General features: G+C 39.4%; 3 protein-coding genes across 7 annotated transcripts; 2 read left to right on the forward strand and 1 right to left on the reverse strand.

The window, feature by feature from the left end:
* The first annotated feature begins 24,837 nt into the window (after positions 1 to 24,837).
* Positions 24,838 to 46,716, forward strand: c15orf39 (chromosome 15 open reading frame 39). 3 transcript variants are annotated; one of them, XM_004915997.4, is made up of 4 exons: positions 24,838 to 26,145; positions 32,362 to 36,325; positions 40,456 to 40,489; positions 46,010 to 46,716. In XM_004915997.4, exons 2-4 carry the CDS (start codon positions 32,413 to 32,415, stop codon positions 46,011 to 46,013), a joined length of 3,951 nt encoding a protein of 1,316 aa, XP_004916054.2. In that variant the 5' UTR covers positions 24,838 to 26,145; positions 32,362 to 32,412; the 3' UTR covers positions 46,014 to 46,716. The 3 variants fall into 3 exon arrangements, with proteins under 3 accessions (XP_004916054.2, XP_031755005.1, XP_012822368.2); XM_031899145.1 differs by lacking the exon at positions 40,456 to 40,489 and having other exon boundaries at positions 46,010 to 46,572; positions 46,621 to 46,716; XM_012966914.3 differs by lacking the exon at positions 40,456 to 40,489.
* Positions 46,717 to 57,936: 11,220 nt separating this feature from the next.
* On the forward strand, positions 57,937 to 83,387 carry LOC100496019 (serine-rich adhesin for platelets). 3 transcript variants are annotated; one of them, XM_002938878.5, is made up of 14 exons: positions 57,957 to 58,041; positions 62,089 to 62,209; positions 62,636 to 65,827; positions 67,220 to 67,284; positions 69,432 to 69,589; positions 72,072 to 72,199; positions 74,381 to 74,439; positions 75,782 to 75,918; positions 76,017 to 76,141; positions 76,387 to 76,442; positions 77,666 to 77,820; positions 78,055 to 78,164; positions 78,822 to 78,944; positions 82,301 to 83,381. In XM_002938878.5, the coding sequence occupies exons 2-14, from the start codon at positions 62,114 to 62,116 to the stop codon at positions 82,304 to 82,306; spliced, it is 4,410 nt and encodes a 1,469-aa protein (XP_002938924.3). In that variant the 5' UTR covers positions 57,957 to 58,041; positions 62,089 to 62,113; the 3' UTR covers positions 82,307 to 83,381. The 3 variants fall into 3 exon arrangements, with proteins under 3 accessions (XP_012822367.2, XP_002938924.3, XP_004916052.2); XM_012966913.3 differs by lacking the exon at positions 62,089 to 62,209 and having other exon boundaries at positions 57,937 to 58,041; XM_004915995.4 differs by lacking the exon at positions 78,822 to 78,944 and having other exon boundaries at positions 82,301 to 83,387.
* Positions 83,388 to 85,161: 1,774 nt separating this feature from the next.
* Positions 85,162 to 121,511, reverse strand: LOC100497279 (uncharacterized threonine-rich GPI-anchored glycoprotein PJ4664.02). Its single transcript, XM_002938886.5, has 21 exons — positions 121,354 to 121,511; positions 117,596 to 117,658; positions 116,435 to 116,485; positions 106,936 to 107,696; positions 106,035 to 106,096; positions 104,878 to 105,041; positions 104,293 to 104,402; positions 103,328 to 103,398; positions 101,771 to 101,916; positions 99,144 to 99,268; positions 98,290 to 98,345; positions 97,793 to 97,941; positions 97,352 to 97,437; positions 97,136 to 97,200; positions 95,592 to 95,749; positions 94,992 to 95,116; positions 90,853 to 90,908; positions 90,343 to 90,479; positions 89,123 to 89,256; positions 88,666 to 88,782; positions 85,162 to 87,885 (listed from the first exon to the last, which is right to left on the reverse strand). The coding sequence occupies exons 2-21, from the start codon at positions 117,636 to 117,638 to the stop codon at positions 87,859 to 87,861; spliced, it is 2,643 nt and encodes an 880-aa protein (XP_002938932.3). The 5' UTR covers positions 117,639 to 117,658; positions 121,354 to 121,511; the 3' UTR covers positions 85,162 to 87,858.
* Positions 121,512 to 136,584: the final 15,073 nt, after the last annotated feature.

Consider the following 136,584-nt stretch of genomic DNA (forward strand, 5'->3'; position numbering starts at 1 on the left):
AGGCTTAGCCTCCCCTAGCCTTATTGAAAATCCGCCTATGGATATCAGTCATCTCGTCGATCCGCCATACATGCACCGAATATTGTTCGGGTGGGTCAAAAGTTTTTGATCGGACGCAATTGAAGGCGCCAAAGCAAAATCTGCATTTAGGGCTGAAACGTAGATGGAGGGCTGAATGTCAATGGAGGGAGGGAATGGTCTTTCCTGAGACCAATGGTCAGACTGTACTGTAACTTTCATCAGCAAGGGATTTTATCTAGGTAGTTATGGATAAAGTAATCAAAATAATTAACTTTTTCCAGGATAGATGTGTTATTGGAGGGGGGTAGAATGGATTTTTTAAATTTTTAGTGTTACTTGTACTCTTGTTGTGTCATAAAAGGATAATTTACAATGTGGTGTACTTAAAAAGTTACTGTCAGGCACAATTAATCAGCTTCAACTTAGTATCCATGACATTTATGATTTTTAAGTTTGGTAAGCAAATTGCAGGTAAAAGTTAGTTGGTGTCAAAAATGCTACTAAAAATTAACTTAAAATGAACCACCCCTTTAGATGTGTGTACATTAGTTTCATAGAGAGAGAGGCAGTGGGTACTGACATCCCAGGCACATTATATACAGTGAGACGCAGTCTGTATTTACAAAACCAGCACATTATATACAGTGAGATAAAGTCTGTATTTACAAAACCAGCACATTATATGCAGTGAGAAGCAGTGGGTACAGATGGCAGATATTCAGGCCCTGGCACTATAACACTGGCAATGATACACTAGCTCCACTGTAACTAGAAAAGAACAAAACAATGAAAAAAAGTAGAAAAAAAAATAGTAAGTGCAAAAAACAACAACAAACAAGTATAAAAGCACAATGAGCTTTTTCAGGGGGAAAGAGTTAACGTACCATTCATCTGTTAGGGTAGGCATATTATAGATGTCAGGTCAGGCAAAAAACAATTTAATTTCAGCTAGTGGGTCAGCCTTTAGAACTGTATAGCACCTGCATATAGTACCTGCATAGTACCTGTGTATTGCACCTGCGTATAGCACCTGGGTATAGCACCTGCGTATAGTACCTACGTATAGCACCTGGGTATAGCACCCGGGTGTGGCACCTGCGTATAGTACCTGCATAGTACCTGCGTATAGCACCTGGGTATAGCACCTGGGTATAGCACCTGCATAGTACCTGCGTATTGCACCTGTGTATAGCACCTGCATAGTACCTGCGTATAGCACCTGCATAGTACCTGTGCATTGCACCTGTGTATAGCACCTGGGTATAGCACCTGCATAGCACCTGGGTATAGTACCTGCGTATAGCACTTGGGTATAGCACCTGCGTATATTACCTGTGGGAGTAGGATGAAATCTGCAGCAAATGTTCAGAGTTGGTTCTCAGGTAAAGTTACAGCCTGCAGATTCTCATTTTCAGTCTTCATTTCTGCACTGCCCTTAGTTTGTAATATCTCCCGATCCCTGTCTGCATCTGTGCCTTGATTGGTCAGTTTTGCTGTCTGTCAAGAAAGCTGTGCTCTGATTGGAGAATCCACAAGAAGAAAGATCCAATCAGAGCACAGCAGAATCGGCTTGCAGGAACACAAGATTGCCAGGACAGTGCAGAAACGGAGTGAGGGGTTCTTTTTTGTTTGTTTGTTTCTTTTAAGGTGCCAAACAGGTTTGGGGAGGCTTAGCCTCCCCTAGCCTTATTGAAAATCCGCCTATGGATATCAGTCATCTCGTCGATCCGCCATACATGCACCGAATATTGTTCGGGTGGGTCAAAAGTTTTTGATCGGACGCAATTGAAGGCGCCAAAGCAAAATCTGCATTTAGGGCTGAAACGTAGATGGAGGGCTGAATGTCAATGGAGGGAGGGAATGGTCTTTCCTGAGACCAATGGTCAGACTGTACTGTAACTTTCATCAGCAAGGGATTTTATCTAGGTAGTTATGGATAAAGCAATCAAAATAATTAACTTTTTCCAGGATAGATGTGTTATTGGAGGGGGGTAGAATGGATTTTTTAAATTTTTAGTGTTACTTGTACTCTTGTTGTGTCATAAAAGGATAATTTACAATGTGGTGTACTTAAAAAGTTACTGTCAGGCACAATTAATCAGCTTCAACTTAGTATCCATGACATTTATGATTTTTAAGTTTGGTAAGCAAATTGCAGGTAAAAGTTAGTTGGTGTCAAAAATGCAAACAATATACCTGACTTCTAAATGAATCAAATGAAAGTGTAGAACTGGCCAGACCGGGATGACTTTGACCTAGTTGGCCAAAGTAAATATATTGCAATATATGGACAAACAATCCCTGTTTTGCTTAAAGCTTTATCAGAAATGTCTATGTAAATACAGCCATAAGTCCTCTATCAAAAGAAACACAGGATTTTTTTGTAAACATGTTGTTTAGGTGTCTGACTCCCTCTCAGAGAAATCCTTAATTCCCATGGCCAGAGTCTGCACAGTTCTCTCCTTTCTCCCCTCTCCTGCTCCTCCCTCCCATAAGTATGCTAAGAAATACCACCCCCTCCCTTAGGGATGTGTGATCTGAGCTATAACAGCTAGAGCTGTAGCAGGAAGCTATTTAAAATGGCAGCTGCTGTCTTAAGCAAACGGAAAAAGCTTCTAGGGCTCTTTACTGAGGTATGGCAGGCAATGCTTTCTGCAGAATAAATACAGTGTTCTAGGTGGCACTAATATGGTGAATCTATTGGCATTAAAATGCCAAAATGACTTTCCTTCTCCTTTAAAGGGAAGGCCATTTTTAGTAGCTTCATGCACAGAATGTTTTAATACCCTATATATATTAATGTACTATTGTGCATAAAAATAAATGGTGTTTTAATACATGGGGACATTTATGTGTCACTATCTCTTAAATAAGGACTATATGTAAATAATAAATAACAATACAGCAATGAAGGGGTTGATATACTTAAAAGCATGCCCAAAGCATTTTGTTTATTTCTCTACCCTCCAGTAATAAAGCACTTGCATTTTCACTTCAGTTTCCTAGGAAACCTGGATGATTGTTAGGTTATGTTGGCAGTATAAAGTGTACCACAAAGAGAATGGTTTATGGATGTATGTGTGTACTTAGGTAGGATTGGGGGCACACTGGGTTAGCACCTCCATCCTGCGGCTATAAGAGGGAGGGGAGTGCTGGCTGGGATGGGACAAAATTCATTTAAGGAACGGTATTTGTTTTCTGTATATTTTCTGCATCACATAAGGTTTCATTAAATACATGCAGTCAGCAAGCTGCAGGGCTTGAATTTGCAACATACATGTAGATGTTTAGCATTTAAATAGCCCAGACCCATAATATTAACCCATATATATATATATATATACAGTATATATATATATATATATATATATATATATATATAGCAAGTCTGATCATGAGATATGAGAAGAGAATGTTTGTGTGATAAGTTTAGATATTTTGAGAATTCCAATAGGGTAATGAAGACCTGTATTCAATCACAGTTCTATACAAAAGAGATCTAAAAATGTTACAAAACCAAAGGGCTGTTGAATATATTTCATGCCTAGAGAAAAAAAATTAGAAAACTATCTATCAGAGAAAAGTGTAACCAAAGTGCATTTAAACTTCTTTAACCTTTGCACCTCACTGCAACTCTTCTCACCATATACTCTTGGCCGCAACCAAACTTCTATTTCCTACCACCTTAAATTTGGAATGCCATCTCTGTATTACTCCGGAAAGAATCTTCCAAAAGTCTTTTTAAAAAAAAAAACTCAAAAATTATCAGTCACATTGAGTCACATGCATAACACTTGGCTCAGTTCTGCCACTTATATTGCAATGCCAACCACTGTAACCATCAGCACTTATCCTCCTATTCGTGCCAACCACTGTAACCTTCAGCACTTATCCTCCTATTCGTGCCAACCACTGTAACCTTCAGCACTTATCCTCCTATTCGTGCCAACCACTGTAACCATCAGCACTTATCCTCCTATTCGTGGCAACCACCGTAACCTTCAGCACTTATCCTCCTATTCGTGCCAACCACCGTAACCTTCAGCACTTATCCTCCTATTCGTGCCAACCACCGTAACCTTCAGCACTTATCCTCCTATTCGTGCCAACCACCGTAACCTTCAGCACTTATCCTCCTATTCGTGCCAACCACTGTAACCATCAGCACTTATCCTCCTATGTGTGCCAACCACTGTAACCATCAGCACTTATCCTCCTATTCGTGCCAACCACTGTAACCATCAGCACTTATTCTCCTATTCATGCCAACCACTGTAACCTTCAGCACTTATCCTCCTATTCGTTCCAACCACTGTAACCTTCAGCACTTATCCTCCTATTCGTGCCAACCACTGTAACCATCAGCACTTATCCTCCTATGTGTGCCAACCACTGTAACCATCAGCACTTATCCTGCTATTCGTGCCAACCACTGTAACCATCAGCACTTATCCTCCAATTTGTGTCAACCACTGTAACCTTCAGCACTTATCCTCCTATTCGTTCCAACCACTGTAACCTTCAGCACTTATCCTCCTATTCGTGCCAACCACTGTAACCATCAGCACTTATCCTCCTATGTGTGCCAACCACTGTAACCATCCGCACTTATCCTCCTATGTGTGCCAACCACTGTAACCATCAGCACTTATCCTCCTATTCGTGCCAACCACTGTAACCATCAGCACTTATCCTCCTATTCGTGCCAACCACTGTAACCATCAGCACTTATTCTCCTATTCATGCCAACCACTGTAACCTTCAGCACTTATCCTCCTATGTGTGCCAACCACTGTAACCTTCAGCACTTATCCTGCTATTCGTGCCAACCACTGTAACCATCAGCACTTATCCTCCTATGTGTGCCAACCACTGTAACCTTCAGCACTTATCCTCCTATTCGTGCCAACCACTGTAACCATAAGCACTTATCCTCCTATGTGTGCCAACCACTGTAACCATCAGCACTTATCCTCCTATGTGTGCCAACCACTGTAACCTTCAGCACTTATCCTCCTATTCGTGCCAACCACTGTAACCATCAGCACTTATCCTCCTATTCGTGCCAACCACTGTAACCATCAGCACTTATTCTCCTATTCATGCCAACCACTGTAACCTTCAGCACTTATCCTCCTATGTGTGCCAACCACTGTAACCTTCAGCACTTATCCTGCTATTCGTGCCAACCACTGTAACCATCAGCACTTATCCTCCTATGTGTGCCAACCACTGTAACCATCAGCACTTATTCTCCTATTCATGCCAACCACTGTAACCTTCAGCACTTATCCTCCTATGTGTGCCAACCACTGTAACCTTCAGCACTTATCCTGCTATTCGTGCCAACCACTGTAACCATCAGCACTTATCCTCCAATTTGTGCCAACCACTGTAACCATCAGCACTTATCTTCCAATTTGTGTCAACCACTGTAACCATCCGCACTTATCCTCCTATGTGTGCCAACCACTGTAACCTTCAGCACTTATCCTCCTATTCGTGCCAACCACTGTAACCATCAGCACTTATCCTCCTATGAGTGCCAACCACTGTAACCATCAGCACTTATCCTCCTATTCGTGCCAACCACTGTAACCATCAGCACTTATTCTCCTATTCATGCCAACCACTGTAACCTTCAGCACTTATCCTCCTATGTGTGCCAACCACTGTAACCTTCAGCACTTATCCTGCTATTCGTGCCAACCACTGTAACCATCAGCACTTATCCTCCTATGTGTGCCAACCACTGTAACCGTCAGCACTTATCCTCCTATTCGTGCCAACCACTGTAACCATCAGCACTTATCCTCCTATGTGTGCCAACCACTGTAACCATCAGCACTTATCCTCCTATGAGTGCCAACCACTGTAACCATCAGCACTTATCCTCCTATTCGTGCCAACCACTGTAACCATCAGCACTTATCCTCCTATTCATGCCAACCACTGTAACCTTCAGCACTTATTCTCCTATTCATGCCAACCACTGTAACCTTCAGCACTTATCCTCCTATGTGTGCCAACCACTGTAACCTTCAGCACTTATCCTGCTATTCGTGCCAACCACTGTAACCATCAGCACTTATCCTCCTATGTGTGCCAACCACTGTAACCATCAGCACTTATCCTCCTATTCGTGCCAACCACTGTAACCATCAGCACTTATTCTCCTATTCATGCCAACCACTGTAACCTTCAGCACTTATCCTCCTATGTGTGCCAACCACTGTAACCTTCAGCACTTATCCTGCTATTCGTGCCAACCACTGTAACCATCAGCACTTATCCTCCTATGTGTGCCAACCACTGTAACCATCAGCACTTATTCTCCTATTCATGCCAACCACTGTAACCTTCAGCACTTATCCTCCTATGTGTGCCAACCACTGTAACCTTCAGCACTTATCCTGCTATTCGTGCCAACCACTGTAACCATCAGCACTTATCCTCCAATTTGTGCCAACCACTGTAACCATCAGCACTTATCCTCCTATTCGTGCCAACCACTGTAACCATCAGCACTTATCTTCCAATTTGTGTCAACCACTGTAACCATTAGCACTTATCCTCCTATTCGTGCCAACCACTGTAACCATCAGCACTTATCCTCCTATTCGTGCCAACCACTGTAACCATCAGCACTTATCCTCCTCTTCATTATAACCACTGTAACCATCAGCACTTATCCTGCTATTCGTGCCAACCACTGTAACCATCAGCACTTATCCTCCAATTTGTGTCAACCACTGTAACCATCAGCACTTATCCTCCTATGTGTGCCAACCACTGTAACCTTCAGCACTTATCCTCCTATTCGTGCCAACCACTGTAACCATCAGCACTTATTCTCCTATTCATGCCAACCACTGTAACCTTCAGCACTTATCCTCCTATGTGTGCCAACCACTGTAACCTTCAGCACTTATCCTGCTATTCGTGCCAACCACTGTAACCATCAGCACTTATCCTCCTATGTGTGCCAACCACTGAAACCATCAGCACTTATTCTCCTATTCATGCCAACCACTGTAACCTTCAGCACTTATCCTCCTATGTGTGCCAACCACTGTAACCTTCAGCACTTATCCTGCTATTCGTGCCAACCACTGTAACCATCAGCACTTATCCTCCAATTTGTGCCAACCACTGTAACCATCAGCACTTATCCTCCTATTCGTGCCAACCACTGTAACCATCAGCACTTATTCTATTTGTGTCTGTAAGTTACCCACCTGCTTAGATTTACACCCCACAGGGCATGGCTCAGCTTCCTCTTACACTTATCAGTTAATTTTTACTGTAACTGTACTTTGTATTTATTTGTATTTATTATTGTATTGACCCCTGTTTGTTGTTTTTTTTAAATCTCTTGTTCTGCTGTACAGTACTGCATACATAATTAGTGGTTTATAACTGAACACTTCTTTTATAAATACTTGTAGTACAATGTTGAGCCAGGGACTGGCCATTGTCATAGAGCACAGCCCATAGTTTAGGAGCCATTATGTTCGAAAAGAGAAAAACAAAAGAAGAAAAAACAATGAAACAATCATATGAAACAAAATGGAGTCATTAAGCCTAGGCTGAAGAAGTTTTAATGTACGTTGATTCAGCTTTGGAAACAAAAAAATGTATGTTGTTCTCAAAGCCACTTTCAAATAGGAATTTGTGATTTTTTTATTGATGTACTAATGTAATAGTAACTACTTTATGATGTCTATGTGTACTTTTGATATTGGAACAGGCGCCTAACACGTTAAAGGGAATACATATATAGACGAGATTCTATTGTTTTATGTACGTGACATGCATTAGCAGCATGATATAGTAAAGAAGGCAAATAAGGTTATGTCTACATAGAAAGAATTTATGTGTTTTGAGGATAGACGTATGGAGATGTATTTAATGGACTATGGATACAATTGATGTCATTCTGATGTCTGAAGGTCAGAATCTGTCTGTTTTATCTAGATGTACTGTGAAAAATGGTATAAACCTTTTTTGAGCAATCTAAGTCATCTTTCATTTACCTCACTGCTCAGCTGCTGTTCCACGTCTAAGCTGCCTGAAAGCTATCTTGTGATTGAGATAATCAACTACCTTGTTGCTTAAAGATTTAGTCTTCAGGACTTTTCCTTCAGGGCAGATGTAAAAAAAAAAAAAAAAAAAGAAAATTAAAAAGCACAAAAAAAGACAAGGCATCCATTACAGTGATCCGGTGCCATCAGAACCTGAGAAAATGACTGTGTCTTTCAGCGCAAAGTGAAACTGAATTAAGTGTAGATATAAATATTATTAACACATATTTATAAAACCCTAAAATATTTCCCAGCACTGTACAATTAGCACTGTGGCCTTGTGCATGCACAGTGACCAACAATAGGTTACCTGAAAGCAGTTCTAATGTGTAGCTCTGACTCTTTCTGAAAGCTCAGACTTGGGCACAATGCACTTAGATGGCTGCCTACACACCAATATACGGCTAAAAAAATACATTTGTTGGTTCAAGAATAAATAATAAAGTGGTGAATTATTTGTTTGTAAACAGTGTAATTTAGAAATAAAAAGTACACCATAAAATCATGACAGTATCCCTTTATCCACAGGGATAGTGGTAGCAGCCCTATACCATAAGACCTACTAAAATAAGCCATGTCTATTCAGGAAGTTAGTAGCGATTTTATATGGTGCATTGCACACTGTTTTTTGACAGTAAAAAAGAAATAGGGGCAAACCATTAACCTACTAGTGGGTCAAGAATTATAGAGGGCCCTGTGCGGGTTCTCACTAATGTACAGTTTTATATGTTTTTGAAGCAGGTCACCTTTATTGAAATTTAAGGACCTTAATAATGTTTTGTTGTGGGGAACAAGAAATTTTAGATCAACTTTTAGTTAAACTTTGTCAAATGCAGGTAACGTACCTATTTGAAACAGCAAGAAAATACAGGATTCTAGTTGTTCTCTTCAGCAATGCTGTCCTTGCCTTGTGCTTTCAGTATAAAACCCATGGTAAGAAGGGCAGTAAACCTGCCTGCTATATGCCTAATACCCCATACCAAATAGTACAGCAAGCAAAGTAAATTGTCCTGGAATTCGTCTGCAATTTGTTTTAGAAAAATGAATATAGCATGGTGTGCTCCTGTTTATAAATCTTCTCCAAGTCACTGTACTATACTTTGACTCATATACATACATTTCTTACTTTACTTTCTGTATGGTTATGTTCTGGTGATGATTCTCCAGGACACTGTGGAATGTGTAGGAAGAGTAAACAGGACATAATAAGCCTTGATGACATATATATAACCAAGACATTTATCACAGACAAGCACATATAATAATTTTACATATGGCGACATAATGTATTTTTATAAATGCTGTAACGCCATGGCTGCACTTAAAATGCATAGTGTGTGTAGTTAAGGGGTAAAAGCATTACATGGGGTAGCTGTTTTTGCTAAGTGACTGCTTTTCTTTATGCAATCTTTCTTCCTTGTCAGATCTGCTCTGTGATTTTCTACCTGTTGTGAATATCCATTTGGTACCAGTTCTTACTTTTAAACATATAATTTCTCTTTTTTTAAAGCTCTTTTGTGCACTATGACTAGCCGGCTGTTGGGCACTTCATTTTAAACACATCATTTCACTTTCCTATTTCTTTTTTTGCATTGTGATGTACTGCTTGCTGTAAGTAGGGGTGCATTTAGTTTTGGATGAGTTTTGTATCAGGGTTTATTAATATATGAACAAGCTATAATCAGATATTAATCGACAGAGAAATCATTTTGACCCTTATCCAAATCAGGGGGGTGCCAATTTGCTTAAGAATGACTGCTGTCAGGTAGGTATTACTGCTTTACAGACTGAGAGGTTCATTTATGTCAGATACATAGAAGTCCTGTAGTGTTAAGAGGTCAAAATTGCATCACATAGTGGTATTTACTCTTGCACATTGCACTAATTGTGCTTTTGTTGTAACATCCAACAGTGTGCAGTGGAAGGGAGCCCTGTATTTAACATGTGCCTTGAGCAGGCTATAGTTGCAGGGATCCAGATGCACCTTGCTCTCACAGATACATATCATGCCAGTGATTCACTTCTCCTTTTTCTTTTAACGTAAGGTTATACTATGAAAGGGTTTCACAAAGGGGCCCAGGTCTTCCTGTTAAAAAAAATTTCAGGGCCACCCCCAATTGTGGGGTGACCTACAGTGCTTGCAAAATCCTTGTGCATTGTGGGTCATCTGCAATACCCTGCCTTCTCTGGAGGTCCCCCTGCAGCTGTGGAGTCCATACATGCTTTATAGCAACTCCTGGCTGCGCCTGTTCAGTCTTTTCTGATGAACTGCATACAATTACATGCATAAATTCAAATAAACTTTGGAATTACCGGCAGCTTAGATTTGACTTCAGGTTTCCCTTAATGCCATGTTCCATAGGTACAACTGACTTGCACCAGGTAAAAAATACACTGCCAGTTACTGACACCACATGCCAGAGGTGACGGCAGGCCCGGATTTGTGGAGAGGCCACAAACGCCTAGGGCGGCAAAAATGTAGGGGCCCCGCTGCAACTAAATTTTGAAATCTTGCCCCCATACGGAGCAATGGGGACTTCTCCCCACTGCTCCGTATGGAAGTTTAAATGTTTGTGCCTGCGCACTAGCGGGGGTTGGGGGTGTGTCGCACGATCGCGCATGCGCGCTCCGGGAGGAGGGGGGGGAGGCGATCAAGGTAAATGGTACTGTATTTTTAATTGCTTATATTAAGAAATTTCCTATGACAGTATGAAATACTGTATATATTAAACTTTTTATTTTTGTAATTGTTTTTAACTTATAGTTACAACAGGTTGCAAATCACAACACAGTTCTTCTATACACATAATTGTACTGAAATGTGCCTTGGACTGAGCCCTAAATACAAGGATATTAATGAACTGTAAGTAGTCTATCAAACCTTTGTTTCAAATGTCCTTGCCCCCAGAGAGTCTTGCTGAGGGAGAGGATGACCTTGCAAAGGAAACATAGTATCAGTGGAAGGGAAAAATGTGGTTATTTGCTTTGTTTGGCAGAGACAGTTTCTTATAACATTACTGCCATAAACATAAGCCATGCACTTAGTGCAAGATTCAGCTATTAAGTTTTCTTTTCTCTGACAATGCAGATGAACCAGGAGCAAGAAGTAATATTTGTCAAACATGAAAAAAAATAATAGGAGCACTGTGGTCAGTGTGGATTTTGGAGATGAAAACACTGTTGTCACTGTAGCACAAAGTAGAATGTATTTGTACAGAGTTCCCCTGCAGCACAGAGCTACCACAGGACAATACTCACTTTCAGGCACAACCAAGGTAGTCAGTTTTGGATTCTTCCTTGAGTTGTTTGGGAGCTTTCTGATTGATGGCGCCTAATAACAAGCAATTCTGCATTTTGAATGATATATGTTCTAAAAAAAATGAATAACAAAAGGACCCACTCAGAGGCTGGGGGATGAAGTTGTCCTCTATGCTCTGCTCAAAAACTGTCCCTGTGTTAGAATTTCAGCAAGCCTTGTAGACTTTAGGAATCTATTTTTGGTGTGTTGCCTTAGTAACTGCCTCTGTTTCCAAAGTGACCAGTGCCCACAAAGCTTCTGTTACCTTCTAAGGACAAAGAAAAATGGACTTGATTTTTGGCGGTTGAAAGGTAGACATGTAATTTTAGGAAAAAGTACAATATAATCAAAAAGGCAAAGAGTAATTTAAGGGCATATAAACAAATAAATAATATGATGGGCATGGGATTTATAATTCTATAATTAAATGCATGTGTATGTTAAATGAATACCGCCAAGATGACATTGATCTACTAAAAGAAATTATTATTATGCTTTATTTAAATAGTTATAACTTATTCTGCAACGCTATACAGGGATTATACGATTTTCCATCATCACTCGCTGCCCCAGTGGTGCTTGCAATCTCAATTTGCATATGTACTATTGTCCATTTTATTAAGAGCCAATGAACTTGCCTGTATGTATACTGATGGAGTTCCTCAGCAAATCCAGTGGAGCTTACTAAATGTTATTATTGCCTAAAGGCCCCCCAAACAAATTTCAAGCAATTTCCATACACTGATTTAATAGAAGATGTAGTTTAACAACTGATGGAGGGCCACAAGTTGAAAACCCTTATAAGTGGGGCAGGATATAGGAACCCAAGGGCATGTGCCTAAAGCATTAGCTTCAGGTGGCTATATAAAAAAGGCAAAACAAAAAATAAATTCCCTAAAGCCCACTGCCGTACTCTTTTCCTGGACCTAAATACAGCCCTGCTATTAGGCTGGAAAAGGCTGGAAAAGGCTGGAAAAGGCTGAAAAAGTTTCTGCTGGTTGCATCATTTATCATTGTTATTCAATACACTTTAATACTGTACACTTCTGACCAATAACATTAAAAAGATTTAAAAAAAAAAAAAAATGTTCTGCAGAGCATGTTTTGGCTGGCGGGGTAATCCCATGTCACAGAGGCGCCTACAGTAAAACATACTGTTTGCAAAGAATTTATTTCACCCTTTTTAATGATAATTTTACCACTATTGGTGTTTTTTTTTCATTAGACATGTTGCATACTGGTGTTTAAGATTGCTGCCTTCCTTTTAAATAATCACAACATTTAATTCCCTGTGCCTGTGACTACCATACATCAGACCCCTGTGGAGTATCCCGGTGGGTAGGGGGTGGAAAAAACTCCACATTTCACTTCTACACTGGCATCATCCGTTCTGCCTGTTCCTGTCCTGTAGCATCTTCCATTGCAGTCTGACATGAGTGAGCACAATGTGAAGGGCATGAGGGTGCATCAGTAATAAAATGCAGAGTGGCCCCCCAAAATCTTTTGTTGGGAGGCCTGGATGAATTAATTTAAGCCATTGCTACTCCTGCTGACGTTGCCTACTAATTAATTTAAATGAGAAATGTGCTAGTTATGTCTAGTAAGCAGGGATAATTCAGGAAGGCTGAAGTACATTCTTTTGAGCTTAAATGTCCATGTGCCTTCGTTTTTAAAGGATAACTAAAGCTTAACAAAGAAGTAGGTTAGAAATGCTGTATGTTATATTTTTGGCTTCTGTACCAGCCCAAGGCAACCACAGCCCTTTAGAAGGGAAGATCTGTGCCCCAAAGATGCCCCAGTAGCTCCCCATCTTCTTTTCTGCACATGCTCTGTGCTGCTATCACAATACATACCTTCCAACATTTTGAAAATGCAAAGAGGGACAAAAAAAAAATGCCTTGCTTAGCCAAAATTCTACTTATGTAATTATGTTGGAGAAACTTTGTATCTTTTTTGGTGTTTGGTGTTCAGTGCAGGAGATCAAAAGGAAATGAGGGACTTTTCAATTAGAATCCGGGGACTGCGGGCTGAGCTGTTAAAATCAGGACTGTCCCGCAAGAATCAGGACAGTTGTGAGGTATGACAATATAATGTATATATATAATATGAAAGTAATGATACAAGGCTTATCGCATAGTTTCTAACTTTTAAAACTATCCCTATTGATAACCCAACCTAAAACAGCAGAATAGCGCAGCTGCGTACCTGGCCAATACCTTCTTTGCAACTAAACACACTTCAGGCTTCTCTGCCGATATGAACCCTGCTTGCGAATGCGCAATTGGAGGTAGTAGAAAATCCGCTTAAACTGCGCATGTGCAAGCAGGGTCCATGTCGGCGATGAGACCCGAAGAATGTTCACTTGCAGGGAAGATGTCGGCCAGGAACGCTGCTGCGCTACTCTGCTCTTTTAGGTTGGGGTTAGTGATAGGGACAGTTTTAAAAGTTAGAAACTATGCGATAAGGGAGAGGTGAAGGGGGTCAAGGCAGTGATAGTTAAGGGGGCTTTTATAGCCCGGGGGTATAGTTCTCCTTTAATGAGTAATTCAGACTCTCATAACATGGCAGCTCAGAACCAGTGCAATTTGCATCAAAATTTAATAACGGGCCCTGAAGAATGAAGGAAAAATCTTTCTCGGCCTGCTTTTATCTTGACAAATTCCCAGTTCACAAATCTGGAGATAGCCCTGTTTTGGAGTAAATGTGGTGGTCAAACTGGTGTAAAACATGTTCTCCATATTCACAATAGAAATCTGCCCAAATTCCGAATCAACTGCCACTTTTCAGTTTTTGGCAAAAGAAAGACAGTTTACAGACTTTTTCTGAATTTTAACAACTGTTGTTCCTGACATTTTCAAAATAGAGTAAAGCTCAGTGTAACTCTGTCAGATCAATTCTACACACTTCTGTTTTGCTTTGTTTCACCCAGTCTTCATTTACATCACTTGTAGGGGCACTTGTGGTGGTTCATTACCGTATTAATAGGGGATTAGCAGCCTATTGTCAGGGGACAAGTTTCTCTCTAACCTTAAAACAATAGGTGTAAAAAGCATTAACCAAAAAAGTTTAATTTATACAGGTTATATAAAGTTTCAAAAACATTTCTGGGGGTCTTGTTTTATGTGCTAATACAGTTTTGCTAATGAAGGTTAGCAAACCAAGAGACCTATTTATCTTATTAGTTACAATTGTATATAAGTGCAGGTGTTTACTGTTGAGTATTCTGGGCTATCTGCCCAAAGCCTACTTATCTAATTAAGTTTTAGAAACATTGTATCTTTTTTGGCTTTCAGTACAGGAAATCAAAGGGAAATGAGGAAGATTTCAATAAGAATCCAGGAGTCCAAGGGCCCCCAAATACACTGTGTGCGTGTTTGAAATCCATGCTGGCATTTAGAGACCTCAAATGAAGGAAAGCTTTGTAGTTTGGTAGTTTGAAATATAAATCAATATTTACCTCTTTTGGATTCCTTTTGGATGTACTACCTACTGTTAAAGCATTTTTGGGCTTGAAATCTGAAATACAGGATGCTGTTTTTTGTGCTGGTGCTTTGAAATTTTGATGAACTGAGATTTTGACACCTACAAGTCAGAAATCTCCATAAAACTATATATATATATATATATATATATATATGTTATTGGCACATTCATGAAACATGCAGATTTCTAAATCAGTTGTATTTCCATAAATAAAATATAAAATATATTATGCAAAATATTTTGCTTTATTTTTTTGGTATTTAGACCCTTAACTCTAGTTACACAAGTTTAATTACACAAAAATTTTGAAAAAATTAGAAAGCCCAGCTTGTCCTCAAAAATTATGTATAGTTTATCCTAGGTAAACTAAAATTTCCCTTTAGGAAATACAAAATTCTGCTGGCAAAATCCTTATTCCCAGACTCATGTATATGTGGGACTGAGTTTGATGGCAGACTGACAGATTTAATAAGAGCAAAAATGTCTGTAAAATGTCATCTAAAAGACAATCTGAAAACTGTCTGTTTAAAAGACAAATTCACAAAAGTGGAGATAGAGGTTTGTGAATATCACCACTTTTATTCCCCTTGTGTCTTTAAGCAATTAAGTAGTTTTTTATACCAATAAAGAGGTAGCTTTCATTCAGCATAAAAGTGTAGATGCACATAACAGTGAGGTTGATAGAAGAAGTACTTCTAGTACAGAAAAAGTCTCAGGTTATATACCTTTTTCACAGGACATACTACATCATTGACAAAGAGGTTACGGCCTCTAAGTATCAGGAAGTATATAAATTACATCAATAGCTTATTAAATATGTCAATAGTGCAATATAAATTTCATAACTAATCAAGGTACATATCATATTCCTAAAACACATCAATTCTACTCATGTGGACATAGCTATACTTGCCCTTCTATTATATCATGATATCAATACATGTCACATACCTTATATGATGAAGCAAGCCTCATGACAGATACATGTGCTCTTTTATCATGTTAGGTGCCTATCCGTCCCTACCAGACCTTCTCATAGTACCCATAAATTAGTTACCATTACATTAGATCAATAAACAATCGAGAATATCTAATGAAATAAAGATTTGAGAATAACATTAACCTTATGTCTTTTCCAAAGTTGAGCCAAAGTGCATTCAAACATCTTCAACCTAGTTTTAGTGACACTATTTTGTCTATGTTGTATTCTTCAACATATAATGCTTCTATTAAAGGCAAACCTGTTTTTTTCCTTGATAATTTGCGATGACCCCTAAGATTCGCTTCTCAACAGCTGCTCAGAGCACACTGAGCATGTGAGTGTCACTAACCCTTCTTAAATCTAGGATGGCGAGCTCCTGTGCACATCATTGTAGGCCAATCATTACTGTTATAGAGATACTAAACCTTTAGGCTGGTTCAGTCAGTTCAGTATATAAAATATGGCATTTCTAGCCAAATTTATTTTTAGGCTTTAGTTCTCCTTTAAAGTCTTTGAAGTCTGGCTTCCTTGTCAGAGTAAAAATAGATTTAAAATTTGAAGGAGCTAACTGATTTTGCCCCACTAGTAGCTACACTGTCCTTGAAATGCATGGCCTGAGGTATTAGAATTAAAGGAAAGGGGCAGATTAAGTTTCCAAATAGGATTCTGCCTGCATTGCTACTTCAATCAGTAAATACTGTGAAAGGGGCTGATCAATTTGTGCAGAGATGAAAAGAAACTGCATTAATTTATATCCTTTATTAACTAACTTATAAGATTTTTTAAAACTTTATTTTTACTCAACATTCACAGCAGGTAAAATTGTTCTATGTTTTTTAATGTTCTGTTTTCATTTGCTTACATTCAGAAAATAAAAATCTTAAGTTTCTTGTACATTGCGTTTTTTATTTTTAATATATTCTGTGAAAGTTTTGTTTAACTTTAAACACACACACACATAGGGGCCCATTTACTTACTCACGAACGGGCCGAAAGCGTCCGATTGCGTTTTTTCGTAATGATCGGTATTTTGCGATTTTTTCGGAAAATTATCGCGACTTTTTCGTTACCAATACGATTTTTGCGGAAAAACGCGAGTTTTTCGTAGCCATTCCGAAAGTTGCGATTTTTTCGTAGCGTTAAAACTTGCGCAAAAAGTTGCGATTTTTTCGTAGTGTTAAAACTTGCGCAAAACGTCACGCCTTTTAAGTTTTAACGCTACGAAAAAAGCGCAACTTTCGGAATGGCTACGAAAAACTCGCGTTTTTTCGCGCAAATCGTATTGGTAACGAAAAAGTTGCGATAATTTCCGAAAATTCGTAAAGGCGCCGAAAAAATCGCAAAAAATACGAAAAAGTCGCAAAATGTTCGTTTTCCAATCGGAATTTTTCCAATTCGGTCGGAATTCGTGTCTTAGTAAATCAGCCCCCTACAGTATATATATATATATATCTTAATTTATGTAGGGGAAACCACCCAAAAAGTGCAGGATAGGTTTTCGCAACATAGTTCAACTATTAATACAGGTAATAGAACTCTTCCGGTGTCTAGGCATTGTCTAGAGATGGGACATACATCAGAGGGCTTAACGAACAATTTCAGTGTGATCCAACAAATCTGCCAAATTATTGTAAGGTTAGTGGGTACTAAACAATTGCACATCTAGTGATATTTTCATCAGAAAATTGATAGGGCAGGTTTGAATTTTTAAAAAAAAAAAATCTATATGTGTATGGCAGGCTTTTGTCTTTGTTTGGGATCTTAACATAGTAGATCTGCTGCATTGTGAGGGGCAGTAGACTGGTTCTCAATTTCCTCCCTTCCAAGACATTGTCCAGAGGCATGAGATTTGCTAAAGGAATACATTTGTTAATGCAAAGCCGTCATGGTCATTGTTCTGTTCATCAAGATGGCACAAATACATTTATTTGCATACAAATATAATGGATTGTTGTTATTTCGGCAGTTCTGCACTGATCAGTGTCAAAAGCTGACAAATATGCAGGTTATTGGCTCTATTTACCATACGACCAACGACTGATGGAAACAGTAGTGTCTTTTAAAATGTTAAATGTTACTAGATTTGCAAGTGTAAATCTGCATAGTGAATAATATTAGGCTAATGCATATGGGACATTGTTGCCTCTGGGATATTATAGCTGGTGAAAAAGTAAAGTCCTTTTGTATTTTATGCAACTTTTTATTTTTATGTGGTTTTGGAATTATTCAGCTTTTTATTCAGCAGTTCTTCAGTTTGGAATTTTAACAGCTATCTGGCTGCTACAGTTCAAATTATCCTAGCAACCAGGCAGTGGTCTGAATGAGAAACTGGAATATGAATAGGAGAGGGGATGAATAGAAACATAAGTAATAAAAAATAGTAATAAGAATAAAATTATTAGGGGGTACCAGGCAGGAGCCTTTCCTGCCTACCCCTAGTCCGCGCTCGCTTGTCATTGCCCTGCTGCTTGTCATTACTCAGTGGGGGCAATGACCGTCCGCACCCCCCCCCCCCCGCACCTGACATAACTGCAACTGCGCATGCATGCTGAATCACGCACGAGGGGGGGTTCTGGGGCGAGGTGGCCTGCACAGCCTGGGAAAGGAGGCAGTACAAAGTGGAACAGATGGACAGGACTAGTAGGGGTTTGGAGCAATTTTCAATAAATTAGCCCAAAACACAATTTTTCTTAGCATATTTCTTGTATATTTAGATGCACGGGCACTTTGTCTTTTATACAAAATGCCACTTTACACTGGCAGCCCCATCATGACTAAAATCACTACCGTTTATCCAAATGCTGATGATTATCTTCTTTAACAACATGCCAGCCTGTGGTACTTTCCTTATGCGAACCAAGTCCCAATTTTTGTCCACTCCACATTATCCCATGTGATGCCATGATCAGGCATGCAGAGAAATAGGATTTTTGGAAGCACACCCTGCAGAGGTTTTTACTGCTGAGACTCCCTGATGTATGGCCACATAAGTAATTCCAATTAAATGGAAAAAAAGGGTGGCCCACCAAACATAGGGTTGCCACCTTTTTCTGCCAATAATACCGGCCTTTGGGTTGTTGTGACATCATTTTGGGGTGGGGCTATGATGTAAGGGGTGGGTAAATGTGTGGGATGGGGGGTAAAAGGTGGATGGAGCCAGGAAATGTGTGGGGTTATAGGTGGAGCAGAGGTTACAAAGGGTTGATCAGCAGTAGAGAGGGACAGGGAAGGGAGGGATTTATAGGGCATTACAAATTTACTACATGGCCAGTAAATTTGTAATACTGGTGCAGACCCTAACTGGTGATTTACTGGCTATGCCTGTCAAATACCAGCCAGGTGGATACCCTAACCACACAGCACAATTAACTGCTGTGTTAGCTTTTATTGTGCCAAATCCTTTGGTATGACACAATAAAAGAAGTTTATTTTGTTGTGTGCTGGACCACCCTTTTTCAGTTACCTAATTAGGCATCCCCAGTACAAAACTTGCTAACTGTAATGTACCTGTACATGCTTAATTTGGTCCAAGAGATCCCTGGGTGTGGGAAAAAATGGCAGCAAAGCATTTAGGAGGAAAGGATCCCTGGCCAGAGTGTATTTTTAAAATTAGAGATGCACTGGCACATAGTTTCTAATTGGCAACCAGTGTGCAGACCTGGAGTGGGATTTAATAGAGCAAAAGTTTTTTTGGCTGCAGAGCTCACTGACCGCCAATCTGAAAAGAACACAAATAATTCAAAAACTATAAAAATAAAGACCAGTTGAAAAGTTAAGAGATAAGAAATCCTATAACATACTAAAAGTTACAATAACATATTTAACATACAAACCCTTTCATTGATACTGCTAATGAGATATAAAAACCTGAATTTGCTATAGACAACAGATTTGCCATAGTAGAAAGTTGATGATTCTGCACAGGTGATAACCACTCACTTTGCTTGTACAGGGCAGTCTATGGTATTTCCCACAGATGTCAATGGGAAGTGACAAATGGTTGCAGCTGTCAAAGCATTACTAATGACACTTGGCTTGCTGGCATACAGTTTTTGCAACATTTACTATTGTAGAAAACGTCTCTATTTTACTAAGAACTAAACTCCACAGGAGATTATTGTCATGCAACAGCACGCAACATCATGCAACATCACGTAACAGCAAAAGATTTTGAAGGATCCTACAAAATCTGATTTCCATAGGATGTAATTTAATGTTGGACCAGGTGGTGTGTTTTATTCATGCATCTACATTCTACAGTCAATGTATTTCAATGTCTGTCAGGTACCATTAGATTTTCCAGCAGGCATGTTGAGTCAGATGGCAAATCTTTTGTGTAATTTACACATCAGAGTATGAAAGCCGCCCCAAATGTCAATAGCTATATGTATTAAAGGGACAATACACCCCCATTTTGACTTGAGGTGATTCAGTTGGGCTTATGTAAAAAAGCAAAAACACTATCTGAACTTCTAAAAAAAAAATATATGTGTGTGTATTTTTGTAACATACCTGATTCCACAGACTGAAAGAAAAACCATGATAGTGTGTCTGTGATGACTGGGACCAATTCCCGACCCCACTTTAGCAAGACAAAATACTTTAAGTACTTCAATTTACATTGGAACAAGGTGAGCAAGTGGTTGTATTACACTGTGAGCCTAAAAAGGTGGGGTTGGTGACATGGTTTACTTTCAGTCAATAGAATCCTATATGTCTGTGTAAAATATATATATATTTTTTAATTCTAGAAATTCAGATAGTGTTTTATAACTCTTTTCTACAGAAGCCCAACTGAATAAGCTTATGTAAATAAGGGAGGTATAATTTTTAAGATAAGTTTGATCAGTCAGGGAAATTCAGTTACAGGAGACAACTTGAAAAAAAGTTTACTAGAGCTCCATGCATTCTAAACTCATCAAGAGTCAGAACCCTGAATAAAAAAATCATAGGGTTTATATAGACCTTTATATGGGAACTTTATGGAAATAAGTACAGGAGTAAAAGGGAGTTAGCTGTGGCAGAGCATAGAGATATCTCTTCATAGCACAGCACAACAAATAACGGCTCTTACAGCCAAACAGGTGGCTCTGCCCTCAAGGCCAGGGTAGTACAGGTATAGGATCCTTTATCTGGAAACCCGTTATCCAGAAAGCTCCAAATTACGGAATGCCCGTCTCCCATAGACTCCATTTTAATCAAATAATTCTGAATTTTAAAACTGATTTCCTTTTTCTCTGTAATAATAAAACAGTACCTTGTACTTGATCCCAACTAAGATATAAATAATCCTTATTGGATGCAAAATATCCAAATGCAGTATTATCAAGTTCAAAACTTATTTGCCATCATTTTAAAAACACATCTGAGTTAAGGTTGCCTGGATGGTAAGGAGCAATAGTTTCAGCCTTAACATAACAGAACCTTTAATTATCCTTTTCCTTATTTGTATTTTCTTCTCTTTTGTCTTCTCTCCTTTTATGCTATCTCTTCTCAATTTATGTAATTCTTTATACAAACAGCATATTTGTAGCTGCAGGGATATGTGACACAAATCTGGATGCTGAAAAAAAAAGAAAAAATAAAGACTAATAGAAACACTGCTTAGAGTAGGACATTCTATAATTATTAAGAGTAACCTTAAAGGTGAACTACCCTTTTCTCAAGTTCGAACAAAGAAATTGATTGGTGTCATTTTCTCGAATTTGATTATTCCATGCATTCTCCAGTCATTTCATGAGTCAGGTGACTTGAAAAACTTGCATATTCAAAAAAAAAATCACAAATTCAATTACTGTTGGTTTCAATAATATGTCATTAGATCTGAAAAGGAGAGAGAAAACGTATGATGGCTTTGTTTGTTTTATCATAAATCTAGAAAGTCAGGATTTTGGGTGGGTGAAACTCTGTTAGCAGTCATTAGCATTACTAACACAAATCTCAGACCTCCGTCTTTAATTGTCTCAGAGTTATTAATATACAGGAGAGTAACATGCAGTGGTAACAAGGAGGCGCTGGGGCCCCTTCTGCAAAAAAAATCTTCAGAGGGGCCTGGCTTGCACAGCTCCACCCTGACCCCCCCCCCTGCCTGCTTGTGTAGTTGTGTGTGAATATTTAACAAAGAAGAGTGCCTGGAGAGGGGGGGGGGTTTATGCTATAGAGCAGTGCTGTCCAACTTCTCTGGTAGAGAGAGACGGAATTTTTCTGGCTGATGTGGTGGACGGTCTGTTTTGACCACTCCCTTTTTAAACCACACCCACTCTAAACCACACCTAAATTAACACAACCATTTGTTGACCACATGCCCACATTAATGGTAGTAGCACACCAAAAACACAAATGGTTGGTGCTCACTGCAGGGATAACCTATCACTAATATCTAAAAAAAGATTGTTAAGTCAAATTAAGACATACCTTTAAATTTATATACCTCCTCTCCTGTGGATAGCACAGCAATTATATACCTTAAGGACCTACTAACAACTATTTCCAATGTTATCAAACTCCCAGAACAAACCCCTGCCCGGTTCACCATCCACAGGCAGCCTAGGACAGGCAGAGTATGGCACAAATAGGTAGCATAGGGTAGGCAGAGTGGGTTGGAGTGGGAGGTAAAAGGAGACAGGGTGGCATTGCTAACTAGCAAGTAACATGCACTTTGGCTGCAAGGAAGAGGGAGCCAGAGAAGGGCAGAGGGCAGCAGCAGCAATAAATTCAGCCAGGTCGGTTTAATATCTCAGTGGTAGTGTTCACACTGCATTCATTCAGTTTTAACTGGAGCAGTTGTCATGTCACAGTCTTGCCTTGGGAAAACTCGGCTTTGCGGGACATTTAAGCAACACTCCAGGACAGCGGGTTGTGCTATAGGACATTTGGAGGGTATGGATCTGATGTGAACTATGGAGATGCTTACAGGTGTGGACAATACAGGGGCTTACAGCATGAATCTGAGGTGTGAACAATGCAGGGGGGCCAGTTGATTTCAGTACTGATACCATTTAAATCCTAAACAAAGGTAGGCAGTCACCGCAGCCAGACAGATGGGGGGGGGGGGGGGGCACAGGCTGCCAGTTGGACAGTACTGCTATGCTATGAGTTTCACCTAAAATAAATGTATATAAACAAATGAATTTCCATTTAAATCATATGTATAAGCATGTAAATGTTATGTTTTGACTTCCACAAGAAAAGTATGCAGATGAGCATGTTTTTCTATTTGTGTGCTAATTAGTTCTAGAGAACATGTCTTCCCTTTATTGAGATATAATTTCTGTAAAGTCCTGAATAATAAAACACTGGCATACTTGTTTATTCTGGGGATCAGGAGCCACAGTCAATACAATGCAGTGTGTTCTCTCTGTTATGTGAACACTTATTCTAATGGAATGTTATATATACTCCTCCTTCTGACCATGGGGAGTTGTGGGTAGTAGGTTCTTGATAGCAGTTCATTTCTTGCTGCTCTATAACCAAATCCTAGCAGCAATTACACACAATATTTCAATTATTGTTTCCAGGTTTCCTGGCTCTTTGGTTTTTTTTGCCGAGGTTTCAAAGTACCATTCCACCAGCTAATGGATTTAGGCTAGATTTATACACTTCCACAGGTTTGTATCCACAGATTTTTTTCTTGCTTCAGTGAGCACTGCTGTCACCCGTCTTTTCATGTCCCTATCTTCATAAAACCATTGGTTTTGAAGCACAAATGTTCTGCATTTCAAAACGTTTGAGCCGCTGTATAGTTCCCCTGTACTATGAAATGCCTCAGGGTTGTACTGGCCAACCAGGACACCAAAAGAAAACCCAGTGGGCCCCACGGCCCAAGATAAGTTGGTGGGGGGGGGGGGGGTGAGATGTGGCATTGGTTGGTTTGCAACAATATGCTGCTGAGTAGCTTTCTGATACTAGGGAATGATCCATTTAGTCATATAGGAGTTGTGTGATTTTGGGGTAAAGAGATGGCAGGTTGAAGCTCGATAATGTTTTGTTGGATTTGGTTATACCATAAGGAATATTGAATGAGACTGGCCCTATAGACTGAAACCCTAAAGAAACATCAGTGCCAAAAGCTATGGGATAAAAAACATAACAGAAATCTTCAATAGTGTAGTATTTATTAACAATAAAATTACACCTTAGTGTGTCAGTACCTTACATTTCACACTTTAGCTAGCACTCAACAGAAAGAAAAACAAAAAAACACACCAAATAAAAAATAATAAAAATGATATGGCTAATCAGGAGAAAAGACAAAAAGAATAAAGAAAACAGATGCTGACTATAACTCCCACAGTTATAGAGCTTAAGTGTGACTTTGTAGTTTGTACTCATAAACCCTCTATTGGGTATAGGCTCATCACAAGTATATAGAAGATCAAAGTTGTGCTGGTCAGGATTATCCCAAGAATTCCTCCGATCAGTTGCAGATCATACTTTTTTTGGTTATGGAAAGCAAGAAGAGCGCCACATTGTGTAAAAAACCTTATTTTAATATAGCATAAAACCAAATATTGGACTTACATTGTTTAAAACTGATAGTCAGCACTCAGAAAATAAGCACATAAGTCCTGAACTCTTGTGGAAGGGAAAATTGCCAACATTCTTGTTCCCCCACATGTTCTCAGTTTGGGCTTATTCAGGAAATGTGTCACGCCTGATGCGTTTCACCTTATTTCTTCAGAGGCGTAAACTACCCTACTTCCTTTTAAACCTAATTGCCAGCAATGTCTACTGGCCTAAGTCCATTATGGGTGTGTGTAATTTATATTTAATGTGCACGTGTGCTTTTTCTCTCAAACTTTACTTTACTCGCATTGCCATGACTATGCTTAGGCTTGACGTTTTTTGACGGATATCAGCTGTGTGAGCCTGCACCCGGGTAGATTTAATGCTTTATGGTGCAGGCACAACAAGATTTGTTTAAATGTATGGGCTGCTGGGAGGTGGATGAAATCACTCCAACTGGCAGCTCAGCAGTAAAGTGTGACTGACGTTTATCAGAGCACAGGTCACATGCTTGTGGCACCTTGGGAAATGAAGAATATGGCTAGCCCCATGTGAAATTTCAAAATGAAATATAAAAAAATCTGTTTGTGTTTCTGAAAAACGGATTCCAACGCAGGATTCTGTGGGAGAAGCTCTATTAACTAATGTGTTTTGAAGAAAAACACGTTTTTACCTGACAGTATTGCTTTAAGCATTATCTGGGAGTCCTACAACTTTAGCAGGGATAGGTCTGGACATATATACATTCATTGTATTTCTTGGCCCTGAAGATTGTCAGGCAATTGCAGTAGTCAGGTTCCCTTTCCATGAGGGCACGGCCCTTGGAGACCTGTGGCGCTCGGTGGCCAGATGGCCGGTATGCGGTAACACGATACTGCCCGCCCGAGGGCCGCTGCATCTGGGGGCCAGATGGGTTTTTTTGCACAAAGACGTACTAGTTGTTAAACCCATCCACACTAAGAAGGCGGTCCCTGAGATGTGCCGTTACATTCGGTAATACTGTTACATAACAGCAAAGCCAAACTTTCATCTCTCTCAGTAAGTTCATGTACGTGTAGGCGCCCTTGGCTCCGGTTAATTGAGTTCGCCCTGTACATAAATGTACTAGCCACTTCAATTACTCTTTATCATCTAAGTAACTGCGTGTCAGATCCCAAGGCATGCCGAAATAAGTTAGTTACAAGCCAGTCCCAGGCCGCCAGCTTATCTTCCGCAGCACATTGGCCCGCCCTCCCCCTCTCTTGGTAACCCCACAAAATAGTCTTTTGGGTTAAAACCCTCCTCCCTCTTCATGCCGCACAGCTCCTGCCATAGGTTATAAGGCGGCATTTCCCTTGGTAAACTCTCTCCCCCCTGCAGCATCTCCCATTCTTCTAGTTAGACTCCACTAACTCCTCCCAGTCTTTCCCTTATTCCTCTCCCCCACATACCAACCCCTCCCACACACATACACACACTCACACACATGCCGTGCGCTTCCTCCTCACTATTCTCAGTGGGTACTCGCAGACACCTCAAGCCTGTGTGATATGTCACTTGCAGGCCAGTAAGGTGCCCAGAGCTGACCCTGGCAGCATGAGGAGCGCTAGCGCATTGTGGGAAACACGGAGTACACTTTGCAAAGCTCAGCGACCTATCTACCCCAGCAACTTTGGCTTCAGCCCCACAGAGTGTGTTCAGGGTGCCTGGCATCTCAACAGCGAGGCCCTCTCTAGTACCTGAGCGCAGACTTCTCAGCAGGGGAGACCGGCTCCCAGGCAGCATTAATCCATGTAAGTAGTGGCAGGCTAAGAGGAGGCATTTGTGTGTTTGTGTACATGGTACAGCCGGGCCCCCCGCCCACTGGAGCGCAGCTTTATTTGCATTCGCTAGGACTTTGTGTCAAGCACAACTGTTTCATTTAGTGTTCTCCAACCTGTGGCTCTGATGTTTGTGTTGCAGCTCCCAGCCTTTCCCTATAGCTTTGCATCTCAGGAGAGAGAACCCAGAGAGGATGAAAGTCATGTGTGTGTATTTGTGTGTGTGTACTTAACTGGCCCTTAGTCTGTCACTGTGTATGACAGTATGCTAGTATATTGTATGTATGTGTGTGTATAAGTACAATGTATACATGGACGGGTGAGTATTGATTCATGATGTTTCTGGCAGTGCTACATTTCCTTATCTTTAGGGGTGGGGGATGGGGAGTAGCATGGGTGCAAAGGGAGTAGAGCAAGGAGCACACAGGGAGCACAGCATTCACACACACTATAACACTCTAAAGCCCCAACCCAAAGCAGAGCTGGTCGCATTGCTATTACATGTTATGGTTCTGGTTGCTGCCCAGTTGGTTGTCAGGCTATACATACAGATTACATGAAAATGAATTTGATTTGTCCGTCCCACTATTCCTGCCCTATTTCTTGTATCACGTTTGTTTGGAGCTAAAGTCCAGATTTGTGAGTCCTAAAAAACAATCAACATTTTTACGTAATGAGATCTTACTTTCTGGAAATGATGTAGCATTTTCTCATTATCAAGCACTGGTGTTTGTATTGCTGAAAAGATAATTGGTCACAGCTAGTTCTGACCACTGTAGTAACTAAATACTAGGTGTACTATTTTCTTCTAGTCCAACTATTGGACTTTGTCATTGCTACTGTTGCTGCACACAGCATAGCATGTTTTAGACACTGAAGTGGGGGCAGAATGTAATCTTTAACCTCTCCAACAGTTGCCTGGATGTTTCCTGGAGGTAGAATTGATCGTATAGATGACACACATGTATGCCGAATAATGCACTCTATGAAAATGGCCACCAGAGGCAACTGTTTTGTATCTGTGGTTGAGATATAATTGTTGATAGGACCAGGAACATTGTTGCAGCTGACAGTCACACGGGCAAAAATATGCTGCTAAGTATGGCTCCCTGTGCATATTAACCCATGCCAATTTCTTTATATGAACTATCTCAGCATTTATTAATGGCATAATACAGTAAATATACTGGTATAGACCCTAACTATTCACATTTTGGTTTAACCCCTCCATTCAGAGTTTAATGGAAATATAGACAAATATGCCAGATTTTCTTTGCAAATAAAGCTATGTAAAATATGTATTTAGTTATGTTTAGAGGGAGCTGCCATACTGACCTTACTGCTGAATTATAATATTATCCACAGTGTCCTTTTAAAGTGTTGACCTTGGCCAGATTGGTATTAAAATTGAAGAATGGCTGCTTGACTGTACTGAGCAGTAACTTTTAAACAAGACCTTTTATAGACATTGGTATACCTTGCTGTACTTGATAAGAATCTGGCCCTATTCCAGATACCTTCCCCATGGTACCACCTCAGAGTAGCAAACCTATATAAAACAACCAGTGGCTGGCGAGCAACATGTTGCTTACCAGCCCTTAGGATGTTGCTCTCTATTTTTGAATTCCTGGCTAAAAGGCAAGCATCTGTTGCATTAAACCACGAGTACTGCCAAACAGATCCTCCTGTAGGCTGCCATTACAAAAAGGGACTACTAGATTACAGCAACCCTAGGAGCATGCTTGTCTTGCTCTCCATCTTTTTTATGTTTAAAGGTGGCTCACTGATAAAAAAAAAAGTTGAGGGACCCCCTTCTAGAGACTGTTACACATGATGTTGGAAGTCCCTTTTGGACCACTGTTAGATGGCACATGTGTAGCCAAAAATGCTTCCATGTGGCTTCATTATTCTCTATCATACAGAAGAGCTTAATAGAAACAATAATATGCACAGTAGTGATAAGCAAATCTGTCCCATTTTGCTTCAACGAAAAATTTGTGAAATGGCATAATGCATTGTTGGGCAACTTTTTTGGAGTCTATGGGTGTTTTTTCACTGCAAAACCTGGCAAAAAATGTTCTTCATCACTAATCGAGGTATAATGAATAAGAGAAATAGCAATACATGAAAATTCGGAAGCCAAACACTGACAAAGATTCTTATATTATAATTTCTAAGAAGGGGGCCTCCTTTGGAAGAGAAGAAAAGTTTGTAAAATATGTTTATTAGTCACTGAAGCAATGTGTAAGCCATCCAAAATTCTATGAAATTCAAGAGTTTACCTCGTGCAACAAACTGGTTCGGGTTAAAAAAAAGTGAGACACATGAGGGTGGTGGGCCAGATTTCAACCTGAAATAAAGCTTCCACCTTGGCCCATCCCTCTGGTGATGTCATCCGAATAGTTTAGTCTATATCATAAAAACTCCAGATCTGATCTGTACAGTTTAGAACCTTGGTGGTTATACACTGTAAGATCCACTTGCTCAGTATATAAAATATAACAAGCTCTATGGTTATGTAGAACATATCCGGATCAAACATTAAGATCTTTTCCTTTAAAGGACACATATTAATAGCAAAAGTGTAAAGAAACTAGTGTTTATTGATGTGTGGGTGAGGAAAAACATTACCTGCACTTGACTCTAAACCGTACCCTCTTCTTTCTACTCCTGGCCCAGTCTGATGTGCACCCAACCTGAACATGTAGTGGATTTTCCAAATTTTAACCCTAAACAACCTGACCTAAGGGTAAATCCACTGCTCCTGTGGGTTGAGCGCAACCTGCACATCACTACTAGTGTTGTATTTAATATGAGCTGTCTATAATGGCCCATATTTAATTAAAGAAGAAGGTCTATGTGTCGGGAACAGAGGACCCAGCAGAGAAGCCAGGAGGCGGTCACCAAACAAAATTCTAATGCAGCTACAAGAAAATTTCTGAGGACCACTCGAAAACTCTAGATTGTGTAAAATGTTTCATTCTGGGAAATGAAAAATCACAAATATTTAGCTGTAAGTCTTCATATACACCATGGATCCCCAACCTTTTTTGTCTGTAAGCCACATTCCAGTTTAAAAAGAGTTGGGGAGCAACACAAGCATGAAAAATGTACTTGGAGGTGCCAAGAATGGGCTATGATTGGCTATTTGGTAGTCCCTGTGTGGACTGGCAGCCTACAGGAGTGTCTGTTTAGCAATACACCTGTTTTTCTGCAACAAAAATTTGACTTTAAGCCGGGAATTCAAAAATAAACACCTGCTTTGAGGCAACTGGGAACAGCATCCAAGGAGTTGGTGAGCAACCTGTTGCTCGCGAGCTACTGGTTGGGGATCACTGATCTACACTATGTGCTTCTGTATCCAACAGCAATGATAGAACATTAGTTTACCTAGACCTGTATAAGGAAATTATATATGTTGTCATAAAGGTCCTGCACAACAGGTACCGGTATGGGATTCCTTATCCGGCCACCATTTTTCAGAAAGCTCCAAATTACGGAAAGCCTCTCTCCCATAGACTCCATTTTAATCAAATAATTCTGAATTTTAAAACTGATTTCCCTTTTCTCAGTAGTTATAAAACAGTACCTTGTAATTGATCCCAACTAAAATATAATTACCCCTTATTGGGTGCAAAACAATCCTATTGGGTTTAATGGTTTATTGATTTTTTTAGTAGACTTAAGGTATGGAGATCCAAATTACGGAAATACCCCTTATCCGGAATACCCTTGGTCCCGAGCATTCTGGATAATGGGTCCTATACCTGTATAACTAAAAATTATCCACGCTTGAAAGGAAATGGGGAAATTTGCTATGCCAATCTTGTAGACGGCTGATATTAAATTAAAAAGATTTCTGTTTTGCTGTTGATACTTTATATCAGTGCTGTCCAACTTCTATGGTGCCGAGGGCCGAGATTTCTCTAGCATACATGGTGGAGGGCCGCTAATGGAAGCCAGTTTTGACCACTCCCCTTTTTGAAACCACACCCACTTCAAACCACACCTATTTTATCACAATGGTGGTAGCACAGCAAAATCCCAAATGCTTGGTCCTTACTGTGGGGATATCAACCATCATTCATATGTGAAAGAATTATGTCATATTAAGATATACCCTTAAATTCCATATGCCTCCTCCTCCCCTGTGGATAGCAGAGCAACCCCCAGTACATAATTACACACCTTTGGGACCATTTAATGGCTATTTCCAACTGCTAACAGACTCCCACAACAAACCCCTGCCAGGTTCACCTCCCACAAGCAGCATAGGGCAAGCATAGTATGGCACACACAGGCAGCACTTTGCCTTCCCTACCCTGCCTGTTTGTGCCATACTCTGCCTGCCCTACCCTGCCTGTTTGTGCCATACTCTGCCTGCCCTACCCTGAATGTGTGTGCCATACTCTGCCTGCCCTACCCTTCCTGTGTGTGCCATACTCTGCCTGCCCTACCCTGCCTGTGTGTGCCATACTCTGCCTGCCCTACCCTGACTCTGTGTGCCATACTCTGCCTGCCCTACCCTTCCTGTGTGTGCCATACTCTGCCTGCCCTATGCTGCCTGTGTGTGCCATACTCTGCCTGCCCTACCCTGACTGTGTGTGCCATACTCTGCCTGCCCTACCCTTCCTGTGTGCCATACCCTCCCTGACCTATGCTGCCTGTGTGTGCCATACTCTACCTGCCCTATGCTGGCTGTATGTGCCATACTCTGCCTACAGTACCTATGTCTGAGGTGTGAAGAAGTGAACAATGGGAGTGATTACAGTCTGAGCCTGAGGTGTGTACACTGCAGGGGGTGAACAATGCAGAAACTAAAAGGTATGAAAAACACAGGGGATTACATTTTTAAACAATACAGAGGGATTACAGCCTGAATCTGGGTGAGAACCATGCAGGGGGCCAGTTAATCTCAGTACTGATACCATTTAATGCTTACTCAAAGGTAAGCCATCAAAGCAGCCAGACAGGTAGGGGACCACACAGAGGGGGGTCGCGGGCCGCCAGTTGGACAGCACTGCTTTATATGTATCTTTTAATAGAAATAGCCAAAACTGCTTTATATGGAGTAATTCAATAAGTTTGAGAAGAGGCATATAGGAGTAGAAAAATATTAGAAAAGCTGCTGTAAAGTAATGTGAGCTATATAAGGAATAATAATTATAAGCTCTTGGACTTTTTGTACATGATCTTGTGCTAACAAAATGATCAGTAGGTATCACATGGAAGCACTTGATTATCATCAATTACATCTGATGCTTTTTAAAGAAATGAAGTAAACACTGGTGTCAAGCTATAAAAACACAAAGCCTAGTTAGACATCTATGAAGAGAGAAAGGACACGCTGTCAGGTAACTGGTCACTGTGCCATGGTATAGGGTGGATAAACATATGCCAGGAGAACAGGTATGGTGACAGAGGCAAAATATTGCAAGATCTGGTTTTGGCCACATGGTAACAAAGGGGTTCAGCCATCACTTCTTGTTTCTTTATGGCTAAATTATCTGTCTAAATTTGTAATGCATTTTTATTTTGTGAAGTTCGGAAACATGTATATATGTATGGAATACATTTGGAAGGAAATTTGTCTTCTGGACAATACATTCAGGTGATAGTTGAGTGTGCTGCTCTAGGGGTACTGAGACCATTTATTAGGTTTAAACCTCCAACAGTAATGCATATGTTGTGACTCTGGGGCCCAGAGTTGCAATTTTAATACCTGAGGAAGAAGTACCATTGGTATTGGTATTTCCCTGACCTCATTTTGTTATATACTTGCTGCCTGATGAATTTCTGGCTTGCACAAACATTCCGGTTTGCTTTTTGTGTAATGTGCTGGGTAAGACTTAAGGTTTTTTTTTTTATTTGGTTGTCTTGCCAAACTGTCATAGGATCTGGCAGTTGCCCCTGGAGGGGGTCACCCAAAACCAGACTTGTGTGATATTTACTGATGTTATCTTCCATTTGAACTTTATGGGCACCAGCACATCATTTGTCCCCTTTTTCTCAAATCTTTTTTCTTTGCTTTTTTCATAAAGATTAATAAGAATATTGTTTCTGTAATTGGTTGCATTTTTTAAAATTTGATTTACATATTTGAATTGGCTCCATTGTTTGTCCCACTGCTGACTTTTTTCAGTCAATGTTTGTTGTCAGATCTAAAGTGAATCTGTAATTTTCTTTCAGGGGAAGCGATTTTACTTTTAAGAGGACAATTTCTACTTGCTGACATTCATAATGTCAAGAAAACATCTACAAAGCTTTTTGGATATTACCACGCAAAACAAGGCAGAGATGGGACCTCAGAGTAATCCGTCATCATGCCCACAAAAATCATCTACTGAAGAATTTTTTACTTACAAATCCTACATGAACTACTCTATGCCTGCTCCCAGCGCTCATAATTCGGCAAGCCCATGGAGATCTGCCACAGCTTATTTGCAATATGCAGGCAGTGCACTTAATCAGCACCTAAGGGCTGATAGAGTACCTGGGATATGTCATAGAAATGAAGTTGAAAGGACAATATTAAGGACTGGCTCACAATTGCTTGAATCTACAGAAAATCATTTCCAGGTCCAACAGCATAATCCTGGTCTAAGCTACCCATTAACTCACCAAGGTTGTCCTTCCTTTGCAATGCCAAGACCTGTGTATAGGAGTCCTACCAGTTACTTGGAAGGAGCATATGATACACTAGCTCTACCGTTTGGCATCCAGCCTGGCTTTCAGCAGATACCTTCACCAGCTGTGGAACGGAACCCTCGTTTTGCATACCCATCCTCTCCTGTTCACCTATCTAGTACGAAGAATAACCATTATTCTGGTCCTTTAGAGATGGGAAGTAACTCGCACTGTTTTCCTCAGGGATTGCAAGACCAGAGCCAACCATATAAACAAAGGCATTATGCAAGTTCAGCTTTGCAGATGCCATGTTCTCAAGGAGAGATTCTTAAAGACTGCTATCCCTCCTTTAATCATAATGTTCAGATGAACTATAATCAAGCTGATGTCTCTGGAGAATTGCAGAGAAACCCCGAGATCACACCTTCACACCAGCATCAAACTTATAAATCCAGTGCCTTCTACTCTAATACCGGGGAAGTTTACTCAATGAGTCATCACCTGATAAGGGACATTTATGGTCACAGACCTAATCCATTTGGCAGCAGTATTGACACAGCAAGACTGCCTCACAGTGTTAAAGGAATGGCTATGTTCAATGACAGGGGACTTAGAATGAATGTGGAACATAATAAAATTGAGGAGAGTTTAAATAAGAATTTCAAAGGTGGAGAGCAACAAATGCAAGTAGAGAGTGAATGTTGCAAGAATCTGGACACAGTGGGCAAGGATCTTCAGTATGATATGGGCAAACTGGACAGAGATCGTAGGTATGGCACATCTCAAGAGGATAACATACCAACCGTAGGCCCCAGCTATCCCGATAGAGGGATAGAGCAGGTTGCATCCCTAAAGGAATCTTTAATGCAGAAGGCAATCCAAAGTTCACACCGTTCTATTCACCCTCAAATTCAAAATTTACATCCAATGTCTGCCCAGTCCACTGATGTTCAGGAGTCTGGCGAAGAGAACTCCAAGGTACTTAGCAGCAGATATAAAACTACTGGTGGACTGTCTGATAAAAAATTGGATCTGAATCTAGCAAAAGAGTGTGCACAAAAATCTAACTTAAACGATGAAATACAAAGTCAAGCATTCCAGGCCACCTCACTTACGGTCACAAGCGAAAGTCAGACAGCAGAAGTTCCAAATCCTCAACATCCAGAGCCTACTTCAGTTAGTCCCAGCCCCAAGCTTCTCATAGGTTCTGAAGTAGATGAGAATGATGGTCGCAGTTCTCCTCCAATGCCAGTGATTAATGATGTATTCAGTTTAGCACCATACCGGGAATATCTTGAGGGTACTGCTCCTCACCCCTTCCCTACACAACAAGAAAATAGAGGCAGTAAACTTACCATGCCCCACTCTTCCCCTCAGTTAAACAGACCACGCGACTTTGAGAAAAGTACTTCACCCATACTAGAAAGTGTTCACAATCCTCCAAATGCAGATTTTTGCTCACCTAAAAACAAATGTGACATTACAAATCAGGTCACAGATTGCAAAAAGGTTTTTGACCCGACTGCCGAAGAGATGGTACTAGATTTAAGTTTTAAAAAATCTCTTGACTCAGAAAGCTCACCTCAGGGCCCAAATACAGCCTACAATTCTGTAGACCGCAGCCCACTTAAGAGAGCAGATAGTATTGTTTCAAAAATTTCAGCAGGGAGCACGATGGCTAGCATGGATTGGTCCATGCAAGCAACTGCAAGCAGCACCTCCCCTAAATCCAATGACAGTTGTTTCTTGCAGGAAACCGGAGCGACCAACTCCTCACAGGTTACAGCAGAGAGCACTTCTCTATTGCCCCACACAAGCTGCTCCTCACAGGCTTCAGCTGGGAGCAATCGTTTGTCCAGTACACGTGGTTTCTCACAGGCAACAAAGGGGAGCCCACATCCAAAGTTTGGCATAAATTGCTCCTCACCGGTTGCAGCAGAGAGCACCCCATTTATGAGCAGCGCCTCAGAGGTCTCATTGGGGTCTAACCCCATCATGTCCAGCATGGTCTGCAACTCACAGATAACAGGAAGCTCCCCCCTCATAACCAGCATGAGTAGCTCCTCGAAGGTGGCAAGTGAGAGCACTGGTCAGTTGACCACCGTAAATTGCTTTTCACAGAATTCAGCTGGAAGCACTCATTTGTTGTCGAGCATGGGCAAATCTTTTCCAGCAAGAGAAAGTCTTATGTCCAGTACAAGTAGGTCTACACAGGTTGCTGCAGGAAGCACCCCTTTTTTAAGCAGCACTTCACAAGAATTGTTGGGGTCTAACCCCATCATGTCCAGCTTGAGTTGCAACTCACAAGTAACAGGAAGCACCTCCTTAATAACCAGTATGAACAGCTCCTCACAGGCAAAAACTGGATGCGCTACTGAGGTGGCCAACCTAAGCTCCTCTACATACACAACTGTTCAGTCCACACCAATAATGAACAGCAAATGCTTTTCTTCAGAGGCCACATCCATGAGTTCACCAGAGTCAAATAGTCCCTGTTTCCCAAAGGCCAATCAAACCCTAAACATTTGTTCAACCCTTAACATTCTCTTGCCTGTTTCCCCATGTTATGACTTTACAAAAACTCCAGTCCCCAAATTCATACTGCCCAAAAATAATACTCTCACTTCTCCATTGGCTTCTTCAGAACCCTCACAGAATGCAGAAGGTAGGAAAAGACAACACTCTGATATTTCACAGGTGCCACCTACTATGTTGGAGAATGAAACAAACAGCTTTCACAGTTCTAAATCATTTATGTTCAAGAAATACAAAATGATGAAACTCCCATCCACCGGAGGAGAGACACAAGGGGAAGGATGTAAGTCATCTTCAAATACAATGCCAGTCCCTGTTCATTCACCTCCTGAAGGTGCACATTCTCTGCCACCCAGTGCTCCTGAGTCATCTCCTACTCTTGGAGAAGCAAATGTATCATTGGCCAGTGATGGTGCACCCACTCTTAAAGGTTCTAGGAAACACTTTACTGAACTGCACAAGAGAGTATGTACAGCGATCTTGAATTCAGTTGCAAGGTCTCCCTTGGGGCTTCTCCAGGACTTGCTGGCCAAAAGCATGGAAAAAGAAAGACCAAAGTCTCCAGTAAAGGTCAAATCTAGCTCTAGATCTTGTGACTCCTTAAAAATCTCCCAGCATCATAGCTTATGGTTGGACATTGATGGTGTTCGTTTGGCACTGCACAAATTACTGTCTCTACTGGAGACATTTATGTTCACACGTAGATGCCCCTTTCCCCATGTAATCAGAGCAGGTGCTATTTTTATTCCTATATATCTAGTAAAGAAGATTCTTTACTCTGAGTTGTCGGGGACATCAATAGATCGTGTCTTGCAAAGTCACAAAGTAGAACTTCGACCCACTACTCTCTCTGAAGAAAAGGCCCTTAGGGAAACCGAACTAAAAGACTGCCCTTCTCGCATGTTAAAATTACTTGCTCTAAAACAATTGCCTGATGTTTATCCTGATATGGTACACCTATACTGGGAGGACTCCTTACAGAAACAAATCGGTGAGTATGTTAATCAGTATGACTGTAAGAATACACTGCTGCAATGACTTTTGCTTGTTAAAGAATACGCCTGCTCTTTTATTTCTCATATTTGTGTTTTTCAGGCGATAAAATGGTTAGAAAAACTGTTTTGTATAAACAATGATACTTTTACAACTTTGCTCACATAAGCATGCAGCTTGTTATTACTAATCTAAGTGTAGTGCCAGATAGTAATACTTGATGCGCTAGATAATAGCTGTTTTCTGCAACTCATCTTATGTAGGTTTTGCCTACCTGCTATAACTTGCTTTCTGTTTTTCATCTTCTATACTTCCTTCAGTATTGTAGCATCTCCTGCTGGTGTGCTGTAGTGCTGCAGTGTGTCTGTGCTTTTGTAGCCAGCTGAGATTTATTACCTTGTATGCGTATTGTTAACTTAACACAGCTATAGAAAGGATGTATACCCACCGCCTTTTTAAAAAATGTTATTGCGTGTGGCAGGAATGACTTCCCATGGTAATAATGAGCAGACAAGGGAATGGAACGCTGGCCTTTCAAGGCTAAATTCCAGTTAAAGTATTTTTTTCCCATGTTACATTGGCATGGCCAGAAATACAGAATTGTGAAGAAGCTATCTGGATTAGGCAAGCTATGTACTATAATTTAAAATGCAGGTTACATAGCTATCCTGTTCTATGTATTGGTTGTATTGTCTCATTATTACTGAGGTGAGGGGACCTTTAAAGGAATAATACTTACAATCATATTTATAAACTGTAATTCTGTGACTTATCTGGGCACTAATGTTTATGTTCTTTTTCATCAAGGAAATATCAAGAATCTTTGGTGAAAAATATACACCTGTATTTAATGTTATTTAACTGTTAAATATCTGTACCCTTTCAGGTACAGTTGAGCATATTTGTGGAACTACAAGTTCCTGCACCAATGAAAACTCACTTGGTGATTGGGGATGCTGAGGGTTTTAGTGGCTGACATGTCTGTTTATGGTCCGATTTATCTATACGCTTCACAGCCTTTTTTCCTGTGGTAATTTGTGGCTTTTCATGGTTATGTAACAGTGCTGCTGTAAAGCAGCACACAAAGCTGTTGGACCCCCAAGGCCTTAGCACTCTTCTAAACCCATCACTGTCCATCCCATTGTCAGCTTATGGGAATTGGTATACAAAACATCAGCCTTTGCTAGTCCTGAGCTGCTTGTAAGAGAGCACAGATTATCTCCAGTATAAAATGATATCTAAACTGTGAAATGGAATGTAATTAGGCCAAAGTGGCAGTTAAGTGACCAGTCAAACCTCTTGCTGCTATATGTCAGCTGAGTGGGCAAAGTTGTACTAAGTCTAAGGGCTGTGACACATGGGGAGATTAGTCACCGCACGACAAATCTCCCTTGTCACGGATGTCTAATCTCCCCGAAATGCCATCCCACCGGCTAGAATGTAAATCGCCGGTGGGATGGCATATGCAGCGCCGCGATTTGCCGAAGTTTCGAAAGTTTCCTCTCAAGGCAACTTTCGCGACTTTGACAAATCGCGGCACCGCGTATGCCATCCCACCGGCGATTTACATTCTAGCCGGTGGGATGGCATTTCGAGGAGATTTGTCACGCGGTAACTAATCTCCCCGTGTGTTACAGCCCTTTAAGTTACTTTTTTTTTTTTACTTAGACCTGTAAATGACTTACTTAAAGGAACAGTAACACCATAAAATGAAAGTGTATAAAAGTAATTACAATATAATGTACTGTTGCCTTGCATTGCTACAACTGGTGTGTTTGCCTCAGAAAGACTATATAGTTTATATAAGTAAGCTGCTGTGTAGCCATGGGGGCAGCCATTCAAAGGAGAAAAGGCACAGGTTACTTAGCAGATAACAGATAAACCATTATATGGGGCTTATCTACTAGTCATCTGCTATGTAACCTGTGCCTTTTTCCAGCTTGAATGGCTGCCCCCATGGCTACACAGCAGCTTATTAATATAGTAGCTTTTCTGTAGCAAAAACACCAGTTTTTTGCAGAGCAACAGCACATTATATTTGAATTACTTTTTAAGTAGTCCTGTAACACATGGCAATCCAATGCTGGCCTTTAATTTCTTTTGAGAAAGTCTGCCCAGTTTTGATCCTTATATCCTTTATGAAGCTCATATAGAAACTGTTGACTAGCACTTTGATCCACATAGATGTTTATGATTTTTATGTTATGTTGAAAAACTGCATATACAGATGGAGCAGACTTGGCCCCAATTACTCAACTACACTGTTCCTAAAGAGTGTCAAATACATCAGAGAAGTCTCTTTCCAGAATTTTAGTTAATCTGTACATGTTTTATATATCAAATACACATTTTTATATTGAAAAGCAGGCCACATCTGAAAAGGTAATAAACGCAGCAGAGAATTCATGACCATTGGCTTGGATTTTTTTACCATTAAGTTCAATAGAAAACCTGGGCAAATATCAAATAGTTTTCTTCAATGTTTTCACTAACAAGAAAATGTGAGCAACATTTTTTTTAATAACAAATGTCTTTCCAACACCATCAGATGCTGACGCAGCATGTAGAGTTCCCTTCTGACAGGTGCATCATGTCCAATGGCAAAAGTTACTTGTAGTTTACACATCAGGTTTTACCTTTGACTTGTCAGATGTTTTGTTCATGTGAAACCATCTGACAAAAGCGATTATGGAGTTTAGCCTCATGGGGAAAAACGCAATTTCTCTTGCACCCATCTCTTAGTTACTGAAGATTGAAGATTTTAGTAGAACTGTTAAACTTCTAGCCATCCAGTGTATCTGGATAGCAAATCCCAGCATCCTCACCAGTTGCATGTTTCACACAACAGATAGATGTATTCTCTCCAGTAAGTGAGTTATTAAAGGAAAGCTATAACCCCTGACCAATGTGCATAAAACCGCTTCTATGTAAAATTGTGCTTAATCTAAATAAACCCAAATATATATTAGTTGTTATTTTAGTACAGGTATGGGACCTGTTATCCAGAATGCTTGGGACCTGGGGTTTTCCAGATATGGGATCTTTCCGTAATTTGGATCTCTGTAACTTACATATTATTACAGGGAAAAGGGAAATTTTTAAAAATTAGAATTATTTGCTTATAATGGAGTCTATGGGAGATGGTATTTCTCTGGATAACGGGTTTCCAGATAAGGGATCCCATACCTGTACTATGTGTCATTGGGTAATCCAGAAAATGGTGCACACAAACAACCAATGGTACACATACATGTTAGGTTACATCAGCCAATTAATGGCCAAAGACGAACATACTGTAAAAGTAAATATGCAACAAATTTAATGAAAAAGTACTTCCACATTAATTCTGTATTTAGAATTTTACTATCTAGACCCCTTAAATTTATACATGTCCGTCTTTCTATTTTAACTGAGACCCAAGCACAGTACAGGTATTTGATCCGTTCTCTGGAAACCCGTTATTCAGAAAGGTTTGAATTACAGGAAAGTCCTCTCCTTTAGACACCTTTTTAATCAAATAATTCTAAATTTTAAAACGTTTCCTTTTTCTCTGTATTACTAAAACAGGATCTTAGGATCCCAACTAAGATATAATTGATTCTTATTAGAGAGAAAATAGTCCTACTGGGTTTAATTTAATGTTTAAATAATTTTTAGTAAACTTAAGGTATGAAGGTCCAAATTACAGAAAACCCCAGGTCTTAAAGGTTCTGGTTTACAGGTCCTATACCTGTACTGTAAAAATTTCAAAATGGACGAAGAAAGCACCAAACTCTCAAGATTAGTCCAACATTTCGTCAGTAAATGCGATTTTCCACAGGCGTTTATATATCTATAAATGTCAAATTTGTAAACAACAAATACTTTAAAAATCAACATTTTCATACAGACTAAATTAACAAGATACAATGTACTAATACACGCAGGTCCACACCTGTATGCCAAAGTATTGGCAAGCATCCGAGTTTAGACATTGGTTAAATGTGCTTATCTGTGTACAGTAACTTCTCTTGACTGCAGGAGAATTCCTGTGCCTTATAGCATGTAGCTGGGGGATTAGATCTGAAGGGGCCTTATGTCCTGTCCTGTGCCCCGTAGGCTCATTTCCCTATACTTTATTTCTTCCAGGTTCCCGCACACAGTCTGGGCTGCTTGCACAAAAGTACGTATGTGTTCCTTTGTAAACCATCCCGCAGAGCTGTGTTTGAGTGTGGGCCTGTGTGCGGGCCTTGATCTCTGTGTGTGTGTTTAGGACTCTCTCTTTTTCTGTGTTTGCAAATAAATATGAATCTAATTTAAGTGGACAGACTTCAGAACATTATGTAGCACGGATGTCCAGCATGTGGCCATCTTGTTGTAAGTGAACTACAGCTCTCAGAATAATGCTTGTGAGAGAGGGCTTTTAGCTGCAACAACACAGGTCGGACATTGCTGCAATGTGCCCTCTCTTATGAAATGGAAATATTGTTACACATTATATGCTTGAAATGTTTGTATTATGGGATTTGGGAATAGTACAAGTGCTGCTTTCATATTTTAAAGAAGAAGGAAAGTCGCCTTCTGCCTTCATGCAGCTTGCACATGCGCAGTAGAGTGAAAAGCCCAACTTAAACACGAAAGTCTGCTTTTTCACTCAACTGTGCAAGCTTCAGGCCCTGGGATTCCAAAGATAGAGGAGGAAGTGGATCACTCAGTTGAATGAACCCTGGGCTGGTGCAGTTTTCGGCTAACGGGAGCACCAGCCCTGGGTATCACACCGCTTTTGATCTACTTCTGGCAGATTGCCAACACTCCGCATGCAGGAGCATTTACACATGCAGCCAACTGCACACATTCTAGCTGGCAAGCTCTGAGAGAAGGGGATCCAAACAGGTGCAAGATGGCACCGATTAGCCCTACTGTTTAACCCTGCATTTTTTACAATAACAGGTAGTGTGGGGACAGAAGCCAATGGAGGGGGCCTGGGGTTTAGCAGAAGTTTTTTTTTTTTCTCTCTAATCTCTACAGTTTCTTAATTATTTTGTGCTTTTGAGAGACCGATGCTTTAGACAACTGTGTGCCTTTGGTATGTTACCCAGTGCCACACAACAAAAGATCAATGCACGTTTACTAGCCCAACATTTTACTAGTAATTCCAAAATGGATAATTTTGAAAAATAAAGTTTGCTTTTTGAAGTTTATGATTATACAGTTGCAGTCACCCTACCACCTTATTGCAGAACCAATATAGTCCTAAATTTATTTCATACATTTTTATTGGTAGGTTTATGGCCAGCATTATTAGATGGAATTGCAAGCAAAAGTTCCTGTGGGTCCATAACAGCAACACAGGCTACACTTCAGTCCTTTAAAAGCCAATGATACATATTCTAATGTTATATTGATTTTCAGGTCTAGAGTTTAATATATATGTGACTTTATAAAATACGTTTTTTTTTTTTGTGTGTGTGTGTGTCATTCCATGTTGTATGTAGGTGTTTTCATGAAAAAGCATAACACTGTTTATATTTACCATTAATTGCTACTACAGGTATGGGACCTGTTATCCAGAATGCTTGGGACCTGGGGTTTTCCGGATAAAGGATCTTTCTGTAATTTGAATCTCCATACCTTATGTTTACTAAAAATAATGTAAACATTAATTAAACCCAATAGGGTTGTTTTGTCTCCAATAAGGATTAATTATATCTTAGATGGGATCAATTACAAGGTACTGTTTTATTATTACAGAGAAAAAGGAAATTAGAAAATTTAGAATTAGAACTATTTGCTTATAATGGAGTCTATGGGAGGTGGCCTTTCCGTAATTTGGAACTTTCTGGATAATGGGTTTCCGAATAAGGGATCCCATACCTGTAGTAGTTAAACTGCTTGTTGCCATGGAACATTGATTATCAGCTGACTTATGTTTTCAGCCCTTAGTGGAAAACTTTACCCTTAAACAATGTAGGTCTCTCTAAAAACATATTGTATAAAACAGCTCATCGTAAAACCCTGCTTCATCTTAAAATATATATAAAAATATACTTCTAAAGTAGTGTTTGCCATTGGGTACTCCTAAATAAAAAGTCGGCATTTTAAGAATTAGGGGCCACCTTCTGGCCACTTACATGTTAGGTCACATCAGCCAATAAAGGGACAGAGCTCTGTATTTTTCTCCCACAATTCTTCCTGTTACAGTTAGAGCTGCATTTTTTCCTGTCAGTTGATCCCTAAAGGGATCATATATATATAAATTCCAGTCTGGAAGAATCTTTAAAAAGCCACTTAGTTTATATCATATTATCTGTTGGTTAAGTATTCTTTTGGGTAACCTTTTCCTTTAAAGAGGTTGTTCACCTTTGAGTTAACTTTTAGTATGGTGTAGAGAGTAATATTCTGAGACAATTTGCAGTTGGTCTTAATTTTTTATTATTTGTATTTTTTTTAATTCAGCTTTTGTTTAGCAGCTCTCCACTTTAGAGTTTCACCAACTATCTGGTTGCTAGGGTCCAAATTACCTTAGCAACCAGGGAGTAGTTTGAATAAAAGATTGATATATGAATAGAAGAGGACGTGAATAGAAAAATAAGTAATAAAAAGTAGCCTCACGTAGCAATAGATTTGGCTGCTAGGGTCAGTAAAAGCTGCAAGGAGTTAGAAGAAGATGGCAAATAATTAAAAAAATCAAATATAATAAACTAATAATGAAGATCAATTGAAAAGTTGCTTAGAATAGGCCATTCTATAACATACTAAAAATACTTTAACTTAAAGGTGAACCACCCCTTTAATAACATATTTAATATTTCGGGGCAGATTTATCAAAATGTGAGATAACCGCTCACCACAGAAAAATTCACCCACTTCCTATGGGATTTATAAAAGCATATTTATCAAAAGGCAAACTCTAACTTTCACCCATTGATATATATACACTCCTAAAAATCCCATTTGAGTGAATAGAATGTGGGTGTAGCTTTCTGTGGTGAGCTCTTATCTCATATTTTGATAAATCTGCCCCATAATGTTGTAGCCTCAATGTGTTGCTTTCAGTCAAATAGTTCTTGGTTTATAGATATTCCCAGGGTTTCTGTCATACCTTCATGTTATACAAAGAAGTCTGTAGAAATCTTGGGCATGTTTGGTGTTTGTAAATTTACCTAATAAGGTTCTTAGAGAGTCTTGCTGGAAGCTTTTCGGCAACACAGATCAATGGCTAAATGTATTAGGGCGAAGACACAGGGGCGCGACTTTTTCAAAAGTTGTGGTGACTAATCTGCGCAGTGAAAACTCGCCTCATCGACTTCTATTCTACTCTATGGGAGAAAAGTTGCTGTGATCTAACCTTGGTGAACCAGTCCCACAGCATGGTAACATTTTGCTTGTACTGCTGCTGGAAGTGGTGAACCTTCTCAACTTCACCATGGGGCAAAGTTTCAGATTTACTGTATTAATGTGAAATACAGTGGTGTGAAAAACTATTTGCCCCCTTCCTGATTTCTTATTCTTTTGCATGTTTGTCACACTTAAATGTTTCTGCTCATCAAAAACCGTTAACTATTAGTCAAAGATAACATCATTGAACACAAACCCTGTTTCAATCAAGAAATCACTTAAATAGGAGCTACCTGACACAGAGAAGTAGACCAAAAGCACCTCAAAAGCTAGACATCATGCCAAGATCCAAAGAAATTGAGGAACAAATGAGAACAAAAGTAATTGAGATCTATCAGTCTGGTAAAGGTTATAAAGCCATTTCTAAAGCTTTGGGACTCCAGCGAACCACAGTGAGAGCCATTATCCACAAATGGCAAAAACATGGAACAGTGGTGAACCTTCCCAGGAGTGGCCGGCCGACCAAAATTACCCCAAGAGCGCAGAGACAACTCATCCGAGAGGCCACAAAAGACCCCAGGACAACATCTAAAGAACTGCAGGCCTCACTTGCCTCAATTAAGGTCAGTGTTCACGACTCCACCATAAGAAAGAGACTGGGCAAAAACGGCCTGCATGGCAGATTTCCAAGGCGCAAACCACTTTTAAGCAAAAAGAACATTATGGCTCGTCTCAATTTTGCTAAAAAACATCTCAATGATTGCCAAGACTTTTGGGAAAATACCTTGTGGACCGACGAGACAAAAGTTGAACTTTTTGGAAGGTGCGTGTCCCGTTACATCTGGCGTAAAAGTAACGCAGCATTTCAGAAAAAGAACATCATACCAACAGTAAAATATGGTGGCGGTAGTGTGATGGTCTGGGGTTGTTTTGCTGCTTCAGGACCTGGAAGGCTTGCTGTGATAGATGGAACCATGAATTCTACTGTCTACCAAAAAATCCTGAAGGAGAATGTCCGGCCATCTGTTCGTCAACTCAAGCTGAAGCGATCTTGGGTGCTGCAGCAGGACAATGACCCAAAACACACCAGCAAATCCACCTCTGAATGGCTGAAGAAAAACAAAATGAAGACTTTGGAGTGGCCTAGTCAAAGTCCTGACCTGAATCCTATTGAGATGTTGTGGCATGACCTTAAAAAGACGGTTCATGCTAGAAAACCCTCAAATAAAGCTGAATTACAACAATTCTGCAAAGATGAGTGGGCCAAAATTCCTCCAGAGCGCTGTAAAAGACTCGTTGCAAGTTATCGCAAACGCTTGATTGCAGTTATTGCTGCTAAGGGTGGCCCAACCAGTTATTAGGTTCAGGGGGCAATTACTTTTTCACACAGGGCCATGTAGGTTTGGATTTTTTTTCTCCCTAAATAATAAAAACCCTCATTTAAAAACTGCATTTTGTGTTTACTTGTGTTATCTTTGACTAATAGTTAAATGTGTTTGATGATCAGAAACATTTTGTGTGACAAACATGCAAAAGAATAAGAAATCAGGAAGGGGGCAAATAGTTTTTCACACCACTGTATACATTACCTTGGGCTGGCAGACAAGGTTCAACAAGAACATTCAGAACTAAAACTGGGAAATAATGCAACATTTGCAGAAATACAAATGGGCAGACAGATTTTTCATAGGAAATTAATAATCATTACAATATATTTACAATAAGTTTTTAATAATGGTTAAGGCTTTTTATTTTCATTGGACTTCCTGTCACAGAGTCTACTAAAGGACACTGAACTAGCATTTCTTTAGGTGGCCACACACGTGGCGATCTGCGATGGTCGCACGAAAGATAGTCAGACCCGCCAGTAACCTTCAGGGCTGAAACGGCAGATAAGGAGGTAGAAACAATAGGATTTCTACCTCCTTCTGCCAACTCAGCCCTGACGGCAGATTTTGCTCAGGCGCCTTCTATGGCGCCCGATCAAAATCTTTTGACCTGGCCGATCGGTGAGTCGACTGGTATCAGCAGCCTCCTGCAATACTGGTCGACTCACCGACTTGCCATACACGCACCGAATATCGTACGAAACGGGGTTTCGTACGATATTATCGGTGCGTGTATGGCCCGCTTTAGGCTAAAATGGATGATAACAGAAATCTATAGCTCGCAGGAAAGTTGGCTACAGTAAATGTATTTCCCCCATTGGTTTCAATGTCATTTCTGTGTGTGTATATGTGTGTGTGTATGCATGCCCTCCTTGCAAGTTTTTTATAAAAACATTATTTCTTTTTATCTTTTATATTGTTCTTAGCAACCCTTCCTCCTGCAGTGACTGAAATTGTATCTCTCTCTCCCTCTTCAGATAAGAAATTGGCACTCGATCTCGGTCAAGAGGAAGTTGCCCGCATTGAGAACACCTTAGGAGCTAGTTTATTAGAAAAAGGACACCTAAACGAGGCACTAGAGCAGAAAAAGTCCTCTTCCTTGGTTCTGAGGTTACAAAGGGTTTGGAACCAATCAGGTGCTGATGTATATAAAGCCCAGAGAAAGCACCCATCCCTGGACAGCAAGACAGACCCCTCAAGGAAGAAACAACAAGTCTATGGTAAAAAACTTGGAAGGAAACGTGGAAAGGGTTTTTACAGAAAGAATACGAGGAGTCCATGTAGAGGTGCCAGTAAAGTATTTCCAGATCTAGTTGGAAGGCGTATCCTCCATCTGTTTGATGATGGAGATCGAGAAGCTTGGTTTCCAGGCAGAGTAGTGAGAGTTCACCGGCAAACACGAAGACTCCTTGATACGCAGTTTGAGGTTCTGTACGATGAGGAACCTGGCACCCGTTACTACTTAGAACTCCTTCAGGACTATGAGAAAGGATGGCTCCGATTAGACAATTAAACTGTTTTATCTGGACTCTGTTTATGGCACAGTAAAATGGACAAATGGATATTTAGGAATGGTAGTATTGCATCTATTTATTCCTGACATCTCCTAAAAGTCTGCATTTTTCAGTATGCATCATTAGGGTTTTGTTTTATCTGGATTCTCTTCATGGCACAGTAAAATGGATAAATGGATATTTAGGAATGATAGTATTACATCTATTTATTCCTGACTTCTCCTTAAAGGAACAGTAACATCATAAAATGAAAGTGTATACAAGTAATTACAATATAATGTACTGTTGCCCTGCATTGCTACAACTGGTGTGTTTGCCTCAGAAAGACTATATAGTTTATATAAATAAGCTGCTGTGTAGCCATGGGGGCAGCCATTCAAAGGAGAAAAGGCACAGGTTACTTACTTGGCAGATAACAGATAAACCCCCATTATATGGGGCTTATTTACTAGTTATCTGCTATGTAACCTGTGCCTTTTCTCCTTTTTTCTAGCTTGAATGGCTGCCCCCATGGCTACACAGCAGCTTATTATATAGTAGCTTTTCTGTAGCAACAGAGCAAGAGCACATTATATTTTAATTACTTTAAAACACTTTAATTTTTTGATGTTACTGTTCCTTTAAAGCTTGCATTTTCAGGATGCATCTTAAGTTTTTTGTTTTTTTTTTAATTTGATTTGTGCCTGTGATATTTCTTTATAGAAGGTATATTGTCTCAGTGTACCTGCAGGCAGGTGATCCACATAAAGAACAAAGTGCCTTAGTGTAATGTTACATTTCCCTGCCAGGGTGTTAGCTGGTGGAAAGTTCTAGTTTTCAGTGTTTTAAACCCCTCATAATTCACACACTGGGACTGGTCAGATGTACATTTTTATGCCGAAAACTGCCTGTCACAAAAAGTGCCAGGAGTTTTCCATTTGTATAAAGGACAGGCTGCATTATGAAGTTTCAAGTGTTTTTCTGCTGGCAGAGGATCATTGTGTGTGCCATAGGCCTTAATTGCTGTGTTGATATTATTACCCTTGTGTGGGCTTGTGTGTAATTCACTGCTTACCATTATTGTGCTGCTGTGGTTCTGCCCTTTACTAGTATATTGACACTCATGCTGTTAGATATTGCCATGAGGTTGGCGGGCAACTTTTTTTTACTGGTAACAAACCTGTTTTTTCCCAAAACTACCAGCTCAGATAGATCTCTTGGTTTTAACGTGCTCTTTTATTATGTGTAAAATTGTTACTGCCAAGTTAAATTGAACTAAATAAGCTTGGTAGAGTTTACTTGCACTAATTGTTTTTTTTTTATTTTTAAAGCACTGACATTTCAATGTGATGGTATCCACTTTTCAGTAGTTTCCTCAACCTGTGTAGAGTAGAGGGTGCTCTGCTGTTTTAAATTGTTAAGAGGAACCAGCATGTACTTTTTATTCTTACGAAAAAGAACCAGTAACACTGAAAAAGGAACAGATTACACTGAGTTATTTTTATCCTGTACATGAAAAGAATTCTTTCTTTGCAGTGGAAGTCCTGGTTTTTATTGCAGGGAGATGCTAAGGCTAATGCCACACTGAGCTGGCATCAGCCTTTTCCTGTGACTGCACCCAGAGCCACTGTGTCTGGCATGAGCAGGCGTATGGGGCAGATTTTGGTGCAGAAATGCATTCCAATGTGTTCTGGTGTTAGAATCAGCTCTGTGTGCCTGCAGCTGGCCAATGCATTGGCTCTGGGTGCAGTCACAGGAGAAGGCGGGTTCCAGGCTGCGTATCGGCCCCCTATGGCAGTAGCCTAAAAGCTCAGCAGTCGTTTCTATTTGTATAACTTTGGTTAATGGAGCCATAGATAATACATACATATTACCTGCTCCCAAAAACCCAGCTGAAGGAAACAACTTTTCATTGGTAATATAACGTTAAATAATGCTGAATTTATGTGAACGTTATGTGCAAATACATTTAGGGCTCTAATATAGCCATTACATAAAAAGCTCACCCTTCGATCCCTCAAGTATTCTAAATTTTACAAAGAAAATGGATATCACCACATAGGTAAACCAATGGACAAATCCAAGTGCTCATGATAGGATATTCTAGAAACTGCAATTGTCAGGATTCACTTAGAAAACCTGGCATTGTTAACTGTGTTTTCTCTGTTTTAAGATATATATGTGTGTATGTATGTGTGTGTAATAAAATATATATATATATATATATATATATATATATATATATATATATACATTCCAATTGACAATGCGCACTCCTCATTCTTTATAGTTCATTTATTGTTGCATTAAAAACACCAACGTTTCGGTCCAGGTCCTAGACCTGGACCGAAACGTTGATGTTTTTAATGCAACAATAAATGAACTATAAAGAATGAGGAGTGCGCATTGTCAATTGGAATGAATATGAGCTACAACCATGTGCAGCACCCTTGAATTGGATATGGAGTAAAGTGAGTAATGGGAGTGCGGACCTAGTGATACAATATATATATATATATATATATATATATATATATATTATATTTAATTTGTCATGGATTTACAAAAGTACACAAGGGGGCTCTAGTGTCAATAACGATCCATTACCAGCCCTTTTTTTCAAGCTGTGCATATGTGAATACATTTATTGTATTTATTCAGCTGGTCAAGTATTGTGAATAGCTGTTTGTGGACAGATAGCTTTCTCAGTTTTGTACTTTTTTTTGTTTTGTTTTCTTACAATGTTTATAAAAAATGTTAGCAAAATGGCACGACTATTTAATTTTTAGTTTTTTTTTTTACAAAATTAATGGAGGGACTTTATATTTAATAATAAAGATACATTTGTACTTGATATGTCTATATTCTTGTCACATTATGATCAGCCTATCAACCAATTTCTATAATACTGACAAACACTGATGGAGATGGAACTGATGACGGCGTGTTTTGTGCAAGGGCACACTTCATAACAGCCCGACAGTTGGCAGGTGAAAATAGAGTTAACATAGTAGGAAAGGAGACCAATAGGTCATCTCAGAAAATCCTGCAGAACAAGACAGGACTGTGCCTGGCACACACCCCAATATGCTAAAGTGTGATAACACCATATGCTAGCTTCACAACACACAGGAAGTTATACATTTAACAACTAAAACAAGTGTGACTGAGTCACAAAAATGAGCATAACTCACAATATTTCTATAAGTAAATGTATGTAAGGAAATATTTTTGCCTTTTATGGGCTATATTGCAAGGTTGTCAGAATTTTTATTGTAATTGTCATAACCCTGTTACATACAAAAGGATCATGCAGAAAATTATGGCACCCCCAGGAGATCAGACCCTGGAAGGTCGTGCCCATATGCCTTTAAAGTAATGAGCACAGGCCAAATTATTTAATGTAATGCAAAAAAGTGCAACAATGTGTTTCAGCAGAAGAAATTTGCCATTTTTGCCAAACAGGGGCTGTTTAGTAGGATCATAGCATGAAATTAGCAATCAGAACAACACAAACTGCAACATGCTATTTATTACACTTCATGTTTTGGGCTTCTCAAGCCCTTCATCAAGTTTTGAGTTTGTGAACTAATTTCAGCATTTAAACCCACGTTCCCAATAGTATGTATTTATTTATGTATGTATGGATAACTTTATTTATAAAGCACTACAAGGGTACACAGCGCTGTACAGTCTTACAATATACAGAATTACACATAGGGAGCAAGTGTTATAATAAATAAGTATAAATACACAGGGAGTAAGTTCCATGTGGTACGAGACACAGTAGGAAAGAGGTCCCTGCCCCGTAGAGCTTACAGTCTAAGCCAGTGGTTCGCAAGCAACTCTTTGGAAGTTGTTACCAGTGGCCTCAACTTAGGTACTTATTTTTGAATTTCTGACTTGGAGGGACGTTTTGGAGGCATAAAGACCATCTGTATGGCTGCCATTCCACATTGGGCTACCAAATAACCAATCACAGCCATTATTTGTTACCCCCACTGTCACTCTCAAATATGCATTATAAACACACACCACACATGATCAAAATTATGAAGTGTCTGGATGTACCAAACCTTTCTTTTTGGCTAAATTCCTCAGTATGAATATGGGTGAATGCCGAACCAAATCCAAACTCTTGAACTGGGCAGAAATTGCCGACACGCAAGCAGAAAAAGCTAATGTGTGCACGCACCAGTTTTTTTCAATTTGGTTTGGCCAGGCTCTTGGCTTTGGCAGTATCTGAATCCTGCTTGAAATGGATCGAATTCGGCCGAATCACAAACTGAATCTGGGATTTGGTGCATCCCTAATTAAGTGTTTCATAACATGGCAGTCTTGATAGGAAAGTGTTTGGCAGACACCAGCATAAATTACCTGCCTGAATGTGTACTTAGTTTGGAATAATGTTCTGGGGGTATTTCCCATGGGATGAGATGGCCCCTGGTTCTACTGAAATCAAGCCTTAAGGCTACAGCATACAATAACATCTGTGACAAATTCAGTGCCTAACAGTCCAATCTCACAAAGTCTCTTGTGGCTGAATGAAAGCAAACCAATAGTGTTCCAATGTTGTTGGGCAGGCAGGTGTCCAGATAGTTTTGCCCATTTAGTTTATATGATAATTTTCAACTTATTTGAACTTGAAATCAGTTTCCTGAAGGGACTAGCATTACTTCAAGCTAAGCCACCTTTTTCTTTACCGTAAGCAAGCTTGTTTTTCCAGGAACAAAACAAGTTCCACGTGTAATTTCAGAATTCTCCATGCTTTATAGTCTAATGCAGTCATGGAAAGAACCATGCAGAACATGTAAAGTGGTTCTACTGGTGACCCGCACCTGTATAGTTTGTTAACCCTGTTGGTGACTGGCCATTATGGAAAAAGGAAATATCTTGTATCCTAATGTGCATAAAAAAAGAAGTGATTGCCTTTATTCATCACTACTGGACAAAACAACCAGAAAATTAGTGGAACTGTGAAGAGAAATATGCCTGAAATTCATTTTTTGGTAGTTGAGTAAAAGGTTTGAATGTTTTCTCTAAAGAATAGTAAGACTGAAAGTCATTGTAGTACAAACTTTGCAAAATCCAGTGTAATGTGTGTAGATAGCAAACAAAGCCCTGTACTGAATGTTAGATTTGGCAAATTTATAGTCTCTTTTTAGGAAGTTAAGTTTCCTGGTGCTTATGTGGCTGTGTCAATTTCCTTCCTTTCATATAAACACCCCTTTAATGATTTGTAGATGAGATTCTACTTATAAACAAACAGCATGTCACAGTAAAAGACACAAATGCAATATCTATGTGCAAAAATGATTGCAAAATGCAATAATTTACCCACAATGCAGCATTTTCTCTCAGAAGAATTCCAGTGTAATAGCCAGGGTCGGACTGTTGGGGGTGCAGGGTCCACCAGGGCTCCCACCCAAGGGGCCCTGCAGGTGCCCCTGCCGGCCACGTCCCCCACCCCCTGCAGGGTCCCCCACCCGATGTCTTCCCCTGAGCAAGCGTAAATTTAAAGCTTCAGGGGAGGAACTGTCGGGCAGAGGGAGCGCCAGCAAGGGTCTGGGCTGCCGGGGCCCACTGGGAAAAATCCAGTCCGACCCTGCTTAATAGCAGGCAGCCTCAAAATAGCTTGGCCTACAACTTGCATGCAGTTTGCAGGACACTGATTAGCAGCCACTAATTAGCAGGTAAGGCTGATGCCACACGTGGCATAGGGCTGATTTTTTTGGCAAGCGCCTGCTACTTGTGCCTGCACCCGAATGAATGGAATACACTCGGGTGCAGGCACATGTAGCCGATATACGCATGAAAACGCGAGAGAATGCAAAGTCTCGCGTTTTTCATGCGCATATCGGCTACATGTGCCTGCACCCGAGCGTATTCCATTCATTCCGCTTGCTGAAAAAAATCAGCCCTACGCCATGTGTGGCATCAACCTAAAATTGCATGTAAAAAATGTTCATATTCTTCTCATGTCAGTGCAGGTGCTGATTCTGCCATTTTCAGTGTAGTAGTTGTGCTTGTGTAATATTTACTTGGTGTCAATCCATTTCGTGTGCAGACACAACATTCACAGGCTGCCCTGGAAGAAAGGCTAAAGCCACATCGGGATGTTTTGCAGGCCCAGAAACCACTGATCCGCTCTGCTTAGCCCACTTTTGTGCCTGCACTAACAGCCACTGTTTGTCTGCTTGTCTGCATGTCGGCTTCTGGAGGCTGATGCAGTGCCTGTGTTAGAGTTGATTTTTGCTTTGCATCCTAGACCTGAGTTTGTATTGCTCAGAAGGTTGGCTCAGATAACCTTTTACCCACATAATATGCCTGGCAGCCTTCCATGTCTGGAAAGTCTCTGCAAATGTTCTGCTCAACAGGATATCATGTCTGATGGTCAGGATGTGGTCCAACGATTTTGGGCACAGAGGATAGGGAAATTAAAATTGTAAAGATAAGATGAAGTCCTGTTTCTCTGGGCATCTTGTCTTACCATAGATGATGCTTAATTACCTAATCCAAATAATAATAAATAATGGTTTTATTCTGTAACGTGTTAACCAATGAAATTTGTCAGAAGCTGATGAATGCTGTACTGCAGGAGTCCCCAACTACTGGGCCGGGGACTGGTGCCAGGACGTGGGCTGTGCTAAATTGGCCACTTTTAGGTCCCAATTACCTATGATCCCAACTCCATGACAACTGCAATGCGAAGCCCAGGAAGCTTTTTACTGATCGCGAAAAGGACCAAAGTACTTAAAGCTCCATATTAAGCATCAGGGGATGTCACCACTTAGGTGGGAGTAAGAAGAGCAAGGGGGCTGGGCGCTTCTAGTTGCAGGGAAACACACTCAGGTCTATACCCACCACCCCTTATCCTCAGAAAAATTGTCTTGCTTGAAACCGGTCCATGCTGCAAAAAAGGTTGGAGACCACTGCTGTACTGCTATTCAGCGCTTGGTGCACCAAATCACACTAATGAGGCAATTACTGTCCCATCTGAACCATCTCAGCCTAGTACAAGTACTGATTACTCCCTGATGTGTCGCAGTCCTTACCTACTGCCCTAAATGTGGGCTGCACTGCAAATGAAAACAAAAGAAACATATATGTATGTGAGTGGCTTATGCCACACAAGGCTGTATCTCCGCAGGTGCAGAAACATCCATTTTACTCCCATCGCTCCAGATATTAATCTGCACTGACAAGCATGGTGTTGGCCTTTTTGCAAACATGAATTGGATTTTGGCACATAAACATGGAAGCATGCATTTTCACCCTAAAAACTGCTCCTTGTGCCTGCACACAGATGATGCCATGTCTGTCAGTGCAGATATAGAGAAAGATTGGATGCAAGTAGATTGGCTGTTCTATTAGTGAAAATTTTTTGGAGATTCTTTTCGCACTCATTCACATAGTCAGGAGTAATTCTTAAAACAACAATTCTAACAAGTATTGCTGCAACTGACAAGCATTGATGAAAGAAGTGAAGATGGTAACCTGTTTCAAATGCCAGTTCCAACCACAATTTACAAGGGGTTTTAAATTGGATCCCCTTGTTTCACAGACTGAATCTTCCAACCTGGAATCCAGCCTTGAACTAACATTGTGTCTCAAATATAAGAGAGAAGACAGTAATTAGCCCACTTATGGCAGTTCTTTGTGTATGTATATGTATGTATATCTTTATTTATAAAGTGCTACTTATGTACGCAGTGCTGTACAGTAGAATACATTAATACAAACAGGGGGTCATTAAGATGATGAATACAACGTATTACAATAAAGACAAATAAATAAAAGATACAGTTGCAATAAGATAAGAGTCAAAAACACAAGAGGATGGAGGTCCCTGCCCCGTAGAGCTTACAATCTATATGGGAGGGTAACTAACAGACACAAATAGGCAAATATAAGTCCTGTAGGTCACAGTGGGTGACACTACAATATAAGTGCTAGTTTCCAGATCAGGTGCTGGGTGAGTGCTCCAAAAGGTAGTCTTTAAAAAGACTGAGGGAGGATTCTCTCCGCAGGAAATCAGGGAGAGAATCTCAGTCTCTAACAGAGGCAGCCCATATGCATTAACTCCTACATTCTGAGATTATACCAATTGAATTATATGGCACAAGCTGTGGCGCTGAACTGGTGTTCTAGTTGGAAGACTAGTTAGGGAATTCTGAGATTAATTCTTGGATATCTGTTGATAAACAGGAGAATGGCTGAGCTGGCCATGTGTAATATTGATTTCAACGGGCAAGATCAAATGTTAGACATAAACTGGGGTCTTGAGACCTCTAACCTCTCATTGCCTTTCATGACTTATTATATAACACTGAGGAATACATTAAAGCTTTATAAATACATGTTCATTAAAATAATCCTAAAACATTACCACTGTAGGGGGTCAAACCTGGCACAATATCAATCAGACTGCTCAATCTAATAGGTATTTCTAGCATTCTATGCACAGATAGCAGTGCATAGCATGCTTACAATAGTTTTACTTGTATCTTTAAATAGTATTATAAAGTGGCTTCCAGTGATATACATATGGGTATCACCTGGTAAGCCCTTATATCTGCACAGTTAATGAAAGCTTTCTAAACACAACATGCTAAAAAATAAATCGGTACTTTTAAATGGATAATGTGGAATCTGTAAAACATAATTTAGCAGATTGCTGACTGCATGGCTTCTTATTCTTCTTAACAAGTACTTATAAAGTATGGATATAAAAACAGATATACTTGGGCCAGTATGCTCTAGCCCTTTACTGGGGGTATTCGAGCGACTATTACCTAAGCTGTAAATGCCAGAAAGAAAAATAAAAACCTTTTAGTTACTTTGTATGGATGGACTCATGAATGGAAAAGGAAAGGTTTTACGTGCCATAACAAAGAATAGAACATTTGGTTACATTTACCTAGTCATATGTTAATAACCCTACCAGCACTTGCAGACTCCACGTCTCTGTCTTATTTGCTCATTACAGTGTTAATTATGTATAAGTTATGGCCAGTTGTCCTACTTTTTACCACATGCTGTTTAGTCGTGTCCCACTGGCTCCGTGCTGCTAGATTCCTATCAATGAACTTACTAAATAGTTGGATTTCTATCACTTAGCATTTCTATCATCTAGTCTTAGTTTGCTATGGGCTCTGGCACACGGGGAGATTAGTCGCCCGCAACAAATCTCCCTGTTCGCAGGCGACTAATCTCCTCGAATTGCCATCCCACCGGCAAAAATGTAAATCGCCAGTGGGATGGCATACGCGGTGGCACGATTTCAGTGAAATCGTGGAAGTTTCGTCTCAAGGCAACTTCCGTGATTTCACTGAAATCGCGCCGCCGCGTATGCCATCCCACCGGCAATTTACATTTTCGCCGGTGGGATGGCAATTCGGGGAGATAAATCGCCCGCGAACAGGGAGTTTTGTTGTGGGCGACTAATCTCCCCGTGTGCCAGAGCCCTAAGGTAACGCTTGCTTTGGTGTCTATTTTTAGGGCACAAATAGGTTACATTTTTAGTATGATATAGAGCAGGGATCCCCAATCTTTTATATCCGTGAGCCACATTCAAATGGAAAAAGAGTTGGAGAGCACCACAACCGTGGAAAAAATTCCTGGGGTTGCAAATAAGAGCTTTAATTGGCTTTAGTTAATTAAAGTAGCCCCTATGTGGATTGGGGGCCCATAGAAGGCTCTGTTTGGCAATTACACAAGGTTTTATGCAACCAAAACTTGCCTCCAAGCCAGAAATTAAAAAATGAGCACCTACTTTGAGGCCACTGGGAGCAACATTTAAGGGGTTGGTGTGCAACATGTTGCTCACGAACCACTAGTTGGGGATCACTCATATAGAGAGTGCTTCTCTGAGACAATTTGCAGTTGGTCTTTATTTTTTAAATTTTTTATTATTTGCAGTTTTTGAATTGTTTAGTCTTTTTGTTCAGCAGCTATCTGGTTGCTAGGATCCAATTTAACCTAACAATCAGGCAGTCGTTTTAAAGAGACACGGGAATATGAATAAAGGAGGGCCTCAATAAAAAGATTAGTAATAAATACAAACACAAGTGTAGCCTCACAAGAGGAATAGTTTTTTTGGTTGCTGGGGTCAGTGGCCCCTATTTAAAAGCTGGAAAGAGTCAGAAGGCGGCAAATGATAAAATAAAGATCAATTGAAAAGTTGCCATTCTATAATGCAGGGATCCCCAACCTTTTATACCTGTGAGCCACATTTAAATGGAAAAAGTGTTGAGAAGCAACACAAGCATGAAAAAGGCCCCTATGTTGATTGGCAGCCTACAGAAGGCTCTGTTTGGCATTATACTTGGTTTTTATGCAACCAAAACTTGCCCAAAAACCCAGGAATTCAAAAATAAGCACCTGCTTTGAGGCCATGGGGCGCAACATCCAAGGGGTTGGAGAGCAACATGTTGCTCATGAGCCACTGGTTGGGGATCACTGCTATAATGTAAAGGTGAACCACCCCTTTAAGGGGCAAGGATCACATTACTGACCTGATGCATTCTTTGCCCAACAGAATTTTTAACCCGATCAAACATCTGGCCAGTTTTCTCTAGATATCGGTTTGGAAACCCCTCTGAAGACCCCATACACAAGCTAATAAGCTGCCAAAATGGTCTGAATGCAGCTTTAGCAAATAGTTTCCATTATATTTTGTCTGGTTGTAATCATGAGCATTCACAGTTGCAGTTTATTGCATTTTTTTTAGATGCTACATGTTACATTCTCTTGTGCTTGATGCACATTAAAGAGACAATAGATTAAAAGATTGCATTCAGAAAACATATCTAAACATAATATATACTTTGTTTCATATGCTGTGTGTGTTGTAAATGCATAAAAAATGCCCATGTGTAAGAGACTTTAACCTGGGTTCAAAATGTACAAACATTATTTTTCCCTCTTGTTTAGAAATTCTGAAAACCCTTCCCATGAGTAAATTCCTACACTCTTGCATGGTTTTTAATGACTAATTGCCATCTAGTGATGATAATATATATTGCACTGCTTGTCTGATTATTTCTTATACTAAACAGTAGATATAAATGTAGGTTCTGTTTAAAGTGTATGAAGAATAATTTTGCTTTATTGCTTGTATTCACCACCCTTTAGCTTGTGTTTTGGCCTCCACACATGCCTCAAAAAAAAAATTAATTGCTTTTATAGTTTAGCTGGATTAGTTAGGGAGCAGAAATGTTCGAAAATGTTGATTAAATAGAAAATTGGCCAGACTTCCCTTATTGTAGCCACTGGCCCCTTCCTAGCCATAGATCAGTTCCTAGAGCCATAGTTATTTCTGTGGGAGCCACCTAATTAGAAAGCAAAAAAACAAAACAAAATCAGTAAGACCTTTAGCCACCTGATTTTTATTAATCCAACTTCCTGCCCAGAGGAGATAATTAGCCCTGAATCAAATCTGCCCATTTTAATGCCTGTCAGTGGGGTACAAGGAGCTGCTGTCCTGGTTAGTTATCAATGGTTGTGTTTTAAGGGTGAGTTGCTGAAAAATCTTCTAATTTAATTTATGTGTATGTAAGAATATAGAAGAGTTAATTCTCATGGGATGGAGGCTCATATATTCGCAATAGGGGAATGATTAGAGACAGTTGGTCAGTCTCCGCTCAGACCTTAACTGCTGGGACCTGGTGGCCAAAATCTGATGAACTACATTTCCCAGCATGCTCTAAAGGAAATGCTGATAGTTTTATTTCTAGAACTAATGCTTTATGATTTATTGTGGCTAAATCTTAGTGGTATAAATGTACATTAACACTAAAGCTGGTTTTATTATTATTATTTATTTATTTATTATCATCATTTATTTATAAAGCACCAACATATTTCGCAGCGCTGTACAATAAGTGGGTTTCATGCATTGGACATACAGAGTAACATATAAAGCAATCAATAACCGATACAAGAGGTGAAAAAAAGCTTACAATCTACATCTTTAGTTCCTTATCTATCTGTCATTAGGGTTACCAGATTACTTGAAAATTCAGGTCCACATCTAATAAATGCATGTTGCAGGGTTGCTTGCATTTACATTTAATTGCAATTAGTGCAGCCCTTGTAGCTGGATTTTCTAGATGTGTCTCTGAATTTAAGTGATGTGGTCACCTTATGTATTGAACATAAAAGCTTCCACATTGCATACCAGCCAACCACCTTGCTTTTTCCAGAAGTTACAAATTCCTAGCCACAGCAAGGACATAGCTTGCCAGATAGTTGGATGGTGTTGGGACAGATTTGAACATGGTGTGGTCAAACTTTATTTTTAGTCGAGCAATGTTATTAGGTGTATGTGCAATCTCTTACATGGCTGGGCCTATATATAATACTGTGCAAAAGTATTTGCTATGTTAAAACCATGTAAAAAGCAGTGCAAAATGGCACATTTATAAAGGTGTGTATTTTCTTATATACTTCTTATACATTGCCTGGTCACTGTGTTTACATCTTCATTTTACTTCATTTTCTTGCTGGTGTAACCTATTCAAGCCAGTGTAAATAATTCAGAGGGGAAGTAAACTTTTGACAGTAAAAAATGGCTATGGGTGATCTGCAGTTTTTCTGCAGCATTTTCAAGTGCCCACTTGATTTTATGCTGGCATTTTAGGCAGGAAAATGTTATTCCAAAAATCAATACTGATGCCTGGTGATCAGATGGCGATATATTTGATCTCCATATTTTTAACACTGTTTGATAAAAAGCTCCTAATGAGGAAAATGTAAAGTTTGCTACTCGTCTAATCACCTATAGAAGCATTGTACTGGTCACCTGTTTAAAAGCAAACATCTTATTTGTTCCTATGGGTTACTGCACCTGGGTAAACTTGCCACTTATTACGTCAATTTAAAAAATGTTGTGCATGAAAACTTTCTGTAGGATACAGCTCCCTACGGTGTGGTCATATGAGATTTCATGCATATAATATTTTTGAAAATGTCGGGCTCAAGTGGATCAGTGTCAGGCAATAACTCTTGAATTAAGCATCTCCCAGGCATGGAAGTGCAGTTATTTGTCACATGCTCGCATATAGTCTACAGATTCAAAATAAGGCTAATGCCACACAAAGCGTATGGTGCATATTTTCGGCAAGTCGAAAAAAGCGCTTGCTGAAGATGCGCTCCATGTACTTTAAACTCCCCCTACCTGTGCCTGCACCCAAATAAATTGAACACGCTCAGGTGCAGGCACATGTAGACGATATCTGCATAAAAACGCGTGTGCAGATATCAGCTATGTGTGCCTGCACCCTAGCATATTCGTAGGAGGAGTTATAAGCGTATGGAGCGTATTCTTGCAAGTATTTTTTGGCTTGCCAAAAATATCCGCCATATGCTTCATGTGTCATTAGCCTAAGGTGGCTATTGGTACATTCCATTTCTTTACCTATTAAACAAGGTGTAACTGGTTAACTGGAGATATAACAGAGAGCAGTGGGCATCCCTGTTCTAGCCATTCATATTTATGGCAGTCAATGTGGCATGTGTATCTGGCATCTGCAGATAAGGAAGTGAGAGGCAGATGTTTTGCCCATGGGTCTGTTGGCATGACAACATCAAAGCTTGTAAAATTGAATTAAGCCTCTCTTTAGGCACAATCCTTCAAAATTCCACCATGACCTTACCACGTTGAGTATATCTGATATTTTTAGCAAGTAAAAATCTTACAATCCCCTAAGCAGGTAAATTTATTGTTACATATTAAAGGGGCTGTGTCCAAGATAAGGGGGGAAAGGTGTAGACGTTGCACAAATTTGCACCATTCATAAAAGGTACTTGTCCAAAGCCACTTCTTGCACATCCGTTTAGTTGAGCACCCATTCATTTGTTAGGGGATTTGTGCAAAAAGTGAACCTTTTGACATTGGGTAACCCTGGTGCAGTGGAGGTAGCTCCAGGATTCCCAGAGCAGCCTTTGTCAATAACGCAAATAACTTGTGCCTAGAGAACCCATCACTGACTTAATTTTTACACCTAAATAACCACCTTTCTTGTACACATGCACAGTTGTGAGCATTTTAATAATCGACTGCAATGGCATCAGATGCCTAGCCATCTCAAATCTGCAATCACACTAGTCTTGTGGGGAAAATGGTGCATTGTAGGTAAAAAAAAACACAGCAACCAGAGCCCAAAATTGCACTTTGTACACTTTATTGTAATTGACAGGATCACAAGCTAGCCAACTGGAATAACATGTAGCTTGGATGTGTAAAATCTACAGGGCTAGAATAATGTAACATGAGTGTCAGGTAGATTGCAACCCAGCCAGTATTTCACTGGTCTAGTTGGTAAAATTCCAGCTGGGGCCAGTATACATTTTGTGGCAATGTACTTGCAGGTAAATTTTAAATTCTGCATTTTTTTTGGCCCTAAACTGGTCTGAACCACTCCCAGCTAACCAACAAAGTACTAATCCAGCCCTAACTAACACATTCCTTGTCTGATTCATCCACACCATTGGTACTGCACCCTTCTGCTCCTCATCCCTTATGTTGCTGCTCTGGATGACGGGCCCAGACTGGCTATCTGTGGATTCTGGCAAATGCCAGAGGGGCTGCTGTAAGATGCCATAGATAGTCACTATTGGGCTGGTGGGGGCTGTTTGGGCCTCTGTGTACTTAGAATGCCAGAGCCTATTTTTCCCAGTCCAGAGCCTCTTGACAAAGTGAATGCCCACTTTGAAACATTATCCTTGTACTTTGCTATGCAGATGCTCCCTTGTATTCTTTCTGGTGCTTGGATTATGCATTTGGACATATAACTGACTCCCAATGAAGTGTGCCTTGCGTGAAACTTGTTGGATAAGTAACTCAAACCCTTACATGTATAAACAGTGTTGGTGAGAAAAAATACACAATAATTTTTGCTTTGTGCACAGTTAAGATATGATTTGCAACTCATTGAGACTCAACCGCAAACACAAAAACATTTAACTTTTTAGTGTGCTGTGAATGTAATAAAACTTCTTGCTGAAAAAGCTGTTGTTTTGAACAAAGAAATCCAAAACCAGGTATTAAAAATATGGAATGCTTAATTAAAATTCAAAATGTAGGACGATTATTGCATTGTGAAATGCAAATTTTTGTCTTGTATGTCGGCAAGAGTTCTCTTTTTGTCTTTGAATTACACAATCACAATCAGTGTTCACAAATGGCAGGCACCATTTTGTGGACACTGTCACTAAGGCAAGCTTTGTATCATGCCAAAATCTTGTGTATATGCCAGAATGGGGGACCTAATTCACATGCCCACACCCCGGTTACACAAATAGATGGTGAGGAGGAAGGGGGAAAGTAAGTGCTGAATGGAAAGTGGAAGTAATGATATGCCTCTGTCTAAGGCATAGAGGTGGGGCAGGCAGGATATGATTGACAGCTTGGGTTTTTAAATGCCTTTATAATGGGTATGGATGTGTTAATATGAAAAGGAATTTTGGTTTCATGTTTAATTTAAAAAGGACTTTTATCATACAGTGTCTGAGTGACGGGTCCACCTATGTGCATTTATTTTGACAAATTCTTTTTGTAGTGAAGCCTTTGCGACGCCTAGTGACATGCTGCCCATGTTGCCGGAATTGCAGGTCTGTGTGGAAGGGCAACTGCTGCAGCCTGATAGTATTATCAGATTACTAATGACTACTGCAGCACAGGTATTTTATATTGGGCCACCCTTAACTGCCATATACTGGCTTTGCTCTAATATTTTAAGTTGTGTTCATGTTTCAAAGTGCTCCCTTGAATAAGGAGGACCAGTGATTGCCAGTACACCCTTTGTAGTGCTCATTGAATAAATATTACAGACAATGAAGTGTTTGTACCACACTTTGCCCAAATAGCTACTCTTGTAACGTTATATTTCTCATCTGTCTTTTTTTTTTTTTTGGGGGGGGGGTTGGAGTTAACTTACAATTTAATGTAACAACCCTGCTACACAGCAGAATTAACACTTTTGAGAAAGAGGGGATATTTTTGGAAATATAAGCTGTATCCTTTCTATGTAAGGTATGTGATCAATACCTAGTTATTAGATAGACAAATTTCCTTAAAGTAAGCATACAAGTTTTTTTTTCTTGCAGGTTACGGACACATTTAATGCCATGCTGAATTCTTGTTGGAAATGTGTAAAGCAGCAAGCTGATCGATGGACCCTGTCTGGTGACTGGTGCTGGACCTGTTGTCTTTTCAGGTGTACACAGTGGCAAAGTCAACTTCTACTTGTTTTCTGTCTCATTGTCTCTTCATGGGCCTACAAAGCACAAACTCCTGAATCAACTGTGTACTATAAAATTGGGCATGGAAGGGTCCTTCTGGAGATGCCTGCTAAATTATTAGCCGATAAAGCACAATTTGGTAAACGCACCTTAATGAAGACTGGAGTAAATGGGGAACCCTGTTCTTTATGGACATTTATGAGCAATAAATACAAATTTTCTAAAAAATCTGTCAATAACTACTTTTCAGCAAGGGAATCATTTCCCTTAGCAAATCCCATTCAGTACAGTGGAAAGAGACGTTTCATGAGACAGTTAGACAGTGTGCATTCCTTTTCTGCTATGGATTTACAGACTCCTTATGCTTCCCAAAAGGATTCAAAATCTGCTATAAATGCTATGGTAGACCAGATTATAGGTCGAAAGGAAAGTTTAGTCCCTCTTAAGACTAACATCGGTGGTCACAAAATAGTTGCCAGTGATACTGACCTTGTGCTTGGGGCATCAGAATGGCAGTTGGAGTCTTTGGAAAACTTCAAGTGGTTACAGAAGGAACCCTATAATAATAATAGAGAGGCACTCATGAGAAATGTCCATTCAGCTGCTGAGGAGATACTGTTTTCACCAGGAAATCAGCCTTTGACTTTAGAACATGAAATAACGGATACTACTACTTTATCTAGTTTGAGTACGCAAAGTATTTCGCACAGTGAAAAGGCAAGGGTGAATGAAGCAGTGACTGAGAAAGATGCAGAGACTGTATCTCAACACTCAAGCCAACTTTATGGAATGGGTCATTCAAGGTTACCCACTACAGCAGATGTTACTGTGTCTTCAACACCAAAAAACCTTTTGCTAGCAGCTACTGGACATATGAACAACGGTACAGGGATGCCACTGTATAAGAAACAGGCTTCAGAATCTGCTACTACAGCTAAGTATTTGATAGATGTAGATAATGTGACCTTGGCAGCAGGCAATAACATACCGGACGTTTTCTTTGACATGCCAGACAATGTGTTTCCTACCCCATCAACCAAATCTTCAACTACTGCTCACCTAGCTGGAGTTTTAGCAAGCACGATTAGTCTTGGGAAAACCTATAGGACAGGACCTCAATCTGACTTAATGCATTTCAACCAACAAACTTTGAAGGCTGCTAATAAGAGCACTTTACCACCATTTGTAGCCACTTCCTCTAATAAGTTTTTTGGCAAGAAGCATGTTACTACCTCTTCTTTACCTTATCTGGGAGCAAGTTATGATTCAAAGTTTGCTCTCAAAGGTAAGGATGTTTCAAGATTAGGAACACCACCTACTTCTTCCGCCACAGTTTCTTCCTCATCAACTATTTCATACTCTGGTTTAATAACCAAGCAGCCTGTCTTGTTAAATATGAATATGTCTCACAGCTCTTTCTATAAACCAGAAAGGCAAACCTCTGTTACAAAACGGGTTAAGTCAAGTACTTCATTTGCAAAGAACGTTTTTACATCTGCTCCATATGTTTATAAAACTGAGAAGCATTCAGATCTGACCACAGGTTCTGTAACTCCTGATCATACATCTTATCATGGTATCAGCAGCAAGGGTTTGGATAGCACATCTAAGAAGTCTCTGGCCTGGTCCAAACTTCAAAAATCCTCCGTAAAGAGCACATCCGATGTAAGGACTTCTCCTACCTTCAGTTTTTCTAGTCATATCAGTGACTCCCACAGACCTGCTTTAAACCCTTCCCCATGGCCCCATGTAAGGCAAACGAACAATGGGAAATTTGCAACTTCTACTTCATCTAAGCTGTACAGTGCAGTAACTAGGGAATCCAAGCAACTTTACACACATATGTCTTCTACATCTGATAAGGTAACTCTGTTGTATAAGACCATTTCAGTGTCCAGTACCCAAATAGCTGACCAAACAATTGTCCATCATAAGAAGCCTGGGAGGCTCATGGGCCATAGTACTTCTTCATACTCCTCATACTCTGTGAGCCACAAAGTCAGCCCAGTTTCACATACTGCTGTCTCTTTCATTGACAATACATTTAAGCCTGTTAAAGATTCTAACAATTTTACAAACATTATGACAAGGATCAACAGTACAGCTCCTACTATGTCTCTTGGTGGTGGAACGGTGACTCAAGGCATGTCTTTGATAGCTACAAAGAGTGAATCATTCCATCTGATTAGTCCACTTGCAACCTCAGAAAGTTCTACAACCTCCATGATGTTTCCCATCTCTCAGGGCAGCACAACTACTGAAAAACCTACAAATTTAAAGTGGAAATCACACACATTACACTTCACTCAGGACAGTGCAACAACAGAAACCTCTGCACGTGTACTCTGGAGAGCTCAGACACCAGGCAAATCCTCACCAGAACCCAATTCTACATATTTAGATACAGGTTTGTTCTTTGATTTTGCACCTGAAAATGAAGTTACTGTTACAACACCTGCTGAGGGACAGTCTGTAAATTCTGCACAGAGCACACAGTTTGGGACTGTACACATAGGGTTCCGTGATGTTAAACATCACAGGAAATCAACCACTCCCCCTTTTGCTGTCAGCAAGTCCTCAACTACTAGCGAAAAGTATACTGCCATACTATCTACATCTATTCCGCTCATGGAAAAAAGCACTTCTGGTTTCAAAGCAAGCTTAACAGTGCAAAGAAGCCCTACCATCTGCCCATTTCTGTCTCGTATTACTACCACCCTTCCCTCTGAAAAGAGACCTCTGCAAATGCAGGAAACCACACGCCACACAACTACTTTTCATACAGCAACTAGCACGAAAACTTCAAAGCCTGCTATTAAAAATGAAACTTTGCATCCCACTAGGCTTTCACGCTCAACCAATCCTGGGACCAGTCTCACTATTGCAAAGAGAGTGGAGCCAGTATCTGGATTGAGGACTACTTTTTCTCCCACAACTACCCCTTCTTTAGTTGCACGGTCACTAAACTTCCGACTGACTGACATTTTATACACTAAGCAGCTACAGAATATGACCAGTAATGAATATAAAAGACTGAAAAGAGAAGTAAAGCTGGTGGTGAGTATTGTGTTTATTTACTGTGTGTTCTGAAACTTACATTTGATGATGATAATGCTGAAATAGTGATGAGCAAATTTTTTCACCAGGTTTTGCCAAAAATAAAAAGCCCATAGCCTCCAATCACTGTAAAAAAAAAAAAAATGTTGTGTGGTAAAAAAAAATTGTTGCCAATTGACTTCAATGCATTTTGCAAATTTTTGCTGTTTTGCTAACTTTTTGGTGAAAGGAAACCGGACACATTCACCCATCACTAATGATGAGGCTTAGGTGGCTATAAACGAAATAACAAGATTGTCATAGGGGGAAGGGCACTTTTAAACTACTATACACATGCACAGGATTGTTTCATTCCTGCATATCCCTAATATTCAATTATACATTGCACATTGCCTTGCAGGAGCTTCTTTTTGTCCAAACTTTGGCTGGGCCTTGTAAGCCCTAGAAGCCAATTGGTTGGATTTTTTTATGTTGAACTGTACCAGTAAAATTAAATTATAATGTTAACTGCTAAAAGAAAAAAAAAAAAGTACCCTTTCAGTTTCATACCTGGCCATGTTCTGAATAATGGCCCTCTGTTCCTGTAAGTGGGATTGTTATGCAGGATGGTCACGGATTCCTCCTTTAAACAGAGGTACAAATCTATAAAATTCTTCACTACATGGAAGACAAAAGATCCAGAATGCCATCCATACATTTCTCTTCATGGACATCTTAGGTCTAATTAAAGGCAAAAGACAAATTTGGTGAGATATTTGCAGTTTTTACAAGTTGATCAAAGTTTTAAAATAAGGAAAACTGAGTCAAAACAATGGTTTCTATACTAATCATTGGCTAGTCTACCGAGTTTACACTATATGCATAGTAATAGTCAATGTTAAACCTATTGGTGCTCTTTAAATTTTATGGATCTGTCCTTATTTGCACTAAACTCTTAACTGCTAATAAAACTGCTGGAAGACACTGGGTACCTGGTTTAAGCTGGCATGATGCCTGCACATATTGGGATCAGCATACAATACTTAGGTTGGGCTACTGGGATTGTGAGACCAATAATTATTTATTTTTTCTTAATCATTTTGGATTTAGCTTTGAATTTCTTGTATCCCATGCATGGCTGTCCTCCTCCTGTTCTGGTCTCTTGTTCCAGACCTTTAGGGCTGTGACACACGGGGAGATTAGTTGCTGCGTGACAAATGTCCCCGAAATGCCATCCCACCGGCGAGAATGTAAATAGCACGGCGACTAATCTCCCCTTGTGTCACAGGCCATAGGTATTAATGGTCTGTTAGCTCATCGTTTTTACTAGGTTCAGCTTTTCCTACTTGAAGCAGATCATCTTCTCTGATATATCACAAGGCATGCAATAACATGGTCAATTCTTTTTTTCAGATGGACAAAATATTCTCCTCAGCATTCCCAAATCAATATATTGAATGCCTTATTGGGAGGTTTCTGTAAGTATTATTTTAAATTATCTGTGTGATATATATATTCAATTATCTTTGTGTGCACTTAAAAACATCTTATGGTGATTTGGCTGAATATTTTTGGCAAATGTTATTTATTTTGTTTTCTTTTAATTTTGTCACTATATCTATTTCCTTCGGTTTACTTTTAGCATGTTACAGATGGGCCCGTTCTAAGTAGCCTTTGAATTGTTCTTTATTTTGGATGGACTTTGAATAATTAGCATTCCTATTCTCCTTTTTCCAGCCTTCAACTGCAATCACTCATCTTTTATACAGTACTTACGTATTCTGTGTTGCTTTTATCTTTTACATCTGTCCCTGCCCAAGTGCAATTTACAATCTAAGGTCCCTATCATATTCAAACACATCGTGGTCAACTTTGACTACATGGTCATGTTAAATTTCTGCTGTATTACTTGTGGTTTTCCCATTTTGTCATCAGGGCCCCTTTCTGCCATAAGGCAAGCTGAGGAATATGTTGCCTCAGTCAGCTGTGAGCCAGCAGGGGCCCACCAGGGATGACAAAAAGCTGCTTCTGGAAACTGAGCCAAGCTTTCACTCTTAAAATGGAAATTGTGCTCTTATTGTGCAGAGAACGTAAATTCTTTGCACTAGTGATGCGGCGGTGGGGCGGGTGGCTTCTGCCATCTAAAACACTAAAGGTTGATAAAACGAGTGCTATTTATAGCATGCGTTAAAAATATTATCACTTATATTTTTTTTAGCGTTAACGCTCGTTTCACTAAAAGGACACTTGTCATAATTAAGAAGCGATGTTGTTGGCGTTATTTATCTGGCGATGACAGCTTTTCAAGTGATATGACACAGCACGCAAACCATTACTTTCTGAAAACTACCGTACTGAAAATTACCATTTCCCTGAAAACTGGAGGATGCATCACTCTAGGGCCAACACATCCTTGAAAAAATCCGACTGCAAAGTACATGTTGTGTTGCCAAACGCTCACAAACCGCAATGTTCTTTAAGTACCGCCTACCCCAAGTAGGTGTTAATATTCGCACAGACTAATGCAATGTTTCACGCGTTTAACGCTTCATATGTGTTTGTCAATCATGCGTTAGTACAATTTCTATTTGCTAATTAACGCAATGCGATCGAAATAACGCTTTGCGAAATGACTTTGATGAATCGTTACTTAATTATCGCACACTTTTTAATGCAAAAAGTAGGCGATAAGCATTATCGTCCTTTAGTGAATCTGACCCTATTTGTCATTTATTTATGTCTATCGCTGTTCAGGGTAGCACACGTTAAGATAATTTCTTCAGTAGGCACAGACCCTGTCCATCGCTTGCTTGTCTGCTAAAAGACTTTTCACACAATTTCTTGGTCAGTCTGTTCTCCCCAGAAATATTTTTCAGGTGTGAGAAACAAATGTACCTCCTCTACCTCTCCCTCACCCTAAAAGAAGAGTATTTACAGAAGCCGACATGACTTCTGCAATATACAGCAAATAAAGTCGGGGAGAACCAAGTAGTGGAGAAAAACCTGGGTAGAACATTAGGCAGTGGGAGTCCACCTATGATATATTTGGCCCCACTGGTACCTGTAGGAGGATGAGATTGTATAATGTTTGTAAAGCACTGCAGCATATGTTGACACTATATAGATAAAGGACTTTAGTTAAGGCACAGCAAGCAAACCTCAACTTTTGTGCATATATTTTCAAAATATACTAGGAAACCTAATAAAACTTATACTGTAACTACAAAAGATGCAGAGAAATGTAATCTTGCATTAAAAACTGACCCCTTCAGCAGAATGTTTTCTGTGCTGGAACTTTCTTTGAATGCTTAGCTGCTGTTTGTACTATCTGCTAGTGCTATAACAGTTTAGTGGTGAACAGAGGGACATTGGGAACCCCATCTTCCAGCATAACCACACCCCAATCACCCAAACTCTGCATAATTCGATTAAACCCAACCCCCTTTATTTACGGCATTCTAGCCACCCTTTAAAAAAAAAAAAGAAAAAAAAATTCTGATTGGGTCCTGCCTGCACCACCTGATGGTAGCCTTGGTTGCCTCTGTGAGTTAGAAATTATAAGATGTAGGGGGGTGATAGAGCCTCCTTACAATAACTAACAGTGCTGGACTCCTTTGTGCTCTAGGAATGGATCTGTCCTGGTTGAAGCTTATGTTTTGTTTGATTACAAGTCTCCTGCCCCCAGTAGCTCTGATGTCATACGAGCAGTTGCCACAGACATTTCAGAGGGACCAAACAATTATTTTGGATGGAATATTGAGCTCCGCTCTGTGGAATCACATGGTATGTTTTAATCTACTAGCTAGTTTTGGGTCCTATATCAGGGATCCCCAACCTTTTATACCCATGAGCCACATTCAAATGGAAAATGTTTTGGAGAGCAACACAAGCATGAAAAAAGTTCCTGGAGGTGCCAATGAGTTGGCTATTTGATAGCCCCTATGGTGACTGGCAGAAGGCTCTGTTTGGCTTTACACTGGGTTTTTATGCAATCAAAGCTTGCCTCCTAACCTGAAATTAAAAAATAAGCACCTGCTTTGAGGCTACTGGGAACAACATCCAAAGGGTTGGCAAGCAACATGTTACTCCCGAGCCATTGTTTGGGGATCACTGTCCTATATTGTGCATTTATATGGTTCATTTCCTCAGTGACTTCTTATATGCTTATTTAATAGAGGGCTATTCTTAAGCACATACTGATATATAAAAAGGATTATGTATTTGTATAAGTTCAATGATCATATAATGCACAAGGCTGCAGTTGAACGTTTATACACAGGTCATGAAACTTCCAAGTGACATATATTTAACAATGACATTTAAAGTGTATATGTAAAGTACCTGTTGGATGTCCATTTTATTTTAATTTTAGGTTTGCAGGTATGGAGTCCTTTATCTAAAAAAACTCATTATCCAGTTAATTTTTAGATGTTTTCAGCAGCTTTTACGTATAGTGATCTTTATCTTGAAAACCCCAGCCCCCAAGAATTTTGAATAATATCTTTTCCATTACCTGTACAAAATTGAAAGGTAGAAAATCTTATATAGTTATTAATGGAAATGACTGATATACAGTGGCTTGCAAAAGTATTCGGCCCCCTTGAACTTTTCCACATTTTGTCACATTACAGCCACAAACATGAATCAGTTTTATTGGAATTCCACGTGAAAGACCAATACAAAGTGGTGTACACGTGAGAAGTGGAACGAAAATCATACATGATTCCAAACATTTTTTACAAATAAATAACTGCAAAGTGGGGTGTGCGTAATTATTCAGCCCCCTTTGGTCTGAGTGCAGTCAGTTGCCCATAGACATTGCCTGATGAGTGCTAATGACTAAATAGAGTGCACCTGTGTGTAATCTAATGTCAGTACAAATACAGCTGCTCTGTGACGGCCTCAGAGGTTGTCTAAGAGAATATTGGGAGCAACAACACCATGAAGTCCAAAGAACACACCAGACAGGTCAGGGATAAAGTTATCGAGAAATTTAAAGCAGGCTTAGGCTACAAAAAGATTTCCAAAGCCTTGAACATCCCACGGAGCACTGTTCAAGCGATCATTCAGAAATGGAAGGAGTATGGCACAACTGTAAACCTACCAAGACAAGGCCGTCCACCTAAACTCACAGGCCGAACAAGGAGAGCGCTGATCAGAAATGCAGCCAAGAGGCCCATGGTGACTCTGGGGGAGCTGCAGAGATCTACAGCTCAGGTGGGGGAATCTGTCCATAGGACAACTATTAGTCGTGCACTGCACAAAGTTGGCCTTTATGGAAGAGTGGCAAGAAGAAAGCCACTGTTAACAGAAAACTATAAGAAGTCCCATTTGCAGTTTGCCACAAGCCATGTGGGGGACACAGCAAACATGTGGAAGAAGGTGCTCTGGTCAGATGAGACCAAAATGGAACTTTTTGGCCAAAATGCAAAACGCTATGTGTGGTGGAAAACTAACACTGCATATCACTCTGAACACACCATCCCCACTGTCAAATATGGTGGTGGCAGCATCATGCTCTGGGGGTGCTTATCTTCAGCAGGGACAGGGAAGCTGGTCAGAGCTGATGGGAAGATGGATGGAGCCAAATACAGGGCAATCTTGGAAGAAAACCTCTTGGAGTCTGCAAAAGACTTGAGACTGGGGTGGAGGTTCATCTTCCAGCAGGACAACGACCCTAAACATAAAGCCAGGGCAACAATGGAATGGTTTAAAACAAAACATATCCATGTGTTAGAATGGCCCAGTCAAAGTCCAGATCTAAATCCAATCGAGAATCTGTGGCAAGATCTGAAAAATGCTGTTCACAATCTGACTGAGCTGGAGCTGTTTTGCAAAGAAGAATGGGCAAGGATTTCACTCTCTAGATGTGCAAAGCTGGTAGAGACATACCCTAAAAGCCTGGCAGCTGTAATTGCAGCAAAAGGTGGTTCTACAAGTATTGACTCTGGGCTGAATAATTACACACACCCCACTTTGCAGTTATTTATTTGTAAAAAATGTTTGGAATCATGTATGATTTTCGTTCCACTTCTCACGTGTACACCACTTTGTATTGGTCTTTCACGTGGAATTCCAATAAAATTGATTCATGTTTGTGGCTGTAATGTGACAAAATGTGGAAAAGTTCAAGGGGGCCGAATACTTTTGCAAGCCACTGTACAGGCAAAACTTGTGTGCTTAGGGCAACCCCCTGTGTCTGCTGCAATTTTCAGCCGTTGTCACTCTAGAAAGAATATAATTCTGCTGTTTTTTCCTTCCTTAGGGTACACAATTAACAACTTGGAGCCAGAGAGTTTCCCAATGTCTTTTCTGGTTCTACATCTTGGATATGTTGCCATGTCCCAGACATCTGGAAACAGCAAGCGTTTCCTAGAGAACCTAAAACAGGAGGTAGGTTAGAGCATCCGTTTGTGCTGGAACTTATTTATTATGTAATGGTTTCATCCTTGTATCTCTTCTTCCTCTTCTAAAAAAAAATTTCTATTTTTGTGTGCATAATTGCTCACAAAAATAGAAAAAGGCACTTTACATGTTGCGCTTGTTTAAAAGGAGTTCTAAGCAATGAAGTGTTAGTGTTACACATTGACAAAAATATGTAAGCTAATGTGTGCCACTTTGTGGTCTCTGTGAATGAGTGCTAAATTACCTATTGTGCATTTAACATTGTTAAAAAAGCATAGCAGCAGTTTATATTAATGTGTAGCATTATAAAACAGTGTTTGTTTGCCTTTTGAGGTTCTTAAGCGATTCTATCCAGGGTGCTATCTTCAAGTAGTTTGTATGTTCATCCCATGTCTACACAGGTTTCCCGAGCGTTCCTTTTTCCTCCCATGCTCCAAAAGCATACAGGCAGGTTAATTGTCTTCCAACTAAATTAATCATAGCATGTGTGAATGTGATAGGGACCTTAGATTGTAAGCTCCTCCCAGGCAGGGGCTGATGTCAATGATGAATAATCTCTGTAAAACGCTATGGAAATGTGTTGGTGCTGTATAAATATGAGGAAATTATTAAATAAAATGATGGCTATTGTGCTGTAATTTGTACACAAAATATGAAAATGACTAATTATTAACCCTACTTTGAGGTTCATTTATTAACACTGGGCAAGATTGCACAGAGGCAGTAATAGCAACAAATAGGTAATTGGGTTGTTTTGGCTAAATGAAGCTAGTTAAAATATATCAAACATATCAAACTTTCTCAGCTGTAGCTGTTCTGCTTTGCAGCGCTGGGGTCCTGAGTTCTATCCCTGCAAGGAGTTTGCATATTCTCCCCATGTCTGCATGGGTTTCCTATAGGTCATCTGGCCTCCTCTCACATTCCAAAAACTGGCAGGTTAAATGGCTTCTCACTAAATTGACCACAGTATGTGAATGTGATAGGGACCTGTATATGTGTTCCTGTATAATGATGTTTTTATATTAGCTTGCCCTAGTTGAGTATTCATGAGCTGATTAAATTTGCTGTCTTGTCCCTCCAGACCAAACTGGCAGCTTAGTGTCCCTTGTATGCTGATGGTCCCCTGTATGTTGATTGACCTATCTTATTGGACAGGGTTCAAAATCCAGTTGAGCCAGGACCAACTGGATTAAAAGAGAGTCCCTTGCTTTGTAAACGGCACACAGTTACATCATCGTAATCCTCATAGCCAAAAGATGTGTTTTATTAAAATGACCCCCCTCCCCCGTTAATAATACCATGAAAGCATTGCATCCTTGGGAAACAAATATATAAGGGTTGATTCACTAAAGGTCGATAAGCGTTATCGCATGCTTTTTTGCGTTAAAATTGACACGAAACAAACCGCGCAATTCGCTAAAGTATTATCGCATGTGTTAAGTCGCATATTGCGTGCGTTAAATAGCGCGCAACTGAATGCGTTAATTTTAACGCATTGTGTTAATTAGTGTGCAGAAATAATACTAACGCATGATTCACAAACACTTATACGCGCTAAATATCGCATTAGTCTATGCGAAAATTAACACCTACTTGGGGCAGGCGGTAATTATAGAAAAGTACAGTTCATGAGCTTTTGGCAACACAATATGGACTTTGCAGTGTTATTTATTCAAGTCTGTGTTGGCCCTAGAGTGATGCAGCCTCCAGTTTGCAGGGAAATGGTCATTATCAGAACAGTAGTTTTCCAAAAGTAATGGCGTGTATGGCTAATATGGCATGCGTTTTTTCGCAGTTTGTGCACGCTGCGTTAATTAGCGTGCGTTGTGTCAAATACTGCTCGAAAATAGTCTTTGCGATTAAAATAACGCAAACACCATTGCATCTAAATTAACGCAAATATCCTTTTAGTGAATCGTGCGTTAAGACCCGAAAAATAAGACACGATAAAATTTTGATGTTGATGTAATCTCTCTGATAACTTTCTACAGTATAACATGATATTGAGGTAGTTAACAACATCTGGATATAGATTAGGTGATCATGTTAATGTGCCGCTGTACGGCTCAGGGTTAGACTTTATCTCACAATTTTTTTTTTTTTTTTTATATAAAACGAATTGTATGCGTGTGTATGTATAAATTTTATCCTCTTTTGTCTTGTATTCAGGTTATCAAGGCTGTTGCTGCATCTTTACCTGTTGGTAATTTTTCAATTGTTTCCATTCGGTAAGCAGTTTTAGCTTTTGTACTAAACCTTATTAGAGAGAGGTGTTTGGGTGCCTTAGGCCCTGCCACATGGTGCTGATTCTCAGCCTTGTAGGTAGACACAGGCTGAGAATCTGCCTCTACACTTCAAAAATCTTATTGATGTGTCTGTATATGGGGCAGATTTTGGTGCATAACTGCATAGTAGAATGGCTCTGGGTGCAGGCACATCAATAAAACATTTTAAAGCGTAGGGGCGACTTCTCTGAATCCACCCCAAGTGGCGGGGGCCTTAAACTTCCCAGCTGCCTAGTTATCTTTCTATCAAATACAAAGTGCTTGTTAGGTTCACTGGCTGAAATGCTTTTCCTTTCCTATTACTGCTGGATGTAGCTACTAGTACTGTGTTTGAGCAAGTAAAAGAATAATTGTACCCTATGTACAGCACTTAGAGCAGATTTTGAGAACTTAAAATCACATGGGTGATGAAATCATATTAGGTACTGAAAACCATTCCTTCTGTAGAACAGAAAGCATGGCTTAAGTAGGGCCACTGCCAGAAACTGGGCACCCTAAATGTGACTGGGCCTACCACAGTTGTGCCCCTTGAACCCCCAAGTGGCTGTCCTGCTAATAAAATTGTCTTTGCATTCTTTAATTACACTGGCTCTGAAAGCAGCCAAAACAAAACAGACCTTTATTCTCAACAGTAATAACTATTTTTCCAGCACACATTAAAAATAACTCTAAGTAGCCCTGTTAGATTTGATATTTGCTAGGCAAACTGGAAAAGTCTTGGCCTTTTACTGAAAACCATAGAAAGCATTCATAATACTTGGAATATAATAAAAGGATTTTACCAGTATTCAAATATGTAACAGTGAAGCCATTTCTACAACTTCCACAGTACCTGACATGCTGCTTCACAGATCCGTTAATAAGCTGGCTTCTGCTACATGTCATGTCAAACAGCAGTGGTAAAGATAGAATGCACAGACAAATGCTGCAATTATGATTGCTCGTATTGCATTTTCAAATGTATATAGGAGAATAACTTAGAATTACATTTAAAGGGCATCTGTCACCCAGGAATTGTTTCCCCCACCAGAGGTGTGGGCCAATAGAGGACACACTCTTGATGGGGGAAACAATAGTTATTACAAAAAAAAAATACACTGGAGCTCCCTCCTGGTGCAGGAGGCCTAGCACTGGCAGGGGCTATTTTATTTTAACAAAACCTATTGTTTTCCCCAAATGGAGTGTTTGTTAAAGTTGTATTATGCGGAGATACATTGGTAACATAGCTCCTTTTTGCTTATTGAATAAGAAGGTATGGTGGCATGATTCATATTTATTTCAATAGGGACTTGCGTGGTGACCTTGGCGTTAGAGGAAACCTGTACTTAAACAGCCAAACCAACACTGATGTGCAAACTTTGCTGCAAACATTTGTGGCCTTAGGAAATAAATCTGTGGATCTCAGCTCCATAACTGTAGATGGTCAGTACCTAAACTACTAGTGCATAAATGAATGGGCTTGGTGGTTGAATGAAGCAATATGTTCTAAGTTGTATATTTCCATAAAATTTCTCTTTAAGGTTATCATATGGTACTTCGAGTTTTCCCTATACGTTTCCAGATCACAAACAGGCAGTTTGTGGTCAACATGTTAGACTTGTCCTCTTCTGAATTCCAGGATCTCAGCCAAGAGCTCTCTGCTGTGGTGAGTTTTGGGTTAACGCATAGGGCATTATGTAACTAAGTTTGCACTAAGTTTGCCCAGGTGCAGTATCCCATAGCAACCAATCAGGAAGCATTCACTGGTCACCTGTTTAAAAGCAATCATGTTATTGGTTGCCACTAGTTACTGCTCCTGAGCAAACTAAGGGGTTTTTATTATGGGGAAAAGAAAGCATGTTTTTATTCATGTTGGTGCTGCTAGGTTTGTAATCTGTATGTTGTTCTTAGGTCTTGTCTGCCCTGAGTAACACTAATCCACTTCAAGTGATCTTCCGTGAAATAATGTGAGTTTGTAATTGGCTTTAATGTCTATTCTAAGTGCCTGGAATGAAAGCTAGCAACCATCGTTTTGTATGCAAATTAAAATTTGGGAACTAAATCTTTGTACAACAGTGGCCCAGTTTGTATATGGGCAGGAGATAAGGTGGTGATTTAAATTACATTTTTGAGATAAGTATCTCTCAAAAATGGCAGTTGCCTCCTGTTAATTGGCAGGAATTCTAGATAAACTCGACATTGGACTGGGCAGGCAGGACACAGAGAAAACCTGGTAGGTCCCACCACCCCAGCTACTTACTCTGCCGGGCGATCGGGTTATAGCAACCTGTCGGTCATCGGCGGGAGGTGAAATAACATGACATCAGGGCTGGAACTAGGAGTAGGCAGAAAAGGCATATGCCTAGGGCACAATGCTGGGGGGGGGGGGGGGGGGGTGGGGTGCTAGGTACGTACCTCTTCTACTCATGCCCTTGTCTCCCCACTGCCAGCCCATTACTTTCCTTGCGCATAGAGGTCGTCACTGTGCATTGCACTTCCCCACCCCCATTTCACTGTCAGCACCTTGAGGGGGTGGAGCATGATGGGAGAGGTGGCTGCCTAGGGCACCCAGCTGGCTAGGCCTGGCACTGCATGGTATGAGATTAGTTGAGGAGTAGGTGCGGTGGGGCATTTGTGGTGATGTGGGGTCCTCCATGGCTGGAGTGGTGGGCTCTTGAGGTAACACCCCTGGTGGGCCCTTGATGTCCCAGTCAGACATTGGATATACTAGAATACTGATGAGGGTCACTGTCCCACAAGACCAAATACAAATTTATTCTTGCTAATCAGCTTTTTAGCTATACTGATGCTTGGAGTGCCTTTAGACTAATGCAAAAGGGGCATATACTCTGCAGTAGTGATAAGCGAATCTGTGCTGTTCGCTTCACCAAAAAACTAGTAAAACTGCTGAAAAATTCATGAAACGCGGCTACCGCACAACTTTTTTTTTTATGCGACCTCTGCTTTTTAACGCAACCGTGACTTTTTCCTCACTCACTTTTTTTCTATAGCTAGTTTTTGCTCCCGTTTCACAGAAAAATTTTGTAGCAATCCATGCCTGGCAAAACATTTTGCTCATCACTACTCTGCAGTGAAGACACGCCTTAAAAGAGAGAGTTTTATTTCCGGTGTCATACCAATGATTAGGCTGATTGAGTATACCTAACTGAAACCGATCTGGCTTTATTAGGAGAGGCTCTCTCCTGTTGAAAGGTGATGTGGTTTACCAGCTGCCAGCTCCTGGAAGTGGGGAAGTTCTTCGTGCATTTATCTCATCTCTCAGTTCTGATGGGATTTTGGGGTCCTCTTCCTTCAAGGTGAACCCTAATTCTGTGCAAATTGGAGGTTGGTGCCTGTTTTATGTTAGTGATATTCCTCTAATGCATGAACCTGCCTGTCTTTCACACATTCCTACATATTTTATTTCTGCAGTTTACTTTTTTTTTTCTTTGCTTCAGTAGTTGTGTATATTTTCTTCTCACTTCTCTCACTGTTTTTCTTCTGTCTTCTGCTGTCAACAGCCATTTATAAGAGAATTGCTTTATTTTTGTGTCTCCTTATTTCTTCGTCTAATTTCAGATTCCAGCCCTGACCCTCACTTTGAATATCCAAGTTTTCCAGGTTTTGGAGTAGCTATAATAGTCATGTGTGGCCTCAGCATCTTAATATTTCCCACCTTGGCTATTGTGGTATGTATTTGTATGTATTTCTGTTCCGTACAACTGTACATTTTTTTTTATTTCTCATTTTAAATATATGTTGCTTGAAACTTTCTAATTATTAACACATTTTGGAGGAAAGTATAGGCTAAGGAAAAGAACTCACCCACCCTCTTCATTTATAAAAACCAACATATGTTGACACCTTCAAATGAACTGGGGAAAACTGTCAAGTTTTTTTTTTTACTAGTATTTTCAAATTTTTTTAGGGTCTTCAGATTAATAGTCCATACGTGTATTCTTATAACTTATTGTGTAAAACTTTAGTTACTAACAGGATGTGGTCATTAAAGATTTTTTGTGTGTTTCAATTTAAATACAGGTAACAGATCCCTTATTCCCTTATGCATAAAGCTCCAAATTATAGAGAGGTCATCTTGCATAAAGTTCATTTGAAGGGAATCTAATTTATTTTAATTGTGCTTTTTCTCTGAAATAATAAATTGGTACCTTGCAAAATGACCCCTTCCCTTACCCTGCACCTTGCTGTGGATATGGCAACAAAGACATAACTGGCAGCAGTGCTAAGTGAATGACACCTTAAAAGGTACAGTTTTGCACCACATAGTGTGCTAACACTTGTGCATGTCTCATAGTATTTCTCATTTGTGCATCTGTACACTATAGTGTTATAAGACCAGAATGCTTGGGCACAGAAAAAAGGCCACCATTCAAAGGCACCCAGATCTTGATAGACAGAGTCGACATTTTGAAATTGATAATAGAGCATTTCGAGCCTCCATAGAACAGGTATGGGTTTTTTTTTGTATAAATGAATGTGTACACTTAGATTTGTGCTAGCCTTAATCTTTAAGTACTGATTTATCTGACCAAGACTGAAAAAACAATAATTAGTGTTGAGCGAATCTGTCTTGTTTCGCTTCGCCATAAAATTCTCGAAACGACGAAAAATTTGTGAAACGCATTTGCTGTACAATTTTTTTTTTCATCTTTATTGATGCGGCCACGCCCATTTTGATGAGATCACGCCCACTTTTGATGCAACGGCAACTTTTTTTGACGTACAGCAAATTTTTCCGCCGCAAATTTTCATGGAAGTTTCACGAAACAACTCGACAATGGCAAAATGCAGAAATTTGCTGTGAATCCATGCCTGCTGAAAAAAATTCACTCATCAGTATTTATAATCCTATTATACAGCATGCCAACATGTTGCAACCTTGTCACAGTGCAGCTTTACAATCTTGGGTATCTGTAGTACGCATCACTCTAGGATCAACTTTGTCAGGATCCAATTAATCTGAGTCATTTAACTGACTTGCACTACACCAATATTGTCCATTTTGCCCTCTTTTTGGGAAAAAATGGACAATGTATTTTTTGTGACTGAAAACCACTTCCACGGTCTTCTATTTTGCATTTTGGTAATATTGGTCCATCAAAACTTAAAAATGTTGCTGGGAAAACATCACTCTATTGATGTATGTACTTGAGGTGTTCTAAGGATTGCTCATAGCTTGCATACCAAGACCATACTAAATCTGGGTGTGTTTTTTTTTTTTGTGTGTTTTTTTTTTACAGACTCGTACACACAGGGTTGGACTGAACTGCTGGGACACTGGGAAAAACCCCAGTGGGCCCTGGCGGCCCAGACCCGACACTTGCCGGTGCTCCCACAGGCAACTGTTCCTCTCCTACCTTGTTAAACTTAGGGGACGACTGGGCACGGCTGGTGGGGGCGGCAGCTGCGGGGGCATCTGCACCTGCCCCCCAGTCCCACCCTGCACACACACTTACATTTCATGTACATAGCTGTTTCTCACAATGCTTGTTTAGTCTGAAAGTGTACTAAGCACTGTATAAAAAAAACTTTTGATGTTGCCAACCTGTTGAGAAGTATGCCAGTAATAGAAACGTTTTACTGCTAAAGGAGAAGTAAAGGTAAAAACTAAGTAAGCTTTATCAGAAAGGTCTATGTAAATACAGCCATTAGCACTCACAGAAAAGCTGCACTGACTTCTCTATTAAAAAAAACAAAAACAAACAAAAAAAAACAGGATTTCTTGTCTTTTGTGTAAACATGTTCTTTGATATCAAACCTCCTTCAGGGCTCCTCTGGGTTTGGGGCACAAGTCTGGGCAGCTCTATCCCTCTCCCCCTCCCTCTTTTTGCTCCCCCTCCCATAAGAATTCATAAGAATTCACTCCCCCTCCCATAAGAATGTGTGATTTGAGCTACCAACGGCTAGAGCTACAGCACGGAAGCTACTGAGACCAAGCTAAAACGGCAGCTGCTGTCTTAAACAAATGGAGGAAGCTTCTAGGGCTGTTTACTCAGGTATGGTAAAGCTTTCTGCAGAATAAATATAGCATTCTAACTTGCACTAATGTGACTAATGTATTGGCAGTAAAATGCAAAAATTCCTTTCCCTCTCCCCTAACACTGAGGAGCTCTTGTTATTAAGGTGTTATTGTGAGTCATATTTTGTTAGGATATGAGAGCTTCCATATTTTCATGACTTATCTAAGAGTGGCTGCCCATGCCACGAATGAGAGGTAAAAGCTTACAACAGTTTACAAGAAAATGGCTGGGAATATTTTGACTCAATGAAGTGTTCCTTGGGCCGACAACGCCTATGGTCTGCCATTTTGACTTAATTGCTTGGACCTAGGGCCAAACGATCAAATTAACCTGATATCACCCACCTTCGATCGGGCAGGTTTGATTTTTTGTCAGATCCCGAACCTATGGGCACCTATACCCATTGTTTTAATATGATCGTTTGGCCCTAGGGCCAAATGACTGAATTAGCTCAATATCGCCCACCCAAAGGTGGGAATATCGGGAGAAGATCGCCAAGCAAAGCAGATCTTGGTGTATATGGCCACTTTTGCTTATAAAGATCTGAAAATGCCAAGGTTTTTTTTTTCTTGTAAAAGCAGTCCACATTTGATCCTGATAGTGATGGATTTCTTGCTCCTAGTCAAGCATAGCAGCAATTAATGCCACCAATCAGACCACAGGATAGGACCTCCCACCAAAATTCAGCCCTTTCTTTTCACTAGTGCATTTTCTTTTGAGATGGAAATATTAGGGTATAGATGAAATGATACAAAGCAATTTTATAGAGAAATTAAAGAGAAAAATAGTGGAGCTTCTGGATTTTTGGAACCAAAGAGATTACATTTATTAAGTGGACTGTTTGTTATATTTTTCAAATTAAGAATGCCAACAACACATTGGTATTATAAAGCTCTGGTAACAGAAGAAAATAATACAAGCTTATCAAACAAAATAAAGCTTTTAACCTCAAAAGCAAAGGAGTTCAGTAGCAGAAGTCATCATGTTACAATCATCTATTTGTATATCTGTATGACAGAAATCTATCTGATAATTTTTTATTTTGCTGTAACTTGTCTGGCTCAGCTTCCTAGTCCATTTCCTGCCATGGGTGTCTAGTCAAAACTGTAGTTGATAAAATGTTTAAGTTTTCCATATCTTGTGTCTTTTATACTGCCTTCTCCATTAAAATTGTAAGCTCTATTGAGCAGGGCCCTTTTTACCTTCAGTATCCATTAGTATTTGTATGTAGTTGCTATGATTGTTTACCATCATTGTTCTACACCAGTGATGCCCAACCAATGGCTTGTGAGCAACATGTTGCTCACCAACCCCTTGGATGTTGCTCTCAGCGCCCCCAAATCAGGTAGTTATTTATCCAAATAAATCCTCCTGCAAACTGATAGTGTGCACAGAGGCTACCTTACAGCCAATCTTCGCCCTTATTTGGCACCTCTATTAATTTTATGATGCTTGTGTTGCTCTCCAATTCTTTTTACATTTGACTGTGGCTGTAAAAGTTTGGTGATCTCTATTCTACACCATACTTATTGTAGAGTGGTGCAAAATGTGTTTCTGCTTTAGAAGTACTTGTTAATAATAGTAAAGACGTACTTGCTGTAATTTTGCTTCCAGCTCACATTTCCAACCTGTCATTATCCACCTTGGTTATATAAAAAGTAAAGATTGGAATTCCTGTCCACTGGCCTGAAGAGTTTGGGATTACCCTGTTGGTAAAGTCTTCCAAGGAGACCAAGAAACAGATTACAGTTAAGTATAGTAACAACATATTTTTTTTTTTCCAGCCTTAAGTTGAACCAACTGAAGGTACCTGACCAAATCATGGAGTCGGACTCCAGGGACTCTTTGGAGCACATTGAAGCAGACTGGAGAGCTTTGCTCTGTTATGCACATGTTGCTTACATGTTTTGGATGTAGATTCTATCACATCGTGCCATATGGAATGGATGATTAGCTGCTTGCCAGAGCAGCAGTAAGCGAAACCTGTGATTTCCGTTGTAGCTGAAAAAAGTTCTGGTTGATGGATCCAACTTATTTCTGTTGCTGGGCCTCAGAAGAATAAAACTGATAAATCTTCACTAGAAACCCTCTTGTGTCATAAATTCTAATCCGATCTGAATCCAATCACAGGAGTACTGTTTTGTCACAGATAGGCCCACAGGAAGTAAAACAAGACATCTTTCACATTCTACGCATTGGCTCCATTTTAGCCTTGTTGGTGAAGAAACTTTTAAAATGTAATATAGAAACCTTCTAACTTATGACTAAATTCATTTTTATATAAATATGCTTCACTTCACAGTCTTATTATTGCTAAACAGTGTTGCATCTAAATATGCAGGGTTTGGAGATTCTGAATAGGTTTGCCAAACTGTTAAGCTAATATCTGTAACATGGAGATCTTTAACACTACACAAAGTGGGGATTACAGTGTTGATATCACAATTTGGGGCTCTCGAACATGGAATGCTGGCTATAAGTTCTTTTAGAGCAGGAACTTTATTGTGGAGGTTCTGAAAAAACAAATTTCAAACTTATAACACTGCTTAATATGGTCATTATAATGTGCCCTTTATATGTTTCTAGATAACGCTAGCATGCACGCTACATAATACAGACAAGTTCTTTCAAATAAAAATAAAAAAAAAAATCTGTGGTAATAGCTCTGTAAAAATGTGCACATTTGTCAAATAAGGTACTTTTTGTAAATCTAGATCTGTTGTGTGTCAATTAATTGGATTATATTTAATGTCTGTCCTGCACATGGTTCTTATGGATTCAAAACTACATTTTTGTATGTTCACAGTAGATTTTGCTCATTTTTCAAAGGCTGATGTGAGTAAAAAAACAAATAAATTTAATATACACAAATGACATAGTTCTAGTTTATCTGGAAATGATGAATTGTGAAATAGTAACTGCTGCTGGGTCTCGTATAAAAAGCCTCCCTTGAAAGGCTAACCAGGTGATTTTTTTTTTTCTCTAAGATTCTTAAATAGCTTTTTGCTCCTCACCACTGACTTCCCATATCCTTAAGATTTTTTAAAGTTTCAAAAGATGTGGTGGGATGCCTTTGCCTCTTTATTCTATCTCTTGTTAGCCAATCCTTAATGAAATGCAATACTCCATCCCTTACATTGGCTTCCCACAGAAATGTTTTGAGCCAAAAATACAAAATGAAACTTCATGAATGTGATACTGTACTGGGCCCCACAGCAAATTTGATTTAGGGCCCCAAAACTAGGCACCACCCCCCCAGTGGTTGTTTTACCTGATACCCTGGGCCAGTGCTCCTGTTAGTAGAAAACTGCACCAGCCTGGGGCACCTGCAAGTGATCCTCTTCCTTCTGTCTTTCTTTGGATCCTGGGGCTGATGCATGCACAGTAGAGTGAAAAAGCTGTCTTTTTTTACTACTTTCTCTTCTGCGCATGTGCAAGCAATGTAAAGAAGAAAGAGGAATGCTCGTAGGTACCTGAGGTATCCGGTAAGTACCTTTCCTTCTTTTAATTGGGGCCTTACTGGGCCTTCTACATTCCTGGCCCCCAAAGCAACCAGAGTGTCTGCTTCCGCTGTAGTTTAACACCTTGGCAGAGAAGGTGGCTATTAGGCATTTCATTCCCTTGCTTAGTTTACCATAGGAGTGTGATTCCCATAAAAGAAAGAGGTAGAGCAATACTGGAAGTAGGTGATGAAAGTGGTGCTCATTAAAAAGGGGCATATGGTAGAGCGAGCAGGTGTAGAAATAGGCAGGGGAGACCATGTTTCTAAGGCCATCATTATAGGCAGTTTTTGAGAGAGCTTTGTGAAGCAACACTAGCAATCATGCCCCATATGCCACAGTGCCTTTATTCTCTGCTATCCCTTGGAACCCACATAGTCAGGGAAGCCTGTCATATCTATTTGGGCATTTGATTAAAAAAATTAAAAGCACCAGAACGGGGAGCCCAACATAATCTGTCTTTACTATAATAACTCGTAAGGATTGTCTGACAGAAATATAATCAGCTGGAGGAGCTCTACACGAGTGGTCCCCAACCTTTTTTTTCACCAAGGACCGGTTTCAAGCACAGTATATAATTTAATTATTACATTTCTATTATTAGCCTACAGCATTTTTGCAATCAAGGGGAAGTAAAAATGCTCCAGTTTTGGAGCATTTCTGTCCTAGAAAATGTGTACACACCAGGAACTGCAGACAGATGGAATTAAATATAATTATCTTTTAATTGTCTCTTTTAAGGGATTGCTCTACTCTTCCCCCAACATTGAGAATTAAGGAACATGGGAAGAAAAAATGGTACTAATGAAAGAAAGTTCAATACAATGGGTAGTGGGGTGTTGTTGTCTGAGAATACCCGGCACAAGCACCTTGACAACAGTGGAGTGTGCTGCAAGTGATCCGGTCCCTGTTTGCTGGCTGTTTTATTGTAATAGTCACAGATGCACAGCGTTCCATCTATCAAAATGCCCCTTGTGCCATAGCCCTGAAATGTTCTATAAATTAGCCCCCAAATTTTCTTGCCAACAAACTTAACGTATACAACCCTCTCCAGGAACTAACAATACTGACACAACCCATGATTTTTTGACACACTCTTGGTTGTATTTGCATCATATACTCAGAAATAATAATGACAGCTTGCATGAATATTAATAGTTTTAATAACAAAAGTAACATAAGGAAGGATAAAAAAAATCTCAAGCATAATTTCTGATTAAATTTAATAGCAAAATTCTATAATGGCAGTAAGCAATAGTCCAGAAGGCAGCATATAGAAAATTCCCACAATAAATAAAATACAATTACACTTCTATCATACAGTACATAGTAAAGCTCATTTATGGACACAGTAGCAGAAACATATAGCAACCAATCATATTTGCTTTCATATTTCTACTTGCAGTAGACTGATCAATGCTAATTGCTGATTGGTTGTTATGGGTTACTAATTGAGCCCCAGTGACTTCATATTTCTCCAAGGACCCTTCTGACTCTCCCAAGTGTCAACAAACAGGTCAGAATAGAGTAATATGATGCCAACATTAGGATGGGTAATCTCCAGGTGATGTTGATTCACTATTCTCAGAATCCCTAGGACTGCATCAATTGGAAGTTGGCAGCCAGTGTTTAACTACAGACAGGTTGCCTACTGTAAATCAATTTGTGGAGCCAGCTGATAGACTTGGATACTGGTGCCATAAATGTTATGTTTCTGACTTTCTCTATAAACTGTGCTGCAAAGTTTGTTTATTCATACCAGATAGTATGGTAAGATTAAGGTAGGGAAGAGGTTAAAAAAGATTGCATTAGGATCAGGAGATAGACAGCAGGTATAGACTCAAACTACATTAAAAAGTTTCAAGAATAATGAAAGTAGATTGGAGTCAAAAAATCTTTAAAATAAAAATCACGGCATTTTAGATAAACATTGCATTAATAGTCTATTTATAAAAAGAATTTAATAAAATAGTTTGAATTGCCTAGTCTTCTGTACACAGTATGTCAGTAATGTCATGGTTCCAATAGAACTATTCAATCTACCTTTATTTGCAATGAGGCAAATTTGTATTTAAGCATGTGACTAAAAATTTACTTCCATGCAAGAAAAAAAAAAAAAACCTTAAAGAGACATATACACTACCTTATAACCTAATGGAGCATTGCATCTTACTTTCTTTGAGATTTTGATATTGTTTACAAACAAAGCACCCTCTGCTGTTTGACCTAGGAAGGCAGTGAAAGCTTATTTTATTGATCAGGAAGTGTCTCTTGATGATGACTGGCTATATAATGTTTGGGTGGCTATCTCCTTGTTAATGCCCCTATGCCCCATGTATGGAGGCAGTAAAGCTTTCTCATAAGAGTATAACTATACTGTGTAGAATATTTCATTGTATAAAAAAACTTGAATATTGGGTCTTATTGTTCCTTCAAAAAATTTTTATGTAGCCCACTATCACAGTTTTCTGGGTCATATATGCCATGTAGAATATACATCTTGGTGATGGTGTATGATTTTAATATGTTCCTTTAAGAGTATGTTTTTAGAATATGGGCAAGCCACTGATGAAGAAGTGGCAGATGCCAGGAAACACATCAAGCAAATGGGTCTATCCCACGCCCTTTAAAGTGACACTGACATGAAAAAACTACTTTTCAAAATATGAATATACATAAAAAGTTACCTATAGGTCATGTTGACTGTTTTTCGCTGACAGGGCTGCTTTTGTGAGTAATTGTTACTTGAAGTTCATGAACCTGACTGTTTTGCCAACCTGACTGTCCCTTCTCAGCCTGTCAGATATAGCTTCCAATGCTAACAGACAAATATGGCCACCTCCTCATAGAGGAACATGGGGGATCAGACAGGTAATTTAAATGCATCAGGCAAATATTTTTATGGCAAAATTATAAAGTTCTTGCAAAGACAATGTTGTGAAAGATGTAAAAAAAGATTTAATTTCTGGTGTCAGTATCTCTTTAAGAATAAAGATGATTTTTTAATTACGGAAGTTCTTCCTCGATGCAAAGTGTCATGCTGTATTGAGGATTGCTGCTGCTACTGGCTGGAAGCAGTTACACACGGCACTGCACTGAGGTGGCACTGAAGAGTAAATAGGCCAAACTTTCTCCCACAAATAGATGATTATGCTTTTTTCTTCAATTTTTTTAACAAATAAGCAAACATTTAAGTTAGGTAAAATTTAGATTTTATTCAAATTGAAAATAAACCCATCAAGAGATGCTTCCTGCTTTACTACTGTACAATGAGCATTTGTTATTCTGACCAGGCCAAACAGCAGTGGTGCCCTGTGTGAAAACAACTGCTAATATATGAAAAATGTAAATTGCCAAAGAGCTCATAACAGCATTCTGAGCAATTTTTGCTGTTATGTGGTAGGGTATATGTCTATTGATGGATGGCTAGATGGAAGAGTTTTCAGACTACCTATAGAGAAAACATTCCCTTTATAGGAGTCAGTGTTATTCTCTCACAACAGTTGCTTTGTAGGTTTTTCTTTTTGCAACTAAATGCACAATATTGTATATACGCGTATTAACTTCTCTGTATGCATGCTTTAGTACATGAAGAATATTGGACACACTACATGGACAAAAAAACACAAAATACACAAAATGTTGCCATTTGTTACTATAAATGTAACCCGTAGAACCCATAGAGTTTAACAGACAGGATAATATTTGTTCCCAACAAAGAAGGCAACGTGTTGATCTGAGGCTTCTGCTGTTCCAAGTTTGATCCAAACGTTCATTGCTGTGTCTGTATAAGATAAGGACTGGTTCTGCTGGCTCTAGTCTTGTCCTTCTGCAGGGTGCGACTAATGTGCAACTTCATAAGAGTGTGTCTGTCAGGACAGAATTAGATTAGACTTGTGTGTATATGTATTTGTGACACGCAGTTTCTGTGTAGGCAGACCCTTGCAACACACACTTTTGACAGGGCCACTCACCTAAAAATGAACTCTAATATGGCAGCTAAACACTTTGGCAGTTTTTTCTTTGCCTTTCTAGCATGCATCTATTTAATCTTAATTCTTACTAACAAGTCAGAAAGCTAGTAATCGGTAAGGATAGATATGAATTGGCCTTTATTCTTTTCTTTAAGGCATCTTCTATTAATATCTACAACCCCAAACAGCTGTTTAGTTGCTTGGCTAAGTGGAAGAAGAGCCCAGTTCAGTTTCCAAACTGGAGTCCTGCAGAAAAAGAAATAACTAAACAACAAAACATACCAATTGCATATTGTCTTAGAGCACTACTTTCTATAAGAGCTTCTTCCTAAAGCTGCCCCCCAATTGCACTCTCTGCACTAAAAAAGCCGAATTTCAAGCTTTTCAGAATTGGAATTTTGACTCTTAAACCTCACCTTGCCTCATGGCAGCCCTGATGCTGATTATAGTTAATCTTTTTTTGTGGCATTTCAAGGATAAATGACTTTGCTACTGGAGGTTTATTTGCCCATTGCCCATATATCCATTTCCTTTCTCAGATGCGATTTAGGGTCTCATTTAATTTGAAGTTGGTTTTTTTTTTTTGGCAAATAAAAAATGATGGATCCTGTGCAATAGGTTTTCATATATGTATAATAAATTTCTCTTTGCAGGCGCAAGAAGAAAAAGCCTTACCTTGTAATTTTTCACTCCAGCTCCTTTGTTAGGAATTACCATGCCTTGGTATTCACCATACGGTGGCTTGAGGGAACATGCTTTGGAGACTTTACTGCAGATGCTTGTTTTCAGAAACTAGATGGGGGACAAAAAGACATCTCAGCAACACCAGCAAACTAGCCACTGCAACATGTTTTTGGTAACATATCCTCTATTCTACATGATTATTACATTGTTTACACAAATTTATAATATGCCAGCATAATCTGCAAGGCTGTGCCTTTATTGACCATTATTGTTGTGCCAAATGGTTGGTCTTGCTCTGTTTAGAAGTCAGCAAGACAAATCTACAGTTTGGAGGAATTATAATATACCTAATACATATATAAGGGGCAGTAATTGCATTTATTTCACTAAAATGTCACCCCATGAAATAGATTTCTATAACTTGCCCAAAAAAGATGGAAAGACTCACCAATAGTATGAGGAAAGGGAGTGCTAAAATAGCCAGTCCACACATAACAATGATGGCCACTGCATAACCCGGAAATGATGAAATAGTTGGAGGAGATGCAACAGTTGATGCTGCTACAGAGGGAGTAGGTGTAACTGCAAAGGTGAAAAAATGCATTATTTTAGCAATTGTTTGTTGTGCTTTTATTAACATTAATGACTTACTGAGAGAAGCAGGGAAAGCTTACCATATAGCAACCAAGTGTACCTACACCTGTCAGCATGTCAGCATAAAGGGAAATTTACTAAAGCAAATCTGTTGTCAGGTAAAAGTACCAGCCAGTAACCCATATCAGCCAATCAGATATTTATTTTAAACAGATGACTGGTAAATGTTACATGCTCTTTACCTACTTTTGGTTACAAGACTTGTGCTACTTTTCAGATTTTCATAATTAGTGACTCTGGGATCTGTTATCCAGAAACCCATTATCTGGAAAGCTCTGGATTACTGGAAGGCAGGAATTACAGGAATGTTTAAATTATTTTTGGAAGCTTTAAAGGACAAGGCAACGCAAAATATAATTTTTTGCCTGATAAAAGAAACCAAAATTCTAAGCAGCTTTGCAATATACATTTATTACAAATTTGTAATGATTTTTGAGTTATTTGTATATATAATTGCTATTGGAACCAGTGTTTGCCTGTCCTTTTCTATTCCCTGCCCTGGTGGCAGCAGACTGACAGACCTGTCTTGTTGGAGAAGACTGACCTTTGCAACATTGTTTAAAAAGTAACAATCAGGAGTTCAGCAAATGCTGTTTTCAATAGCAATTACATTTACAAATAACATTCAAAGCACTACAAATTTTTAATTATTTCATATTGGAAAGTTGCTTAGAATTATGTTTTCATTATGCAAAAAATTATTTTTGGGGTTGACATGCCCTTTAAAGTAGGGTTATCCAAATTACACAAATTATTTAGAAAAAAAAAAATTACAGAAAAAACCATTGTCCAGGAAACACCAGATCCCAAGCATTCTGGATAACAGGTCTAATACCTGTATATGTATGGACAGTGCATTTAAAATGGGTCCAAGCATTGCTCAGAAGAGTGAGAAGCACAAAGAATGATAGTTCATCCGCCTGTTCAGTTTCAGGTACAGATACAGATATCAGCTCACTGGGAAACAGGAAAAGGATAAGAAAACCAAGCCTGCATTGCAAGCTGCCTACTTGCCTACAGACTGAGGATCCAATGTCAGTCCAGCACTTTTCAGAGAATCCATGTTGTTCACAATTGCAGTAGTGACTTGGTCAGAGGTAGAACCCCCAGCTGTAACGGTGACTTCTGTGTTAGCAATAACAGACCCTGATCTGAAGTAAGCAGAGTACAAATCAGAAACATCACAACTAGGAAACACCTGTTGTTTCTTACGTGTAGCAATATTGCAAGTGAATTGTTATTACATTCTAAGGTACAGTAACAATAGGGTATATAAAGAGTGGACCAATTACCTTTACTTTATAAGGGTAATTTAAAAGTGTTGCATAGGCTGGCCATGCAGCTTGTGGGTATATATTAGTACCTAAATATTGGAGGTGCATGTAAGAATAAAATTAGCTCATCCAGAGAGAAAGGAATTATAGTAATGTTTCCTAGTAACTGGGATGAACTGTGCAGTGAGACAGATAGATCAATCATAATGTAGCTATAGTGTACCCACTTGATCAGTGGGCAGTTACTTACACAAATGATAAAATGGCCACTTGTTGAGAGCCAACGGCTTTTAGAATGCTGCTCATCTGAACACAAAAAAATGAGAAAAAGTATTAAAAGCTTATGTAGCCTCTTTATTTAAGGGTAGACACACACTTTTCTTATTTCATTTTAATTTAATGCATCATTTTCCATAACTGACTATAACCTATTAATCAAATTAGCAATTTGAAATATGCAAATATATATAAAAACTGCTCATTTTTGGGTTTTGGGTTGAGCTCAAGGAATATTTGCATGAGGTGCTGATGGCATTGTTTTTTGCCTGCATTATTACACGGAAGATTTATTTGTCTTGTTTCAGCCTCAATGACTGTATAACTACAGTGGAGGAAATAATTATTTGACCCCTCACTGATTTTGTAAGTTTGTCCAATGACAAAGAAATGAAAAGTCTCAGAACAGTATCATTTCAATGGTAGGTTTATTTTAACAGTGGCAGATAGCACATCAAAAGGAAAATCGAAAAAATAACTTTAAATAAAAGATAGCAACTGATTTGCATTTCATTGAGTGAAATAAGTTTTTGAACCCTCTAACAAAAAAAGACTTAATACTTAGTAGAAAAACCCTTGTTTGCAAGCACTGTAATAAAGGGGGTGAACCTTTATTAATATTAATAATTTGTATTAATTGACATTAATGACAAATATTAATAAATATGCAGGATCAATGATTAAGCCTTCTGATAGACTGTTAGTGAGCAATAACTTACACACACACAAGTAATAGAATTAAATAGATTTACTTATCTTAGTATGATTAGTTACAAGTATAGCCAGTTCTGCACAATTCAGCACAATCGGGGAGCCCCACAACCTTTGGCGCAAGACCTTCAGGTTCCCGATAACCAAGCGATGATCCAATTGTCCCGGCACTCGTTCAGGAGTCCTAGGCGAAGCTCCTGACACATGGTGGAGGCTCCCTTTTATACTAGAGTTCTTAGCAAAACCCCCAACACCAAGTGCTGGACTTATTGTGCAATATTGTGTACAAACTTTTGTCATGAACAAAACCTAACTAGACAATTTACTAACTTTTGTTTCTCAAATAAGTTGTACATTGTGTGTATTGTCTATATATGCTGTCTGTTTGTCTATTCCAAGGATATTTGCTGGGTAACAATACCTGTGTTTACTGTTTACCCAGCAATATACATAGAACAAAGACATTGTACCTTGAACGCTGGACAATCGCTGTCCCAAAATCTACTGCTTTTACTTGACTCAAACCTAAGATTTGATTCATATGTCAAAGCAGATGTATATTGTAAATCATTATAAAATCAAAATAAAATCCACCGTGCTACAAGCACAGAGGTCAAACGTTTCTTGTAATTGATGACCAAGTTTGCGCACATTTTAGGAGGAATGTTGGTCCCACTCCTCTTTGCAGATCATCTCTAAATCCCTAAGGTTTCGAGGCTGTCTCTGTGCAACTCTGAGCTTGAGCTCCCTCCATAGGTTTTCTATTGGATTAAGGTCCGGAGACTGACTAGGCCACTCCATGACCTTAATGTGCTTCTTCTTGAGCCACTCCTTTGTTGCCTTTGCTGTATGTTTTGGGTCATTGTCGTGCTGGAACACCCATCCACGACCCATTTTCAGTTTCCTGGCAGAGGGAAGGAGGTTGTCGTTCAGGATTTCACGATACATGGCTCCGTCCATTTTCCCGTTAATGCGAATAAGTTGTCCTGTGCCCTTAGCAGAAAAACACCCCCAAAGCAAAATGTTTCCACCCCCATGCTTGACGGTGGGGACGGTGTTTTGGGGGTCATAGGCAGCATTTTTCTTCCTCCAAACACAGCGAGTTGAGTTAATGCCAAAGAGCTCTATTTTGGTCTCATCAGACCACAGCACCTTCTCCCAGTCACTCACAGAATCATTCAGGTGTTCATTGGCAAACTTCAGACGGGCCTGCACATGTGCCTTCTTGAGCAGGGGGACCTTGCGAGCCCTGCAGGATTTTAATCCATTGCGGTGTAATGTGTTTCCAATGGTTTTCTTGGTGACTGTGGTCCCTGCTAATTTGAGGTCATTAACTAACTCCTCCCGTGTAGTTCTAGGATGCTTTTTCACCTTTCTCAGAATCATTGACACCCCACAAGGTGAGATCTTGCGTGGAGCCCCAGAGCGAGGTCGATTGATGGTCATTTTGTGCTCCTTCCATTTTCGAATAATCGCACAGTTGTCACCTTCTCTCCCAGCTTCTTGCTAATGGTTTTGTAGCCCATTCCAGCCTTGTGCAGGTCTACAATTTTGTCTCTGACATCCTTGGACAGCTCTTTGGTCTTTCCCATGTTGGAGAGTTTGGAGTCTGCTTGATTGATTGATTCTGTGGACAGGTGTCTTTTATACAGGTGACTAGTTAAGACAGGTGTCCTTAATGAGGTTGACTAATTGAGTAGAAGTGTCTAACCACTCTGTGGGAGCCAGAACTCTTAATGGTTGGTAAGGGTTCAAAAACTTATTTCACTCAATGAAATGCAAATCAGTTGCTATCTTTTATTTAAAGTTATTTTTTCGATTTTCCTTTTGATGTGCTATCTGCCACTGTTAAAATAAACCTACCATTGAAATGATACTGTTCTGAGACTTTTCATTTTTTTGTCATTGGACAAACTTACAAAATCAGTGAGGGGTCAAATAATTATTTCCTCCACTGTATGTATGCAAAGGTGCCTTACTAGAGCCTTACTAAAGCACAATCATTAGCAGCTTGCAAAATAATAAAAATGTGTGACAAAAAACAGTGGCACAACTATATATAAAGCAGACCTCATTTGATGATGTTGAAATGTTATAGTATGTTATGTTATGGTGAATTAAGTATTCATTATTGGTTTGTTAATAAACTGGCTGCGGCCTTTTCACCCATCAAAGTGTGGATTTCCTAATTTGGGGATGATTGGAAGGTAGTAAAGAGAGGGCACAGCATTGACGCTGCCATTGTCATGGCACGGTCAGAGCCAGGCGGTGCAGTGCGGTCAGAGTGGGGAAGGAGGGACTAAGTTACGCCGCTGACAAAAATGTGTTTGCAGGCTTCCAAAAGTATTTTATGTGTTTTTTTGGTGGAGTTTCTGGGCAAAGATATTTAAGACTTCATACTCACTAAATGGTTATAAAAGTTTTGGGAACACTTCTTGCAGCAAACCTCCCAAACAGTGTATGAAAATACAGTAAGTAGCACTTTGGTGGCTGATTATGTGAATTTAGTAAATAAATCAAGCAAGGTTCTTAATTTCCTTTTCCCACCCTACCAGGCATAGGGTAGAGATAACTTAACAACACAAAAAGCGACAGAATCATAGGAAAGTGGGAGCAGGATCCTTAGGGACACCCCAAATTCACTCTGCACAAGAGGGGTGCTCAACTAAAAACAGTATTGGACTAAATGTAGAAATAGGGCTAAGGTGGCAATAGATGTTGGCATGTTTTTACAAAGATTTTTGTTATAACGTGGGCCTTTGAAATCTGGTATATAGTAGATTTTAAAGTCTCAGTTTATAACAAAATGAACATCCTTGTCAATTATTCAAATAAACTGGCTGGAAAAACCAAGCACTAATTTACAATAATTTGCCGGTATGTATGCACTATATCTATCTATCTATCTATCATCCATCTATCCCTCTATCACAGTGTTATTCTGGATTTTCTTGTACTGTGTGATATTAGTCTTCAAAGCTCTTGTTTTGTCACAAGGAATAGCAGAATTCCTGGATCTCCCCAATGCCTGATGTTGGGAAACAAAATAAAGGTCATATAAAAGTGAGTGCTTATAGATAAAAAAACACATAACCATCTTGTTTGAAATAAAGCCCCTTAGCAGACCAGTTTTGTGTTGGGTGCTATGGGTTAATAGAGTCATTATCTTCTTTTTTGCCTTTCTTGGTAAAATTCATGATAAAGCTTCTAGAGTTTTTTTTGTAATAAATGTCCTTTTATTTTGCAGCAGGTGTTGTAACCCACAGAACCCCATCAGTGGGCACAAGAGCAAAGTGTTACACATACTAAACATTACCCAGTTAGTTTCTTGTCTTTATTTCTTGTCTGAACCAAACCCACAGCTCCATTAATCTCCAGACCAGAACTGCAGTTTTCACTTACCGCTTGGACAATATTTTTCTTCATTTTCTGGTAATCATCAGTAGATGGGTATGATAAATTGCTATTAAAAGTCAGGCTGGTGAATCTTAGCTTATATAGATAACCCTGAAGCTTGTTGCTAGCACCTAAAAGTAGAAACCTTAATATTACAATGTGTTTTTATAAGCGACCTCCTTAAAGTGAAAATTAAATTCATTCACAAATTAAAATTGACCAAAGAAGTTGGTAGTATTATATTTGGCCTTTTATTTCTTTAAATGTTTTCTAGTTAGTCTGGCCAGAGAGAAAGGGGCATATTTCATTAAAGTGTCAACAGACAGTTCACTAGAGGGGAAGCAGGGCATAGAGCACCTGTGTAGAAATTGTGTGAGGGCCCCCAGTTTGACCCATACTACAAAGAAACATCAATTAGAATATTAAAATGTTTACTTCCATAAACTATGCACACACCCATTGCATATATTAATTTAAAGTGTCTCCCTTGCTTCAAATGTGCAGGGAAAACGTTTCTAGCATAGACACATGCTGCCTGCATCTCTATGACCCACTCAGTAGGCATATTTATTTAATAGGAAAGAGTGACAATAAGTATCTACCTACCGTTCACTGATAGGCTTGAAATGCGCACTATATCTGTAAAAGTCTGATTCTGTAAAAGCGCATTCTGCACTGCTGAGCTGTCTATCGATACAAAGTTGATTAGCGATGTGGTGTTGATTGTGTAATTAGCAATAACTGTAGCTGCTCCGGAATTATTACTAATGGAGAGAATTAGAAAATAGAACATTTGTAAATAAAAGGGACTAACTAAAAATATTGTATGTATGCATTTTTGTATAGAGTACTTCTGTATATGAATTTGTTTACATTTTTAAAATACATTAATAGTACAGACAGGGAAAACAAATACACACAGTAGGATTAATATGTATTAAGAGAAACTGGTGTAATAAGATATAAGATCCCTACTCAACAGAGCTTGCAATCTATTTTACACTAACCTGTATATGTACTGTGTGCATTGTGGAGAATGAAATCTATACTGCCTGAGTACTAAGTGTATCTTTTCATAGAACTTACAATAATGTCAGCACCTTCTGGACTTGTGAAAGGGTCATTATAAAGATGATATAGATTTTTCTGCCCTATAATTGAACTGTGTTTGGTAACTGTTTACCAAACATATATAAAGTTACAGTAATTTCTAAATACAAAGAGGGCTGATGGAATGTGTTTTCCCTTTATCTGACGTTCAGGGCATTTGTATTTGCAAGGAATAGTTCTCACTTTTTCTCTCCTATTTTTTATGCATTTAAGTTAAGTTCATGTGGATTCTTTGTAACTCATCTCTGCTTATTTCAAAGTGGTTTTGCTCATGTTTTTCCCATGTGTAGTAGTTTGTGTTGTCCAGCTCTGCAGGCACTGTGACAATATGTGTAACAGCATGAACTAAGTATATTATAATATGGGCAGTCATCTAATTAGTAATTGCCACCATTTTCTTATAGTGCCAGCAAGTTACACAGTACTCTGCAACAGTAATATATAATTGATCCTGGTGTGCCTGTGCCTTGCTACATGTAAGAAGTGTCAAAAGCCACAGCCCCTTTGAAATCTTTTTTCATGGGTAAATAACTAAGCTGGTATTTCAAATATGTGTCCAAAGCACACATGGTGCCTATGCAGCATGCAAGCCAAACAAAAGGGTTACTATAGAAAATGTCTCTCTGTGACCATCTGCACTCCAAATCTGTTGTGTTGGTGTCACTACAGGTATGGGACCTGTTATCCAGAATGCTAGGAGTTTTTTTGGATAATGGATCTTTCCATAATTTGGGTCACTATACCTTAAGTCTGCTTCAAAATAATTTAAACATTAATTAAACCAATAGGATTGTTTTGCATCCATTAAGGATTAATTATACCTTAGTTGGGATCAAGTACAAGGTACTGTTTTATTATTACAGAGAAAAATGAAATCATTTTTAAAAATCTTAATTATTTGATTCAAATGGAGTCTATGGAAGATGTGCATTTTGTAATTTAGAGTTTTCTGGATAACGGGTTTCCAGATAATGGATCCCATACCTGTACTTTAAAAAGGAAAGAAGAAATCTCAGTGTTGCTGATAAAATTGAACATACCTAATGACGGCAATCGGTGAGTTCACAACGTTGTTACTGTACAGACTATTTAAAATTGGTGTCACCTGTGAATGGATTAGTAAACAAATGAAAACATTGTAGGTTACACATAAACCCATTTGTTTTGCTTAATGTTCGTTGCTAAGTCATTTTCTTACAATACACAAGCAGTATCAAATAAAGATAATCTGCTGTTTATGAATTTTACATTCTCACCAGATTTACGATGGTTGTATTCATGTTGTTTGTAGTTAAGTCGGTGGTGTAGGCTTGTTGCAGGTTAAATGTAAATGAAATAGGCACTAGTAATAAAAGAAATTAATAAAATCAACACAAGATATTAAGACATTTAGCATAAGGCATAAGGTCAAACATTTTTTTCCTGTCCATATGTGATTTTTTGTCTGAATTGTGACTATTCTAATGCTCTGGTTGGCAGTAGGATCACTGATAAAATGGATGGGTCCATCGTTAAATACAGCAATGTTACTGTTTTGCTAAAGCAATTTACAGTGAGATATTTATTTAATTTATTTAGACATATGATATATTATTCATTTGAAAAAGAGCTTACAGAACATATAGAATAAACAAGCTGGTTGAGTGCAAGGATTTACATATATGCAAAATGGTTGCTTCAGTTTTAAGATGGCTCACCTATGGGGTTTGTTACACTTGGGATCAGAATGATGTTCCTTTGGCTGAACTGTGCTAAATTATTCAAAATTTGCTGGCTTACGTCCTGACTGGTAATCCCAGAGAGGAAATATAGATCCACGGAAGGAAGGAGACCTCGGCTATCATTACTGCAAGCAAAAGAAGTGTTGTGAGTGGAAGTATACATTTCAGTTTACAGAATGCTGGCATTTTTTTCTTAAGGAATAGGTGTATTTGCAATTCCTTCCATACAAGTTACATTTTAGTATATTATTTTCTTTATGATGCTTTTCACTTTTTAATTTCTAGTCCCATATCTATAGCTTCAACTCAAGGAGGACGTAAAGAGTGTATATTAAAATTCACCCAAATATTCTGCTTGCTTTTTGAACTTAGAAAACTACTATAGCATTAAGTAAAAAGTATGGTCAATACAATTTGCCATTTAGTTTTTTTTATAGGAAACTATTGTTAAGTTTAAGATAAGATGTGCTTACCTGAAGCTGGTCACAACTGGCTCCACTAATTGCTGGCTTTGAAATATGGCTCTGAACTGTGAAACAGAGGTTCAGAAAGCAGACATGAGAATTTGCAGTCTGTATAATCCCACAACATTAATTTCCCAGGCTGAATGATAAAGAATGATAATAGTAAAAAGTATAAACTGACAGTAAAAAAAGGACCTAACATAAACCACCCACCATAATAATATTTGGGTGTCAGGAGTCAGGAGACTCGCTTATTATGCGCATGTGGCTGACTAGACCTGTCTGCTGGCACGAGTGTTCATTCCTGGTGCAGAGGGTATAGTGCTTGCTAGAAGCATTCTTGGCTCAAATAGTATAGTTTCCCCAATTGGAGTGTGGGCTCTATTAGCCTGCAACAGCAGTGGGGGAAACAGTTTAACAATTTTACTATCATAGGGGTTATTTAATAAAATGTGCACATTTTGTCATAGGTCTAATACCTTATTAGTTGCTATGTCAGCTCAGCAATAATTTTTCTCATTTTAGGGTTCCCATTATGTTATCCCTTTTTTTTCTTGACTCTTCAAACTGACCCTGCCTCCAGTAATAATAATAATAATACTACTACTAATAATACGGTGGTAGGATTCTACCTAAATGACTCTAATATATACAGTATATAACAATGTAATGCAACTGAACAGGGCATTTCATATTTCAAAAGAAAACTGTTACAACCCCAGTAAGAAAGACCCCTGTATATGGGATCAGTTCTTTAGATAAGTATACAACTATATTGTACAACAGAGGTCTAGCAGTATTCAACACCCTTAAGAATAAATCCAAAGCAATATTCTTTCAACCAAATACATTATTAATCTCACCGAATTTTCTATGGCTGCAGCATTTGCCTGGAATGCAATACTGGTCTTATCAGACAGACTTTGTGTATAAGGCACATTCTGTATTCCCAATTTTGGGCTGATGATATTAAAAGACTTAGTATTTCCTGTAAATGAAGACAGAAGGAACCATTGGGTACATGGAAGACCATAAGACTTATTTATTAAAAGAGGACTAAGTACAAACCTCTAGCAATTACTTAGTGTTAGAGAGAGAAGAAAGCACTGGCAACAAGAATCTTTAGGTTCATGGGTGCCATTCCTGAACATAATTCTTACAAGAGAATGCCTTGGGGGTGCAAGGAGCACCTGGAGCTCTTTACTTAAATTGTTTTAGTGAGAGTATTATTGCACATGGCCCACTGACTTTGGGAACATATATGGAGAATTTTGGAACTATAGCAGGGTACAGTGAGACAAGGTGATCTGCAGATATCAGTACACTACCCATGATAGGCAGATCACTTTGATCATATGACCTAGTCAGCAAGTTGTGTGACTTGCTGACTAGGTCATATGATCAGGTCAAACTGGCAGCCTATGCTCTTAAAACTACATAAACTACCTTTTACTTTAAATAAACAGTGAGGGCACACTAACTGTTAAGCCTAAACACCTATACCCATTGCTTCATTGGCATAGCGGACCTCCCTGCCTACACCTCTACTTTAACATATCTTTATGGTAAACAAACAGCATTCTATTAATTTGTTAGGCTTCCCTCACAAATGAAAGGGGCAGTACGTGCCCTTTTGAACATGGGCTTAATAAAAAGTGCTTGTGCTGAACATACTTTTTGCCTCATGTCTTAATGACAAAAATCTATGGTTTTTGTTATTTCTTGGGCTAAACAGGACAATCAGGCAAACTGAAGCTACTCCATGTTTGGTCTTTGAAAGGTAGATGATTAAATTACCAGATTGTCCTATTTCTTTAAGCCGTTTAACCTGATTATTGACCACTTTGCAGGGCAAAAAAACACTCCTGGTAACTCCAAAAATTTAGGCTCCTCAAGTGCTATGTGCTATCAAGGGCTATTTGCTACTAGTTTGGTGGGCCCATACTTTGGGTGACATAATCAGATTTACCAACGTATCTACACAATTCGGAGCAAAATCATATTGAAGCTTAGGTTATTTACACCCATATAGATATTGTGGCTGATACCACCTGCCAGTGTACCTTGCTTAAAGGACAATGAAAGGCTAAGTCACTTGGGGGTGCCAAAATGTTAGGCAACCCCAAGTGACTTTAATCGCTTACCTTGTACCCCAGGCTGGTGCCCCTGTTAGGAGAGAACAGCACCAGCCCAGGGTAGCTGCAGCGAGCGCTTCCTCTTTCCGTATTCGCACTGCCGGCAAATTCTTAGGACAATCGCATGCGCAGTAGAGTGAAAAGCCGACTTTATAGTTTAAGTTCGGCTTTTTCACTCTACTGCGCATGCGCGCACTGAAGCAGGAAGGAGGAAGCAATTGCAGCTACCCCGGGCTGGTGCTGTTCTCTCCTAACAGGGGCACCAGCCCGGGGTAAAAGGTAGGCGATTTAAGTCACTTGGGGGTACCTAACATTTTAGCACCCCAAGTGACTTATCCTTTCCTTCTCTTTTAAATCTTTTTATGGTAAAATACAATTATAGTATTACATTATCTGATTGGCTGCTCTAGTTACAGTGTTGACATGTGCCTGTGTTGTTCCATAACCCTAAATACATTTACATAGCTTTTGGAAGAGATTATGTGCAACGAACAACAACTAGGATGGGGTCAAACTAAACCTTGCCATTGATCAAGGTGGTAGATATGTAGAAATGAGGGGCTCATTAAACCACTGTGGGTTGCAACCACGGCATCTAAGAGAAGAAACACCTGTATTCACAGACATGTCTATAGAAAACTAGATAAAAGGTAAAATAAAGAATAGAGCAATTATAAATAGCATACACAGAAAAAGACCGAATGGGGCTGGAATTTTTTTTTTTTTACCTAATAACTAGCGATGAGCGAGTCTGTCCCATTTTGCTTAGCAAAAAAATTTTCGAGCCAAAAAATTTGTGAAACGTGGGTACCGTGTGACTTTGTTGATGCATGCAACCTTTTTGACATGACCGTACCTTATTTTTTTTATGCTAAACTTCGCCAATGGTGAAATGCTGAATTTTACTGGAAATCACTGCCAGGTAAAACTACTAGCAACTTTTTGCTGGCTGACATCCTCAACTTCTAGATGTAAATATTTTGTTTACTCACATAGGTTGCTTCTACACAGTATCGTTTTTATATCTTAAACCCCATTGTAAAAATATACTCAGTTCAACTTCTAATTAGGGCAAAGAGTTAACCACTGAGTACTCATCTATAGCGACAGTAAAATGACAATCCAAGCTTCTCTAGTTCTCTAGGCAGATCTAGCCAACCATACATTACTGGTTTTTTAAATGGGGTTTATATAATAAAAGGCACTAAGTTTGCCCAGGAGCAGTAACCTGTAGCAACCACTCAGCAGGTAGCATTTACTGTTCACCAGTTTTGGTTTATGCTAATGGGCAAACTTAGTGCCTTTTATTACATATGGGGTTATATTCAGTAAAATTAAATATAACATTCTCTTACCCTGGATACTAAGACTGGATGGAACAATAGAGAATGTAACATTTCCTCTAAAGTTCAGGACTATGTCGAGAGCTTGGGTTGCATTGAAAATGTTAGGTGTGATGACAGCAAAAGTAGCAGTGCATAGGGTCCAATTATTGGCATTGCTGAAATAAAAATAAACAAATCAGAATTATATTGGCACAAGTAAAATAACAGGAATTATTTTAAAGCATCTTTCATAGCATGTTAAGATAAAGCTGGTCTTTTCACACTTCCATCCAACTCACCCATAATTTGCTGGAACTAAAACCATGCCCAATTCTTGACATGTATTTCTCCACATTACAGCACAACTTGGTTTCTAGACAAAGTTTTTAAACATATTGTCCATATCCTACATTTAATTTTACAGGGCTCAATTATGGCTGCAAGTGCAGTTGTGGTCGTGCATAAACTGTGCAAAAAAAGTGGTTGCCTGAATGTACATAATTTATTAAAGATATTTGTGTCCAAAGCTGTTCCTTGAAGTTTCACATGGTTGCACAGTGCTGCACCATTTGTCCTGCCTCCTGTGTGAATTGCAACCAATTGATACTGGGGAATCTTGGAGCTCTGGGGTTGCCACAGTGGCCTACATGAACAGATGCAGCATACTTGGGTCTAAAGAATCAAGAGCAGACCTGATTTGAGCATCTGAGTGCCAGAAATTGTGTCAGACACATCTCCTCAGAGCTACAACTACATTAGAAATATGGAAAATTGTGCTGCATCATAGGCAACTTGCATCTGAAATTGCCCTTTGCACACAGCACTTGTGGTTGCCATATTTGTTGACGCATCCCACTAGTCTGTTTTAGTTACAAAACCTGGAGCAGCTTTTGTACCTGTTATTGTAGGCTTATCCCTTAGGCACCATCCTTGGGTTGTGAGCTCTGCTGGAAATTGGTTCATGGTCCAGGAAGGATACTGTGTACAATCAGGTGTCTTTATTAAAATACGATTTGAAATTGGCATCAGGACCCAATGAAAATTATAAAATTCTGGGGCCCTTTTTACATTTAGGGCTACATTCATCAAATCACGAGTTCGAATCCCGAATGCGAAAAATTCGGATTGGATACAATAATTTCTGAAGATCGCAAATATCACGAAAACATCGTATTAGTCACGATAATATCGTATTGGTGATCCGAAATTTTCATACTAAGCGATTGTAAACAGCGGGAAAACCTTTCCGACTTTGATCCTTCTGTGCATGATTTTAGAAGCCTCCCGTAGGAATTAATGGCACTCTGCAGCTCCAACCTGGCCCAAGGAAAGTCACGATAATGAAGCTTGAATGAATCCGAAACTTTCGTACTCGGCCCGACAATACGATTTTGCAAGGTATGAAAATATGAAATATGCACGGAGCGTTCGTGGATTAGTAAATGTGGCCCCTAGTGTCAAATTTTCTAGCACTGACAGTAATGGGAAAGGGGAATGAGGAGATTGCAAATATTATTGTTTTTCCCTGAGACCCTCCTTTGGCCCTGTTCTACTGCCAGTTGCTAAAATCATCATTTATGCACTTACCTGAAGCTGAGGCTGTTGTTATTAAGGGACACTGCTGTGACATTGGGAAGATTTAGAAAAGAATTGTTCACCTGGAGAGAAAAAAGATAGCAATGTTGACCCCTAGATATTCTATTATACCTAATTATCTAAGCCCTTATAGGGATTCTGTCATGATTTTTATAGTGTACTTTTTATCTCTAAATTACACTGTTTAGATAGCAAATAATGCATTCCACCATTTAAAATTTTACTCTTGAACCAACAAATGTATTTTTTAGTTGTAATATTGGTGTGTAGGCAGCCATCTCAGTGCATTGTGCCTGAGTCTGAGCTTTCAGAAGGAGCCAGCGCTACACATTAGAACTGCTTTCAGGTAACCTATTGTTTCTCCTACTCCCATGTAACTGGAGGAGTCCCAAGCCGGACTTGGATTTCTTACTATTGAGTGCTATTCTGATATCTACTGGGAGCCGCTATCTTGCTCCCTTCCCATTGTTCTGCTGATCGGCTGCTGGGAGGCTGTGGCACCTTGGGAAATGAAGAATATGGCTATCCCCATGTGAAATTTCAAAATTAAATATTAAAAAATCTGTTTGTGTTTTTAAAAAAAAAAAACAGATTTCAATGGAGAATTCTGCTCTATTAATGGATGCATTTTGTTGGTATTCCTGGCATTAAGTAAAAAAAAAGTAAGGTCCAAGGCTGACTGTCTTTCAGGCTGAGTGGGGCTTCATGCAATAAAAATGTCAATGGTACCAAAACAAATTACATATTTTAACACTGTTCTGATCTATGTACCTTGTTCTATCACCTTGCCTATTTGGTAAGCAATATATAATTACAAATAACTAATTAAATGCAAAGTAGAGAAATGTGAATGAAATCTGAGCACATTATTAGTTTAACTGTGGTAGCATTTAGGGTTATAAGCACAATGCTGGAGTACATTTGCCCTGTCTTGTGATAATCTAAAAAAAACTTACCCAATTAATTATTGGATTCTTCAGTGAGTCAGTTGCAGACATATTATATGGTGTTTTAATCAGAAAACTAATAACTATATTTTGCGGACTCAGGTTTGTCACATTGGAACCTGCAAAACACATTGATATACAATTGTCATGGCATATCAATAACTGTATCTTATGGATTTTATTTTTTATTTTTTCAGGCTAGGTCTGTTTTCTTTGTAAAGGTATCAGCACTAACGGCTCATTAAAGGCTATAAATGCTTACTTTCATGGCAGCTGTATTAGAGGGTCATCAAATTTACAGACATTTCAGTAATGTTCGGTAGCTGATTATAGATCCTAATAATATTGTCTTTGGGAAGGCAGTAAGTACAGGGTACCAAAGTGGGTAGCTCCTTCTTTCCGCCTAATGCTAATGACACACCTAATTCTTAATAGAGCACAGAGGCCTGTGGTTATTTGCATGATTCCCCATGCAGTGGGCAAAGTGCAAAAAAATGGCCAGTTGCTGTGGTCTTTTTTTGCACTTTACCAGTAGGATCTGCTTAAATTTGCACATGCTATTATATTAAATCATATCACAGCTGGCTCACTCACTGTCTGACTGTATGCTGGTGGAATCCATTTTGTAGTCACCAAGGCTGCCGTTGGACTGAATGGAATTGACTAGGGCTCGTACAATGTTATCATTAGTGACGGATGTAGAGGATTGTGTACTGTTCTCAAATGTCACACTTGAAACAACAATCACAGAGCCCTTCCTGTAATATGCAAAGTGAAAAGCATTGGTTAGATTTGTATAGACACTGAAAGAAATACTTCCTGTCACAAAGACAATATATTAAGAACATTAAGACATTTTGTGCATAAAGCTACCACTAAATACCCTCTCCTTTAAACAAAACAGGGATTTTTTTGTCCATATATTGCAATACATTCAAGATGGTCGACTACGTCACAGGCATCCATGTTCTGTACCAAAAGACTGCAGCAGGCACTTATAGATCTACACAGACGCAGTGACGGACTGGGGTGCCAAGGGCCCACCACAAAACCTTAGATTGTGGGCCCAGTCTCCAAACAATTTTCTTCACTCGCAATATTTATTTTCTTAATCACTTCCCCATTTATATTATTATTTATTCTTCCTTCTATTTATTTTCTTTGTTCTTATATAGAAATGAGGAATGACCATGGTAAAGGCATACATGGGAAATGGCTTAGTACTATTAGTTATAGAAAATGGTCATTTTCTATAAAAATTACCCAATGGAACATACAAAAAAACGTATTTTTATGAAAATGGTTTATTAAATGAAACAGGGATTTACATGGGGTGCTCTATGCAGTGTATAGTTTTCCTTTAAAAAACATGCCTTTAATAAACTCAATGAGTAATCACTCATGTATGTATTATTTTAATTAATTTAGCTTTTCATTTTTTAAATTTTACTTATGTACACAGCACTGTACAGCTGAATAATACATAATACAACAAACAGGGATCATCACAATAATAAAAATAAATACATAAATACAAAGTTAAATACAGTTGTAATAAATATAAAGAGGTATGTGGCAAAGAGACAAGAACATGGAGGTTCCTGCCCTGTAGAGCTTACAATCGAAATGGGAGGGTAACTTACAGACACCAGTACTGCAGGTCACAGTGGTTGTCACTGCAATATAAGTGCCAGTTAAGGTGTTATGCGAGTGTACTAAGAGGTAGTCTTTGAGTTATTATTTCTACTTACTGGAACCCTGCAACATTTACACTTTTGAAATTCGTGAATTTTGCTATGTAAACGGCACGCAGCTGGAAGGAAGAGAGAAAACAAAACAGTAAAACTAAAAATATGCTGTACCATTGGCATCTCAGTATAATAATTAACAATATTAACAAATGGTTATTTACAATATTATTTTTTGCTTCCAGTAGTTGATCAAATCCATATAATGTAGGAATTAATTTTTCTCTAATTTCTCTCTATAGCGGAGACGTATTTAGAAAAGGGTGAAGTCTCACTTTCAACTATTGAGAAATATAATCCTAAAAATCTCATAGGAAAGAATAGAGAGTAGCAGAATATGGTAAATAAAAATTTAGGAATGTTAAATGTCTGTTTGCACATAGGTATTGCTTTACGGCCAATTCAATTCTAATATTTAACCTAGGAGTACACCCCATGGTTCCACAAAATTCAGTTACTAATATAAGTGTGAAAATTTTACTCCGCCCCCCCCCCTTTTCCCTTTTTGTACCTTGCTTTATTATATACAAAAAATAAAAAGAATTAAAAAAAATAAAAGTAAATTAAGGTCTTAGTTGCTATGGGATACTAGACTGGTGTAATTTTGCACCCATGATAGCAGATTAATTCTTATATCTGGGGTAAAGTGACATGTGTACATACTGCTGTCTATGCACATAATCAATAACTCAACCTAAACTAAACTCAAAACTAAAGAACAAAATTGTTGGGGATACCCCCCCCCCCCACTCAATAGGACATGTAAAAATATATGAGAATTATTTATAATTTAGGTCCCTATCGCTCCCTAGCAGTCTGCTTATTACAACCCTGGACAGGATTGCTTCATTTTGTCATTATATATCTAGTCCACACCCCATCAGCCAATATCAAGGAAGTTTACCTGTTGTTCCATATTATCCTTTAGCGTCTTGTAGTAATCAGAGCTTGTATTAGTCAGGCTGTCATTAAACTCTAGATTGGTGAGCTTAAACTGTAGATTAAGAGAGATGGTAGGTGCCAGCGTGGTTAATATTGTAGAAGAAGATACTGCAGTGCCTATAACTGCTGTAGAGGATGGCACTGTGCTGGCTGTGTTATTGGAAGCTGTGTTTGTTTGAGTGCCAGTATTGGGTGACACTGTGCTGGTTGTGTTAACGGATGCTGTGTTTGTTTGAGTGCCAGTATTGGGTGACACTGTGCTGGTTGTGTTAACGGATGCTGTGTTTGTTTGAGCGCCAGTATTGGGTGACACTGTGCTGGTTGTGTTATTGGATGCTGTGTTTGTTTGAGTGCCAGTATTGGGTGACACTGTGCTGGTTGTGTTAACGGATGCTGTGTTTGTTTGAGTGCCAGTATTGGGTGACACTGTGCTGGTTGTGTTATTGGATACTGTGTTTGTTTGAGTGCCAGTATTGGGTGACACTGTGCTGGTTGTGTTAACGGATGCTGTGTTTGTTTGAGTGCCAGTATTGGGTGACACTGTGCTGGTTGTGTTATTGGATACTGTGTTTGTTTGAGTGCCAGTATTGGGTGACACTGTGCTGGTTGTGTTATCGGAAGCTGTGTTTGTTTGAGTGCCAGTATTGGATGACACTGTGCTGTTGGTGGAAGTGCTTGAAGGCGCAGTTGTACCAGAGCTTGTGATTGGTGATGTGGTTGTAGCTGGAAGGTAGAAACAAATCAGAGAAAAACATGATGAACATGAAACTTTGACATACTAAGGAGAAAATGAGGTGTCAAAGTAATAAGATCCACACTAATCTCTGACTTTTTTATTACTCCTTGTACAGTGAAAAGTACTTTCATCCTCTATTTTAATCAGTGTCAGCAATATTTTCCTTTAGTACTGATTATTTTTTCTCAGGAAATTTTTTTTTTCTCAAAATGTATCCAGCAGAATTCTGTGCTGAAATCCATTTTTCAAAAGAGCAAACAGATTTTTTTTTATATTTAAAGGGGGACTCCACCCAAACACAACTTAAACATTTTAAAAAGTAAACATAATTTCTAACAACTTTGCAATATATATCAATTAAAACATATCAATAAGGGAGAAGGACCTTGGAGTCCTTGTAGATAATAAACTTGGCTGTAGCAAGCAATGCCAGGCAGCAGCTGCAAGGGCAAACAAGGTTTTGAGCTGTATTAAAAGGGGGTATAGATTCACGGGAGGAGGGTGTTATTCTTCCCCTTTACAGAGTGCTGGTAAGGCCCCATCTAGAATATGCTGTTCAGTTTTGGTCTCCAATGCTCAAACGGGACATTATTGAGTTAGAGAGGGTCCAGAGAAGGGCAACTAAGCTGGTAAAGGGTATGGAAAGTCTCAGTTATGAAGAAAGACTGGCCAAGTTGGGTCTGTTTACACTGGAGAAGAGGCGCTTAAGAGGTGACATGATAACTATGTATAAATATATAAGGGGATCATATAATAACCTTTCTAATGTTTTATTTACCAGTAGGTCCTTCCAACGGACACGAGGGCACCCACTCCGTTTAGAAGAAGGGAGGTTCCGTTTAAATATTCGGAAAGGATTTTTTACTGTGAGAGCTGTGAAGTTGTGGAATTCCCTCCCCGAATCAGTGGTGCTGGCTGATACATTATATAGCTTTAAGAAGGGGCTGGATGGATTCTTAGCAAGTGAGGGAATACAGGGGTATGGGAGATAGCTCTTAGTACAAGTGAGGGAATACAGGGTTATGGGAGATAGCTCTTAGTACAAGTGAGGGAATACAGGGTTATGGGAGATAGCTCTCAGTACAAGTGAGGGAATACAGGGTTATGGGAGATAGCTCTCAGTACAAGTGAGGGAATACAGGGTTATGGGAGATAGCTCTCAGTACAAGTGAGGGAATACAGGGTTATGGGAGATAGCTCTCAGTACAAGTGAGGGAATACAGGGTTATGGGAGATAGCTCTTAGTACAAGTGAGGGAATACAGGGTTATGGGAGATAGCTCTCAGTACAAGTGAGGGAATACAGGGTTATGGGAGATAACTCTCAGTACAAGTGAGGGAATACAGGGTTATGGGAGATAGCTCTCAGTACAAGTGAGGGAATACCGGGTTATGGGAGATAGCTCTCAGTACAAGTGAGGGAATACAGGGTTATGGGAAATAGCTCTTAGTACAAGTGAGGGAATACAGGGTTATGGGAGATAGCTCTCAGTACAAGTGAGGGAATACAGGGTTATGGGAGATAACTCTCAGTACAAGTGAGGGAATACAGGGTTATGGGAGATAGCTCTCAGTACAAGTGAGGGAATACAGGGGTATGGGAGATAGCTCTCAGTACAAGTGAGGGAATACAGGGTTATGGGAGATAGCTCTCAGTACAAGTGAGGGAATACAGGGTTATGGGAGATAACTCTCAGTACAAGTGAGGGAATACAGGGTTATGGGAGATAGCTCTCAGTACAAGTGAGGGAATACAGGGGTATGGGAGATAACTCTCAGTACAAGTGAGGGAATACAGGGGTAGGGGAGATAGCTCTCAGTACAAGTGAGGGAATACAGGGTTATGGGAGATAGCTCTCAGTACAAGTGAGGGAATACAGGGGTATGGGAGATAGCTCTCAGTACAAGTGAGGGAATACAGGGGTAGGGAGATAGCTCTTAGTACAAGTGAGGGAATACAGGGTTATGGGAGATAGCTCTCAGTACAAGTGAGAGAATACAGGGTTATGGGAGATAGCTCTCAGTACAAGTGAGGGAATACAGGGTTATGGGAGATAGCTCTTAGTACAAGTTGATCCAGGGACTGGTCCGATTGCCATCTTGGAGTCAGGAAGGAATTTTTTCCCCTCTGCGGCAAATTAGAGAGGCTTCAGATGGGGTTTTTTGCCTTCCTCTGGATCAACTAGCAGTTAGGAAGGTTATATATAGGCATTATGGTTGAACGTGATGGACGTATATCTTTTTTCAACTCAGCTTACTATGTTACTATATTACTATATGCAGCCTTTTCGTGATTTATAATGTAATAATATGGTTTGGAACAGTTACCAAGCCTAGCCCCCTGTTCTCCTGCTGATCAGGCTGACTACATTGAGGCTCAAAAAAAATGTAACAGTAGTCGACTGTCCTCAGCCCGTATCCTCCAAATTCCACAATTCCTTGTGCACATAATGTTAAAAAGGAAAGGAAAATCGCAGTTTAATGCGTTATGGGTTATGTAGTTCCTGCATGCTGTCTGTAAGCTGTGGAGAACTTTGAATGACTTCAGAAAAATAAAGCAATGCGTGTTTTCCCACCAGCAATTTACATAATCACTAGTGGTAAAGCATTTCAGGGAGATTATTCACCTGTGGAAGGCTAGATTTATTGTGGGTGACAAATCTTCCTGTGGGCCATGGCCTTAATAACACTGCTGGTGCTGTCCTGAATTTAGCAATTGGGTGAACAGGCAAAGCTGCCTATAATACCTCCCAATAATTTAGGGTGGATCAGGCCACTGTCCCATAACTGCTCCATGTGCTATTGGCCTCAATTAGCATGTACAGTAAAGGATACAGATATATGCATGTACACTATGCACTTGTAAAAAATGGTACATTGACTTCTATAAGCAATAACTATAAACAATAAGATTCTAAATGCATTATACAAGAAGCAGAAGTAGTGGCACCCAAAATTCATTAAATACAGAGAGAAGCAGTGGAAACTTTAGCCATAAATACATTTAATACAGTGAGAAGTGATGATTTCTGACCCTAGACCCTTCCAAAAACCAGTTTACCTGAAGATTTCAGCATTGTAAAAATCAAAACGTACAATTTGCTATGAGCTCCAATGCCCCACCTAGTGGTAGACATGAGGATAGCAAGGAGGAGAAACCCTGTTTTCCTTTACTAGTGGCTTTTACACTGTCAGTCTTAGACTTTTGTGTACCAAACACTCTCTCTCACTGTAGTCAGGGTTAGTTTCTACTAATTTAACAGGTACTTCGGCATTCTTTCCTGCTAGCTGTACTGGTTATTTAGACTATCAATAGGAAACTTTCCCTTTTCCACATTTACATAGAGTTAATACATCTAAGCACAAGCTTTCATGTAGGCGATGAGTTCTTTTACAGCAGAAGGACAAAACCTATTAGATTTTATATTTACTATTACAAAAGTAACAATGCATCTATCAATTCAAAAAAGATGTTACAAATAAGAGACATACATTTACAAAAAGTAAATAAAACACAGAGAAACCCTATGTACATTATCAAGTTAGGATTTTTCTTTGTGTCCTTCTGAGGCAAAAATTTGGAAATCAGAGCACATACCCCCAACGCAGATTGGGTCTTCAGTTATGAGTTGCTGTGCTTAACTCTCCCCACTTTTTATGGACTGCTGGGACACTCTCCCTCTCCCTCATTACTTTATGACCCCCTGTAGTAGTTGTTAATTTCAGGCCAGTTTTCTGTTTTTAATTGGTACTTGCCAATACCCAATATTATAATGAAAATAGGGTCATGTGGTGATCCATGTCTGAGCAATCAGTATGATACCAAGCATGAGGGTATAAGTAACTGACATCTTGGTTTTGGCATTATATTTCTAAATATGTATGGGTTTATGTTCACCATGTTTTATGGGTAATGTAGGCTTATTAGAAAACCAGTTGTCCAGTAATCTTACATTCTTACATGTCTAACCTAGACTCAAATTTTCCCATTGACTTTGACAGGGAAGGTTTTCAAACTGCTGCAGCACTTACAGCTTTAAAGCTACACCCCCCAAACTTGAATAATATATTCATGGGGTCACCCCGAACACAGCAACATTTGTTGGATAACCCAAAGTGGGAGGGGCCAACAACAGCCAATCAAATGTCCCCCATTGACTTTAATGGGGAAATGAAACTGCTGCCAATCTTACAGCTTTGAGGCTACACTCCCCAAACTTGAATCACATCATCATGGAGTTAACCTGAATGAAAATATGATGATTGTTGGATGCCCAAAAGTGGGTGGAGCTGGGAATAGCCAATGAGATTTTACCTATTGACTTGGCGGAAATTCTCATAGTAATAACGCCCAAACTTTGCAGAGTTAGGCACCAGATAACTGTGGTTCAAGTTTAGAAAAAGTGGGCGGAGCCACCAATAGCTAATCAGATTTTACCTATTGACTTTCAATGGGGAAATCCAACCTGCTGCCATTCTCACAGTATTAACACCAGGGTCCCCAAACTTTTCACAGTTGGTCACTAGGGGACTGCAGTTTTAGGTTTGAAAAATTGACGGAACCACTGACAGCCAATCAGATTTCACCTATTGAATTTTATTGGTTTGATGCCAGGGTTCCCAAACATTGCACAGTTTGTCACTGGGTGACAAGTTTAGAAAAGTGGGCAGGGCCAACAACAGCCAATCCGATTACACCTATAGACTTCATCCATTTAAATTTAAATTGCTGCCATTCCTTAAATATTAATACTAAGGTCCCCAAACTTTGCAGAGCTAGTCACCAGGTAACTATGGTTCAGAGTTAGAAAAAGTGGGTGGAGCCAACAACAGCCAATCAGATTTTAACTATTGACTTTCAATTGGGAAATCCAACCTGCTGCCATTCTCACAGTATTAACACCAGGGTCACTAGGGGACTGCATTTTTAGGCTTTAAAAAGTGGGTGGAGCCACCAACTGCCAATCAGACTTCACCTATTGATTTTTTTGGGTTTAAATTTAAATTGCTGCCTTTCTCACACTATTTATGCCAGGGTTCCCAAACTTTGCACAGTCAGTCACTGGCTGACTACATATTCAGGGTTAGAACAAGTGGGTGGAGCCACCAACAGCCAATCCATTTCCACACATTAAATTTTGTTGGTTTATATTTAAACTGATGCCATTATTTAAGTATTAATTCCAGGGTTGTTAAAATTCTTTTTAAAGTTAGTCATTGGGTATTTGCCATTCAAAGTTAGAAAAAGTGGGTGGAGCCACGAACAGCCAATCAAATTTCACCTATTTACTTTCAATGGTGAAGTGTAAAATGCTGTCAGTCCCACAATTTTTATCCCCAAACTTTACAAATTTGGTCACTGGGGGACTGCAGTTCAAAAATAGGAAAAGTGGGTTGGGCCACTAACAGCCAATCAGATTCCATCCATTGAATTTTGTTGGTTAAAATTTAAAATGCTGCCATTCTCACACAATTTATGCCAGGGTGCCCACTGTTTGTCATTTTGTGACTTCGACTCATTAAATTTAAACTGCTGCAGTTCTTTAACTATTAATCCTAGGGCCCCTAACTTTGCAGAGTTAGTCACTGGGTAACTGCAGTTCCAGGTTAGAAAAAGTGGGTGGAGCCATCAACCACCAATCAGATGTCACTTGTTGACTTTCAGTGGGGAAATTTAAATTGCTGCCCTTCAGACACTATTAAAACCAGGGTCCCAAAACTTTGCACAGTGGTTTTTACCATATAACTGCGGTCCAAGGTTAAAAAAAGTGGGTGGAGTCAACAACAGATCAGATTTCATTCAGTGACTTCACGTTTTTCAACCCAACAAGAAGTTTGTTCTCAAACTTTCCTTTCTAGTATTATATTAAATCTTACAAGTGGTGTCTCATTCTTCAGCTTCCCAGAAACCATCCCTCCTAATTGGTGGGTATAAACTGGCCCTTTTTTGGTATAATTAGAAAGCATGTGATCTTCTCATAACCGATATATGATTTATGAGGATGTGAACCCTATAGCAGAGGGGATATGGGCCCTTTCCTATAATTTATCCATTTTTCATTTTCTAGGTTTACAGCTCCTTTCTTTGATCACCAGTAATGATGAGCAAATTTTTTCACCAGGCATGGATTCGCAGTGAATTTCCGCATTGGTGAATTGTTTCATGAAACTTCCGTCAAAATTTGCAGCGGAAAAACTCGTAGCATGTAAATTTTTTTTTGTTGCGCGTCAAAAAATAGATGCAGGTGACAAAAAAAATAAAAAATAGCGTGACAAATGCGTTTCGCAAAATTTTTGCCATTTCACAAATTTTCTTGCCATTTCGCAAATTTTATGGCAAAGCAAATTGGGATAGATTCGCTCATCACTAATCACCAGATCAAAGAAACCAGTTGTACCAGCTTCCTTGCCAAAATGGTCCCATAACTGTATTCATGTTTGATGTAGTCATGCACTATTACTCTACACAACACTGTATAATCCAATATCTATCAAATTTCCTATGAGAAGCAAACTGAAGGAAATACTAGAAATTATAAAAATAACATTACTTAGGAACCTGGTTTGCACTGGCACCAAGATGCTAAAGGATCAAAATATACAGGATATATCAGGCTCCAAATATGAGATGAGAACAGCTGAGGTTTATGGTAGTATTTGAATAAGGAAAAAACACATGTAAAGTCTGGTGTCCACAAGGAGTTCCTAAAGCAGTGCCTAGAAAACTTTAGTATTCATATAAGACTCTTGCAAAAGAAATGGAAACAGCTGAGGACTTCTCAGGATCTTTGATCCCAGAGCAGAAATAATACTGTGTTCTCTGTCTACGTCTTGTGCTGGAGATTCCTCTTTTCTTTAACCAATGCAATTCCCTTCTGGTTCTGCTCTTTCTCCTGCGTAACTGGTGGGCCTGTCCTTGCTCTTAGCTGGTCCCCTTCTGCTCTTTCTCCTGCATAACTGGTGGGCCTGTCCTTGCTCTTAGCTGGTCCCCTTCTGCTCTTTCTCCTGCGTAACTGGTGGACGTGTCCTTGCTCTTAGCTGGTCCCCTTTTGCTCTTTCTCCTGCGTAACTGGTGGGCGTGTCCTTGCTCTTAGCTGGTCCCCTTCTGCTCTTTCTCCTGCGTAACTGGTGGGCGTGTCCTTGCTCTTAGCTGGTCCCCTTCTGCTCTTTCTCCTGCGTAACTGGTGGGCGTGTCCTTGCTCTTAGCTGGTCCCCTTCTGCTCTTTCTCCTGCGTAACTGGTGGGCGTGTCCTTGCTCTTAGCTGGTCCCCTTCTGCTCTTTCTCCTGCGTAACTGGCCCCGATGCTGCCCCCATTCTGCGCCTTCCCCCCCACAGGGGCCCAGACCTGGCGATGAACGGGGGCGGCCTAGGGAAGCTGGAAGATAACTCTGGCGCTGTATATTGACAGTGTCAATACCCTCTGTCTCTCGCTGTATTTAAAGGGGATGCAAAGTCAATTTTCAAAAACGCATATATAGGTTTTTAGCACTAAATTATACAACTTTTTTTGAGATACAAGTGATCATTTCTACAGCTTTTTCTTCTCTTCTTTGATCTCGATAACCTCTTGAAGTTCAAGGCTGCTGGCTGTCCTGCGTGCAAGTGATTTATTGGCTGCCCTTGCTTAACTTGTAGAAAGGGGTCAATGTCAAATGTGTTTAACCCTCACATATATATTATATATATATATGCTTGTTCAGGAATTGCTACTCCTCAGAGCACCAGGGAGTAGGATGGCCAGCAGCTGCTGAACTGTGTATCTCAAAGCAGGTACCACATTTTATTTAGGGCTTAGAACCTATATATGCATTTATTAAAAATTTTTTACATCCCCTTTATTGTATTTTGGGTGCCACTACTTCTGCCCCTGACTGTATTTCATGTATTTTTGGTGCCACTACTTTTGCAGTATAGGCAGTTTTGCCTGGCACCAGCAGTGCTATTAGCCCATGGAGGCAGCTGAATCCTTCCATAGAGGGGCACCTGGGAAACAAAGGACCTGGTTAGCTCCATGTCAGATTTCAAAATTAATTATAAAAAAATCTGTTTGCTCTTTTAAGTAATAGATTTCAGTGCAGAAGCAGCGCTATTAACTGATGCATTTTAAAAAAAATCATGTTTTCTTGTGACACAATCCCTTTAACTGATGTAGTTTAATGGATTAGTAAACATCTAGAATGGTTAGTACTTTTCTAAAATCTAGGGAGGCTGTTAGCTTACAAGGAAATGAAAAAATTTACTGGTCCAGGCATGGATTCGCAGCAAATATCTGCTTTTCGCCATTGGCAAATTTTTTTCTCGAAACTTCTGAGAAAATTCACCGCGGAAAAATTTGTCACACAAAAATTAGTGTCAAAATTGGATGCAGTAGCGTAAAAAAAACAAGGGCAACAAAAAAAAGATGCGGGCAACCAAAAAAACCACTGGCGGCAAAAAAGACATGGGCGACAAATGCGTTTCACTAATTTTTCACCGTTTCACTAATTTTCTTGCCATTTTGCAAATTTTATGGTGAAGTGAAACAGGACAGATTCGCTCATCACTAACTGTTTAACTAAACGTACCTGGTGTATATATATATATATATATGTATATAATATATAAAGCTCTTCTGGTTTCCTTCTTAATTTATACAATATTTAGAAGTAATTGTCATTAAATGTATCATTTGATTTGCTCTAGTCTATCAATGGATAAAACAAATTTGAATCAATTTTTAACTTACCAACAGTTGAATCAGTTGAATTTGTTACGTCACATCTGACCCAACCTATTCCTTTATATTAAGAACAATGGAAATATTAGACCTTGTGCAGTATAATGTGCAGCAATGTAAAAGCAATGTACATACTCAACGTAAGGTGACATACACTTATGTAAGCACTTGTATTCTGTATTAAAAGGGATCTGTCACCGTAAGAAACAATTCTAAATCCTATTTTATTGTGTCAGCTGAGCAGAATAAAGTCTCTTTGTCAATTTGTTTCCATTATTTTGGAATCAGCAATTAGAGGATTCAGATAGGTGCCATTTTGTGGAATTCAAGGCCAGAAAGGAGGATCTGATGCCCATTCACAAGCTATGCAGTTATAATGAAGCGGGAGGGGACAGTGATATCAAGGAAATACAGAATGAAAGTAATTCCTGTGCCTGAAGCATAGAGACTAAAAGGCTAAATGAGATGGAAGGTTGAGATTTTTAAATGCCTCTACACATTTGGATCTTTTAACATAAAAAAAAGAATTTGGGCTTCATGTTTAATTTGAAAATGACTTATTATACAGCTTTTAATGTCTGGGTGACAGCCCCACCTCTAAATATGTGTTCTGTATATTTTAATTTGGAAACAATATCTGTTTTACAGTTTCTTATATGAGACTTCACACATGACCAATTGCCACAATTTTCACCTGCTTGCACTCTATGGCTTTGCTAGAACAAGGAGAGCTATTGGTGCTCCTCCTTCAGTGTTGGCACTGCTCAGGTATTATAAAACAAGGAGCATTATACAGTGAGATAAGATGTGTGAGAAGGTCTGAAAAGGTGTTGTTAGTGTGGGAGTAGTTTACAGGAAATTCTCAATGTGGATTACATCAGCAATGTATCAATACTGTGCAGGGTTCCTCCCCCCTCATAAAAATCTTCTGATGGGCCTGGCAAGCACAGGAACCTATCTACCCCCGTCCCTGCCTGCTCATGTTCACTGTGCCTGCCCATTGTGATTAGCTTGCAGCAGGTGCACAAAACTGGAGGGAGTAGAGGAAGCAGACCCAGTGGACAGGGTCCCTCTGTGACCGCAGGGTCTGCTTCCTCCATAATTACACCACTTGGTTACATGCAGTGATAATCATGTCTGTATGATAATAGAGATAACGTATGTACTTACCTATTAACAGTAGAACAAGAATGGCAAGTCTTGGGTGTTGCATTTTTATAGTCCTTTATGTCACTAGGAAGATACCATTGATTTAGATATTAATAACAGCAGTATTCTAATAACTTTTATTCAGTCATAAATATGAGTGTGCTTTGTATGGCCCTGAATGTGAACAGAAATTAAACAATAGATCAGGGATGTCCAAATGATCACCTTACAGTGAGCAATGCACTAATAATACTCTGATGCTGAGATACTATAGAAATGTTTTAATAAAGTTACTGAACTATTACATTGTGTAAGATAGCAGTAACCAACCTACTGATGTTCAGTTTATATTATCAGTTGCTTATTATTACTTAATTATACTTCTGTAAACCCTAGCATACCTTTGTTGTCCAGTACACAGGGGTCTTCTGCGGTAAAGCTTGGCACACACCAAACCTAACTAACCTAGGATACTGGTGTTATAATGCTCACTCAAATTATCACCCTTACCTTGCAACCACTGAACCTGTGTGATGATATATGGCCACAAACACTATCTCTTCCCATTAGTGTTAAATACATTTGGAAATAAAATAATTATGAACATCCCATCAACCACTGGTAAAAAAAAAAGCTTAAAACAAAGCATATAAAGTACATGCTACCTATCACTACCCATAAATATCTGTTGTCCTACACTCTGGTCATTATGTTCTTTCCACAAATCTTGCCCTTACCATACAACACCAATCCAGCACTGGGATTTCTTTTTTGCAGTACAGGCTAGTTTTTGAACAATCATACTTGATACAAATTCATCAAAGTTGGTCTCTCAGTTGGAAATGGAAATCCTGGTTGGCCAGTGACCACCACAGAACACATTTACAGACCCATCTAGCAATCTAAAGCTGAATATGTTTCACTACTGCAGTGATCCTCTTGCTCAGCACCATGGGCCAGTTGATTAGATGAATGCATTTTGGTCCTGTGGCATAGCCTGGAAATAGCACCACATGTGGTGTATTTATTTTTAATGACCTACCATACATGACCAGCAATACCAAGAGAAACGATGAAACAATTTTGAAATTCTTTTGAGAATTTTTTGAAAATCTAAAACCATTGGATATGTGTGTCCATTAAATACATCACAATCCAGTCACATACCGTGTATGTAGGGAATTAAGTGTCAACAGACAAAAGGCATTAAAATAATACAAACTAAACTATTGTGGAATGCAGTATACATAGGATTTGTGTTATATTAATCTATTTCTTTAGCTTCCAATTTGGAATAATTAAAAAAATCTCTATGATATATTTTTGACATATGAGGGCTAATTCAAAAATACAAATGTAGTGTGCAAAGTGCAATTTTAGAGGACATTTGCCATGTTTTTTACACAGACTGTAAGGAGTTTTTCCTATTGCGACCACAAGGGGGAGTTAAGTCTGACGCAATTTAACCTAATACATCAAATTGTGTGCAATTGTGTGTGTGCATTTTGAAAAACTGGACACACATACACTGAAAGGGATATTGTGTCATTTCCAGCACTTAATGTCAATATAATGTCTGCCCATAATAGGAGAACTTGTGTGTAATTTGAAAAAAGAGTGTGGGACATATACACTGGTGCTGAGCACAGATCAGTGAAATCCTTGATCTACTGCAAGCTTTGAAGTTGGCGTCAGCTCCAGGGTTCCTACAGTTGCCTGCATCAATTGACGCAGCAAACATCAAAATATCAGAGGCACAGGTCATTTTGACGCAGTGCCAGAAATTACACTGCCCAAACACAGAGGATTATCAGCGATATTGCATTTGATTCGTGTTGAAGTGAATGCTCAGCTGCACATATTTTAATGCATCAGTCGCAAATGCATCAAGGCCATCACCAACTTGAGGCTGCAATTACGCTGGTATTGTAGGAAAAAAAGATTTTATTGTGGGTAAGAAAACATTTCTTTTGCACACTGCCGTTGTGGTCATAAATGACTTCTTAGGGCTATCCTTACATTTACAGCATACAAAAAACAAAAAATATATTGTACAGGTATCGGACCCCTTATCCGGAAACCCGTTATCCAGAAAGCTCCGAATTACGGAAAGCCCGTCTCCCATAGACTCCATTTTAATCAAATAATTCAGAATTTTAAAACTGATTTCCTTTTTCTAAATAGAAATAAAACAGAACCTTGTAATTGATCCCAACTAAGATATAATTAATCCTTATTGGATGCAAAACAATCCTATTGGGTTGAATTAATGTTTTATTGATTTTTTAGTTGACTGATGTGAATAGATTTTGAATAGATGGAAATTTGCCATCTTAATAAATACATATTTTAGTAAAGAATATGTACGGTCAAATGCCAAAATTAAAATGTACATATTCAAAGGAACATATAAAATATAAATTGTGTATGATATAAGCCAACAACAAAGACATTTACAACCAGTGGCCCTTTAGATGTAATTCAGTGTAATGATGAGAAGTGTAGCTTAACACAGGAAATATGACCAGTTGAACATACCAGTAACATACACAGTACATTTTCATATAAGGCACAAACTGATTTTGCTACATAAAATCTTCATACAGCTTATACAAAATAATACACATGGAATCTATCATCTAGAATGCTTGGGAACTTTGGGATAAGGAGTCTTTCAGTCATTTGAAACACTATACATTATGCCTGCAAAAAAATCTTTTAAACATTAAAAAAAAGGATTAATTATATCTTAATTACGATCAAGTACAAGGTACTAGTTTATTATTGCAGAAATGATTTAAAAAAATATATATTTTTTTAAAATTAAGTATATGGGAGATGGCTTTCTCATAATTTTGAGCTTTCTGGATATAAGGTTTTTTAGATGTGTCCCTATGCCTGTACCTTAAATCTGTGGTACTATCAAATAGTACAGTGGGCAGTGAGGTTGTGGAATGCACTTCCTAGTGATGTGGTAATGGCAGATTCTGTTAATGCCTTTAAGAGGGGCCTGGATGAGTTCTTGATCAATCAGAATATCCAAGGCTATTGTGATACTAATATCTACAGTTAGTACTAGTGGTTGTATTTATAGTTTATGTATGTGAGTGTATAGATTGGTAGGTGTGGGTTGTGTGTGCTGGGTTTACTTGGATGGGTTGAACTTGATGGACACTGGTCTTTTTTCAACCCTATGTAACTATGTAACTATGTAAATACTTATTTAACCACAGAATTTTATTAGCTAAATATCATATAGAGATGAGGTATGTACAGTATAGGATAGAAATGTAACCCTATAGCACCAGCTATAGAACTAAATTGTGTAATGTTCATAAACTTTTACAAACCACACACATTTGGTAGATCTTCCAGTGAAGCTAGTGTGGGTTTTTTTTGTATTATTAACGCCTTGTTGCTTAAATTAGTAATGTCAGATTTAGAAAGATTTAGTGTGGCAGAAGCATTTACTCCAGCTTTTTGGAAAACATTTTGGTGTAAGATAATATAATATAAAGATGTTTGTAAAATTAGTGCTAGAAGATTTTCAAGCATAAACAAAAGTTCGAATCTGCAAATTCAGACTAACTTACGGGTTGAGCTACTGCATTCCTTTTGATCACTGCAACCCAATAGCACAAACTTTATATTATCTATGTATTTGTGCAGATCAGTTAGCTATACTAAACCATGTATACATTGGTCCACATTGGTTACAGAGTTCAACACATGTCAAAAGGTTAAGAAACAAATTTGACAAAATGAATTCTGCTTCTTACCTGCAAGGTGCCAATGTTCAGAATCCACAAAGGGGGAAAGAACCTCTTAGCTGTATCTCACAACCCCAGTATAGACAACATGCAGTATTTACAGGAATAATACAATGTATCTTTCTCTGCTTCCAACCTGCTTCTATACACGTACATTTAGAGATAAGCCTTTTCTAGCACAGAAAGAAACTGGAGGAGTGGCTTTTCTGACAGTCCTTCCTTCAGACACCTAAATTCTATTCAAGCTTTTTGACTTTATGCTTCTTTCCTTTATCTGCTGACACAGTTACAGTGTTAGATGGATCCTTCATGTAGTAGCAGGGCGCAACTGGCACTAATAAAACTTCATGGAAACCCTATTTGCCCCTTATACTTTGGCACAAAACAGTATGGTTCATAATGGTAAAATAGCAAAAAATAAATAAATCTAAAACTAATTTGATTTAGAAAGGGGTGGGGGTAGAAATAAGTGCTTTTGCGACTTCTTTTTGGGTACATTAATAATCTACATAAATAATGTCTACTGCCAAAGTTCAAGTGAAGATTTGATTTTGGATAAATCAACTTTCCCATGTTTTTTTCTGGAATCCCTGGCTTTCTAAAGTGCCTCCAGACGACTTAATTTCCATCTTCTATTTGTATTATCATTTATTTATATAGCACTGACATCTTATGTAGAGAGTTACAGGGATGGTTCATAATTTGCATCAGGTTCTTTTCTCAGTGTAGCCTGCATCTAAAATCCTTAACACATTTACACAACAGACATACTACAATCTATTAAACTGCTTGTATGACAGTATGTATGAGGTACTAACCTGTCAGAATTTAGTTTAATGTCTCAGTGCTCTATGCTGCCATTTTTAAAACCCCCTCAGAAGAACCAGGAAAGGGGCCTGGCTTTGTGGTCAAATGAACTGACATTTTGGTTTGTGGTGTATTCAAATTTCTAAATAATAATGACCATTTGTTAGAATTTCCTATAATAGAGTTATGAGACTAATATTGCTAGTTACTATGGTCATCTATTGCTACACTGAGCCAATATTGGTCTCCCTGATACTATTCTTACTCCATGCAAAACTAGACAGAGATTTTCTTGCCTAGCATTTGGCTCCAATGGCTGTTTTTAATCCTCCATTTAATAGATAATAAATTACAGCTCTCAACTATTGATCACTTTGTTTTCAGCTTGCAAACACAACAGACTTTGTAAAATGGTGTTAAAAATGGTTTCAGTCAGACAACCACATTACCATTAGTCCAAGGGCTTTACCATGTGAAGTGCTATGACTGACATTGCACCAGAGCCCAGGGACCTAAGTGGAGTGGACACAGAATTTAATCTTGCAGTATAACTGTCCATTTCATAGCAAAACACAGAGAAGCTATAAGGTGTATGGGTGGATAGAAGAGGGAAGAAACTGGTGGCGATTAATGATATGATTGTTTGTGAGGCCACAAACCTGCATCAAGCCAGGGTGCAAAATGCAAGACAATGGCACAGACCACCATTAGCCAATCACATTGCAAGATATGCAGTGTAAAAGGTACAGGTTATTTAGCAGATAACAGATAAGCTCTGTAGAATACAATGGTGTTTTATCTGTTATCTGCTATGTAACCTGTGCCTTTTCTCCTATTTTCCAACTTAAATGACTGCCCCCGTAGCTACAGAGCAGGGTATTTATATAAACTATATTAGCGTTATTGTAGCAAACACACAATGTTTACTAGAGCAGGGCAACAGTACATTATATTTTAATTACTTTGACAGATTTGAATTTCTTGCTGTTACTGTTCCTTTAACTGTGACTCAAGGAATCATAGGTGGAGACGTGCAAATCACTCCTTAATGCCCCTGTGACCAACTATGCATCTAAAACTGCTAGTTTTATAGCACAAATACAGCCTAATAATTCAGAACCATATATCCAACTTGCACTCTGTCTGTTACTGTTTATTAAGCACTGCATACAAAAGTGGCAAGATGTAGGTGGCACATCGGTGTCTCTGGGAACACCCCCGAGCTTGCATTAATTTCGTAAGGCAAGGCTAGAAAGTGCCAGGGGACACAAGGTAGGTGGGAGATCTGTGCTGTGCAACCTGTAATACATCATGAAGAAAAGGCTGCCACAAAACACTAGACCATTGGAAAATAACGTGATGCAGTTAAAAATACATTTTATTTTGTTTAAAGATAAAGCATCTCAAACACAAGCAGCCTAACACCTTTTTTGCAAAAAAATCAAATATGATTTATTTCCATTCATTTCTTGTTAAAAGGAATACGAATATCAACAACATCAGATGTTTATGCCACAATTGCTATCAATCACTTTGCCCTGAAAGTGTATTTATCTCCATAGCATGCATAGTTGAATATTTTTGGGAAATAAACTCAAAATAATTGCACATTAATGTGAATAGCAACTCACTTATGGCAGGTACCTGCTGCTGTGTGCTATTGCTGTAAAGGTTCCCATAAACAGACATTTCTCAATGGAGTGTTAGAGAGAACGTAGCAGGGGCTCGATATCAAAGTTAACTATTACACTGTGTGATTGGAAGTGCAGTTTTCATCTGGCCATGCCCCTCAGGAAAAACTTCAACAGCCTGTCCAGTGACTTTTCCTGTCAGCCCTTATAATGATTGCTTTTCTCAGTTGTTAATTAAACATTTGTTCAGATACTGATCAGGCCAGGTAGAAAATTCCTTTGACCAAGAACTGCATCTGCCAGTTGATGCAGTCTATGGGGGAGATTTATTAAGACACGAATGCTCAGGGCATTCATTCGAACACTCCGAGCGCTTTTTCGCCGAACTTTTTGCGCCTCCGCAACTTTTTCGTATGCCCGCACAACTTTTTCATACGCTTGTGCAAAAAATTCGGAAAGGTTCTGCCGCTGTTTACAATCGTTCGCTACGAAAATTTTGTGACTTTTGGATCGCTAATACAATATTATCGTGACTAATACGATTTTTTCATAAGCATTTTCGTGAAATTTGCGATCTTCAGAAATTGTCATATCCAATCCGATTTTTTTCCATTTGGGATTCAAACTTGTGTTTTAATGAATTGGCCCCTATGTGTGTCTTTGCAGTCTGTGTGTCACAATATATATATAGAACTCCCAAGTGATCAAAATATTGCCCACAATTGGCTTGGTCAACCAAATGGATGGCTGAAGTGAAATTTATTTTAATAAAAAACTGCCAGACAAAGGGCTCTTGTAAGCTTTAACATGTGCAATGTATAGTAACTTCACTTTGACACATGTATATCTAGAATCACTGCAACAAAGCATGACAGTTATTTTGCCGAAAGGAAAATAAACACAGTCACACAAGTATGAGGAAGAAAAGTTAAACAATTTAACGTTATTTTCAGACATAAAACAACATTGTAACATCAGAATTGCTGCTGATATGAGAAATTCCAGGCATATTTCTGTGGTTTCACAGAATAATGTTGTTTCATTTCTCTAAAGTCATATGATCATTTGATGTGCAAAAAAACAGGTGAAATCCTGCGTTTCCTGGTGCTATGGTCTCCTCCTTGAATTTAATTTTTAATCCAGCTCAAAGTGCAGTATTCCCTGGGTACAAGTGCATTTTATCTGAGCGCTACGGGCCTTTTTTCAATCTGGAATTTAAAGTGCCCCTGATTCTTTCCAAATCCTGCAGCTGATCTGCACCTAAAACTGTTCACGTGGTGAGCCCCAGTGATCCAGGCCTGTTCCCTGTGTGACATGATGCTCAGGGAATGGGGAGGCTCATATTGGAAAGAGGCTTATTTATTAGTGGGGAACATGGATTTCAATTTTCATTTTTTCATATGTCCCCTTTAAATAGAGAAGCCAGGCTTTGATCTAAATAATGAAAGATTGAAATAATACCCTTTATAACATTATACTAAGCTGTCTAAAATATGTATAATTTATTTAGGGATTCATGCTGACAATTATGGGGAGCATTTGTAAAAAAGATGATGGCAGGGCTCATTTACCTCTGATGCCACAATATCAGCTGGTACTGTGGTGATATCACCTAGAGCACCTCAAAAGTGTGCCAATCTTTCTAATTCATTTCTTCTAGCATCTTTAAAGCCTGAATTCTCTAAGGCTAAGCTATCTCTAGTTTTTAGAATCATACCTTTTTTTTTTCTCTAGTTTTTAAAATCAATACACCAAAGGATTGTCTAATGTAGGTACAGTGGCTTGCAAAAGTATTCGGCCCCCTTGAACTTTTCCACATTTTGTCACATTAGAGCCACAAACATGAATCAATTTTATTGGAATTCCACGTGAAAGACCAATACAAAGTGGTGTACATGTGAGAAGTGGAACGAAAATCATACATGATTCCAAACATTTTTTACAAATAAATAACTGCAAAGTGGGGTGTGCGTAATTATTCAGCCCCCTGAGTCAATACTTTGTAGAACCACCTTTTGCTGCAATTACAGCTGCCAGTCTTTTAGGGTATGTCTCTACCAGCTTTGCACATCTACAGACTGAAATCCTTGCCCATTCTTCTTTGCAAAACAGCTCCAGCTCAGTCAGATTAGATGGACAGCGTTTGTGAACAGCAGTATTCAGATCTTGCCACAGATTCTCGATTGGATTTAGATCTGGACTTTGACTGGGCCATTCTAACACATGGATATGTTTTGTTTTAAACCATTCCATTGTTGCCCTGGCTTTATGTTTAGGGTCGTTGTCCTGCTGGAAGGTGAACCTCCGCCCCAGTCTCAAGTCTTTTGCAGACTCCAAGAGGTTTTCTTCCAAGATTGCCCTGTATTTGGCTCCATCCATCTTCCCATCAACTCTGACCAGCTTCCCTGTCCCTGCTGAAGAGAAACCCCCAGAGCATGATGCTGCCACCACCATATTTGACAGTGGGGATGGTGTGTTCAGAGTGATGTGCAGTGTTAGTTTTCTGCCACACATAGCGTTTTGCATTTTGGCCAAAAAGTTCCATTTTGGTCTCATCTGACCAGAGCACCTTCTTCCACATGTTTGCTGTGTCCCCCACATGGCTTGTGGCAAACTGCAAACAGGACTTCTTATGGTTTTCTGTTAACAATGGCTTTCTTCTTGCCACTCTTCCATAAAGGCCAACTTTGTGCAGTGCACGACTAATAGTTGTCCTATGGACAGATTCCCCCACCTGAGCTGTAGATCTCTGCAGCTCGTCCAGAGTCACCATGGGCCTCTTGGCTGCATTTCTGATCAGCGCTCTCCTTGTTCGGCCTGTGAGTTTAGGGGGACGGCCTTGTCTTGGTAGGTTTACAGTTGTGCCATACTCCTTCCATTTCTGAATGATCGCTTGAACAGTGCTCCGTGGGATGTTCAAGGCTTTGGAAATCTTTTTGTAGCCTAAGCCTGCTTTAAATTTCTCAATAACTTTATCCCTGACCTGTCTGGTGTGTTCTTTGGACTTCATGGTGTTGTTGCTCCCAATATTCTCTTAGACAACCTCTGAGGCCGTCACAGAGCAGCTGTATTTGTACTGACATTAGATTACACACAGGGGCACTCTATTTAGTCATTAGCACTCATCAGGCAATGTCTATGGGCAACTTACTGCTCTCAGACCAAAAGGGGCTGAATAATTACGCACACCCCGCTTTGCACTTATTTATTTGTAAAAAATGTTTGAAATCATGTATGATTTTCGTTCCACTTCTCACATGTACACCACTTTGTATTGGTCTTTCACGTGGAATTCCAATAAAATTGATTCATCTTTGTGGCTGTAATGTGACAAAATGTGGAAAAGTTCAAGGGGGCCGAATACTTTTGCAAGCCACTGTATAGTCTTTGTTTGTGTTTGGTCTTTTTTGTGTAAATAAACAGCACAACTGGAAAAACCTGTTCCTCCTGGAGTGTTTTTGTTGCTTGACATTGTTTTTTCCCCCAAAAATCTGGGCAGTGCTGGTCCTACAAAAGTTCTTTCAGTATTTCCTTCTTTTGCCTTTTTTAAAATCTAGATTTACAATAAGCTCAAAGAATATGCTGTTACTTTTTGCCATCTTTGATTTATTAAAGACAAGGCATTTCATCTAAGGCTGCACCAAACAGTTCCAAGGCTATACGTTATTTAATATAATAAAGATGATTTACAAAACTGCTTTTTCTGACAAGGGCTGTTCAAAATTTGGACTGTTGTCTAAGGGTGAACATTCCCATAAACAAAATAAAGCTGGCCCTGGGGGTATGAATTAAGAAGTTGCGGAAGAGAGGATCGCTCAGTGGTGTTTGCTTAGAAGAACCCCAAGCAGCAGCCTGGTTATCAAGTGATTATTATTAATGGGTGGGGGGGTCCTTCCATTATACTTGTATATTTTTAATTGAGATGTCAATTGTACATTTGGTTATATAAAAAGTTTGACTACTTTTTGCTTCCATCTTTTTTTTAACATTTTTTATGTTTATTTCCTTGAACTGAAACAACACACATCATTTTTTTTCTCTTCGTCTGTGGTATGCTGACAGTTTACTGAAACTGCCAGTTGTTCAACCTTATCACAATTTAGCACTGTTCTCACCACACCTGACCCTCCTAAACCAGTGATACAGGTTTTATAACGAGCTTCACATATTTTGAAAAACCAGTAATTTCTGCTACTTGTGGAAAGTATAACTGTCACTCTTTCCATACTTGTGCTTAGAAACTCCATTACTAAAGTGGCAAATAATTCTTGGGACAGTTTTCTGCATGTTTTTTGAGGAAGGTTTTAGAGATGTATCAAGATTTAAGGGGATTATTTATGATCACAAGGTGCAGTGTTAGTGACAAAAATGGGTGCAGAATTGCAGTGGTCAGTGCGCCATTCACAATAGCTACTTGCACCAATTGATTTGTGCACAAATGTAATTGACACTGCAATCTAAGGTACGCTCATATTGAAGATGCTGCACCTTGTGCCTCATTCATGATGTGGGTGATGATTGACTGATCAATTGGGCAAAAAATTGGGCAAGCCAATTGTGCCAGTACATATAACCCCAATTTTACTTCCCAGAAATGACAGAAATAATGTTGTTTTAGTCATTTATCTCTATAGTGCTATAAATACAGAAAAAAAAAGTCCCAAATGAATAAATTGAGAATATGCAACTGTAAATAAAAGCATTGTGCCACATTGCAGGAATTCTTTATATAGTCTGTGCTCGTTGCCAGTGTTTTTCAGCCAGACATACCCCAATATAGTACTGCAGCCTAACATTTACTTAAAGCAAATGAAGTAACCAGGAGTGGTATACTGTATATTGGTCTTAATTAAGTGTTAGAACTCAGCAGCAGTAAAAATTACTCTGTACAGCCCCCAGAATAACATACCTTTCTCCCTGCATGCAGATACATTTTGTTTCTCTATTACAAGCAGCTGAACAACAGTTCTTTTAGTTACTTCCTGTCTAGTGTGAAGCTCCACCCACTTTTACTTTCTGAGTGCTCCTTCTCTTTCCAACTATGAAGACCTCAAAGAGGTGCCTACTGCACATGCTCACTGCCTCTGCTCCAATTAAAATCAATCAGGCATGTGCAGTAGGTCATCATAGTTGAAGAGAAGTGCTGAAAAGGGCAAAAGGTGTGAGGCTTTGTGCTAGACAAGGAAGTAACTAAAAGAACTGCTGTTTAGTTGCTTGTAAAATAAATGCAGGGAATGCAGAGAGAACAGTACAGGGTCAGACTGGGGGGTGCAGGGCCTACCAGGGCTGCTGCCCACAGAAGCTGATAAACCTGCAAATACAGCATCAATTTCTGCACTCTTGTGTAAGTAAAATTCTACTATGGCACACAGGGTGGAGGCCAGAGGGGAGCTGGATGATGGAAACAAAACTTCTGGGCAATGGGCCAAGCAAAAAGGTCATGGGTAGAACATTGGGCAGTGAGGGCCACCAATGAAATCTTTGCCCTGAGCCCACTGGTACCTTAAAGCAGCCCTGAGCACTAATTCTATGTTTTGTGAGTAGCAATGCCAAAAAATCAAAGAATTTGTACCTTGTGCAAGGAACTGATTTCTCTGAGACTTTGTTTGTATAGCATTGTTTTGCTACAAACTCAGGCTTCCTTCTTGTATAAACAAAGGTCCCACCCAGTTTGTGTGTTTTTTTCTTTTAAATACACTTGTAAAAAGTCCCTTAAAAAGGAAATGCATAGAAATAAAAATATTCTTTCTGCGAAGGCTCCAAACTGGAGATTCCCAAAAAACAGTTTTGCAAAAGAAAGCAATTCATGCTACTACAAACACTTAAAGGGATACTGTCATGATTTTATGATATACTTATTTCTAAATTACACTGTTTACATAGCAAATAATTCACTCTACAATTTAAAATGTTATTCTTAAATGAACAAATGTGTTTTTTTTAAGTTGTAATATTGGTGTGTAGGCAGCCATCAGTGCATTGTGTCTGAGTCTGAGCTTTCAGAAGGAGCCAGTGCTATACATTAGAACTGCTTTCAGGTAACCTATTGTTTCTCTTACTCCCATGTAACTGGAGGAGTCCCAAGCCGGACTTGGATTTATTGCTAGTGAGTGCTATTCTGATATCTACTGGGAGCTGCTATCTTGCTACCTTCCCATTGCTCTGCTGATCGGCTACTGGGAGGGGGATGATATCACTACAACTTGCAGCGCAGCAGTAAAGTGTGACTGAAGTTTATCACAGCACAAGTCACATGGCTGTTGCACCCTGGGAAATTAAGAATATTGATAGCCCGATGTGAAACTTCAAAGTTAATTATAAAAAACCTTTTTGTGTTTTTGAAAAACAGATTTCAATGCAGGATTCTGCTGGAGAAGCTCTATACACTAATGTGTTTTGAAAAAAACCATGTTTTTCCTTGACAGTATTCCTTTAAAGGAGAACTAAAGCCTAACTAAAGAACTAGGGCAGAAATGCTGCACATTATGTTTTGGGCTTCTGTATCAGTCCAAGGAAACCACAGCCCATTAGCAGGGAAGATCTGTGCCCCAAAGATGCCCCAGTAGCTCCCCATCTTCTTTTCTACTGATTGACTGCCCATGCTCTGTGCTGCTGTCACTTACTGAGCTTGACGATACTGAGATTGACGCACAATAGAGCTTATATACTGTATAGGGTTAATTATTAGTAATGAGTACAACTTGACAAAATAGCCCCCATATAGAATAGAGTGCAAAGAGTTGTACCTTAGGGCACAACTCACAGTTCTACTGGGTGCTCTGGGTACACTTAATTTTAACTTTTTTTTTGACGTAGAGTTCATTTGTAATAATAACATATACAGGTATGGAATCCTTTATCCAGAAACCTGTTATCCAGCAATCTCTGAATTACAGGATAGCCATGTTCCATAGACTCCATTTTAATAAAATAATTACATTTTTTAAAATTGATTTCCTTTTTCTCTGTTATAATATAACAGTAACTTGTACTTGATGCAAACTAAGCTAAAATTAATTCTTACTGGAAGCAAAATAATCCTGTTAGGTTTATTTAATGTTTTAATCATTTTTGGATGACATAAAGTATGTTGATCCAAATTACAGAAAGACTCCTTATCTGATAATTTCCGAGCATTCTGGATAACAGGTCCAATACCTGCATAGAGCAAGCATAGGCAATACTAGTAGGTATGCCAAAAAATAAAACCCAAATGGGCAAACTTTAGGGGCATTTTTACGAGGTTGTTAGAAGACTTCTGGAAAAATTTGCTGGAAAAATGGTTAAATGGAAAATGAAAACCTACTAACCCCAGGCCACCTCCAAAGGCACCCTTTTGCCCTCTAGAACTACAATACCAGGGAGTCTGTACCTGGCTAAAAAGTTCAGCTAAAATAAGGCAGGTTGAACCATTTTGAGTCTTCTTCTATGCTATTTCACCAGGTAGTTATTTTTGAATTTCTGACTTGGTGGCAAGTATTGGTTGATTAAAAGCAAGATTCACTACCAAATAAAGCCTTCTGTAAGCTGATAGGGTGCATAGAGGCTACCTAATAGCCAATCTTAGCCCTTATTTGGCACCTCCATGAACTTTTATGATGCTTGTGTTGCTCTCCAAGTCTTTTTACATTTGACTGTGGCTCACGAGGAAGAAAGGTTGGGGATCCCTGTCCGATAGAGTCTATTTAAGCAAATAATTATATTTTTTAATGATTTTCCTTTTCTCTTAATAAAACAGTACCTTTTACTTGATGGTAACTAAGCTATGTAAGAAAATTCATACTGGTGGCAAAACAATACTATTGGATGTAGTTAATATTTAAATTATTTTTTAGTAATCTTAAGGTATAGTGATCCAAATAATGGAAAGATACCATATCCAGAAAACCCCAGGCAGTGTAAAGCTATATATCCTATAAGTTATTAGACCATTACAAAGTTTGCACTTTACATGGCCTCGAATTACTTGGCCCCGCTTGTGTCATCAGTGGGAAAATCTTGCAATACTCCATAAAGTCAAGTAATGAAATTGATTGCAAGTCAGATAAGTGTCTGGAGACTACTGGACAACCTTCTGGCAGGAAAACTTAATGGGCTTAACGGGAAACATGAATTTTGGAGCTCAGGATCAGTATTTAGGACAAAAAGACAACAGCTTTATTGCCTATAGGTATCACATTTTTATTACTAGAACCCCACCCTGGATTCATAGTTACTTTGTTAATCTGATTTAAACAGTCAACTGTCCGACAAACTGAATCCTTCAGTACACAAAGGAATTCAGGAGAATTCCAGGTTAAGTTAAATATAAATAAAGTACAATTGAAATGCAAATAATCTGGCCAAATTTCTAACAAACACGCAAATGAGAGGATATTGATCAATGAAATCACAAATAACCTTAAAATTGCCAAGCTACCAAATCACGTCAAGTGACCTATGGTCATGTTTTTCACAAGCACCTCTATGCATGGTTGCATAGTGTCTCCTGATCAGGGCCTTGGTCTCACAGGCTGATTCTGGCACCCCTGCCATTGCTTTTAGGACCACCATTAATGGGACAGATGTGAGGGCATTCCACGGCTTAATGAAATATAAGTAAAGCAGAGAAAATAACCTTGCCTGTTTTAGTAGTAGTCTGCGACTGGATACATTTTTAAAAACAAAGCTACAAGATCACAAAGCTTGCCAAGCCACTAAAGCACGTGTCAAACACAAGGCCTGCGGGCCGAATACGGCCCTTCTGGCTGTTTTATTTGGCCCCTGGTAACTGTGCCTGTCCGTGCAGCATTAATTGCCTGACTGCATTGTGACTGTGCCTGAAAGTACAGTACATCCAGGGCCACCATCAGGGGGGGGCGCAGGGGGGACAGTCGCCCCAGGCCCGGACACTTCTCGCTTTGAAGGGTGCCCGACTGTGATACAGTGTTTTAGCCCAGGCCCCCTTTAAACAATTACGGGCCCTGTCATTGGAGGTGAGTAATTTGATTGGTCACACCCGTGCGTACGTGTGACATCAGTACGCATGGGGTGCAGTGGGGAGCCAGAGGACGCAAGCTAAGGATGCAGCCCGAGGATGCAGTGGTTTTTATAACCACCATTTACTTTTTATTTGGCAGATACATGCCTTAACTTAGTGTAAATCTTAAACTCGTCATGTTAAATTTAAATTGTCTCCTGTTTGTAAACAGTACTATCTTATATGTATTTAACATAATACATGCTGCTATATATGATGACATAATTTACCGCAAGCAAAAGTGGCTTTATTCTACATATCATACAATTGTAGCAAAGTTATTGTTCATACACCTTTACAAAAACCCTTAAATATGTAGTATGCCAAATTATCTTCCCAGTTCATGAAACGGGCAGCACTTGTATAGAGAATGGCTCTTACTCTTATGGGTTAATAGATAAATGCTAATATGCAGAGAATATCATTAGCAAGGAAGACAATGTGCTGCTACCGCATAAGTTAAAATACAAGGAAACAGAACATATGACACTAGTCTTCTTATACAGGGTACTGGGCATAGCAAGAGGGGGGGGGGCAGAAAACTTTGTTGTGAGGGGCCCCATAATTTCTGATGGCAGCCCTGAGTACATCTTAATAAAAAATTTGGACAGCGACTTAGCTTGTGTTTTAAATTTCGGCCCCCTTATGTGATTGAGTTTGACACGCCTGCACTAAAGGGTGAAACACGGGAATAATGAAAGACAAGAGGAACAACACATGGAATGTTTATTCTGATTGTTTGTATTGATTTCATTCACAGATATTATGAGTACTAGCACTAGTCAGGTGTCTTAAAGAACTAAACCCTAAAACTGAATATGGCTAGAAATGCCATATTTTATATACTGAACTTTTTGAACCAGGCTAAAGGTTCAGTATTTCTACAGTAATAATGATCCAGTACTTCAAAGTTGTCACAGGGGGTCATCATACTGGATTCTGTTAAAAGGATCTGTGACACTCACATGCTCAGTGAGCTCTGAGCAGCTGCTGAGAAGCTAAGCTTAGGGGTTGCAAATGTATAAGCAGAAAACAAGGTTTGTCAGTCATAAAGGGTGATGCTACAGGGCTGATTATTCATTTCTGATGCTAATTACACTGGTTTCTGATGTGCCATGCACTAATCTGTATTATTTATTCATCTGGCTTATATTGTCACATTCAGGATCAGGTAACTGACAGCAACACAGAGCATGTGCAGAGAATCAGCAGAAAAGAAGATGGGGAGCTACTGGGGCCAGGCCCGGATTTGTGGCGAGTCCACAAAGCACAAATGTAGGGGCAGCATGCCGCCCCGCTGAAATGAAATTTTGACATTTTGCTTCCATACGGAGCAATGGGGTCTTCTCCCCACTGCGCCGTATGGGAGTTTAAATGCCCGTGCATGCACGCTTGCGTCGGTGAGGCATGGGTGGGGGGGAGCGGGGGAGGCGTGCGGGGGGCGCGTATTGGGGGTGGCCGAGGGGCGGCTGGATTTGAATTTGAATTTGCTGACTGGAGCATAATTGTAGACACAGATATTCCCTGCTAAAGGGCTGTCATTGCCTTAGGCTGGTACAGAAACCCAAAACAAAATTTACAGCATTCCCTACCAACATTTTTAGTTAAGCTGTAATTCTTCTTTAAATTCTCTTAACAATAGTTTTTTTTTTTATGTCTTCTTCAGTTGCAAGTCATTATTATGTTTGTTTAACACCTATTTTGTCTCTTAACTTAAAGCTGGTATTATTTTCTTCTTAGTTTCTGTGGAGGTACTGCAATATTTTGCAAGTGGCATCCAGAGAATGTCTTTGTTTGTAGTTTTGCTAGCATGCAACCCTGATGTTTCATTATTAGATATACGGTACAGGTCGGCTGTTTGTCAAGCAGGTTTGCAAATCCCGTCACATAAGGAGTGCATCAACATGTTGATGAGGTCCTCATCTGACAGGTCTCTGTAGGCCCCAATGCATAATCCAATTGTTGACCCTCGATCAGCCTGATTTGGCCCATAATGTAGGTGGCCAAATAGGGCCACATGGCCAGACAGAGGTCACCAAACAAGAATCTGGCTGTGAAAGCCACCTTAAAGGCCCTACTTGCAACACCATGGCTCAGTGAAACTGGCCTTAAGATGTATATGCCCAGGGTCAGACTGGGCCTGTGGGACGCCGGGAAAAAACCTGGTGGGACCCGGCCATGATGCTATAAAAGTAAGTTTAACTTACACAAACTCAATGGAGGGGCACAGAGGAGGCTCCTGTGCGGGGTGTGGGGGACACGGTGGGGGTTCCTTGGGGAGTGCGGGCCCCTGTGGACCCTGCACCCCCCTCCCAGTCCTGTATGAGCCAATTCCATGTGCATAGTGATTGATCTTTAAGGTCAAACATTAGAGCAGTAGTGCAGTAGTAGAGCCTCATGAAAGATCTTTGTAAATGTACCTTTAAATGCACAATATAAATATATATATATATATTCCAAGGGGCTGATTTATTAAAATGAAGGACTGAGTTTTTTCCTTGATTTGAGTTCTTCATAACGAAAATATGCAATTATGATACTTTTCTAATTCCAGTTTTCTGAACTCAAATTTTCAAATTTGTATTGTAATCGGATCTGGGCTGCCAGGCCCCACCGGGTTTTTCCTGGTACGATTTTTAGACTCAAGTTTTCCTTATAAATAAATAAGTGAGCATACGATATGCAAGTTTCTTTGATTTAAAGGAAGACAAACTTGAATTCACAAACTTGAAAACTGATAAATAAGCCCATAATCTGACATCAATGGATTTGTGGTGAGGCCACAAAGGCCCGGGCCTAGGGCGGCATGTCACCTCGCCGCACAGAAATTTCGCTTCCAAACAGAGCAATGGGGACCTCTTCAATGGCAAAGCCTGTCTGCCTTGTGACAGCCACAGGATCCTATTACAAAACCAGTGGGACGACTGCATTCTTGAACCCCTCTCGGAAAGCTGACTGTAGGGAGGAATTGGTGCTGCTTTTGGATACACGATGATAAAAATGTAAAACATGCCACCAACAACCATTTTGACATTTGTTAAAGGTTATACACACACACATAAACATTTTTTAAATTGGAAACTTTACTGGAAAAATTACAGATAGTATATCCCTCCCAGAATCCTCTATAAAGCAGAATTTATGGTCTGCTCTGGTGTGAAGGCTGATTATCCTCACCTGTAATTAAAAAGACATGGTCTAACAGTACTAAGAGTAGCTGCTGCCCTTCTCTAAGAGTAAAGGTGGCCATACACAGGCAGATTTTAGCTGATGATTCTGGTCTTTCAGATTTGGCAGCTACCTGCCCATGTATGCTCACCCATGATGGTCTGAGGTCTGATCCTTTAGGTACCACATTCTTTGATTAACTATGGCAATGTGTAGGATCCCTGTCAACTCCGCTGCAGAGAGTTCCAGGGCCCCAAAAGTGCATCGGTGAAGACCGAGGTTAGCAGGGCTCTCCAACACCTAAGAGGTTAGTTCTGGCAGTTTACAGGCTTCCCTACACTACAGTCCATTTACCAACAGATTAACTTGGGCCAACATGAAGCCATCTCACACTGCCACAGCTGGCTTCTTGGAGAATGTCCTGGAAGTGCTCCTTAAGTGTCTAGAGATCCACAAGGCTCAGTAGGCTCACCTATCCCAGTCCCTTCACAGTCCCATCCCTGGTTGCCCTCCACTGTGCTCAAGGGGCTTCTGCTCTGCCCCCTTTGTTTCCTGTCCCAGTTGCACTTCCTGCTTTCGTACAATCTTTGGAGCCAAAGATTCCTGCTCCTATTT

This window comes from Xenopus tropicalis, chromosome 3 (genome assembly GCF_000004195.4).
Source record: "Xenopus tropicalis strain Nigerian chromosome 3, UCB_Xtro_10.0, whole genome shotgun sequence".
Classification (NCBI taxonomy): Eukaryota; Metazoa; Chordata; class Amphibia; order Anura; family Pipidae; genus Xenopus; species Xenopus tropicalis.

What these genes read in the sequence shown, in the direction of transcription:
- c15orf39 (XM_012966914.3), top strand. Translation starts at nt 32,413, where the DNA reads ATGTCAAGAAAACATCTACAAAGCTTTTTGGATATTACCACGCAAAAC. An exon ending in CTCCTTACAGAAACAAATCG is followed by an intron (nt 36,326 to 46,009) that starts GTGAGTATGTTA and finishes CTCCCTCTTCAG; the next exon opens with ATAAGAAATTGGCACTCGAT.
- LOC100496019 (XM_002938878.5), top strand. Translation starts at nt 62,114, where the DNA reads ATGCTGCCCATGTTGCCGGAATTGCAGGTCTGTGTGGAAGGGCAACTG. An exon ending in TAGAGAACCTAAAACAGGAG is followed by an intron (nt 72,200 to 74,380) that starts GTAGGTTAGAGC and finishes TCTTGTATTCAG; the next exon opens with GTTATCAAGGCTGTTGCTGC. An exon ending in TTTTCAATTGTTTCCATTCG is followed by an intron (nt 74,440 to 75,781) that starts GTAAGCAGTTTT and finishes TTATTTCAATAG; the next exon opens with GGACTTGCGTGGTGACCTTG.
- LOC100497279 (XM_002938886.5), bottom strand. Translation starts at nt 117,638, where the DNA reads ATGCAACACCCAAGACTTGCCATTCTTGTTCTACTGTTAATAG. An exon ending in TTCAACTGATTCAACTGTTG is followed by an intron (nt 107,697 to 116,434) that starts GTAAGTTAAAAA and finishes TCTACCTTCCAG; the next exon opens with CTACAACCACATCACCAATC. An exon ending in CTGCAGCCATAGAAAATTCG is followed by an intron (nt 98,346 to 99,143) that starts GTGAGATTAATA and finishes TCTGTTTCACAG; the next exon opens with TTCAGAGCCATATTTCAAAG.